General features: G+C 38.6%; 7 protein-coding genes and 2 long non-coding RNA genes across 12 annotated transcripts in view; 2 read left to right on the forward strand and 7 right to left on the reverse strand.

The window, feature by feature from the left end:
* Positions 1–6,204, forward strand: part of LOC309488362 — a 12,252-nt gene extending 6,048 nt beyond the window's left edge. Inside the window, exons 2-3 of one of the 2 annotated variants that reach the window (XR_014202077.1) lie at positions 1–2,082; positions 2,249–6,204. The exon at positions 1–2,082 is cut by the window's left edge and continues 2,990 nt beyond it. This is a non-coding gene — a long non-coding RNA (uncharacterized lncRNA). Of the gene's footprint in view, positions 2,083–2,248 lie in introns of those variants that run through there. The other variant, XR_014202078.1, reaches the window with a different exon arrangement.
* The window catches only part of mapk14b (mitogen-activated protein kinase 14b), a 58,058-nt gene extending 50,373 nt beyond the window's left edge, over positions 1–7,685 (reverse strand). For both annotated transcript variants that reach the window (XM_082156535.1, XM_082156534.1), the window contains exon 1: positions 7,278–7,685. In XM_082156535.1, coding sequence (XP_082012661.1) covers positions 7,278–7,396 — 119 coding nt within the window. In that variant the 5' untranslated portion in view covers positions 7,397–7,685. The remainder of the gene's footprint in view (positions 1–7,277) is intronic.
* A 2,742-nt stretch (positions 7,686–10,427) lies between these two features.
* pip4k2cb (phosphatidylinositol-5-phosphate 4-kinase, type II, gamma b) lies at positions 10,428–72,625 on the reverse strand. The gene is made up of 11 exons (XM_082156506.1): positions 72,180–72,625; positions 71,849–71,946; positions 70,711–70,807; positions 60,905–61,054; positions 60,205–60,351; positions 59,853–59,891; positions 59,460–59,573; positions 55,545–55,809; positions 53,985–54,088; positions 51,120–53,872; positions 10,428–12,631 (listed from the first exon to the last, which is right to left on the reverse strand). Exons 1-10 carry the CDS (start codon positions 72,324–72,326, stop codon positions 53,789–53,791), a joined length of 1,245 nt encoding a protein of 414 aa, XP_082012632.1. The 5' UTR covers positions 72,327–72,625; the 3' UTR covers positions 10,428–12,631; positions 51,120–53,788.
* Positions 12,912–16,008, reverse strand: tmem167b (transmembrane protein 167B). The gene is made up of 3 exons (XM_082156599.1): positions 15,860–16,008; positions 14,458–14,589; positions 12,912–14,375 (listed from the first exon to the last, which is right to left on the reverse strand). The coding sequence occupies exons 1-3, from the start codon at positions 15,867–15,869 to the stop codon at positions 14,293–14,295; spliced, it is 225 nt and encodes a 74-aa protein (XP_082012725.1). The 5' UTR covers positions 15,870–16,008; the 3' UTR covers positions 12,912–14,292.
* Positions 22,504–26,271, reverse strand: b3galt6 (UDP-Gal:betaGal beta 1,3-galactosyltransferase polypeptide 6). The gene is made up of 2 exons (XM_082156356.1): positions 25,956–26,271; positions 22,504–24,115 (listed from the first exon to the last, which is right to left on the reverse strand). The coding sequence occupies exon 2, from the start codon at positions 24,106–24,108 to the stop codon at positions 23,104–23,106; it is 1,005 nt and encodes a 334-aa protein (XP_082012482.1). The 5' UTR covers positions 24,109–24,115; positions 25,956–26,271; the 3' UTR covers positions 22,504–23,103.
* ube2v1 (ubiquitin-conjugating enzyme E2 variant 1) lies at positions 34,532–47,484 on the reverse strand. The gene is made up of 4 exons (XM_082156595.1): positions 47,328–47,484; positions 43,623–43,771; positions 40,439–40,564; positions 34,532–35,754 (listed from the first exon to the last, which is right to left on the reverse strand). Exons 1-4 carry the CDS (start codon positions 47,347–47,349, stop codon positions 35,608–35,610), a joined length of 444 nt encoding a protein of 147 aa, XP_082012721.1. The 5' UTR covers positions 47,350–47,484; the 3' UTR covers positions 34,532–35,607.
* LOC309488383 lies at positions 43,779–45,542 on the forward strand. Its single transcript, XR_014202104.1, has 2 exons — positions 43,779–43,955; positions 44,184–45,542. It is a non-coding gene; the product is annotated as an uncharacterized lncRNA (long non-coding RNA).
* Positions 72,626–81,345: 8,720 nt separating the features above from the next.
* igfbp6a (insulin-like growth factor binding protein 6a) lies at positions 81,346–83,390 on the reverse strand (the record flags this gene model as incomplete). Its single annotated transcript, XM_082155339.1, has 4 exons — positions 82,358–83,390; positions 81,957–81,991; positions 81,704–81,823; positions 81,346–81,459 (listed from the first exon to the last, which is right to left on the reverse strand). Exons 1-4 carry the CDS (start codon positions 82,692–82,694, stop codon positions 81,346–81,348), a joined length of 606 nt encoding a protein of 201 aa, XP_082011465.1. The 5' UTR covers positions 82,695–83,390.
* Positions 83,391–98,225: 14,835 nt separating this feature from the next.
* Positions 98,226–125,579, reverse strand: lima1b (LIM domain and actin binding 1b). 2 transcript variants are annotated; one of them, XM_082156416.1, is made up of 11 exons: positions 125,430–125,579; positions 117,928–118,045; positions 116,264–116,309; positions 112,358–112,777; positions 106,821–106,878; positions 106,644–106,741; positions 105,543–105,626; positions 104,607–104,643; positions 103,671–103,747; positions 102,476–102,609; positions 98,226–100,045 (listed from the first exon to the last, which is right to left on the reverse strand). In XM_082156416.1, the coding sequence occupies exons 2-11, from the start codon at positions 118,041–118,043 to the stop codon at positions 98,809–98,811; spliced, it is 2,307 nt and encodes a 768-aa protein (XP_082012542.1). In that variant the 5' UTR covers positions 118,044–118,045; positions 125,430–125,579; the 3' UTR covers positions 98,226–98,808. The 2 variants fall into 2 exon arrangements, with proteins under 2 accessions (XP_082012542.1, XP_082012543.1); XM_082156417.1 differs by lacking the exons at positions 116,264–116,309; positions 117,928–118,045; positions 125,430–125,579 and adding an exon at positions 114,193–114,740.
* Positions 125,580–144,179: the final 18,600 nt, after the last annotated feature.

Raw genomic sequence — 144,179 nt, forward strand, 5'->3', positions numbered from 1 at the left:
ACATAAATAGTGATACATTCCATAACAGGCAAAACTGCCGGTTAGGACCTTTGTAAACATATAAAAAAAAGCCTCAACAGGCCATATCACACCATTTTGCACTGTCCTCCTGTTACTTTGTCGACTAAACGCCCGAGTGATTGTGTAACTTACTGTCGGGAAGACGGAGACGCACTTTATTGTGTGTATATGCTACGCACTGAAAATACTTGGTTGGGATTAGGGGTGAGGAGTGCGTGCGTATTACACGCCATAAAGTGCGTATCATATGCACGCAAAAACTATTTTGGGCGTATAAATGGCACGAGAAATAACATTCGTGGTATAGATGCGCATTTTCATGAGATCGGGCTCGACATACCGGCTCTCAGGTTAAGTGGTTCACCACGATCATTCGGTTTGAATCCGAAGTGCTCCCACACCGGCAGCTGTCGCGTTTGGCTTTGAAACCAATTCCATCTTTTTCTTTTTTCTTTTTTTTTTTTCCAACTCACAACTAGCGTCTTCTCTCTCTCCCGGCAGTCGCCGCAAGCAGTCCCGCTTTCCCATACAAAGACCATGTGACTGACAACAACAGTGCAACTGACAAGAGGGTTCACACTCCTCCTATACGCTAAGGAACCGAGAGTGGTCATCCAGTCTCTTTGGTAGAGAGAGAGACGATCGAGGAAAACAAACAAGCATGCAAATGGAATTATCGCGGCCGGAAAAATTATCGAGCTCATTTTTTTTTATCGTGCGATTAATTGATTTACTGACTATCGCGACAGGCCTAACCGTAGATGCAACACGCATTTGAAAAAGCGAGGCGCTGGAGAGCACTATTCGTTTGAATGCAAAATACAATTTCACCGCTAGATGGGAGAAAATCCTACACAATGTCCCTTTAAAAATAAACCTTATAACATGTTTTAGGACAAAAGCACATAATTATCATGAAAACTAAAAAATATATACAAATAAAAGCTAAATTCGAAATATTAGAAAAACTAAATAACACTAAGACACACACGAATATATATATATTTTTTTTAATGTTTGTTCGTTCACTAAGGCTGCAGTTATTTGATCAAAAATGCATTAAAACATTGTAAACTAGTTATAACAATTTGAAAAAATAAATAATATTTGTACCATCAGATCACACCCTTGGAAAAACGTGTTGCCACACAGGAACACATGCAAATCTTTGTGACGCAAAAGTATTGAAATGACTTACTAAGATAAATCACGCTCAGACATGCTAGAGTTTTGACAGACACACAATGCCAACAGTGAGGTCAAAATCCACACAGCTTTATAGTGGAGTCTTGTAGTAATGACTCTCTTCTAGACTCTTACATAACGACCAGTGCGTGACTCAAACTAGCAGGACGAGGGATCGAGGCATTGCTGAAGTCTCTCCACTGCACACGCTCATGGGTGTGGTGGTGTTTATGGGAGATATCGACTCACACGCACTGTGAACAGACGGCTAGAGACTGAACATTAGGTATGGTTAGCCAGTGATATCTGCTGGAACAGAAGACAGCACACACCGGTACAGGACTGGTGTTCTACATGCATGCTGGGTCTAATCCAACAGAAAGATCTAGTAGAGAGTGAGCCGAGCCAATGACTCAGTGCTGATTGTGAAACATGGGAAACCACCACAGAGCACAGGAAAAGTCCCATTTCTCTATCAAACCAGGACACGCTGATCTGCTCGCACTGGACACAGAGATTAGCATTTAGAGCCTCAGGCTTTTCCTCTGTATTATTAACTCAAAAACCATGAACAGCCCATAAACATTCACAGATCATCAGAAGTTTTCTTGGTTTTTATCGATGTTCACAGTAGGGCTGCGCGATGTATCGTTTTAGCATCGATATCGCGATGTGCGCATCCACGATAGTCACGTCGCAGGATGTGCGATGTCAAGAATAGGGATCGTAGTTGATCCGTAGCGGCTCAGAAAACCATATATCAGAAGTTTACTGATATGGCTTTAAAACGCATGCTGATAATAAACTTTCATGATGAAGAACTGCAGTGATAATCAAAACCAAACAGATGTTTTAGTTTCTGGCGAAGTGTCCAAGGCAGGAGTTGCACAGGCTCCGCCCTCTTCTGGGAAACAGCAGCTCATTTGCATTTAAAGATACATGCACGAAAAGTGTCCGAGGCAGGAGTTGCACAGGCTCCGCCCTCTTCTGGGAAACAGCAGCTCATTTGCATTTAAAGATACATGCACGAAAAGTGTCCGAGGCAGGAGTTGCACAGGCTCCGCCCTCTTCTGGGAAACAGCAGCTCATTTGCATTTAAAGATACATGCACGAAAAAAGCATGTTTTTCCTTTTTTTCCGTCCACTCAAAAATCATTTACAACATGGTATAATAAATGATCTGTGGGGTATTTTGAGTTGAAAATTCACAGACGCCTGCAAGATACTACATCTGGTAAAAAGGGGAATAATAGATCCCCTTTAAAATTAACTTCTTGTTTATTGAACTGTTGCATAAAATCAATATCACATTAATCATGCTGATATTTGGAGGAAAAACGGCACTCTTTGTGGGATATTGATTAACTATATTAAATTATATAAATATAAAAGACATCGTTATCTTGATTATTGGGGGGATTCTTAATGCATTTTAATACATCACGTAGTGTATGCGTGTGTGTTTTTGTAAAGTCAAGGACATACTCAATATAATTACACATTGTTAAAACAACAATCACAATATTATCTTAGACGATATATATCGCACACCCCATAGTCACAATAAAGAAGAAAAGATGATAGCAATTTCGGTTTCATTCTGACTTTAAAACTAACTCAGTTTCACATATTGATTCAAAAAATCAATCATCAAAAAACCCTTATTATACTTCTTTTACGGAATGCAGTTTATATCCTGAAACTTTACAGTGTATATGTGGTCATATCAATGTTCATTTTGAATACCACCAAAAATAACTCTGACTCATCCATTCCAATAAATTTTCTTTAAACAAATAAAAATTAAATTAAAAAGCATTTTCAATGATAGTCTGACTCTGTAAACTCTATTTTTGTTATTTCATGAATGAAGAAAAACTATTTTACACATTGAAACCAGAATGTGCCTTTAACACAGTAGCCAGGGAGACAGTTGTGTCTTCAGTTCGACCTTATCTAGATCATGAAGAAATAGTGCCAAGGCAAGAAAAACAGGACGGAAGTAGACCAAAGGAGTTTCCGACGAAGAGCGCCGTGACTCGACCGCTGCGTTCCTGTCCTTCTGCCCTGCACTAGATCACAGATCACACACACAGCTCTGACTGAATGACGGAAGAAACACACCGACAATGTGCTTTGCTCAGCTGCCGTACTTCATGTTCTCCACGGATGCACTTGGATGATAAACAACACTGTTCTTCACTTCACTTCTTTCTTTTTTTTTTTAATACATGGATTTTCCCTTTGATTCAGCCACTCCAAGAGAAACTCCCAATCTTCCAGAGTTCTGCAGTCAGAATCTTCCAGATTCTTTCAAACAACAAGACTTGTGAGTGACCTCAACAATGTGGGACGTTTGCAGACGTTCACGGCCTGGAATTTCATGAAATCACAGATTAGATATTCCACTGGTGCTCCAACAAAACACACATCTAACAACAAAAAAATAAAATAAAAAAAGGCAGAGATGTCCACTGAACAACATTACATTGCTAACCTGTATATCCCGTTCTCAAATTTGATTGGGCGGATGGCATGATATTTCGTACAGTGAGCAACAGTTGGGATCCAAAAAAAAAAAAAGGAAAAAAATCATATTCTCTACATGTTAATAGACTTTTATCAATCACTCATCCACCGTATTTTTGATTGTAAATTGAATGTGCGAGGCTTCCGGTGTCATCTTCTTCCAGTTATTTTTAGCTGGACAAAACAGGGCTGTGTTTCCCAAAAGCATTGTAGGTCTCAGTTAACCGTAGAGACCATTGGTGGCAATTGTTCTACGATCATCTTAGGCTTACACCGTGTCCTAACCAGCGATGCGATAAGATTCCAGCGACAAATAATTGCGTCTGTCCACACTAGACACGACGCGACTGCGAGATGCGTCAAAATCAATCAAAACCCACAGCCAATCAGAGCAGCGTGTGGGCGGTGTCAGCCAATCAGAACAGCGTGTGGGCGGAGTCTCGCGGCGAGTGCACAGCACCAGAGAGTCATCTCGACGGCACTCGCAAGAAAATGGAGAAGTAGCAACATAATCAAATCCACAAATATTACACCATTTAAACATTATTCAAACACATAGGCTACTGAGTTACTAAAACAATCTTTGTCAAATAATACACTTGTTTGTTCACAGTTTGAACGTTCTTGTTTCCATTTGTTCAAGATCTGAGGTGAATTAAAGTGGGTCATATATGTAGTCGAAATGTAACATAAATTTCGACTTTGGTGCCTTCTTGCCCGAGGAAAGACAGAAAGTAACTTTAGGGCGCATTTGTATGAAAGACAACAACTCCCACAATGCACCACATCGCACAGTACCGCAAGCCACTCCCACTAATCCAGCCTCAGCTGCTCTTCGTATATAGCGGCTCGTAAAGATAGCCACGAACATCTGATTCGAGCATCAGACTTTCGAAATCCTCTTCTTCCATATCATATTGAGTGCCTTCCGCCATTGTGGTAACTTCACATCTGGCTCCACAGCGCCTGTTAGCTTAGCCTCCAAACAAGATGGAGGATATTGCTTTTTTAGTTTCTGCAAGTGAAGTCCCACCCACTGATCTGTAACAGGTCTGTAGCGTGAGTGAGTCCCACCCCCTGGAGAAATGAGGAACGAGTGTTTGTAGTCTCAACCCCTCTACAAAGATATGGGACTTCCTGCTTAGAATGATGCAAAATGACGATTTATTTTTACGTCATTATAAGCAGGAACTCCGTATTTCTCCCTTTTCAGGGGAAAATGAGGGAATGATGCACGACCATTCAAAAATATGACTGGGTTTTTAACGATACAAAGCTTAATGCAAATGGCTGGAGTGTCCGTTTAAGCGTTTCTCGTGACGGGGTTATAAGAAGTGTCTTTATATTCAGCCTGAGAGACAGAGTGCTTCATGTGTGCCCAGAAACACGTGGCAGGAATGATTGACGTTGAACAGACCTGAACTGCTTGATTTACCAGACTGAAATGTCCTGGGAACACACACAATGGAGCGCTATTTATATCCCTGACAGAGGACACCGCTAGGACAGGATCCGCCCACATTATTAGGGACTGTCCAGGAAAAAGAAAGAGACCCGAATGGACCGTCCTCCAGACCTGTGGCTTGAGCAATGCAGGCTTCTCCTTCCTGAAACCCCCCAAGCCACATGGCAAACGGTTTTCTCTTATTCATTACCCCAACACACACGGCGATACGAGCACAATCATTGCATTTCCTGCAGAGGTTTCTAACCATTTTGAGTCACTTGATGTGCATCAATGATGTCTAATGTAAAATCTGGGTCCTGGAGGGAAAACCAACACTATCTAGACTCATGTAAATGAAGTCATATTTAGCACATGCTTCTAACAGGAGTCCTCACAAGCATGACTAACCCAGATCAGTGGTGAGGAGACCACCTAATCCTGGAATTATGAGTCAGAGCCGAGAGTGACATCATGCTGTCCTCATCAGCATGCACTGAAACATTACATTTCTTTGGATGCACCTACATTTCTCTCAGGTAGAGTATATATATAATGCACCGATATGAACATTTTGGCCGATACACGATAATTCTTTATATTTGAAAGCCGATAACTGATATATTGGCCAATAAAATTTTTTAAAGCCTGATTACAAAAACAAAAGTCTCACCATTACAAGCAATGTCCCAAAGCACACAATTATAGACATTGTAATTTTATGTAACCCTATATGACTTGTGCTGCGCATGTTGCACTTAACCTTATTTTTCTTTTTTGAAGTGATTTCAATCATATTTCAAGCAATTAAAAACCCTCATGTTGAACAGTTCGCATCTGAAGTGTCTCAGCTGGAGGAAATAACCCATTATTTATCGGCTTTAATATATCGGACAGATTTTCTTATCGAGCCGTAAACGATAACATTAAAAATGAACATATATCGGCCTATACGGTGGCTGATATATTGTGCATCCCTAACATTTACTTATATTATAATTAATTTACGTTATTTATTAAAATAATAATATTTTTATTATAGATTATTCTAATGTATGATTTACTTTTTATATTAAATGTGCGATAACTTATATAAACAACTGAGTTTTAATTGTGTTTAACTTTTTATTGCTTTTTTTACTCAATAATAAACAATTTTAACTTTATTATTTATGTTTATTATATATACATATATTAATAAATATATTATATTTATTATAGATTATTTTTGTGCATAATTTACTTTTTACATCAAATGGTCAAAAACATTCACAACTGAGTTTTAATTACGTTTTTTACACAATAGTAACAGATTATTACTTTATTATTTAGATTATAATGTTATTAATTTATATTACTTACAATTTTTTTATTAGAGTTAATTACAATTAAATTAGTGATAAATGCATTTAATTGTTTTTATTGATTTTACACAATGATAACTAACTATTACTTACATTATTATATGTGCATTAATTTATATTATTTATTAAAAATAGTAATAATATTTTATTATATATTACTTTTATGTATGACTGCCTTTTTATATTACTCATTCGATAACTAATAAAACCAGTGTTGGGTGTAAATAACTAGAAAAAGTAAAGGGATTACTCTTACTTTTTCTGTAACTTAATTACAGTCACTTCTGATGTAATTGCATTAAATACTGTATAGATTATAGAACAATTCTATATAAAACAATAGTGGATTTACCATCAAAATGTTGCTTTAATGTACATCGTGCAAAGAATACTGACCAGTAAGTATCTCACACATGCATTATGTTCAATACACACTGAACATACGCCATTTGACACCCGACAGTGACTTCTGCAAAGCAAAGCAAAAAAAAAAAAAAAAAAAAAAAAAAAAAATTTTTAATAAAGATCCAATGCAATCGTACTAAGAGTGCAAGCCCGTTCACGTTCTCGGTTTGCAACGCGTGTTTTCTGGCTCAACTTGCAGTGCTGCAACATGACTCTCCACAAACAGACCTAGAACACACACTGTGGATCGCACGCGAGAGGCCCGAGCGGCCAGATCTGGTTATGCAAGAGCTTTACGCACGATATTATTCTCCAGTATAGATATTTACCATACGGATCCATACGCTCCAGAACCCACGGGCGATAAATTCTGGTACCGCTCCGGCACCTCCCAAATGGTCTTATTGAGCTCCTGTCGATAGAAATTCGGTCTCTCCTTCTGGGACATTCCTGTAGAGGAGTGGAAACTTCTGCTGCTCTCCTGATCTCAGTGCTCTGATATAAACAAAAAAACTAACTAAACAAAAGCGCGAGCTCCGCGTTCACAGAGCTGTCCGCGTGCATCAGAGGACATCGGTCACATGCACTGGCGCTGAAGATCGTGCACAAACTCCAACTCTGATCCTTGAGGAGTCGCTGGGTGGCGAAGCGTGAGATTTCTGCTGCGGACGACTTGGATTTCGTTCCCTTTTTTCTGTTACAGGTTCTCCTCTGACTAACACGCTTGACGTCACGACCTAAGGGAAACTCTCGGGACTTCGCCCCAAACCTCGCGAGAACGAGAACCTAAGCGACACAGCAAACTGTTTATTATAGTCATAGTCCAGTCATTTTAAGCCAAAATGGGGGTCAACCTTGAACAAATTGCAACAGAAGCAAACTCAACTGATTTTGTATCCTCAATATGTCCTGAGTAAGGGGGGGAAAAAGTCCCGAAGAATCCCATTAGGGGAAAGTTTCGAAAAAGACCCATAGCCTATTCATACACGCCTATTCATTATTTTTCTTACGTGAATAGGGTGAACATTTGAACCTTTAGACATCACCATGACAATTACTGAGTTGATTACTTACATCAAGACAAACAAAAAAATGTATTACAAGTTTTTTTTTTAATTGTTCGTTAACATGGACAAACGTGCATAATCTAATTACGTGCTAATTTGCATAAATACCACAACAGATCTAAACATTGGGTATAGTATAGCCAGGTGAAAATGTATTGTTGAATCTTGTTGACACGTAACAGTAAAATACTTAATGTTAAGGTCTGAATGGAACCCATTTAGGCTACCCATGAATACATAGAGGCAGGAATATAGGCCTACTTTAGAAACCAGCCTTTATTCATTTTTAAGAGATTGGGTTTGGGGCTGGGTCCGTGGGACTGTTTCTGGGGGACGAGTCTGAGGGAAGAACAACAATGGTAAGGAGAATGCAGAAGACACAATTTAAGAAAAATAAAAAGTGAATCCCCAGAAACAGTCCCACGGACCCAGTCCCAAACCCCATCTCTGCAATAATAATTAATAAAGGCTGGTTTCTAAAGTACTTCTTCCTGCCTCTATGTATTAATGCTCATGGGTAGCCTAAATGGGTTCCATTCAGACCTTAACATTAAGTATTTTACTGTTATGTGTCAACAAGAGACATTTTCACCTGGCTATACCCAATGTTTAGATCTGTTGTGGTATTTATGCAAATTAGCACGTACGTAATTAGATTAGATGTTAACAAACCATTTAAAAAAAACTTGTAATACATTTTTTGTTTGTCTGTAAGTAATCAACTCAGTAATTGTCATGGTGATATCTAAAGGTTACAATTTTTACCCTATTCACGTGAGAAAGAGAATGAATAGGCGTATGAATAGGATATATTTGGGTCTTTTTCGAAACTTTCCCCTAATGGGATTCTTGGGGGCTTTTTTGACATATTGAGGATACAAAATCAGTTGAGTTTGATTCTGTTGCAATTTGTTCAACCTTTTTTCATTAAATGACTGGACTATTAGGTGAACAATAAAATAATAAAATGTAAAAATATAAAAGGGGGAAAATATATAAATATATATAAAAGTGGAAAGGCTTACCTTATCGATCTAATAGGCCTTGGAGCCAGTTTATGGAACTTCCCTAGCAATAATAGGCTATTAATAAATATAAAATATATGTTTTTATCTTTTTCTTTCCTAGTGGACAGTGAAATATATTATGTTTTCAGATACCAGTCTAAAACAGCAGTTAACGATTAAATGCGTTGTTTTGATACTTGCCAAGATTAAAATTTCAAACCGTGTCGTCATTAAAACTAAATGTTTATTTGTAGGCTAATACAACCATTTTGTAAGACAATGTTTCCAATAGTAGTCTAATAATAATAGTAAATATAGTAATAGTAAAGTTGAAGTGCTAGTAAAACGGGAGTACGGAGATCGTCACACACGCAGATCACTGTGATTGGGTCATCCTTAAACATCGCTGAGAAAAGTAACAATTACAACATGACGTTTCTAAAGCCTTTACCTAGGTAAACTTTTACAGTCACTGAAATCAAAGTGATCAGTGAGAACAATTTAGAATTGTTATTTAAATTGTCTTTACGGCACAAACAGTCTGCTTAAAAAAAATGTAGGCTAATACTTAATATCACATTTAAAACGACAATTAAACGATTAAAATTAAAAGAACAACAACTAAACGATCACCATTCTCCAACTTTATTTTAATCACTAGGTAAGTGAATGGAGAAACGACCATTTCTTAATCTTTGAATCAATCCAATCAATTGTAAAAATGATTCAGTGAAAAAATAATAATATTGAAACCACTGAACGCTGAGGACATCTGCTGGTCAAAAACGTGTAAATGCAAACGAAAGCCTCGAAACAAGCAGATGCAAACACAATGCTTCGGAGGTTACTGTCATTCACTATTTATTTCAGGATAAGGATGCGCGTTCATCTTTAAAATTCTTCAAATACACAGCTGATTATAGAATATGTATGTTTTAATTGTATGTATGGCCTATATCTTATGGCATCTATGAAAAAATGAGCAAAATCAGTTATTTGGCTATCATTACAGAAATTTGAATTTACCTAATGTAACCCATTACATTATAGCCTATATAGAGGGACTTTGACCTCTGGACCTCTAGAGTTGACATGTCATTAAGAACAAGAAGAAGAGTTCTATATAGGCCTACTGTAATTAGGAATCATTCAAACAAAATCATCACAATATCAGACATATCTTTGAGAGTAACTATGGAGGACGAAACCTGCAAAAACAATAAATAAATAAATATGCAAATAAATAAATAAATCCACAAAATTCTACATAGATAAATAAATAAATGTGCAAATAAAGACATAAATAAATACGTAAATACACATATTGCTGCATAAATAAATATATAAATAATTAAATGTGAGAGGAGATATAAATAAAACCAATGTTGGGGGAATTAAAAAAATGTTAAAGGAAATGCTAAACTGAAAGATATATTTTTTCCTTCAAACCGTTTATTCATTTTTGAATAGCTCCATATTTATTTTTCCTTGGCGCAACATGCAAATGAGAATGTGTCAATCAAACATCAGAGGGCGATCTCTATGTCACTATTGGCTGACACTGTTGAAAATATAGTACACTATCTGCTGATTTCAGAGTAGATGCATCTATACACGCTTTATAGTTAACAGCTACATTTGATGTGGGTGTAGATCCGTTTGTCAAATAAAACAGGGCAGTAAAGTTAGTTTTAGGTTTGATATTCCTGCATATTCGTCTAAAGCTGCTAAAGCGACCATCTGCAAATTCCACTCACAGTCCAAAAATATATTCGTCCTCCATAAGTAACAACTGTTTTCAAATAGAGAGTATGGAAACAGAAAGCAGCAATAACCGATTCATCCGAAGCTTATCTGTGATCATACTACACTCTCATTAATTCTTGACACATTTTTGTGCTATGACTATTTTAACACGTTTTGTGTTCAATTTAATTTGATACAAGTTATTGCATGAAAAAAAGAACATGCATTTGAAAGATACAGTACAACTTACAGAAATGTATGATTCTCTTGTAATCGCTCAATCAGTGTTTCAACCGAGGAAAGACGTTAATAAGTGAACAATGGCACTTAACGTTTCATTGTGTAACAACTCAGGCTTAGCGTGACAGTAGCCTGTCCTGGACCAGGTCAGTTTCCCAGCATAAGATGCCAGAGTGACTGAGTTTGAACTATTTTAAGTTTGCTTTATGAAACAGAATCAATCGACTAAGCAAAATAAGCCTGGCTTATTCTAATCTTGTTTTATGGAACAGCCCTCTTGTCATCATATAAAGCAATTGAGTATCTTCAGAAATGTTGGAGTAAATCGCTCAATTCATATGGATTAGTTTTACAATCTCTCAATGAACTTTTTAAAGGTCCCATGACATGGATTATTTTATTATTTTATAATGTTTCCTGGGGTGCCCTTCTAATGTTAGTATGTTTTTAACATCAAAAATTGTTATAATTTAGAAATAAAAGGCATTTTTCCTAGCCTGATTTTAGCCTCTGATTTGAACGCTCTGTTTGAAGGGGCGTGTCTGCTGTGAGACTTCAGTGTAAACGCCCACTGCTGTGATTGGCTGTGAGACTTCAGTATAAACGCCCACTGCTGTGATTGGCTGCTCTGAGACTTCAGTGTAAACGCCCACTGCTGTGATTGGCTTGCATATGAAATAGATAGCATTACATGTGGAACTCTCTCAAATACTTTTACTATTATAGGTTTTTACTATTACAGCTATCGAGATTAAAGAATCGTGAGAAGTTTTTTAAGTATTTAGATCTATTACTATTTCCTATCACATAAAAGGTTGCAGTGATTGAGCAGATGAAAGCCTGTTGATCGCGTGAATGAAGATCTTATCATTGCAACACAGTTTCTGCACTCTCACTAATGATTTCACCAATGCAAACATGAGGTAAGTACAGTAAGAGCTTCGTTGTGCAGTGTAACAGCGTCATTGATTTCATAATGAGTTTTAGCAAGTGTCCAGATAAACTCGCACTGTGTGATTGACAGCTTGGGCGATTGGAAAGGGATTGTTCTTTGATCGCTTTCTGTATATATTTTAATCACAGTTTAAATAAGATTATTTTCATCCTACCAAGAGAAACGACGTGAAGTTGATCGTTTAGTCACTGGCTGATGCATAAACAGTATTGAACGACTTTGAGAGAAAGATTATCTGTCTGAACTTGAACAATTACACATCAGAAACTCACATAACCCACTGGTTCTTCAGAGGCTCGGATGAAGGAACTAAAAAAAATACTTTTGTGTTCATTTGTACATCCAAACACTGAGCAACTGCCATGCTTCGCTCGTTTGCAAGCCATGATGTCTCTCGAGGAAAAAACAATATCGCAGCTCATATTCTCATGGGCGGGACAAATTCTCTTTGCGGGCAAAGAAGAGAAAGGGGAGGTAACCTTTCCCCTTATGACGACATAAAGGGAAGTTTCTAGATTCGCCCGTCTGAGCTTTCATTTTCTCAAAAGTACCCAGGGCTTGGTTTACACCCATCAAAACGTCTAGCCACTGGGGGACCATAGGCAGGCTAGGGAAACTCATATTAATGTTTAAAAACCTCATAAAGTGAAATTTTCATGTCATGGGACCTTTAAAGCGCCAAAGTGGGAGTTGCGTAGCTGTCAATAGAGGGACAGAAATCTCTCAGATCTCTCATCAAGATCTTCATTTGTGTTCTGAAGATGAACGAAAGTCTTACGGGTTTGGAACGACAAGAGGGTGAGAAATGAATGACAGAATTTTTATTTTTGGGTGAACTATCCCTTTAAGATGATCAAACTATTGGCATTGGCAGATATCATTCTGAATGATCTGCTATCACTATATCATAGGCTATATATGAACAAGAAAAACCTCTTCACATGTTAGTATTGTGTTGCATAGGGTTTTATATCAATTATTTATTATGTTCCACATGTTTACAAATATGAACACCCAACAACTATAATTTTGAATAGCAGTTTTAGAGGATGACTATGTACATTTACAGGCCGAGAGAGGCTAGCTCAATTGTTGACTTTTGTACATGAAGAAATGATGATAGGATTGGATTTAGGGCACACAACTGAATGCAGAAATACAAAAGAACATCTTGGCATTTACACTTTTGTGATGCGTAATAGACAAAATTGCACCAACATGAGAAAAGAGGGTTTATATATTTAGCATTCTAAGGCTATATTACAGAAACTTAACATAATATTTTGAAAAAACTTTGATAAATTATATGGTCACTACACAGGAAGGATAAGACTGAAACCCTTGTGAATGTTAAAGATTTAAATTGTAGTGTCCGTTCAGAAAAAGTCTGTTGTGTGTCTATGTTTATTGTGGTTTATCTTTATATACGTCCATTTAGCTGTGTATTTATCAAACCGAACCAAACACATCCTCAGACTGCAGTCACATGGTGTGCGTCATTCCAAAGCGTTTACTTCCTTGTAGAGCTCGTAATAACTTCTTGCAAGATGGGACTTTTCTAAGAGCTCCTACATGTACCATGTGACCGCTGTAGACTGATTTAGGAGTTGATAGTGTTGCCGTAGAAATGCATAATTCTCAGTTTGAGGACGTGAATGGCTACGTCTCGAGACGACATGGCGTGAATGCAGCATTGCTTTGACATATATAATACAATTAAAGTATCTAGGCACGTATGTAATATCAAAAAATAATGTTATGTTTTTTTGTTTTTTATGAGCCAGTACATTACAACTACTAAACTAAATTACTTTTATGCTTCCTGTTAAATTTGCCCACTTTAACGAACTGTTTTAGGTCATTTTATCATGCTGCAAACAATAGGTCTTTATACACATGTGGGATAACTTGAGTAAAGCCAGTTATGACAACAAAAACCTAAAATAGTTTTTTTTTTTTTAAACAACCTTATATTCAATAATTGTACAAGATAACATTGTTTCTACCTTCTTTACCGTAACCCCATAAGCCCAAGCAAAACATGTGCATGTTTGAGAGAACAACACAACAAAAAGATGTGAAGTTTGAATCCTTAAGTAGGCGCTCCATATCCATATAACCACTTCACCCTGATCTAGGACCGAGTTCCCCCAAAATCCAATCTTTAAGTTAAACATTTACAAAAGTGGAAAGCAGGTCCTGAACCAGTGTTAAGCTGCAGGTGGAGTCGGGTCTCTGAGCGTCTTCTTCTGGAGTGGGCGATCTCTGCCAGCACTGCATTTCTATCGGCTTTCCATAGTCCAGTGTCCAAGAGTCAGATCTATCCAGGTCATTTCAGAAAAATCAGGTAAAAAGCCATGAACAAACAGGACGCCGCCACAGCGACGTGAAGCCGCGTGCCGATCACTGCAGCTACGGAGAAGACAGAGAGAAACATCACTGAGTGTCACTGCAGGAGAACTATCTTCAGCTGCAGGTCCTACACATCACTTACCTTTGTAGAACACTCCCCAGACACCTTTCTTCTCGGACAAGAGCCAGCTGTTGAGACGAGGGACCTTCTTCAGGTACGCACACGTGCAAATGAAGAGAAGTCCGAATACAAGAATGCCGTCGAAAGAATACACTGTGAAAACAAAGAACACAACCAACCCTCTGTCACAAACATTTCAAAAAGCAGTGTTTTTCATTACATTAGCTAGACCTTGTTACTTGAAGCAACAACAACAACAAATATTATAATATAAAAGAGAAACTAATAGAATAGGGTCCTGGGTCATTATATCTATATATTTTTACATTAAAGCAATCAAATTTAAATGTAGACCTACACGTTTAATATAATAAAGTCTATCCATTCAGTCGTTTACGACTCTAGGCGACCTTATGAGCAAGCATTCTCCATGATATCCATATTTAATAATAGATATCACTAAATTAAAATCATTAAAAATAAAAAAAATAGATAAAGTCTACTATTGGTGATTAATAAATAAAATACAATATAATTGTTAAATATAACATAAGTTTTGCTTTTATTTTTAATGTTTATTATATATATATATCTATGTATGTATGTATCATACTGAACACCGTGTAACACAGACTATCGTGCCAAGCCTAATACATACATAATGTATGTATGTATGTATGCGTGTGTGTGTGTGTGTGTGTGTGTATGTATACACACACACACACTGTATACAGGCTACATTAACTGCTATTCCACTATCACAAAACGTTTCTTCTAGGCAACAAACACATTTCTTTATTAAAGATTTATACAATTACTGTTGGAAAATTAAATCTACTCTCTAACAAATGTTCAAACACATTCCCATTTTTCATGGGAAGAAAATAATTCCGCAAGGCATGAAAACGGGGATCCTCAACATAGCATGTTTGTAGTGATAACTAACTTACTAGCAAAGTGAGTTTCATTTTCACTCACATTAGTGTATGACATGACGGCTGATATTTTAACACCAGATTGAGTATGTGAACATTTGACATCTATTGAGATTAATGTAATGACATGATTAATGATGTTCACACAGAAAACAATACGCCTGAATAACTAAAACTGTTCAAGTTGAGCTCAGCTTGTTAGCTAGCAACAGTCTATCACCATGACACTTGGTTCCGTTCAACGATAATATTAATAAAAGCATTTTGATTTAGACGCCATTAATATATCATGCTCGTGACTTAATAAAAGCTTGCAGTGATGTTAAATATTAAACCAGCAGCCGCCCTATAAGAGCCACGTCCACACACACACACACACACACACACACACACACACACACACACAGCTGACTGACAGCATTCATCGCTCTCTGACGTATAAAATAGCACCAGACAGTTCACCTCAGAACACGAGTTTATTAACATACCGTTTGTCATTTTTGCAGATTTTAAATCCCGTGTTGAGATGAAGCGCAAGTTCCCAAAGCTTTTTTATTTACTGTCTTCATCAGTTCCGCATCGACAGCACAGGCTTCCCGAACGTTTCCGGTTCCACGGAATTATGGGAAATCGCCATACAGATTAAAAGCTTCTATCGCTCTTTTATTATTTTTTTGGTAATTACGGGAGTGTAATAATAATAATCAAATATATATTCGTATATAATGTTATAAAAATGTATCTTCTATAATGTATTATTATATTTTATGTATGATGTTATATTATATATTGTTTTAGTTTACATAATAATGACGACAGTATTTTATATATAATGTTGTGTTTTTATAGCTGTATTATTATTATTATTATTAACATTATTAATATATACATAATTCTATATTATGTATAAAATATACCTTTTATTATTAATAATAATTATGATTAATAATGATTCAAATAAACATTGATAAAACAATAAGATAATAATAAATAGATTTGATAAGGTTTTTAAATTTAAATTTTGACTTAATTTATGAAGAAGTAGGTAAAAATTATTATTTTATTACTATTATTTATTCAATAATAATTAATTAATTCTTATTATTAATATTATTATAATTTAGTGTTGTTGTTTAAGGTTTAAATTAATCAATAAAATAGGCCTATAGATACTAAATAAATGTAAGTCAAATCTCACAAATTATTTTTAAATGCAGCAAAATTGTGAAAAGAGCAGTTGTCTTCATAATCGTTAATAACAGACCATGTCAAGTGTGCCTGCTGATGATTTGAACATGATTCCAGGGGCGGTTTCATTAGGGTGATTGGGTGACGCACCACCAAAGTGTGAAAGGGACTTTTTCAATCACATTCGCATTCAACCACAGAGTTGTCAAGTCAAGCAAATATGAAAATTTTGCTGTCATGACAGTGGACGAACCTTCTGCAGACTAAACTTCCTTGAACGAGCGTGAAGTTTACCCCCCGTGACCCCCCGGCGTCACAAACATACTACTGCTCTGCGTCACTCTACGGACGAATTGTGAACTATATTGCTTTCAGTGGGAATTGACCATGCTTCAGTTTTTGATGCCTTGGCACTCCCAGAATGGGTTGGTCAACTGTCTGGTCTGAACATTTTCAAATCGTTCACCTTCGCAGCAGAGGAAAGCGCTGAGGATTACGAAACGGTGCTTGGAAAATTTGATGAGTATTTTTTGCCGAAAAAGAACGTGATACACGAGCGGGCATGATGTGGCAGGCCGAGGATGTCGCGCAGCAGATCAGCCAGCAACAAGCAGCGTGCAAGAGGTAGATACTGAATGCAGAAAATGCAAAAGAAAAGGGCACTGGGCGAGAATGTGCAAATCGAAAACTGTGAGACAAGTGACGGCGAAAGAAGTGAGTGAAGAGAGCTTTTACCTGGGCGCAGTGAGTAATAAAAATGAGTCCGAAGAAGCTAAATGGTTTGTGTTGCTCAAGATAGGTGATACTCCAGTTAGTTTTAAGATCGATATGGGAGCGGATGTTACCGTAATGAACACTGTGAAAAGCTTCGCCCAAGAGCTCAGCTTAAAAACATAGCACTAGACAGCCCAGGCGGATCACTAAATTGCATCGGACAGTTCACTGCAGAAGTGGAGCATAGAGGTAGAAAGTATGCCATTACCGTGTATGTGGTTGCGGGAGGAACTGTCAGTAACCTTCTAAGCCGACAGACAGCTGAGATGGGGCTAGTCAAAAGAATAGAGCAGATAGCCAAGATGAAGGAAGCGGTACAATGAAAACAGAGCCGGTAAAAATACACCTGAAAGAAGGCGCGGAGGGTACCATTACCGCTGCTTCCTAAAGTTACAGCAGAACTACTGAGAATGGAGGAACAAGGTGTTGTGGAAAGAGTCACACAGCCTACAGATTGGTGTGCACCCATGGTACCGGTCATGAAGCCCAATGGCGCCGTCAGAATTTGTGTGGGATTAAATAAACTGAATGACAACATAAAAAGAGAGAGGTACATGCTTCCCACAACAGACGAAATTCTAGCTAAATTAGCAGGAGCAAGCGTCTTTACATCATTAGACGTAGCGTCAGGATTTAGGCAGATTCCGTTATATATAAGGAGAGCAGCTCGATTACAACATCACTCCGGTGGGACGCTATTGCTTTAAGAGGCTCCCATTCGGAATCAGCATAGCTCCGGGAAATCTTCCAAAGAAAAATGAACGAGCTTCTAATGGACATGGAATGAGTTGCTGTATACATGGATGATGTGATCGTGTACGGGAAGGATCGGGCAGAGCATGACAAACACCTGGAAAGGAAGGTGCTGAAAAGGATGGAAAGTGTGGGCCTCAAATTGAATAAAGATAAGTGTGTATTCAGGAAAGCAGAGTTAAGCTTCCTGGGTCATGTCGTGGATGCACAGGGTGTCAGGGCAGACCCTGGAAAGGTGCGTGCAATAAGTGACTTGCAAGAGCCGAAAAATGTAAATGAGTTGAGGAGGGCGTTAGGCCTCATAAACTACATGGGCAAATACATCCCGGACTTGGCAATGAAGGGAGGTGTTTTGTACACTGTCAGAAATAGGGGTAAAGTAGGAGTCCATTTCTGTCCCCCAAGGTACAATCACTAACGTACCCGATAGGGCTTATTATTGGACCTCAAGGTACATATATGTACCTTTTTGAGGGTCAAAAAGCATTAAAAGGTACATATACTGTATGTACCGTTTCTTTTAAAGGTTAAGGTACAATATTGTACCCTTGAGGGTACAGCCCCAGTAACAAATGGATGTGCATGGACATGGGATCAACCACAGAAAAGCACATTCAACACACTTAAAAGCTCACTCACAAAATCTCCAGTCCTGGCACACTATGATCTGGGAAAAGAAACAGTGGTGTCAGCGGATGCTAGCAGTTACGGTATCGGCGGTGTTTTACTGCAAAAACATGATGACAGCTGGAAATCACGTACTGTTCTAGAAGACTGACTGATTCTGAAACAAGATTCGCCCAGGGGCCGGTTGCATAAACCTGTAAGACTAGTCTTACAAGTTAGACATCAATTTATTTTCTTTAAGATGGTTCATAGCTTTTTTAAATCAGTTACTTAAAAACGTAGATAAGCCTATTTTGATAACGAAAACTAAGACTGACTGCCCCTGACTAACTGCTAGTAGGTCATACTAGAACTTAAGACACTGTCTTAACATTATGGCTATGTTTATGCAACCGGCCGCAGATTGAGAAGGAATGCCTTGCAGGCGTAAGGGCGTGTGAAAGGTTCCAGAAATACTTAGTGGACATGGACACATTTAAACTAATCACTGATCACAAGCCATTAATACCGCTGATCAATAGTAAAGACTTGGACACTGTGCCAGTGAGATGTCAGAGACTTTTGATGAGACTCATGCGGTTTAACGCGAAAGCGGAGTATGCGCCTGGCAAAAGCTTGGTTGTGGCAGACGCACTGTCGCGAAGCCCCTTGAACACTACGGAAGACTTCATGTGACAGCAGATGTGAGTTGTCTCGTGAATGCAATCATCAGATGTCTGCCTGTGTCACAGGTGACAGAAATAAAAACAGACACAAAAGGATGAGCAGCTACAAACTGTAGAGAGATTCGTAACGGAAGGATGGCCGGAATATGCTAAAAGTCTTCCTAATAGTGTTGTTTTACAAATGGAAAGACTCTTTGTCAGTGAGTGAGGGACTGATTGTGCCGGGGAATCGCATAGTAATTCTAAAAGTGATGAGACACGAGATGCTTAGCAGAATTCATGACGGACATACTGTAATGATTACTGTTTCTTCATGTAATCACAGACGGACTCGATGATGATGAGATCAGATCACACCAGCTGTTGTCAGATTCCTTGTGCATACACAAATCTCACTGGATTATTACAATTAATGGCAAAAAGAATGTTTGGAAATGTAAACTGATGTTTCCTACTGACACACTACAGCAAAAGATATAAATAACTGACTTAAAACCATTTGGGTGGGGGGGGGGGGGGGTGGGGGGGGGGGTTATTACAGCTATTACAGCTGGATCCTGGACTTCCTGTCAGACAGACGTCAGGTGGTTAGAATGGGCAGCAACATCTCCTCATCACGGACCCTCAACACTGGAGCCCCACAGGGCTGTGCTCTCAGCCCACTCTTGTACTCCTTGTACACACATGACTGTGTGGCAACTCACAGCTCCAATACCATCATTAAGTTTGCTGATGATACGAAGGTGGTAGGTCTGATCACCGACAACGATGAAACGGCCTACAGAGAGGAGGTGCACACTCGTGACACGCTGGTGTTACAGCACAACCTCTCCCTCAACGTCAGCAAGACCAAGGAGCTAGTGGTCAACTTCAGGAGGAATGTCCCTGAAGTTGTCCCTGAAATTCACACAGCCCCATCACACATCAATAGAGCACCGGTGGAGAGAGTCAGCAGCTTCAAGTTCCTCACAGAGGAACTCACATGGTCCGTCCACACCGAGGCGGTCGTGAAGAAGGCTCATCAGCGCCTCTTCTTCCTGAGACGGCTGAGGAAGTTTGGAATGAACCGCCACATCCTCACACGGTTCTACACCAGCACTGTAGAGAGCCGCGTCACTGCCTGGTACCACAATACCACCGCCCGCAACCGCAAAGCCCTGCAAAGGGTGGTGCGCAGTGGGGTCGTAATTGTGCGCTCAGGCTGGCCGTTCTGTGCGTTATCTTCCATTTTCAAAACAAGCTGGCTATTGGCTTTTATTCGCTTGATTTGGTCATGGGCCTACGCTACAATACGTTTAGAGCGCCTGCTACTGGATGAGATGGCAAACAATAAAATAAAACATTTTACATTTACATTTAGTCATTTAGCAGACGCCTTTATCCAAAGCGACTTACAAATTAGGACAAAAATTCAGCGAGTCATCATAAAGAGGCAAAAACAACAACAACGCAAGAAGTGCTCAAAATACGAAGTTCAGGTATTATTCAGAGTAGCATAAGCCTGATAAGTGATGTTTCAAAGGGAAAGGATTTTTTTTTTTTTTTTTATAAGGTTAAGTGCTCACGGAAGAGATGGGTTTTCAGCTGTCTTTTGAATGTTGTCAGGGATTCTGCATTCCGGATGAGGGTGGGGAGAGCGTTCCACCAGCATGGAACTGTGAATGAGAATGTTCTGGAAAGTGATTTTGTGGCTTTCTGTGATGGAACCACGAGACGTCGCTCGTTGACCGATCGTAGGTGTCTGGTAGGGATGTAGACTCGTAGGAGTGAGTGAAAGTAGGAGGGAGCATAGCCTGTGATAGATCTGTAAGCAAGCGTCAGTGCCTTGAACTTGATGCGAGCAGCGAGAGGTAGCCAGTGCAGAGAGGTGAACAGAGGAGTGACGTGGGCCCTCTTGGGCTCGTTGAAGACAATAGACTGTAAAAAATGCGCTACACATGGCACTTTAAAAACCGAATAGTTTATTTATAGTTCGATTACGGATATTTCACGTCATGTTCGAATGCATATTCGAATATCGAATAAAAAGTGACAGCCCTAGTGCGCACTGCCAGTCGTATCATCGGAGGTGAGCTTCCCTCCCTCCAGGAAATATATGCCAGGCGGTGTGTGAAGAAAGCTCGGAGGATCATCAGAGACTCTAGCCATGGGTTGCTCTCACTGCTACCAACAGGCAGGCGGTACCGCATCATCAGGACACGCACCATCCGACTCCAGGACAGCTTCTTTCCCCAGGCAATTAGATTTCTAAACTCTTGATCCCTCATGATCAAAAACCCATAAACAGACTGTATGTCAACACAGTACAACATAACCTACTGTATATTTACATATATATATTTTTTCGTATGTGTATTTATTGTATGTATAGATGTCTATATTGTACATTATTTATCGTATATTGTATGTTGTTTAGTGTATATGGTGCTGTGAGTAATTGTGTGCACATTAGATGTGTAAATCTGTGTAAATTGTGTAAATCTGATGTTTGCTGTAAATTGTTATACGTTCCATCGTGTCATGACTGCTATTTTTTATACCTTTTTTATAACCAGTCATATTTTTACTCATCAATTTTTTCATTGCATTTATAATAGAATTCAGACATTTAAAAATAAAATAGTGTATTCTGTAGACAAGATTAAAACTTAAAATTTTACATTGTACTGCATTGACTTTGGTAGCGCACATTACAAGTCTTGTGGTGAAAAATTACAATGATGATAATCTTATAATTGATCATGAAAATTTGCTTCCCCTCTTAAATGGGAATTTCTTTGCCAATGGCTGCGTCCGAAATCGCAGACTTTCTTGGTACTTATTTTGAACAAGTAATTCCTTCACAACAAAAGTATGTTCTATATAGTATGAATGTAATCTGGACGTACTACATCCGCCATGTTGTCATTATCATGTAACCTACCAGCATTGGTTGCGTGTCTTCACTGCCATTCACAATTGTTTGTTCCAAGTTTAATAAACTTGATTCTGATGCAAAATGCATGGAATAACAGATTCTGATTGAGATGACTTCAAATTTCGCCATTCAAAGGTGATGTGACTGCATCCTAATGCTTGGATATGAGATTGTTTTTATAAAAAAAAACGTAATATAAGGCGACAGATGTGGTGAAAAACAGAACAAACAAATGTTTAATAAAATTTGAGGTACATTATTTACAACTCTGTCACATCACATAAAATACTAACAATAGGCCTTACTGCCAAACCTGGCAGCCAAGTCCTCAAGACAGCTTTATCATCATATGGCAAATTTGTGAGCAAAACTCAAAGAAAACCGTCTCGGGTTCTTTATCACAAATGGAAAAAATACTTTAGGTTCATTTATCTTCAAGTTTCTTTCCTGTTAATGAACTTTCTGTCTGGTTCACATTTCTTATGTCGATTTATTACAACATATACACTCTAAACTTCTCAGGATTACACATGGAAAATTGTATCAGTGGACATCAAGTACAGAAGGTGTATGGAGAGAATACAGCAGAAAACATTGATCACTTCCCAGGCTCTCTGCACAAACTGACTCCAGTAGACCATCTCATTTACTGATTCAACTTCCAGCTTTATGTACCCTCACCCACACTTCTCATTTCAAAAGCCTTTTTTTAAAAAGGTTAAGTAACCTGTTTCAGGTCGACACTGATAATAAATAAATAAATAAATAGCAAGTGGAAAAAATGCACAAGATCACGGGTGTCAAAGAGTCAGGGGATGCCATCCTTCCGCTGGCAACACTGGGAAGGTGGGACGCTCCAGTCGTAAACATAGGACAGCCTCAGTTTGACCTCCTCTTTGCACAGGTGCCCATCTCGCTGTAGTGTCTGATGTTTCTCCAACATGTCCTCTAAACTCTGCTTGTGTGTGACCAGGTACTTATTGCTGCATCCGCGCGACTTGTACTCCGTGTCGAAGCGTGGATCGTGAAGCCGCTTCACGTCCACGGGGGCCAACCACGCGCCCAATGATACGTCCTCACTCTGCCAGATCTTTAGAAACCCCACATTGAGATGAACGTAGTGCACGAGGTCGGCGGAGAGCACATAGCCCCCACCCAGAGCGTACGGTAAGTAGTAGTCGCACAGATCCCAAGTACTTTCTTTCCATTTCCCGGCCGTTTTCACTCTCCCGCGTCCAGAGAAGAAGCCCCAGTACAGGCGACTGGGCTCCTTGCTCTTCAGCTCCTCTTTGAGGAGATCCAAGCGGGCAAAGGTGTCATCGTCGGCCTTCAGGACGAACTTAAAGTCCACGTTTTGGTCCAACCACGAGTACATGTGCAGCAGTTTCTGCGTGAGGTTCTCGTACGAATCTTTGAGGTCGGGGAGCAAGAGGAGGTCATGGTGGCGGACCTGCTCGGTTCCGATGTTCTGGAGGTCTTCGGCAGGTAAACCCTCTGTGCCAATGACAAACCAGTAGAGCACTTCGGGATCCTGCTTGGTCAGCCAGGTGCTCCGGATAATACTGCGGCGCTCGGTGTACTTCGGCCCCGTGGTGATGAGGACGACCAGGAACGCCGAGAGCTCTCTGGCACGGAGAGGGCCTGCCGGCTGCTTCTGACGGGACTCGGCCCGCGGCGCCACTCCTGGGGACTCAGCCGGCTTCAGCGTCTCAGACGTACATTTGGCGAGGAACAAAAGGACGACGGCAAAGAGGAAGAGGACACAGAGTGCCAGGGCTGTCTTATGACGACACACAAGACGGACCAAATTCATGATGTCACTGAGGAACAGAAGGAAATCGTATCACTTTACCTAACAAGCCTTACCTAAAATGTGTGCAACTTTAAGGCCTGTTCACAGCAAGATGAATTGTTCAGTGCGATAATTTTATGCGATAAACATGATTAGCTGTTGATGCGTCTGTTCAGACTTTCAACACATGCCGTCGGATTGGTTACGGAGCGGCTTTCTAATCTCTTTTCCATTGCGCTGCGAATAAAACTGGTCAATCGATAAGATTTGTGCATTTGGTCATGTACCCGAAGACTAGAGCTGCACGATTCTGGATAAATTGAGAATTTTTTATTTAAATCTCTACATTTTTATTTAGAGATCACGATTCTCCCATGATTCCGAATAGACATGAAATGAAATGTCATTTACTAGAAGTACTGATGAAATGTTAATTGCTGCAATCTATTTAAAGGTGCAGTCCGCAGTTTTTCCTCTTTGTCGCCATCTCTGTTCAAAATCTGCAATTGCAGCGGAAGTGCAGCGGAAGTATCAACTTTACGTGGGTTGTGCCTCGGCACGGCACAGCGCGGATGAATCCAATGTTTTGAGGAGAATGTGCGGCTGTCAATCACCGCGCCGGTGAGTATACTGTCATTCGCAATCACAGATTCTACTTTTTGGAAGTATGACCAACATAAGAATTTTCACCGCAAAATGTCGTCTGAACAAGTAAGTGACATCCACTTTTGTTCTGACCAACTAATGTTAAGAGGGAAAAAGCATTGCAGTAAATCGCGATGATTAAATCTAACGATCGCTTATCATATCACGTCAAACCGTGCAAATTACACTTTGTTCTCAAATTGTTAATGTAAACAACATCAGCATTGCGTGACTACATTTAATGCCCTCGATGTTTATCCTTGTTTTCACACGGGCCGGTTGCAGTCTCTTTTTTTCTCTGTCTTTCACATTTTACAGCGGGTGAATCTCCAGTTGTCACTGGTGATTGTCGTTTGAACCTTTCTGGACCCGCCATCAAATTGATAAGTTTAATTATATCAAGTGCTGTGAGAAAAGGCTATAAATCTCCTCCTCCATCATCCACTCATAGCCGACTAGCCGAGACTCTTCTTCACGTGGACAGATGTGACGTAATGACGCAAAGACATGCTCGAATTTCCAGTGGAAATCCACCAGTACCACTGGAATTAAATACATTATTACAAGCTTACCGTTTTGAATCGAGCTACAGCAAGCTGAGAGTTTTGAACACTGGCTGGTTATGTACTTGCTCAAAAATTTATATTGGATAATTTTTAACCCAAAAAAGCTACGGACTGCAGCTTTAATAAAATCTATTTAATTTTTTTTAATTAATTTAGTTGAATGGGTCTGAATGAATGATTCAGTGACATATGAATGATTTAATGAATGTTCATTCAGCCTGTCTACCGTATTCACGTCTAAACAGACAAATCACATACGAAAATCATACGAATTTTCATGCTGAACATTCATGTTGGTGTGAACAGGCAACTTTTTTTTTTTTGGTTTAATTTTTTGCACACCTTGTTTCTTTAGTTCACTAGTTCATTTAAGTTGGCCTTGATTTTTAAAAGCACAATTATTCCATGCAGTCATGCTAAACCGTGGATTTTTATCCTCAACTAATAAGGCCATTACAACTGCATGGAAAATAATCATAAACATAAAAATAATCATATTAAGTATAGCATGTCAACTACATTAACAATAATTAAAAGAATAACTAAAAAATGTATGTTATTTTGTGGAAACAGATTAAAAGAAAGCCAAATCAACCTCATAGATACCATAGTGCACATAGAGCCACTTAAGATTTATCACCCATCAATGCAAATTACCTGGTAGATTTCCGCCGAAGTGATCATTTACTGTGTTTATGGCTCGTCCTGTGCATGTTTATGAGAGGCTGTTCTGTTGTGCAGTGGCAGCTGATGATGTGCAGGAGGTGTCACATCTGTCCTTCTTCTGCCCCTCCAAACAACACGTACAATATCTACACACAGCAAACGCACAGATCTGCCGCAACGACTAAAAAGGTCAGACTAAAGTGGGAGAGTCATTATTTCTTCATCTCAGCAGCCAGCTCAAAATACACACACACATATACACTGCACTTCCCGTTCACAAGCAGCACAGTGAAATGCTCAGACATCTCTGTTGACGACCTGCGCCACCTACCGGAAGGGATGATTGCGTTTACATCATTGGTTTCATGTCCGCAACATCTGAACATTTTATAAAACATTAAACTCACAATTTGTAAAGATGAAAACCATATTAAGTTGTTTTAATTAATCACATTAAAAAATCATTTCATATTTCCATATTTATAAAAAAATAAAAAATAAAAAACATTACATGTATAGTTCAATCCCCACATTTTTTTGAACAAGGTCCTGAGCCGTTGCCGAATGGCGCCGCCGGTGTGTGTGTGTGTGTGTGTGTGTGTGTGTGTGTGTTCACTCGCTCCGCTTCTCGAGAAGTTATCGGATTTTCAGGTGATATTCTCAATTCATTCAGTTAACGGACGCTCTGAGGTAAAGTGTTCATACCGCAGACTTAGCAACGATTGTATTTAAATGTACAGTACAATTATAACATCGTACAGACATTATCTTAATTTCATAATATCCTTAAACATAACAATATTCCTGGCCATAAACTGAGTAAGTGCGCGTCCGGTGTGCGATACCTCGAGTTGTCTTAATATTAATTAATATTAAATGTCCCCAACTAAGCAAGCCAAAAGCCAAGGCAACTCCAGAAGAATAAGGAGTTATTCTACTAACTCGAACCCTAACACCTAACCCTAACCTAACAATCTACTGACAGTCTACTGGGCAATTCCACACAAAACTGTCACATCCATAACGCCAACACAATGCCATGGTATTTAGTTGGCGTTATGGATGTGACAGTTTTGCGTGGAATTGCCCTACTACAGGCTACTAATACTCTAATGAGAGTTAGTTGACATGAGGTTGCAAAGTTACTTATAGTTAGTAGATTGTCTAAAGTGGACTATCGAAATAAAGTGGAACCAAAAAAACTAATGCACTGCTACTTTTATGTCGCAGACTGAAGAATAGGGGCAATCGAATTTGGGTACACAGTAGGCCTAGACACCCTCTAAATGAAAAAAGGCAACAATATGGCACTTTCCACCACCTTGTTCAGGAGCTGCACTTAAGTCCAGGAAAGCGCCTGCAGTTCTTCAGGATGAAGATGGAGGATCTGCAGTGGACCTGGACTGGACCTGACATCACAGGGATGTCTGTAAATTACCGGACACCAATTGGGCCAAAAGAAAAACTTGCAGTAACATTGCGGTAAGCAATTTTCTATATAACCTATTTATATCGGATTTACAGTTTACATTTATTATGATATTGGAAAAATGAAGACATTATTTTCAAAACAATAATTCATTTAATGGATTTTACCATTAAGTTGCAGACACAGTAATGTATGTACATATGACACCGGTATGACACATTGCTGGCCACTCTAGCCAGCCTCCACATACATTTAATTAAGGGTGGGCCCAAACATCACACACTACAGTAATAAAACAACAATATCTGTATGTAATCTTACATAAAACAGGATTAGGCTGACAATTCCCAAATCAATCAACCAATCAAACAAACAAATGTTACATCTCATTGAACTATATGAATATGGTATGTTGAGAAAGCTGAGGGTGCCACAATATTTTAATTTGGAGCATTCCAGCAAACAGTGGTGGTCCTGTGTTTAGCTGATCACAGGTCATCCAGGATACAGAGCATCTCTGTTTGCACACTGAAGCTAAGCAGGGCTGAGCCTGGTTAGTACCTGGATGGGAGACTCCTGGGAAATCCAGGTTGCTGCTGGAAGAGGTGTTAGTGAGGCCAGCAGGGGGCGCTCACCCTGTGGTCTGTGTGGGTCCTAAGACCCCAGTATAGTGACGGGGACACTATACTGCCAAAGAGCACCGTCCTTCAGTGAGACGTTAAACCGAGTTCCTGACTCTCTGCGGTCATTAAAAATCCCAGGATGTCCTTCGAAAAAGTGTAGGGGTGTAACCCCGGCATCCTGGCCAAATTTGCCCCTTGGCCTCTGTCCATCATGGCCTCCTAATCATCCCCATACACTGATTGGCTTCATCACTGTCTCCTCTCCACCAGTAAGCTGGTGTGTGGTGGGCGTTCTGGCGCAATATGGCTGCCATCGCATCATCCAAGTGGATGCTGCACATTGGTGGTGGTTGAGGAGATTCCCCCCTTCCATGTAAAGCGCTTTGAGGTCTCAGAAAAAGCGCTATATAAATGTAACGAATTATTATTATTATGTGTTTGTTATGCAGCCTCATTTGAGGTGCTAAACTTAAAAGGAAAAGCTGAGTTTCGTCATGTTGTTTTGGTAGCACTGTTGGCGTTGCTAAAAAAAAGTCCATAAGCTTTTCATTCATTTATATGTTTGGACTTTTTGGGTATGGTTTTTTTCCCCCTGGGTCTCTGTGGTCATCCTGAAACTTCACTTTTTGGCCCCTGCTCTCTCTGGTACTGGGCTTTCCTCTTCTGGAGTCATTTGTGTTTCTAAATCACCTTCATGGGTCGACCCGTCCACTTGTCGAAGTCAACGTTACTGACTGTACTGAGAAAAAGAAAGAGAGACAAACATGAGCATACACAGTTGTTTTTTTTACAGTTAAAAGTCTAATTCAAATCATACTTTAGTCCCTTGTACTGTATGTTAGAAAGTCAATTTAATTCAAAGTGTATCACTATAAATATTACCTTCTCTTTTGTAGGAAGATATTCAGGAAGGAAACTGCAGTAGTGTATTTCCACTCCTGTGACGCACTGCTCCAGAGACACTTGGCAGTTGTTGTCTTTTCTTCCACTTGATGTAGTTGTCTCTTAGGGACTTCCATCTCATTCTGCACTCATTTTCTGTGAAGAGGGAGAAATTAATGTTTATATTAATGTTTATGTTTTACAGACATCTGGCCAGAGGAAATCCAGTAAGAACGATTGCCTTTAACTACCGTATGGGGGAGAGAACAGTGGCTAAATCCGTCAAAGGACACATGTGCAGCAATTAACAGGCGGATGACGGATACACACCTAGCAAGACCAACTTGAGGACTATTGCCTCCATATTTTCCGAACTGCATAGGAGCGATAGATGGGAAGCACATCCTCCTCTTTGCACCACCACATTCAGGCAGCCTTTATTTTAATAAAAAAAAACAAAACACATTCTCTCTAGTATTATTGGCTGTTGTTGGCAATAGAGTCTGTCTGCACCCTGCAAGACTTCAAGTTTCGGCCACTTCCAAATCAAGAGAACAGTTCCGTATGCTTTTGAATCGCTTTTGCACGAGTTTAACATGAACTGAACGTACTCGAGTTAATTAAACTGACTGTTAGCTGTTCAAGAACAGAAACCCCTGAGATGACATCTTCAAAATGCTTGTTTTGTCTGTATAAAGCAAGCTGAAATCTGCATTAGTGCCAAGGTATTGATAATGTATTGCTAGAAACCATATTGCAATGTATTGTTTTTTGAATTATTTGTCCCACCTCAACTAGATATCTAATATATCCTTTTGGAATTGAGCTTTGTCTAAAACATTTTTTTTATATATAAATAAATATTTTTAAACATCTCATTAAAAACCTACCTGATGTGGCCTTACCCTGGTCGGGACTTATCTACACATCTTCAACTAGATTTTCTCGAGCGCGCAATGTAGTAGAAAATGCCTTCTGCATTTTGTCATCTCGCTAGAGGATCAGGATCAACATACACCCTGACAAAATAAACAGCCTTATTTTCTCAGCTTGCATCCTGCACAACTTTCTTCTCAAGCTAATGGAAGTAGAGAGGTGGCTGACTACCAGTGCCCCAACTACTGGATCCATGGAGAGCATTTCCACTGTTGGTGGACTTCGTGGTGCAAGGGAGGCCTACAGTAATTCTGCTCATTTCAACTCTGAGGGACATGTATCTTGGCAGAATGAAATGGTTTAATGGTCACCATAGTCTTAGTTTAATTATTTATTAAATTTAATTGATTTTAGAATTGATCATCTTTAATAATCATCTTTATTTGGTGGTATTTGTTCCTGGGTGACTGGTTGTGGGACTTGACTGTGGGAAGTGACACATATTAGAATGTTTGCACTGCTTTATTTTTTCTGGAAATATAACAACAATAACTGAAGTAAAATATTTTAAATTAAGACTTCCCAAAGGTTTCACAACAAAAGAAAATATTAAATGAACATTGTTTTTAGTTTTAAATGCTAGGAAGAAGTTACTATGACTATTTTTACTGTGTAAAAAAAAAGTGTGTTGTGATTGTCAAAACATTTGGTAACTAAACAGAATTTTATTAAGTTAAGTGACAACATTACAATGTTTACATGGTACAGTGAGGCTTTTGATTTTATTATTGCTTGACGATTTCAATTCAGTTCTTGTGATTTGATTCTGATCTTGATTCAATATCGATTCATTTGGATAAATATTACATACAGTAAATATAGGCCTACACGTTAATTTTTCTCAAGAAAAAAAATCTCATCTAATGCTGTAAACATACAGAAAGCTGTCAGCTGGTATTATTATTAAAGGTTACTCAAATGAAATATGATGCGTTTTTTTTATTATAATAACAACGTAATTATATTTTAATGATATAGCCTATAAAATTATAATAAATGTTTAATATAGTGCACAAATTTAGCAAAATACTCCTCTCTATAGCTAATTGTTCTAGCCAACTAACGTGCTATGTCCATTAAAGGGCTTTCCTGAGGTAATAACGTTAAATGTAACGTCATGTGACATCCCAGCTGTTTCATTGCCCAGGTTTCCCACTGATTAATCGATATTATGTATGAGGCATACATTTTGGTAAGTTTTTATGTATCTTTCAACATAGGCCTGCCTACCTATTGTTCATATACTATTAACTAGTAGTAGAGTATAAGACTACTTTGTAAGGTAGGCTAACGTACCAAGAATGAGGCCAGAAGTAGGAAAGAGGAGTCTGTCTTACTATGGCCCTTCAGTCTAGGCTTAAGATTAGTGCGCTAATGTCCTGAGCTGCTTTAAAAACATGATTATCTGACATGCTGACGGACATGTGCACTTGTTTTAATTAATGGTAGGTAGATCTCGACTTTTAGTCCTTATTTCGTTTGTTTATATATTTTAAACTCATTGCATTTTTTTTCTATGTAAATATTTTGTAAATTTGGTGTAAATCTGTATTGTATTTAATTTACGTAATGTATTGTTTTTCAGCTCATGGTTGACTTGAAAATTGTGCTATACAGGACTCCCTTGTAAAAGAGACTGTCTCAATGGGACTTTTCCTGTTTAAATAAAGGTTATATAAGATGATCGGTTCACCTGACGCTTGAACTGAGGCGCTACAGCGATCTGTCACATCCATACAAGCCGGTATTTATTGTTTGAATTTCTCAATGCGTGAGAGTTGGCTCACTGTTTTTTTTTTTTTTTTTTTACCGGTTCATTGAAACGAACTGTCCGAAAGAATCGGTTCGCGGAAAAGAATCGGACTTCCCATCTCACCTCACTTCCTGTTCAGCTACTCTGTCCTATCCATAGGCGAAAACGGAAAAATATATAAATACACTTATGGTATATTGCTTATATGTTTCGAAGACACTCGTAATGCATTTTTAATGTACTTGTAACACAAATAAAGTACACGTTAATATCACTAATTAAGCATGTAATTAGTCCCTCCCTACACAGGCATACTTGAAGTATACTAATACTTGAAGTTGGTCCAATTTAGTACACTAAATACATTTAAAGTTATGCTTTACTACAATTTAATTACAACTAAAATAGGCTATACTTAGTACAAAATTAGTTGTTTCAAAATAGCACACTTCAAGTTAACTGATAATTAGTCTGGCTGCAAGTATACTTAGCATTTTCTTTTCACCAGGGTAAACACAGTTGTGCTGCGAGAAGTAGGCTATATATAATAATAATAATAATTCATTACATTTATATAGCGCTTTTCTCGACACTCAAAGCGCTTTACATAGAAGGGGGGAATCTCCTCAACCACCACCAATGTGCAGCTCCACCTGGATGATGCGACGGCAGCCATATTGCGCCAGAACGCCCACCACACACCAGCTTACTGGTGGAGAGGAGACAGTGATGAAGCCAATCAGTATATGGGGATGATTAGGAGGCCATGATGGACAGAGGCCAAGGGGCAAATTTGGCCAGGACACCGGGGTTACACCCCTACTCTTTCGAAAGACATCCTGGGATTTTTAATGACCACAGAGAGTCATATATAGTTGATTATAATACATTGTGCATTCTGGTTTACATTGGTCCACTTTTTGACTTATATTAAAATGAAAATGTTGTGAAAGGATGGCCCAATCAGCCTGAAGTCATGTCTTATGTGTGCAACTTTTAATATAGCCTTGAGTTGTCATAGTCTTGATTTTGTGAATGTGGTCACTTATTTAGTGCATCATGTGATCCAGTGAAGTTCTGCTCTTTGAACACTTTCAGCAGTGAGTAAAATACAAAACCTGTGGTTACTTTTGTAAGGTGTTGTGTTTAGTTGTGGTCACAAGTTTATATAGATGTCACCTGACAAAAAAAAAAAATATATATATATATATACTTACAATATCACTAGCCTGAACAGGCAGTTTCACACACACACTAGATGCGGTCCGCAAGACAAAATAACAAAATTTACTCAAATTAAATAGTTCAAAAATACAAATGCTTTAGGCATATGCGTAATACTGCACTGATAAAAAATATTTTGTGGTAAAGTAAATACTACAGAAAAAAACAATGTAATTTACATGAAAAAGTTAGTTCGGGCAAGAGTTAAAAAAAATTAAGTAAATTCTATATTAGTACTCAATTCAAGTGTGTAGAAATGAAAGCGTAAATATCAACGTTATAAAATTAAGTCAAATTACTCAACTTTTCTGATACTGGTGTTCCCATCATGCACTGGGCCTTGAATAATTAATGAGGTTGATTTTCCACTGTTTTCCAGCTGTATTTACACTGTTTCATCATTGCTTTTGTTGTTACGATTAGTAACATGACATTTTGAGTTCATTTTCTACTCAAAATGACACATTCAAACACAAAAACGATCCATCAAATGTTACCGTCATTGTGTATTGTCTACCAAGTATTGAGGTCTCTGCGTTCACTTGACGCTCAACATCTGAAATGTAGATATACTGTTTACACAATATCTATTGTATTAATTAGGTATTTTTGTAAGTAAGTATATACTTAATTCATAATTATATTGTCTGAGTGAAATGTATTGCAAAGGAAACTTCAACTAAATAAAATATTACTCAACCTTTTACTAGCCAAGTTAAAATTACTTATTTTCTTTGTTACTTTCACTTAACTTAGTTAAGTAGAGTTTACTTAATTCCATATGTGAAATTTACTTTAAAAATATGCGTGTGAAATTCACTTAAAAAATATTCGTGCAAAAAACTTGCCAAAGAAAAATTTAGTACATTTTACTTATTGTTTTTTTCAGTGTGAGAATGATCGACCACTGTATGTTTTTAATAGTTGTTCACGAGTCTCTTGTTCGTCCTGATCAGTTAAACTGCTCACTGTTCTTCAGAAAGATCCTCCAGCTCCACTCTTTGGTTTTCCAGCATCGTCTGCATATTTCCAGCCCTTTCCAACAGTGGCTATAAATGGTTGAGATACAGTTTTCACACAATTAAGCGACTCAAGACAATACGATGCGCATTAAGAGTCGGGGTGTGTAAATGTTTTGAACAGAATGATGTGTAAATTATTTTGTCCTCTGGAAAACATGTAACTTATGTGCCTTCTGAAGGGCAGTGCTAAATTACATAAGACCTGTTCAAAGATATTTAATTTTAATTTAGTACTGAATGCTTTTATACTTCAGTATCCCCTGGCACTTAAAGGCATAGTTCATCCAAAAATAAAAATTGTCATAATTTACTCACCCTCAAGATATTCTAAATCTATATGAGTTTCTATTTTCTGCTGCACACAAATGATATTTGAAGAATGTTGGGAAGCAAACAGTTGCTGGTCCCCATTGAATTCTTCTTCCACACTGTGGAAGTCAATGGCGACCAACATTCTTCTCGAAAACTCATACAGGTTTTAGAGCAACACGAAGGTGAGTAAATGATGACAATTTTCATTTTGGGTGAACTATTCCTTTAATGTAGCGTGTTGCTTTCACACAGTCATAGATTATCCAGGTAACGACACTTTTCAAGACTTTTGAACCGGTTCATTTGTGTAAATTAATTTTTTTTGTGGACTATAAACATGAGTTATGGAAATAGCTTTTTTAGAGCAGTACCAAATAATCAAAATGCAATTTTTAGGATCATTTTTAATTATTAAAATCGAGCAGATTCTGCAAGGGGTGTGTAAACTTATTAATCACAGCTGAAGGTGAAGCAACATGTAGCAACAGTGTGTGGGTTTTTGTTATAGACCGTTCAGTCATGACTGAATAGTAATCAAGTTGTTGATTTTTTTTTTTCTTCTTTAAAACCCAGAGTGCAATTTATCTTAATTCACAACTTCTCACATTTTTTCTATAACATATTGAACACAAAATTTATTCATGGTGTCAACGCTCTCAACAGCTCAATGGAACGAATCATGTTAAAGTTGAAGTGTGTACTCTATGCAGCACCAAAATAATGTGTAAAAATAACCAGCCATCAACCTACAAACACCTTGTACTCTGCATATGAAGCTAGGATAGAATTTATCGTCAAATACAAATTGCACACTTCATCTTTGATGTTGTTAGACATTTTCTACCATTGAGCTCCTGTTGTCATTTTGCACAAACTTTTAATAAACCCATGAAGTGACCTAAAGCTGAGAGGCTGAAGGAAGAAAGTAATGAGACACCGATCAAGATTCAACTTTAACCGGGTCAGGCCAGAAACCTCTGATTAAACAGGCAAGACTGCTGATTCTGATGCTATCATCACTAGAAAAAGAAGAAAAGAAAAAAGAAAAGAAAAGAAAATCTTAATATTCCCACCACACAGCATGTTACATGATAGCACAAATTCATTTTCACTTGCAGAACTATTCTCAAATGAGGGCACACAGATTACACTCAATAAGATCATTTGTTATTTTTTACAATTTGCATGTATAACAAATAAACATTTAAAAAAAAAAAAGATTAGAATGATGTACAGTATTCTGCTGTGCACACCCCACTACATCCATGGATTCTGTCCAATGGGAGCTCCCGAGGCGGGGCTGCTCATTGGTTGCTGCAGCTCATGGGGAGTGGTCAGGGACTGGGAGGAATTCTCATGAGTCCAGAAAACAAAAAAGGGGGAAAAAAACAAAAAAGAGGAGGAATGCTCAGCCTTGCGTGTGTGAATGTGTTCTGATGAAGGTAGAGGAGGAGAAGACGACTCAGTTGCTGTAGATCTGTCCTTCGGGAGGCTGCGGCAGCTTCATGTTTTCTTTGCACATCATGAGTCGTCGCAGCTCCTGCAGGACCACACGGATGCTGTAGGAGTTCTGCCACTTGGCCAGTGAGGACACAGCTCGCATATCAACCTAAGCCAACCAGAGACATTTACACAATGCATTAACCAGCACAAAAAAGAGAGACGGGAAAAAATAAAGCAGAATCGGTTCATAGAGCCCTGGAAATTTCTAGAAGTGGCGGTTTTTCCACTAGAAAGATTCTCACATTAGTAATTAATGAGCACAGTAGTAATTAGGGGTGTCACAATATATATCGTGTCACAATATCTCGCAATACAAAAATGCAACAATATGTACCGTGGATAGTGGCGATATGTATCGTGGATAGTGGCGATATGTACCGTGGCGATATGTACCGTGGATAGTGGCGATATGTACCGTGGATAGTGGCGATATGTACCGTGGATAGTGGCGATATGTACCGTGGATAGTGGCGATATGTACCGTGGATAGTGGCGATATGTACCGTGGATATAGTGGCGATATGTACCGTGGATAGTGGCGATATGTACCGTGGATAGTGGCGATATGTACCGTGGATAGTGGCGATATGTACCGTGGATAGTGGCGATATGTACCGTGGATAGTGGCGATATGTACCGTGGATAGTGGCGATATGTACCGTGGATAGTGGCGATATGTACCGTGGATATAGTGGCGATATGTACCGTGGATAGTGGCGATATGTACCGAGGATAGTGGCGATATGTATCGAGGATAGTGGCGATATGTATCGTGGATAGTGGCGATATGTACCGTGGATAGTGGCGATATGTATCGTGGATATAGTGGCGATATGTACCGTGGATAGTGGCGATATGTATCGTGGATAGTGGCGATATGTACCGTGGATATAGTGGCGATATGTACCGTGGATAGTGGCGATATGTACCGTGGATAGTGGCGATATGTACCGTGGATAGTGGCGATATGTACCGTGGATAGTGGCGATATGTACCGTGGATAGTGGCGATATGTACCGTGGATAGTGGCGATATGTACCGTGGATAGTGGCGATATGTACCGTGGATAGTGGCGATATGTACCGTGGATAGTGGCGATATGTACCGTGGATAGTGGCGATATGTATCGTGGATAGTGGCGATATGTACCGTGGATAGTGGCGATATGTACCGTGGATAGTGGCGATATGTACCGTGGATAGTGGCGATATGTACCGTGGATAGTGGCGATATGTATCGTGGATAGTGGCGATATGTACCGTGGATATAGTGGCGATATGTACCGTGGATAGTGGCGATATGTACCGTGGATAGTGGCGATATGTATCGTGGATAGTGGCGATATGTACCGTGGATAGTGGCGATATGTACCGTGGATAGTGGCGATATGTACCGTGGATAGTGGCGATATGTACCGTGGATAGTGGCGATATGTACCGTGGATAGTGGCGATATGTACCGTGGATAGTGGCGATATGTACCGTGGATAGTGGCGATATGTACCGTGGATAGTGGCGATATGTACCGTGGATAGTGGCGATATGTACCGTGGATAGTGGCGATATGTACCGTGGATAGTGGCGATATGTATCGTGGATAGTGGCGATATGTACCGTGGATAGTGGCGATATGTACCGTGGATAGTGGCGATATGTACCGTGGATAGTGGCGATATGTACCGTGGATAGTTCACCCAAAATAAAAATTACTGTGTGAGAAAAAAAAAAAATCAAGTTTACAGAGTTTTAGTGTCTTAAACTACTATATATAATGTTGAATATAATGTATAATAATGCAATGGGGGAATATTTGTGGGTCCTGATGATGCCAAATGTCTGATGTTCCCAGTAAAAGTCCTACATTATTTTAAATATATCTAGTCAGTGACAGTGAAAGCATGTTCGTCTAAAATAATCCTGTATTTTCAGAATATTGTTATTCTGGTGTCTCTATTGTCCTATGCTTTGGGTTTCAGCACCAAGTCCAAGCCTGTTCATTTACACACAATGTAATACCAAATTTAGCATTTTTTTGTTAACCTTTTATCATGTGTCTTGGAGTAACACAATAATATCGTATCGTGAGTTCAGTATCGTGATATGTATCGAATCGTGACATGACGGTATCGTTACACCCCTAGTAGTAATCAAAAGTTAATGTTAGTTATCCTCTATAGTTGCTGATGTTTCACATTATATCTATAGAGGATATGCTCATGACATCACAGTAGGCGGGGTCACAGCGTTCACGCCCACTGAGTGGCAGCACTGGTGTTCAGTGTAAACACAGTGAAAAACACACAAAACAATGGGATAGAGCTGTGCGATCGACTGTGCTAACAGATGCAACAAGAAATCTGAGCTTTCTTTTTACAGACTGTCGAAAGCTACAGAACAGAGAAGCAAATGGATTGCGGCAATTCACAGAAACAACTGGAATCCCGGTACAGAAAAATTAACTGGTGTCATGTTAGTGTTGTCACGATATCCTGGAATTTCTAACTTCGATAACAAAAAAACTCTGATTAACATGGAAAAGATACCTTTAATCGCGCCGCGGTTCAAGACGCCTTTCTGCTGCACACGACATTCACATACGGTTGTCGCATGTGTGCATCGTGACATTATTTTTGAGTGTATTTGACCATAAATAAGCAGCGAAAAAGAGCTACTTTTGGCATTTGTATGTCAGAGGCGGCTTTATTATGTGTGTGCGCTTCGGATGTGAGCGGGAAATCTGCGGAAATTAGTAGAATTATGCGCAATCCCTCGCCGAAATTCAGATCCGGTGTAGTGAACAAATGAGTCCTACTGAAGAGATGAGTCCGAGCTTAGGACCCAAGCAATCCGATTGGTTCAAAGCACGTTTTATGGGTAATCGCTTTAGTGCCTGGTTACAAATCATACAAAATCACTTTATTATAGAAGACGTTTGTACTACGTTATAACGAGTCATTAATGTATTTTAACTTATATGTTTCATATACTAGTATTTAACCGAAGCTATAGATTGTGAAATTAAACATTTCTCATTGTTAGTGTGTTTTTTTAAATAAATAAACAACATATTTGAGCTTCAAACAACTACATTCTCGACTGAGAAACTCTTAAAACTACATTTCGTGACACAATAACAGTAATATTTAAAAATTTCGTGGTCTTTCTCCTCTGCTATTGACGCAACTTGAGATTTTAAATATTAGCTATAGAATATATACAATTTACATAATACAATATACAATTTAATTTAATCTTACCTTGCATATAGCAGCGGGATTTAGCATTCTACATAAAGCTACCACATAATAACACTAAAACAGCTCACGTTAGCTACAAGTTGTCACGAGAACAAATTTAGATCAGGCATACTACTGGCATACTAATGGGGTCCTAAGCTCGGACTGATCTCTTCAATAGGACTCATTTGTTCACCACACCAACACTATTTAACCGGAGTGAATGAGAGGAGGCATGTGCACGTCAACCATAGACGGTAAAAAAATAAATAAATATGGACATAGTGTCCGTGACGTCACCCGTAGGTTTATGAAGTGTTTTTGAAGCCCAAAGTGGGCGGAGCCGGCCGTCGCCATCTTGGCCGAGGCGGATTAGCTGAGGTGACGTGACGCTAACAGACAGCAGACAAACGGCTAGTGGTAACATCAGTGGCAATCCATCTGTCACTCAAGTGGCCATGCCCTTAATTATGCAGAACTTTAAGACTTAATATAATTTAAATGGATGAGTTAGAAAAAAATCCCCCCCCCTCACAGTCGTCATGAAGGGCAAAATTAGCTATATAGACCAAAACCACTTTTTGTATCAGGCTGTAAACATTTTTTTCTGCTGTAAAGTTGGCCATTTTAACATGGGGGTCTATGGGATTGACTCTCTTTTGCAGCCTGTCTCTAGTGGCCAGTCGATGAAGTGCAGTTTAAGTCACTTCCATGTTGGTTTCAAGAGAAATAGGAAGGTTGCTGCTTGGTGTCAACCCTCTGTCGGAGAGGAGAGCAAGAAAGCGCAGCTGGTATTGGTGTGTCGATACTGCAGAAAGGAGTATTGGAATCGTTTCTGTATTTTTTGACAACACTAGTTCATATATTGTAATGAAATATTTACCATCTTATATTCTGCGTAACTGTAATTTAACATGCATAGGTATTACATCTAATTTAAAGCAACATGCAATTTATAAAGTCTAAAGTCTCTTGGCCCATCCTCGACCTATAACCACAGGCTCTACTCTTTACCACAATGGTAATAGCCCAGAATGGCAACATAACCACTTTCAACCCAAGCTATAACAGAAATGCCAACAGAACTCATACTATATTAATTTTGAGCAAAAACACACAACAAACACTTAATTCCATCATATCAAAGCATGCTGGGAAAATCAGATTTCCCTCTTTTTGTATGTGATTGTTAATTGTCTAACTTCCTCAATTTCTTCAATGCTGTTTTAAAAAAAAGACAAAATATTGATATGGAATGAGTAATAATTGTAGTTTTTGAAACAGAATTTGTTAGTCAAATGCTAAATCATTTTTGTGAAATGTCAGTTTTAGACTAAATGAACTATTGGATTTTTAGGCATTTATTTTGGTATGTCCAACTCAAAAACAATCACCAAATTATTATTTTTTTTAGCAATTCAGAATGGCAGAATATGATAAACAAAGGAATAATGAAATGCATTCATTATGAAGGTCCCACTGAGACATAAAAATGCATATGATAAGAGTAGCAGATGAGGAAGAACTGAAGTATTCAGTACTCGGTTTTACTTACCACACCGTTTGAGTTATGCACTCCATTCAAGTTGATCTTCGTCACAAAGCGAACAAAAGGGGGTGTTTCTGGATATCTTGGTCCACATTCTACTCTGAGGCTGTACATCCTGTTCTCATAGATAGTCTGCATGAATAAACAAATATAATTATTATAACAGGAGTTCTGCAGGTTTTATAAAAGGTACATTTGAAAACTTTAAGACCTAGTAAAGAAAATTGAAGGGAACACAATGTGTTCTCTAAATATAGGGAGAAACACCATGAGTCTAAAAATACAACTTTCAACAGATATCCATTACTTTTTAATTCATTTTACAAAAAAGTAGCTTGAATCGCTCTGCTCCCAAACGTTTACCGTACCTTCTGAACACACTGCTGATCATCAGTCGTTTTGTCTCGTTTTCCAGTGCAATTGTGTAGAAATCCTTAAATCAATTTACTTGAGATGCAAAATGATACAAATATGAAGTCTTGTGAAATTGATTAAAATGAAGTGAGTTTTTGATTAAAGCAAGACCAGATATCTGCCAGTGGGCTCAGCTTAATTCAAAGGGAACTCATTGGCAGATATTTGTACATGTTTTAAGTATAAACTCAGTTCATTTTATTACATTTTTAAAGACTTTTCAAAATTGTACATATTTGCATGGAAAGCAGGTCAAAAATACTGAGGAATATATTTATTTTTTCCCGATGCATGCAACATTTAATGCCATGACTATGCATTTAAGATTTTCTGCTTAGATTTATGACTTTAAGACCTGCAGAAACACTCCCTGATTCTAAAATGATATCACAATGATGACTGACTTTCATCAGCCTAGCGAACACAAAGAAACAAAAAACAAAGAAATAAACGTTGATCAATGAGGATGCCAGGTTTGGCCCTGTAACGGAGCAGGATTGGACACCCCTGGATTAGGTCTAATTTGATTTCCACCAAGGTCATGATGCCCCAAAAGACTAAAACACAAGCTCTAGTGCACTTCATGAACACTACATAGAAGTCAAGCATATGTGGACCTTCTTCAGTTATGTGTTGGATGCTACTGCTCTGCATTGTAAAACATTTAATGATTCTAGTCCCACAAATTATTTATATTATTAGTTAAATACAATACTAGTATTTTAGTAATGTCTTAAAAAGTGCATCGCATTTATTACAACAAAATGGGATCCTAAGTAAATACTTTGTGTATGCTTGGGGTTTTTGAGACAACCAAAGTCAGGGTTCTTGGTTTATTTTGAGTTGTATTTGATTGCTTCTGCTAAATGATTAAATGTATATGATCAAATGTAACAGAATAAACATTGTTAATAATGCACTTGCACACCCGGTCTGCAAACTTACATAATATAATACTATAAACTACTGCTACCAATATGAAGATAAGACTGGCCAAACGTGACATCAGACATAAGCTACATTCACAATTTTGATTTGATTGCCATAAAATTGTCAAAAAGACTTCTGTGTGAACGCAGCCCAGAGCCGCAATGCTAGAAAACTTTACAGCCTAGAAACATTTCCAGGATTAATCCGGAAATGCGTATGGGTGAACAAGAGCCAGAGGAAATGCTAGGAAGTGTGTGTTGTAGCGATGACACCACAGTTAGTTGCCATAATAATAATAATAATAATAATGGTGGCACTTTATCCTGGTCCCCCTGTATGTACTTACAGTAATTAACTGTGTAATAACTAGGTACTAATCCAGAACCTACCCCTAAACTTAACCTTGACCCATGTGTACAAGGTAACTATATTATCCAGTACTTTCTTAGGAAAGTACACTGTAAGTGCACGTACTGTAAAATAAAGTGTAACCATAATAATAATAATATTTTATAGCACTTTTCCAAAACCCAAGGTCGCTTTACAAAGTTAGATTTCAAGAAAAAAAATCAACAGCTACAGATCACGGACCAAGAGCTGAAGAATAATATACAGAGAATAAATGTGTTTTTAAAAGGTTTTTTGAAAGAAAGAAGCTTTACGGATGTCTTGAAGAAGAGCCTTCACTAACACTGAAGACCAGGCCCCATTTGAGTCATTAACAATCCAGCACTAGATCTTAGGGAGCGAACAGGGGAGATAAGGTTGAAGTCATTCACATAGACATGAAGGACCAAGGTTATGAAGTGCTTTGTAAGAGAGGGTTAGTATCTTGAAGTCGATACATGAGGAAACCGGAAGCCAGTGAAGGTTATGCAGAATCGAAGTGATATGCTCATTCTTTCTCTGGAGCCGTGCGAGTGATCAAACGGGATGCAGAGTTTTGAAAATACTGTAGTCAAATGCAAGAGATATTACGTAGATTAAGTATCAGTACCAGAATAGTTTTATTTAAAGCCATGTCAGCATCTGTGGCGCTTACGTAGATTAAAAAAGCTGATGTAAAAAAGAAAAGTGGCTGTTGGAATTTGAAATGATTTAAACAAACTCTCAACAATTACACATGTATAAACCATATTTCACAAGAAATGATGTCACCCAATCATAGGAATGGGCGTTTACATTGAAGTCTTAAAAGGACAAAGGAGACACACCCCATTTAAACGAAGTGTTCAAACCAGACGGTCAACAAAACAGGCAAGAAAATGGCCATTTATTTCTAAATTGTGACTGTTTTTGAAGCAAAAATCTTAAAATTATAAGTGGACTTCAGAGAACATTTTAAAAAGTGTAATTCATGACCCTTTTTAATATTAAATTCTTGTGATGTTGAATTCATACAGCAATTCAATACACATTTGCAATCATGCTACTATTCGAGAAAAACAGCAATCTTGCATTTTGCATCATGAATTTTGGGCCATTCTCACAGGCTAGATCACGCAGTGAAAGTGTGAGCTCTGAATGCACACTCGCAGTCGTCTAAATCTGAAGGCATGTTTGGTTTTTAGAAAATAAGTGACATACTTGATAATGCCAACAACAATTACAATATTATTATATAAGTGTAGTAATATGCCTTTTTTCTCCTCAGTAATATTGCTATTGGCATATTCGGTTCTTTTCAGAGTCATGCACATTGCATTTTCTAATAGAATAAACAGAGACCTCTTATTTTTGAGTAGGAAGATGTGAAATGATAAATATATGATAGCCTTATTCATGCACAAGAATATGCATCTAAACATTTGAATTAAATAGAGCCCAGGAAGCTGGTAGAACTGACCCTCGGGGGTCCGATGATCATTCCTCTCCAGCGGGTGAGGGTCATGTCCTCGTCGTCTTCCAGACCCCAGCTCACTGTCCCATCTCCAACACCCTTCTGACCCTCCTCGAGCTCCTCCAGCAGCCGAAAGTTACGGGGGACTTTCACGCCTGTGAAAACACACACAATCACATGAACATCTGCCGCTGGAATAATGTTCAAAACAGAAACTGCAGGGGAAACGGCTTCTTCTCGCTGATATAGAAACTCTATGGGTCAGAATATTTTACATATGGCTGGAAATGTCATTTCTAATCTATTTGAAGAGTTTTATATCAAATAGGCCTGCGGCCGGTTGCATAAACATAGCCACAAAGTTAAGACAGTGTCTTAAGTTCTAGTATGACCTACTAGCAGATAGTCAGGGGCAGTCAGTCTTAGTTTTCGGTATCAAACTAGGCTTATCTACGTTTTTAAGTAACTGATTTAAAAAAGCTATGAACCGTCGTAAAGAAAATAAATTGATGTCTAACTTGTAAGACTAGTCTTAGAGGTTTATGCAACCGGCCCCTGGTTTCACAGACAGGGCTAAGATGATTACACCACGATTAGGCCTTAGTTCAATTAGGACTCGCTTTTATAAACATGGGTTAGAAAAAACATTACTGGTGTGAATCTTGAGACAAAACAATGACACTGATATATTTTAAGATAGATCAATGCAAGATGCTTTCGGTTAAAACAGCTCAAACATGCATTTTAGGCTGGGACTGGATTAAGTCTTGTCTGTGAAACCAGGCAATAGTTTTCTAAGTCAGCCAAAGCAAAAGATAATTCCCAATTATACAGTCTTTTCTCTGTCAATTGTTCAGAGAGTCATAAAACCATAAGGCACATGGCAAAAGGTAAAGCACAGGTGTGTTTACCCTTAAAGTCAGTGAGCTTGATTTCCTGAAGGTGGGCTTAAAGAATGGCCTGATTTTGACTAACAAACACTGGTTTAAGAACAAAGACTCGGTTGAGCACGATACCGATAATGAAACCAGGAAGTGCAGTCCTAAAGTGCAAGTTTAAATTGGATTGCAAACCAGTAATGTTAGTATATCTAGAGAGGATTGGCGAGGACTAGGTGGTAGTTAGATGCTCAGATTTGATCAACGGTGGTACTGTATGCTGTTAAAACACGAGACGCAGGTCAGTGGAACAAAAGGTGCGTTTTTTAAAAAAGTTGAACAACTTTTAACTTGAGCGCCACGTTTTTAGACTGCCGTGTCATGAGCGAGACGCTGCAAAAGACGCGAGCGCAACGGTTAAAGACGTCCGTCTGGCATGAGTTCACATTGAAAAACAATGGAAAAGTAGAGCAGTGGAATGGAAAAACATGTTCTGTGTTTCCCATTTATTTTTCCCATAGGAAATTTCAAAAAAGTGCTTGAACCAAAGCAACCAGAACCACAACATTGATTTGAAGACAAAATGTCTTTGAAAATCTGAAAAAATGGAACAATACTGTGTATTTACGTGGCTTTAGTGAGAGAAAAGGCCAGTCCCATGAAGCACTGCAAATGACAATCAAATAGAAAATGATAGAGAACTATAAAACTATTGATGTAGATATGTTGATCGTGTATATAGGAACAATGTTTTACATTGATTGCAATATGTATACATATATGTATATACACAACAAACATTTAAATAGACAGCATAAGTAGACTATTACATCATTCGCAGTGCTTCATGTGGGTGGGAGGCGCTAAAAAAGGCGCAAGTTATTTTGGTGTAATTTGCTTGACGTAGTTCTCTAATTTTGGTGGAGATTGTTTTTGCAGAATCATTGTAATTTTATCATTGATTAACAACCTGGGGGCTTAGTCTGTCTTTATTGGTTTATCTTTAAAATGTAATTCCTTTATGGAGAAAGTGAATGGCAGTTGAACACATAAACAAATAATATTATTAGCTCCCAATAAAAAACAAAACAGAGTAAAATAACAAGCATATTGTGAATATGCTGTGTCAAAAAAAAGTATCATATGTGTATATGTGTGTATGTCTGTATGTATATATATATATATATATATATATATATATATATATATATATATATATATATATATATATGTCAGTTGCGTGCTACAAACCACTGAGCTAAGGGGTGTGACGAAGGAGAAAATTATAATTATAGAGAAAAGGTTTTCAACCAAAGGTCTGCAACCAGAGGTCTGACATTTGAATGGACATTAAAAAAATTACATAGGCGGATAGTTAATGTTAGATATTGTGCTTAAATGGAAGAGGTAATGAAGTGTATTTACGTGGCTTTAGTGAGAGAAAAGGCCAGTCCCATGAAGCACTGCAAATGACAATCAAATAGAAAATGATAGAGAACTATAAAACTATTGATGTAGATATGTTGATCGTGTATATAGGAACAATGTTTTACATTGATTGCAATATGTATACATATATGTATATACACAACAAACATTTAAATAGACAGCATAAGTAGACTATTACATCATTCGCAGTGCTTCATGTGGGTGGGAGGCGCTAAAAAAGGCGCAAGTTATTTTGGTGTAATTTGCTTGACGTAGTTCTCTAATTTTGGTGGAGATTGTTTTTGCAGAATCATTGTAATTTTATCATTGATTAACAACCTGGGGGCTTAGTCTGTCTTTATTGGTTTATCTTTAAAATGTAATTCCTTTATGGAGAAAGTGAATGGCAGTTGAACACATAAACAAATAATATTATTAGCTCCCAATAAAAAACAAAACAGAGTAAAATAACAAGCATATTGTGAATATGCTGTGTCAAAAAAAAGTATCATATGTGTATATGTGTGTATGTCTGTATGTATATATATATATATATATATATATATATATATATATATATATATATATATATATGTCAGTTGCGTGCTACAAACCACTGAGCTAAGGGGTGTGACGAAGGAGAAAATTATAATTATAGAGAAAAGGTTTTCAACCAAAGGTCTGCAACCAGAGGTCTGACATTTGAATGGACATTAAAAAAATTACATAGGCGGATAGTTAATGTTAGATATTGTGCTTAAATGGAAGAGGTAATGAAGTGATAGGTTTCCAATGTTGGGTTCCCTGTCTGTAAAGATCACAGAAGTCAATGGCTGTGCCTCAGATTAACGATCTGCCTAACGTTACCTACACCGCACTTTGGTAAACATATTCTTAAACCTAACGAGCTGCCAACCTAGAAAGCACTTATAAAACATCACTGGAGTTCAATAACGTACTCGGAAGGCGTCTATGAAACACAGAACTGCAGTCTAGCTAGGCGGCTCAGCAGGTTTTGCGACACAGCCTGTGTATTGTGTTGTTTCCCTATCATGACGCTGCAGTTGAATAAGCTACATGGCTAACCAACAGAAAAGGCAGATTACATTAAAAACCTGTTGTATTTTCACCCCTATACATTAATAACCATGTATCTGAATCTTAAGCTACTTAAAACTGTCTAAAACATAAACTCCATCGACATTAAACGCGACAAATGCTACGGATTTGACAGGCTAATGCTGTGCAAACACACCCACATGAATGCTGAGACCCTAAACACAGCAACACGAGTGAATACTTCAATGAAAGTATACTTTTTACGCGTTTTACCTTATCATAACACTCGCTGTGCATACTAAAGAAAGAAATAATCTAATACAACAGCAGTTTTTCATAAATTTACCTGATCCGGCGGCGGCCGCCATCTTGTTGCTCAGCAGCGGGGACGCGCGCCAACAGTGAACAATCGCCTCATGAATTATGCATGTGAATAATCACTGAACCTGGATATTGAAGTTCTCTTTATCTGGTGCGTTCATTACTCATCATATGCCCCTGAATCTAGTACATTTCTTAAATAACTGCTGATGTGAAAAGTATATTTTTATTGTAGGTTTTGTTTTTAATGTATACAGTGAATCAGCAGAGTTTGTTTACATAATACACTGTAAAAAAAAAAGAAAAAAAAAAAGGTTTACATCATCTGAGCTTAGAAGTAGCCAAGTAGGCCTATCAATGTAGTTTAAGGTCTCGTCAAATCATTTTTGGTATGTCAAGATCTTTGTTCAACATCAGATCCAAAAGTAAGGTTCAAAGGAGAGCTGACCTTCAACCCCAGGAAATAATCATATTCAATTATTAATATTATTATGTGTAAACATAAATTTACAAAAAAATATTGTTTAAAATAGCCAGGGAATCAGAAATCCATTGCACCGTTCCGATGTAAAATAGGAAGAACTTTGAACAAGTGATTTAATTTATTTTCTTATGCTCAAAACTGCTAATCCAAGGGTCTTCAACCGGCGGTACTGCAGGGGGTCCTCCAATTAATGTTTGATCACAAATACATTTTTGTTAAATTTTTTTAAATTAAACATGGGTATAAACACATCACAAAGTCAACTTTAAGCACCCTGAAACGAAAGCAAGAGCACCCTCAGTTGATACTGTAATAATACAATATTGGCGAAACAGATTTGGCAAACACCCCCATTCTGTTTTTGAGTTCTGGAGAAATGGCGAAATGTTCCTATTTGCAGCGTGTTTTTGCAGCGGTGAGAAATGTGGCCAATCACAGACATGTTTGATGATCTCTTGAACGCAATGTCCAATCAGAGGTGTTTAAGTTAGAATCCACTCACCGCTCAAAACGCATGAGTTTTTGTTCGGTGACGAGTTTTGGTCACTCTCGCGAAACCTCTCATTAACAAAGAAAGACACGATGTAAGTAAGATATTCATTATGCAGCAATGAAGACAACATTATTGATTTAAATCGCTTTTTAGTTATTTTTAGTGATTGTTAAATGTACGCTGTTTCGTGCTTTCATTAAAGTATTGTTTTTTTATGCTGCAAAGAGGACCGATGACCAATTACACTTGATATCTACACATAAATGCAGAATTCATTCTCGAAATTGACAGAGATAACTAGCACGGGACAAAAAATATTACGTCTAAATAGATACAATGTAAATGCAGACTCATTTTTATAAATTAATATCAATATATTATTTTTAATTCCATTCCAATTATTTGTAAAACCAATGACTTTTAAATAATCTTAAATTGATTATAAATTATTAATCTCACTGTACATTGCTTTTCTTATGTTGGAGCCGTTGCTACACATTACATCTGCACTTTACTAGAGAACACGCACTCATTTCACATAAGATTTATCTGACAGTCAAATTAAAATGTGAATTTTTAATAAACGTGTTGCTAAAGTTCAGATAAATGTTTAATTGTCCACCTGACCGTAAAATTAAAATGTTATTTTTTTAATAAACTTGTTGCTAAAGTTCAGGCAAATGTATAATTGTCCATCTGATTAATAAAAATAAAAATGTATGACTGCAAATCCAATAAAATAATTTACAACAACTGCAAACAACAAATTAATTTTGATTTGTATCGCAACATGTTGTTTATTATGATGCATACATCTCAATTTATCTCTATAAATCTATCTCAAAACTATAAAAGTCCATATAAAAGTTTACGATATGAGCGTATTTAATATTAAATCAAATAGGCTACAAATAATCCACAAGGCATAACAGCACGTACGTAACAGTGAACTAAGGAAACACAGGAACTTAAGTATACAATGAGAACAAACTCAAATATGAACAGCTGTGATGATTAAATGAATATCCAACAAACAAGTGGCAGGAAACATGAACAAAGACAACAGGAAATAATGACAAACAAACAAAAATTCCATGAAAATGAAGTTTGTGACAGATTTGTAAATGCATTTTTATGTAAGTAGTCTGCTATACTGTTATGTAGATCTCATTGATTTACATTTTAGGCCATATAAATAATAACTGCTCCAAATTGCTATTTTTGCTCAGTTTGGGCCTCTGAATAAAATAGTAAGCATATTTTATAAATAAGGCCCCGGGTGCGCACCGAACAAGTAAGACACATCACATTTTCTATGGGGCTGCTTCCAAACAAACCCTGGTGCAGTTCAACTGAAATATGAATGCTGCACAAACCAGAAATATAAAAATGAACCAAAAACAGGATATGATTGTATCGATTATGTTCAGTTTTGGTTTCGTTTTCTCTTCGTTCTGGTCCTGTTTTGCCTGCCTTATAGGGGCTGTTTTACACTACACCGTTTTCAACTAAAAACTGAAAACTTTTTATGCGTTTTGCAACATAAAACGCAAACCTTTGAAAACGGGTTTCAAAGTGCAACTTTTTGAATACGACTGGACACACTTATAATCTCTGTGTAAACTACAAAAACATGAATCTGTGAAAGTGGTGATGTCATGCACATGTGTATTATGTGTGTAGTCTATAAGCTGTTTTTTTTTTTTCAAAGTTAAAGGATACAGATATTAACAGTAAGTAGGGGGGGGGGGGGGGGCATACGGACAGTCAGTGAAGAGTAACAAGTGAAGAATTATAAGAATTACACAAATAACACATTATAACATTTTATCATCATGAAAAATGAAAGGTTCCTTACAACAGACTCAAGGATGAAACATGTTTTCGAAGCCTTTGTGACATTTTCTTAAAGGAAGTATAAAGGGACTTTATATCGGAGGAGAACATTCTAAAATTGGGATTACAGTGAATGTTTCTGGCTTTGTGAAGATGAAATTTACCCAGAAGACAAAGTAATACTGTAGTAAAAGAATGCGTATGTGCGCAGGCGCGTAGTGTTTCTTTTCAAAGTGACATCACCTACTTGTCTTGACATGCACAATACAGCGTTATTAGTCGTTTTCACAGATCCGTGTGAACAGGGTTTTTGATAACGTTTAAAAGATAAAAACGTTTCAGTTTTTAGCACATAGCTGTCGTGTAAATGTACCCTCAGTTCAATTCGTTTCCTTGGCTGCTGAACAGTTTCCAAACCTGTTCTGTTTGATCCTTGATTACAATCCCCATGTATTTAAAGGTGCAGTATGTGAGATTGACAGCTAGTGGTTGAAATAGGTACTGCAGTCCAAATTCTAAATATCAGAGATCGTTGTTTCCCCCGCCCCCTCCTCAGACTCGGCGCTCACGCAAGTTGCCAGATTGAGGACACGCAACAGGAATGAGCGCAATTGACAATGAAACTTACTTACTCGTAAGTTGATGAGTTGATTTATTGATTTATGAGTTGATATTTAGATGGATAGGCTAGATACCGAGGCTTTTTAGGTCGGGTCTGCGATCTCTGACCCAGTTTGTTCGTTGGCTGCAATACGCTGTTTTTTCCGCCAACTAGAAACCTGTGGTGGCGAAATACTATTGGGTAAATTGGCAACGTGCGATATCGCACAGACCAAAACAAAAACAGACATTCCAACTTGGAAAGTACTTTTCAAAGTAAAATAACTGGCTGTAGAAGTGTTTTTCAGAGAAACGAGTATGTGAACTCAGGATGTTTCCTAAATATCTGCAAACACATTATGGTATTTTTATGCTTAATACAGTCAAATACTTACTTACAGCACCTTTATGGCTCGTTTCCACTGACCGGTACGGTACGGTACGCAATTATTTCCGTTTCCACTGTCAAAAGTTGTGAATGGTACCTAAATGGCGAACCCTACCGTACCACTTTTTCGGTACCCTTCCATTGGGGTACCTAGCACAGTGGTACAGTACTAAAGGGTGGAGCTAGACTCAATGCAGAACGCTGATTGGTTGACAGAGTATCGTTACTTGCGTGTGCTACAAGGGGAATGACAACACAAGAAGCGCCATTTTTTTATATACAGTTGAAATATAATAGCCTACTTCTGTTATTGTGTCACGAAATGTGGTTTTAAGAGTTTTTCAGGCGAGAATGTAGTTGTTTATAGCTTAAATCTATGGTTTATTTATAAAGATTGATGAAAATTTGATCCAGGTTGTGAGATCCAGGCATTCACAGGGCGCTCAGCGCTCATGTACCCCGCCTGGAACAGGCTTTCCTTGGCTAGTCCTTCTGACGTTTGCCGCTGACTCTGACGTCTCTGTAGTGGTTAAAAATGAGGTATAATTTCTCCTTGTGTATATCTAACGGGAGATCTTTGGTCTCGTGAATCTATCATTTGTTCCCTGACCAATCGTTTTGGCTGAGGGCTAAGTGAAATTTCATTACTTTATATTTAGGCTATTTAACTTTACTGTTGTAACGTTAGACTAGAGCGCTGACTTTGTATGTTTGACTGAATTGTTTGCTTTATTTCTTATTGTATTGCTTCTTGTACTTTTTACTTATACTTTTATAATGGCCATTATTGATAAAACTGAAATTTAACAAAAAGAGACAGCTAGGGTTGAGTTTTGTCATTTTAATTTTATTATAGTGACGAGAGTACAAATGCACATATTGCCTGAACCATATTAATAAGTTAAACATTTTTTTAATTTACACGAAAAAAGGCAGGGTTGTGTTTTATATTTCGTTTTGTTTTAAATAGGCTAACATTACATGCAGTGAATATAATCAAATACTCGTTGCCTGAACCACATTTGTGTGGCTATAATGTTTAAGATTTCTTTAAATGAAAACGAAAAGAGGCAGTGTGGTGTTTTATAACATATTTCGTTTTATTGTTGCCTAAAATGTACATACAGAGATAACCGGAGTAGCAGAGCGAGTTGAGTGACGCTTTCAAGAATGCGCTGTTCCATTTGCAGAATTACCAGACTCATGAGTCATTCTCCTGAGTCGGACTTGGCAAGTCCGAACTTTGCGTACTTGGTGTTGAGAAACGCCTAATGTCGGTGCTTGTCTTCTTGTGACAAACAGCCACATGCCGAGAGGCAAGAACAAGATATGCTGTATGTCATCCATTGTTGTTTATGTCGCTTTCTTCTTCGCACGAAAATGACGTTGATCGCTTCTTTCCGGCATAGGCTACACCACGCCTATCAAGTAAGTGTACTGTTGGCGGTGGAAACGCTAGCCGATTTGTGGTTTACCGACCCGAACCGTACCGTACTGTACTGACCGTACCGTACCGCTCAGTGGAAACGAGCCATTAAAGGGCACACTATGCAGTTTCTGTTTTTCTCAATCAGCGACCCCTAGAGTCGCTGTGGAGTACTTGTATTTAACGTTACTGTCGTAAATACCACTCACGCAGAGCCGTCGTTTTCTTTTCCTTGACTCTTCCGACCGCGCTTTCTTTGTCGACTCTGCCATGATTCACGTCTGAAATGCGTGCTAGTGTCTTCCAGAGAGGCTGCTTCATATGTTGTTGATGATGTATGTGACGTCGTGCCGTAAAGCAAGTTGTGATTCTCACGAGATTTGTCGGGGCGCCACCTCTCAAACTTGCATTGCTGGTTTTGCCAGCGGCGTTCCCCCCCACTGCTTTGCTATCGGGATGATTCACCCTACTACGAGTTCGAAGCTGTTATATTAAGGTACAAATCTTGCGTAGTGTGCCTTTAAGCCCTGTGTTTTGTTCAGTTCTTTGTCTGGTATCGTCTGTGTTAATGTGGTTGTGTTTAAGTTTTCTCCTGCTATCTCCTGAGTGTTTCTGTTGTGGATTTATTAAAAACTACTTTTGTTTATCATCTCATTCGTCGTATGCGCTTTACTACAACCACCCGTGACAATGATGTCATAAGAGACAACACTAAAAAAAGACAGCATGCTTAAGCATACCTGTTTTTTTTTCTCATTATAGGAGCTACATTACAGTTTGGTACAGGCGTCAGAACCGTCGTCTTCTTGCAGTAGATCTTTGTGTGTGTGACGGAGCTCTTTTAACTTTTTTTCAATACACTGTTATTTTAACACAGTGCTTAAAAAAAGCAATTTCACACTTTGATTACATTATATACATGTTTATGATTATGATTCACAGTTATGTCTGCACATCCAATTCATGTACCATATCAGATGTTTTTATTGTAAAAAAAAAAATGTATAACTATAATTTACATGATTTTTAATTTACACATTTATTTTACCCAGAAACTAAAGGATCCATTTAAAAGCAATAAAGCCATTCTCTTGTAAATCAGAGCACTAAAACACAATTTCATAACATTTTCCATCATTTATACAGTAAAAGCTAAACATTTTAATAATTAAATAATGATTTTGAAATAATTTAATAATGTGGTAATCGTACAAACCACTCAATCAATGTTCTTTTTGTCCACTAGATTTAAAATGCTCTCAATAGGCAAATATGTTTGCGATGAATTCTCGAAACCGCTTGGCATATTGTTCAGGGTGAACTGTAGAGATCTCAGCCCCAGCCTTTAAATAAAAAAATATATTAAAAAAATTTAGGCTACAGCTCAGTTTAGTCGTTTTACAATTAATGCGTAAAAAGCAAATCTCAGTTGTCGATTCATTAAGTTTCACTTACTCCATGCTTGACTGTTTTCGCTGCATGGGCTGCTTTCTTCTTGGTATCATACTGGGTCAAAATGTCTATAAGACCCATGAAGTACACTTCTCTGTGTGGGGCACCTAGATCAAGGACAGACAAACACAAGACTCATAAATGAAATGTGAGGATTTAAAGACCTAGGCTGCGTTTCCCGATAACGTTGTCTCTTGGCGCTACGAAGACTCTTAAGGTATAACTTAACTAAAGGTATACCATTTCTAGGTGTGTTCCCCGAACCATACCTTAGGAAGCTGCTTAAGATATTCCTTCTTATGTGCGACGTTACCCGGCACTGTCTGTGGCGATGCTGCTGAATTGGTTGATATCGATGGCTCGAGAATCAATTATTCTCTCGTGAAGGGGCTGTTTATGTGAGAAAGCGGTGTTCTTTATAAAAGAAGCATTTCAGAAATAGTTGAAATTGCATTTATTAGGACTCATGGGATATTATAAAAAATAATCCAGACTAATAGCATAGCCTACATATTTCAAAATTGTATCATATATTGCTGCCATAATAACCATTTCAAATTTTTACGTGCTTTCTTCTCTTTACCATTTTTGTTCGCTGAGGTGGAGCTGCGATGAAATATTGTTCTTATACTTTCCAGCGTTTCAGTATTAAAAGCGTACATCTTACGTACGGTGCTCGGCGGTGATCAAAAAGGATTTAAACAGTGAATTTTGAATCTCTTCTTGTAAACTCAGAGATGTGGATTCAGACGGCAATTAAATTACCACACGACCTGTTTGTAAAAAAACTGTAGGTACTAATTTGGCCAGGGATTTTTACGCGGGTTGGTGAGAAAAAACACTGATATTATGGATTCGGACGGCAATAAAATCACAGACTTACCCCTGTAAATGTTTAAAATTCCGGACGAGCCCATGAGAAACAATTAGTGTCCGAATAGGACTTAACTGACAGTAGCCTATGCTTTCACTGGCCTTTAAAAGCGCTCTTTTATTAAATTAATAATATAATATATATAATAATATAATAAAAATTCTAACAACAATCAGTGTAATGACAATTTTATTCATTGCATGAAAACACTTGAATTAGCCTAATTGAACACTGTCTGGGTGTATTAAAACTTCAGAATTATATTCGTATAGACCCGCAACAGTGATAAGGTAAAGCTAAGAGTGGTCCAGACCAACCTTCCGCACATATGACTTACAGAAGGTATACTAACTAAGAACGTTTCGGGAAACACGTATTAGCGATAACGTACAGCGTAAGGTGTAACTTAAGAACGACGTAGCGTTAAGAAGGTTTCGGTAAACGCAGCCCTGATCTGAAAGAATATTAGGTAAGAGGGGTAATAAAATGAGTAATGGACAATTATTTTAAAAGAAATGCAAAAGCCATTACCTTCATGAAAAGATTACTCAATGCGTTCAAGATTATAGAAAAGTTGGGTACTGGTACGCTAACTATTTATTTGAGTTTTATTCCATTTGCATTAATTGTCCATTATGTATTTCAAGGTTTTCATGTAGAGTTTGACATGAGACTGAATTGTGACTCACCAACTGCGCTCTGGATGGCATACACATCAACATAAGGGTCAAACTCTCCTGGACCAAGAGGTTTATAAGAGCTCATGTACCCTGCAATGCCCTCAGGGGACGAGCCGAAAGACCCCACGGCTGTAAGGCACTGGTCATTCTCTGAATCCTCCTCCTCTTCACTTAAAGAGTCTTTCATTTCTACCTCTTCTTCTTGCTCTGCCCTCCCGACATCATGAATGCCCAGCAGCAGGCTGTAGTCCATGATCCTCAAACGCACAAGAAACTGCACACAAACACATACAAAAACAGAGTATTAGGCCCTGTTTACACCTGGTATTAAGATGCGTTTTGGTCGATCGGATCACAAACATACGAGGGAGACACATTCCCGTTTACACCTGGTGTTTTAAACCGTCTCTTTTGTCCACTTTCAACCACTTCTGTCCTGATTTCTTCGAGGGGAGAGTCTATGGGTGGAAAATGTTTGTGCTTTTTCAGATCTTTCGATCTAATTGACTAAATAAGCTCACGCAATTTTCATATGAACGCGACCGGAGACGGACTTCAAACCAGACTTTTGCGGAAAACTGCAAAAACGCGAGTAAAACGATTAGACGTAGAACTATTTTCAGTTTAAACTAAAGGTTGGATTCGATATAGTGTTCCTTAAAGGGATACTCCACCGTTTTTTCATATTAAAAATGTTATTCCCTTAACTAAGACGAGTTGATACATACCTCTCTCGTCTCAGTGCGTGCATTCAATCGCTCTGGCGCGCGGCGACACTTTGATAGCACTTAGCTTAGCCCAGTTCATTCATTAGGATCCAAACAGAGATGAAGTTAGAAGCGCCAAAACACCTCCACGTTTTCCATATTTAAATACAGTTACACGAGTAGTTACACGACCAAGTATGGTGACACAAAATAAAACGTGGTGCTTTTCTAAGCGGGTAAAAAGGATAACTATAATGTATGGCGGAATAGCACTTGGGAGCACTTCGACTCGGCGCAGTAATAACATCACTCCTGAAAAATCCTCTCCCTCTCACTTCTGTCATCAGAGCCAACGTGACTTTTTACTGCGCCGAGTCGAAAGTGCTCCCAAGTGCTATTCACTCTGGACTTTGAAACAGAAACCCCCTACAGAAAAGGACTTTTACCCATAAAGTCACTCTTAAATGTACTAAATATATATATTTATGTGTTAAAAGGTGTGTGTAAACCATAGGAAAGCATATGTCCTATTTGTAACATTAATAGAACTGCAAATGCCTATACTAATGCATACTAATGTATCTTTGCATTGCTACAACGTCTATATTCTATTTTTGATATCTCTGTAATCCTCTCCAGCTAACGGAGTTGAATTCCGATGGCAGAATGCAGTGATGCGCATTGTTTTATAAAGTTCATATGTCTGGAGAAAATCCTCTCAAGTTAAAGTCAATCATGACTCATTCGAGTGGGCGTGTCTAACCGGACAAAGAAACCTCTTCCCGCTTCAGATCAGAAGATCCGATTCGTCCTCCATTCAAAAGGAGGCGTGCACGGGACACTGTTAAAAGTCCGAACCTTCAGTTTAAACGCTCTCTCTCTCAACGCTCTCAACTCAACGCTCTCACCCTTCCTCCTCTTCTCCCCGGCGCAGCTCCAAGGAACATCTGAAGGAGGCCCTGGCCTTCTCTATCGAACGAACACATGTTCGAGTCGTAGCTGCGTCCTTTGCAACCAAGATTTGCAACCTCTCCCTGCCCGGGAGATGAATCTGAACTTTCTCGGTAACGTTAAATTCAAGTGAGCCTTTACATCGTCTTGCGAAACGACCCAAAAGACGAAGCTAGACGCAAACCAGCCGGACACGCACGCGCGCGCCCCCTTTTCAGCACCACCCGAAAGAGCACAGAATCTTGCAAGTAACGTAACTCTCTCTAAACGCTGATTTCAGGTGTCCAGTTCTTAGGTCTGTGAATTAAGTTACCCTCTATCTCTTCTCTCTGTCTGTCTTTCTTTCTTTCATTTCATTTCATTTCATTTCCTTTCTTCTGACCACGCGATGTTTTCTGTTCTGTTTGGTTAAATGTTTGTTTGTTTATTGTCTGCATTTTTACGTACGTAAAACCACGTGGGGTGGTAGTGGCGCAATGGATAAGACACATGCCTTTGGTGTGAGAGACCCGGGTTCGAATCCACTGTGAGACACCAATGTGTCCCTGAGCAAGACACTTAACCCCTAGTTGCTCCAGAGGCGTGCGACCTCTGACATATATAGCAATTGTAAGTCGCTTTGGATAGAAGCGTCAGCTAAATGAATAAATGTAAATGTAAATGTAAATGTACGTTTATATCTGTTGTTTATATAACCTCTAGTGTGTGCCATTTTATTAATAAACCCATTTATATTTTTAATTGTCTCTGTGTTTGAAAACCCACCTTATAAAGTCAATGAAACTAAAAGATCTAAGCTACAAAGCTCGATATTGTAAACTACATTTAGTAGTTCTTAATTCATAAACTCAGAAAGTTTGATGTTCGTGGCCAGAAGACAAAACTTTCTTGGAGTTTGTAAATACCCCTTCTTAACTGTGATGATCTTACATTTATTCGCTGGACGAATTGAATGGTGATCAGACCAGTTACAGAACAAGGTAATCTCGATAATTGATCAAATAAATGTACATGCGACTTATGAATTATGACCATGAGTTATAATTATTAATATTTCCAAAATTCCCTATATTCTTGAGCTAATTCACATTTACCCCGAGTCGTTTACGTTACAGTATCAACTCGTCTTAGTTAAGGGAATAACATAGTTTAATATGAAAAAACGGTGGAGTGTTCCTTTAAAACTTACCAAAGATCCAGTGATCATGGATATTGACATACAGCCAGGAATCGTGTTTCCTGACATTTATTTGAGCCTGATTTTAACGCCGGGGAAAAACGTAAAGCAAATTTGCCTGTGAACGCTTTATATAAATACAATATAGGTCTAAATCCATGTGATCACTTATGTCAATTTTATATATATCAACATATCGTAACTTATACATAAACTTATAGTTTTTTGTCTGTGTTTACTTAAAAACATCCAATTATGCAGAATATACGATGGTTAATATTTAATTGATGAGTTGTCAATACAATATATAGGGTATGATTTTACCCCTGAATTCAGCATATTAGACATAAAATGATAACTGCAAATCCACCTTTCTCTGGCTGGATCAAGTTGTTTCTATATTGCAGCGATCCGTTTGCTTCTCTGTTCTTTAGCTTTTGGCAGTCAGTAAAAATATACCTCAGATTTCTTGTCAAATATAGTTGTACAGTCAATCGCAAAGCTCTTTCCCGTTTTAGATGTGTTGTGTGTTTTTCACAGCATTAACGCTGAAAACCAATGCTGCCGCTCAATGTTTCTGCCACTCAGTGTGTGTGTGTGTGACCGCAGTCACTCCGGCCGATGGTGACGCCACGCACATACCCTCTACTGAGAGATACTTCTACTCAAGTAAATTTTTTAGTACTCTTTCCACCACTGTGCATTAGGTCAGTGAAGAGAAGATGGTCTTTTGCGGCTGTTCGAACACATTCGACCACATGAGAGTTTACACTATGAAAGCAATCCGCTCGAATGCGTTTTCCACTCTGAAAGTGGTCGAAAGTAGACAAGCTCAAAATGTTTTACACCCCGTTTACACCTGTATTTAGTGCCGCCCACTTGTGATCCGATCGACCAAAACGCATCTTAATACCAGGTGTAAACAGGGCCTTAGTTTCAGTAAAACCAGGTTGTTTGGGTCCAAGAAAACTTCTCGGTTTCGCAGTGGGTAAAATCAATCAATCAATCAATCAATCAATCAATCAATCAATCAAATTACATTTGATCCTAATGTAATATTCTGTCAATTTTGTCATTAAATCGTCTCACCTCTACATCCCTGTTCAGTTTATCCAATAGCTTTTCTTTCTCCTCTTCACTGATGTAGACTCGCTGCATGTTGTTTCTGAAATCTACATCCTTGAAGGTAGGCAGCTCTTTTACCTGTGTTTTCAAATGACTTTTAAGCAATTATTTTCAAGAACAAATTTTCAGTTTTGAGAAACTGAAACATCTTTCAAGAACAGCATACAAGAATGCCTTTGTAACAGAATGAAAACAAGAAAAGATATAGTGAAAATGTTTAGGATTTAGGAACCTGTTCTAAAGCAATTCTAAAAATAACCAATACAAATCTTTAATTTGAAGAGGCTATAAAACAAAATGTTTAAGATTCATAAATGTAAATGTTTTGGACAAACTCAACATGGTTGCGTCTCTTACCTTTTCTTTATCACTTGCTTCTCGAGAGACCAACGAGCCCTATAATATGAAATATTCCTGATAATTTAGAGACTTGACAATAATTGATGATCCATAAAAAATAGCTGTTACATAAATATGATACAGTAGCTCTTATCTTATTTAATAAATTGCCTTAAAAATGCAAGTTGAGGGAAAACAATAACTTTTATATAACATTTTTTTATTGTGATCTTTCCATTTTTTTTTTACTTATTTTGCACTTATTGTTTTGAATAACATACTAAACTCGTAACATACTAGTTCCACCATTATGGCTCTATAACAAATACATTAAATAGTAAACAATGATTAAAGAATGAAATTGATCTACCTTGAGGTCATATTTTCTGTGGACAGTTAGTCGGTGGCTGAACATGTTCCTCATGACTAAAGTATACGTGTCTTCATTGTCCACAGTGACACGGTACATGCCGAGGAATTGGGGAAGTAGTGTGCTGCCATGGCACGTTACAATGTGCTGAGGGGAAAAAGTAGATGTTTTAGTTCGATAGAAAAGGGAGTAAAAAGAACTAGTCTTTCAAGGTCCAGGTGAGTGTTGCTTGTCAGTTGAACAATCAAGCTACATCTCAATGAAACCAGCACAAACATCTTTAAAAACAATTTTTTACTTGAGTGTGGCACATGAGTGTGCACCAGATGACTTCCCCTTGTGCGTCGGAGAAACAAGCACCATTAAAGATGTTCACATGACTTATGCACTTCTGCACGTCTTCTGAAGCGATACGATAGCTTTGTGTGAGGAACAGACTAAAATTTAACTTGACATCTGTGCTAGCTTTCTGTGATGTTCATGATAGCTCATGATAGAAGCAACAATATCCAATTTGTGAACCAATAGTTCTTTCACTAGATATTTTCAATGTATCATAGTATTGTATAAATGGAAGATAATGGCAGAATGTTCTTGTTTGAATGAACTAATCCTGTAAGTGTAATCAGGAGACTACATTTTACAAAGGTTAAATGTACGTGTTATTAAACAACTTGACTTATGAAACAGTGCTCTATACCTGGTGGTATTCTGAAAGGATGTTGTGCATGTCTTCCACCTCCTCACTGGAGATTTGCTTGACAATTAATGTGCAGTCATATGATGTCAGCAACAATCCCGCTTCCTGACTCTTGCATTCCTTAACTGGAGGACTACGCGTTAGAGAAACCTAAAAGGACACATGGAAATTTGGAAATGTTGGAAAAATTCCACTTTAAATCACTTTAAAACTTTAAAGAGTTACTATAACATATCAAAGTCATTCAATACAAAATCATGTAATGGTAATGGTCTGGGAGGGGGAAACGGGGCAGATGAGAACTGATAAAGGGAAACAGGTGGGGTAAGTGGGAGTTAACAAGGGGTGTGTGTGTGTGTTTTATATGGCATTTCAAAGTCCATATTGGAAGCAGAATCCAGTAAAAGGGCTATTATAAAGATAAGCATGAATTCATGCAGTTTTTAGAACACAAAACATGACATATACTTCAGATTTACTTTCTAAAAATGATTGTCTTAGAAACTATTCATTTAAGACTAATCTACACACAATCGTTCATTTGATTATCATCCTTGCTCAAAACCACCAGGTATGTTAAGTCCAAGAGAGCTTGGATAAGAGATGGACTGGCCAGGCCTGAGACTTTGGGACAGGATCCAGCATCACCTCAACCCTAGGACAAGCAGTTTGGAAAATAGATGGATGTGAAGTCCACCCCCACAGTCAAGCAACCCTGTTAAAAGACTAAGATAAATGCCCGGTTTTCTTGATTTGCACTCTGCTAAGGGCACAGTCCTCTGTGGTGAAGCATGACTCTTTCCATATAGAGACTCTCATTTGATAACATGGACGCTGAAAAAATATGCGCTGCTCGCAGTAAAAATGATGCTGCAACTTTCACAGTTATGTTCTTAATGAAATTCATATCTGTGAAAAGACTTCATCCCAGCCTTTGCCAGCTATTGAAAACCTTTTGGCTTTGACTAAACAGTGCATGCCATTACTGTTATTAACACTGCCAAATTTCATTTTATTGTCATTTATCATTCACCAGGTAAACTAGGCAATATCCTTGAGGAGCTAGATAGCCTCCTGTCCTCTTTTCCTGAGGATGGCACACATGGTACATGACACATGGTAGTCCTGGGGTCCTGGGTTGTGCTGGGTAACAATGCAGTCGGAAAGGAGCCAGAATCCCTTTCAAGCCTTGAACACAAATGGGATGTTGATATCCTGGAGCACGGAGAGGGTCCTAACCATCTGGAACATGCTGATCAAGGTACCTTGAAGTGAATATTTGTCTTCTGGATAGAGACTCAGAACGTAGTCTGTCTAGGTGTGTCCCTTTCCTCACAAACCAGAGGCTCAGAAAGTGTATTTATCTGTTGTTAAAGGACAAGTTATGGTTAACAGTTCTATGGATGGCGAAATGATCAGGGAATAACATGCTTTGAGGTGGTGGCCCATTTCAAAGCACACCCGGGGAGAAGGGAGATGATGAACGCTACTTTTGCTCACTGGGTAGGGAATCTGTGGGGCTCTCCATAGTGAGTGTGACAGCGCAACGTCAGAACGTAGGCTCACTATTGGCCGCCGCTGGTCATGTGTGTGATGCGTGTGATGCTGGCCAATAGTGAGCCTACGTTCTGACGTTGCGCTGCACTGTTACACTACGTGAACTCGCGTCAGAGGCCCACACAGAAGAAAATGAATAGTTGTAAAAAGTCATTATTTTTGTTAGTTTTTTTGCACACAAAAAGTATTCTCTTCGCTTGATAAACTTAAGGTTGAGCCACTGTAGTCACTTGGACTATTTTAAACATTGTCTTTACTAACTTTCTGGGCCGGCAAGTTTCAATAACAGAGAAGCCTATGGAGGAGTGAGACAGCTCTCAGATTTAATCAAAAATATTTTAATTTATGTTCCGAAGATGAACGAAAGTCATGAGGGTGAGTATTTACTGACAGAATTTTTTATTTTGGGGTGAACTAACCCTTTAAATCGTTTTTTTCCATCTCCTTCATTACCTTTACTTACATAGTGGAGATTTGTCTTGAACATTTCCCAGTTGGCCTCAACATTTCCTAATTGGTCTTGCTCATGTGGTGCTTCGCTATCACAGTCACTGTGCTCTTCAGAATTTCACCATTTAAGAATGCTTTTTGTCTTAAATCAAAAAATGAGAGGCCCTGAAAGAAGCTTGTGTTCAGTTTGCAACTTTCTTGCTGGTTTGGTTCAAAATAAATAAAAATGATTGCTGTCTGCTTTCAATTCACTGATGTTACATCCAGAGCCGTAAGGTTTTGTTTGTGTGTGCCCAAGCTGTGCTCTGTTTCTCTCTCTCTCCCTGTATCTCTTCGTAGGAGAAATGGTTTCCATCTGATGTCAGTAATCAATGCCCTGCTGTGATTGGATGCTGGGAGGGGAAGGAGAGTATTTAAACTGCAACCATCATCAGAGCAGTGTTGGGTGGGACTTCCGGAAACGTCGTTTGGCAGCTGCTCGCTTTCCGTAGTGTGACGCGTGTGTTAGGACAGTAACAGAGGATTATTTTGAACTGATTTATTGGATTAATCATTGGACACTGGACTGAGGACTTTTTTGGACTTGGTAACGGTAGGTCGGTAGTGGAGAGGAGTGTGGGAGTACCAGCTGACGGCCTGTATAGGTCCAGTAGCAGTGCTCCTCCTCTACTTCCCATCGACTAAATAATATAAAACTTTTCAGGATGATGGAAAGAGAATCAGGAGATGAAAACATCAACATAGAATTTAGAGATCAGGAAGGGGAACGTGAATGGGAGGAGGTGATAAGGGGATCCAGAAAGAAATTGGCTTGACATAAAAGAAAGAAAAACAATAAATGACAAACTATAGACCTATAGCATTAACATCGCATATTTGCAAATTAATGGAAATAATGGTAAATGAGAGATGAATGTATTTTTTTGGAAAAAAAGGATTTGATTATGGAATTTCAAAGTGTGTTTAGGAGAGGAAGGGGCACAATGGATGCAGTGTTGTGTTTAGAGGATGATGTAAGAAAAGCTCGAATAAATAAAGAATATGTGGTAGCAGCATTTTTTGACGTTGAGAAGACATATGATATGTTATGGAGAGAGGGATTAATGATTAAACTACACAAAATGGGAGTAAGAGGTAAAGTTTTTAAATGGATTTTAGATTTTCTAAAAGGATTCAAGTTAAAATAGGAACAGATATTTCAAATAAGCATAAGGTAGAAAATGGAACATAACTTTTCCATTATGATAAATTATACATTTAAGAATGTACCTAATGACATGAATAGATCATTGTTTTCAGATGATGGGGCGCTTTGGAAACGTGGGAAAAATGTGGAATATGTAGTTAAGAAAATACAGGAAGGAATACATCAGGTTGAAATGTGGGGAAATATATATATATACAGTATATATATACACTCACCTAAAGGATTATTAGGAACACCATACTAATACTGTGTTTGACCCCCTTTCGCCTTCAGAACTGCCTTAATTCTACGTGGCATTGATTCAACAAGGTGCTGAAAGCATTCTTTAGAAATGTTGGCCCATATTGATAGGATAGCATCTTGCAGTTGATGGAGATTTGTGGGATGCACATCCAGGGCAAGAAGCTCCCGTTCCACCACATCCCAAAGATGCTCTATTGGGTTGAGATCTGGTGACTGTGGGGGCCATTTTAGTACAGTGAACTCATTGTCATGTTCAAGAAACCAATTTGAAATGATTCGAGCTTTGTGACATGGTGCATTATCCTGCTGGAAGTAGCTATCAGAGGATGGGTACATGGTGGTCATAAAGGGATGGACATGGTCAGAAACAATGCTCAGGTAGGCCGTGGCATTTAAACGATGCCCAATTGGCACTAAGGGGCCTAAAGTGTGCCAAGAAAACATCCCCCACACCATTACACCACCACCACCAGCCTGCACAGTGGTAACAAGCCATGATGGATCCATTTTCTCATTCTGTTTACGCCAAAGTCTGACTCTACCATCTGAATGTCTCAACAGAAATCGAGACTCATCAGACCAGGCAACATTTTTCCAGTCTTCAACTGTCCAATTTTGGTGAGCTCATGCAAATTGTAGCCTCTTTTTCCTATTTGTAGTGGAGATGAGTGGTACCCGGTGTGGTCTTCTGCTGTTGTAGCCCATCCGCCCATCCGTTGTGGCTTCACAAATGCTTTGCTGCATACCTCGGTTGTAACGAGTGGTTATTTCAGTCAAAGTTGCTCTTCTATCAGCTTGAATCAGTCGGCCCATTCTCCTCTGACCTCTAGCATCAACAAGGCATTTTCGCCCACAGGACTGCCGCATACTGGATGTTTTTCCCTTTTCACACCATTCTTTGTAAACCCTAGAAATGGTTGTGTGTGAAAATCCCAGTAACTGAGCAGATTGTGAAATACTCAGACCGGCCCGTCTGGCACCAACAACCATGCCACGCTCAAAATTGCTTAAATCACCTTTCTTTCCCATTCTGACATTCAGTTTGGAGTTCAGGAGATTGTCTTGACCAGGACCACACCCCTAAATGCATTGAAGCAACTGCCATGTGATTGATTGATTAGATAATTGCAATGAGAAATTGAACAGGTGTTCCTAATAATCCTTTAGGTGAGTGTATATAAGATCTAGGTTGGATTATGGGAGTCAGGCATTTGGATCAACAGCAAAATCAGTATTAGCGAGGTTGGACAATCTTCAGGCACAGGCATTGAGATTGTGTCTCGGAGCCATGAGAACATCACCACACTGGTGATGCTCATTGCAGGTAGAGTCAGGGGTAATGCCTTTGAGCCTAAGACGGAAGCAGCTGCTTGTAAATTACTGGATTAGTTTGAGGGGACAAATAGATAGTCACACAACCAAAAGAGTTTTACAAGACAATTGGGAAAAGGGAAAGGGGAAAACATTTAGTTTTGGTTCGACAGGAGATGATACAGCACGTGACTTGGGAGTATATGGAAAGGAGTTTTGTAAAACTGTGGTATGGCCCAGTATCTCTATATGTGGAAGTTTGACACTCGAATAGTGGATTTGGAGGTATTACAGACCAAAATGGTAAACAATCAAGTTGATGTGGTGAATATGGTCTGCGCCTCTTGTCCTTCGCCAGTGCCAACAGCTACATCATTGGGAATAGCCACTTTCAACATCCAAAGAAACACCAACTTACGTGGCGTAATCCAGCTGGCAATGACTCCGCGATGTTGGATTACATCCTGATCAACTCTCGTTTCCGATCATCACTCAAGGACGTCCGTTCGATGCGCGGCCCAGACTGTGGATCGGATCATTACCTCGTGCGCGCTGTGATCAAGCTTCGACTACATAGAACCAAAAGCAAATCGCGTTCATCAGCCAAGCTAGATTGGAAATGCTTGTTGGATCCCGTTCGCAAGACTGAATTCCAAATAGCACTATCCAACCATTTCGCAGCACTGGCTCCATCCGAAGACGTCAACGTCGAAGAACAACAGCTTTCAAACGCCATCATGAAATGCGCAAAGGAATTGTGCCCTCCCGCTCGTCGTCGAACACAGCCGTGGATATCGGATGAGTGTCTCAGTATGGTAGACGAACGGAAGCGAGTGAAGCTGGTCGACTTCGAGCGATACCGCCAGCTTAATAAGGACATCCGATGCCAAATGAAAGAAGAACGAGAGGCTTACTGGAACCAAATAGCAGCTGACTTGGAGGTTGCGGCCTCAAAGCACGAGTACCACACGCTTTATCGAACCCTTCGACGACTGAGCAGAAAGGCTAAATTAACGAACGACAACATCCGGAAAGCCGAGGGCACCTTCGTACGATCATCGACGGAGCGTCTACAACGTTGGAGGGAGTTCTTCGAAACGTTGTACAATCACGACCCACCACAAGGAACTCCGGCGGAGCCGCCACAAATCGAGCCACCAGAGGCCGCGATGTCCGATGCCGAACCGACGCTCGTAGAGGTAAAGGCGGCCATCCGGACTTTGAAAAATGGCAAAGCGCCTGGTGTGGACGCGATTACCACAGAAGCGATCAAGGCTGGTGGAGACGTTCTTCTCCAGCGAGTACATCTTCTCCTGCAAAACATCTGGCGTACGAAGAAAATACCAACGACATGGAAAAAGGCCATCATCATCCCGATCTTTAAGAAAGGCGACAATCGGGAATGCCAAAACTACCGTGGCATTAGTCTACTCTCAATCGTCGGCAAGGTCTTCATGAAAGTTATCCAAGCACGCCTGCAGAAACACCGTGAGCAAACGAGTAGAGAGGAGCAATCCGGCTTCAGACCACAACGGGGGTGCTGTGACCAAATATTCAGTCTCCGCCAGGTGATGGAGGAGCGAATTCGATGTGGAAAGCGGACGGTCATCGTCTTTATCGACTTTAGATCCGCCTTCGACTGCGTCGATTGGCAAGCACTTTGGACGACGCTGGAGACCGAGCACATCCCATCGAAAGTCATCAAGCTCCTGCAGGAAAACTACAATGGATCGTCAAGCCAAATACGCATCCGAAACGAACTATCTGCTGAACTTACCATCCGCACTGGAGTACGCCAGGGAGACGTCGCCTCACCATTGCTCTTCAACATCGTTGTCGACGCAATCATGAGGAAAGTCTTCGAGGGTAGGCGAGGAGTCCAGTTCGACGAAAATGGCTCATCAGTAACGGATCTTATGTTCGCCGACGACAGTGGCGTGCTGGCCGAGGATGATGCCGAAGCCACGGACATTCTCTACGAGATCGCCAGCGTTGCCCAATCATATGGTTTAAAAATTTATGTTGACAAAACGAAGGTACTGACAACAGATGGATCGCCGGCCGACGTCAACCTCGACGGCATCCAGATTGAGCAAGTTCAGAAGTTCAAATACCTGGGCTCACTGGTTGAAGGGAGGAGAGTTGCGTCTACGGCGGAGACCTACAGTCGAATTGGCCAAGCAACCGCAGCATTCGCCTCGCTAAAGTGGTGTCTGTGGAAGCGAACCAATGTTTCTATCCCGACCAAGGTTCACCTGTTCCGGACGCTGATCCTGCCGATTCTACTCTACGGATCCGAAACGTGGACGGTGCTGAAGGCGGACCTCAACAAACTCGAAGTTTTCCAAATGCGATGCCTGCGCCAGATCTTGCGAGTATCACTTCGAGATTGCTTTCGAAATGAGGACATCCGGCGCAGATGCCAACAACAACCTCTGATCGAGGAACAAATCCAAAAACGACGACTGCGATGGTTTGGTCATGTCTGCAGAATGAGTGGGAGCCGACTACCACACCAACTCCTTTGGCATGACCGACCCTCCCAGTGGAGAATCCAGCGAACAGCACCAAAGAAAACGTGGCTCAACAGGTTGAGGAGGACATCAGGAATCGTAGACTAAATATCCACGACGCCAGAACGACCGCCTTGGATCGTCCCGCATGGAAACGCCTCGTAAATGAGATTCGACAACCATTGGCACCCACAGCAGCGTACGGACTTAGGAGCCAATCCAGACCAAGCGCCAGCTAGGGATCAAAGAAGAAGATGTGGTGAATGAATTTGATAGACATGTGAACCAGAAATACATTAATTTTAAGCAAGTTTTTACAGATGGATCTAAAGACCCGATTACAGGAGTTCCAGGTGCTGCAATTGTAGTTCCCAGCCAGAAGTGTGAGATGAGCAGGAGAACATCAGATCATTTAAGTGTATGTTGTTGAGATGTTTCCCATTTTGATGGCATTAGAATGGATAGAATGCATTAAGTTAAACAAAACTTTATTTTGCAGCGACTCTGTCTCTGTACTGCAGAGTCTCAAGACCAGTATGGTTAAGTATCATCAGGAGTTTTTTTTTTTAATGATATTATGTCTATCTATTCAAAAATAAAGAATAAAGGTGATGACGTCATATTAATGTGCGTCCCAGCACATATGGGTATTATAGGAAATGAAAAGGTAGACGAAATAGCTAAGGAAGCACTGCAAAAAGAGTATAGAAGCAGTCATCAGCCTTTCAAGATCAGAAGGAAAGAGTATAGTGTGGGGAAAAATAACTTAAGAATGGCAACAAAGGTGGGACCAAGAATTAAAAGGAAGACATTTATACTCAATTAAAAAAAGAGTTGACACTGTGGAAAATAAGAGAGGAAAAGGAGATAAGAGACTATTGTATCCAGATTAAGAATAGGGCATAATAAATGAATAGCACTCTTCATATAATGGGGAAACATCCAACTGGGTTTTGTGATCAGTGCCAAATACCTGAGACTGTAAAACATGTGCTTATTAATTGTTCAAAATATGAATTACAGAGGATAGATATGATAAAAGACATGGAAAAAATAGAACTAATAGGACATGTAGTAAAGAGTATAATGGACTGCTGTAGGAGTGAAAGAGGAATGAAATATTTGATTTGCTTTCTGACTAAAACGGGACTAATGACAAGAATATGATGACTAAAGTAAATGGGAAATTACTAGAACCAGAAGATGGCAGTAATGCAACATCAAGGATGCAAGCTGCCGTCAAAACCCGAAGAAGAAGAAGAGCTGTGTTGGCGGTGGCTTGACTGTGTGCAGCAGCTTTAAGGTCTCATCTTCAACCCCAGACTTGATGTTGTGTTGAAGCAAGTAGTTGGTGGTGTTGTGTCTTTACCTCATTTGTGTTCTACTTAATGAAGTAGAGTTTTCTCTCCTCAGTCTCTTTTGATCACACTCTATGATTGAGACTTAAAAGGCAGAAGTGAGGGTTAACTTCAATGATTATTCATTGTATGGTTTAATTCATTTTTTTTCTCTTGGTTTACTTGAAGTTTGCTAGTTAATCATTTTATTTCTTTATTTGTGGGGTAAGTAGGGAGATGGGTGCCATTTATTTTGAACTTGACCTTTTCTCCTGTTCATGTTAGCAAGGGGGTTAGCTTATTTGGCTGTACGCGTTAGTGCGTGTGCACATGAAGGGGGGTGTGGGGAATGGAGGAGAGAGAAGCATGAAGAGGGAAGTTAGCTAGAGGAGAGATGTCCTAGACAACGACAAAGACTAGCGTTATAATTATATTCTCTTGAATTTTGATATGGCCGACACACGACCAAAGAGACGACGTTCCGATGAACAAATCGCAAAAAGTCTCGAATTTACATCGGAAAAGCGCTCAAAAGGTGGCTAGAACTCCGCCGGCAGAAGGGCTTCCAATCAAACATTCAGGTGGCTCTGTTTTTGCTGGACAGGTCTGTAAATCCAGTTTGGTTTTTCTAAATGGTTCATGACTGTTTCAGGAAGCACGGAAGGGAGGGGGAGGGGATGGGATGAGGAGGAGGGAGGGTCGAGCTAGCCTCCGTTTTGTTTGACAGTACTTTGAATGTCAACAAGAAGTGACGTCACCCAACATCGCTTTGAGCACCTTTAAGACTTAAGGATTGAAATAGAAGCTATTTATAAAATATGACTTATGGGCAAATTGTAGGATCCATGTGGGCCACTAGGTGATCGAAGTGCATCATGACATAAAAAACTATTTTGAAGGGTTAAAGCACACATATGCCGAATACTACATTGGCAAGAGCCTCATGCAAACATAAAAGCAAATGATGGCCACCATTCAAATGACGTTGAGCACATGTGCTCTTCCGTCCAATAGGCCTGACCTGATCTATGCAAATAATGAAAAAGAGAGGATCACCGCAAAATATTGTCTGGAACAGCTGTGACGTTTAACCATGATTGTGACTGATGCAACTATGCTACAATAAATGAGACAGGGAGCTTTCAGCCTTTTATGCTTCCAGTCTTAAACTATACAGAAGTTTCATACCTGATAATCTTGATGTTCAACTCCAAATCTCTCTCTCAGATTCCGGAACACGAGTGGGCAGTACTCCTTAAACTTAAAATGTCCAGGGAGGTTTTCCCTAAATATTTAAACATAAATAAATAAACATTGTGGATTTTAACAGTGTTAAACTCTCTTTCCTTAAATAACTAAAGCTAAAACAAGGAAATACTAATGAATATATTTAACCATTATCCTTACAGTTCAAGCGTTGCTTTACTAACATACCAAAAACTTAATTGATTTATTACACAAAACTGGATCATATTTATCATGTGCATTAATTGTAATGCTAGAGTCGGAGAGCTCCTCCAGACTTACGTTTAAGGTTTTTCCTCTTCACTACCTAAACTATTAGTAGATATTTTTTTTATTTTTTTTGCTTACTGGGGCTTCAGGACATTAAGGCACAATTATCGATAATGATCATTTTGCTTTGTAATTATAATAATAATTACTATTATTTCATTACTCTTATTACATTTCATATTCTAATTAAAGTTATATTTAATGCAGAATCCGCACACTCACATTACTGTCAAGATCAAAAATAATTGCAAATACTTGCATGCATTTGTGTACGAATAAACACAATTTTTTTAGCACCAGCCGCCACTGCATGTAATCATAAGAACTGTGTCTAAGGTTGCATTTCAGTGAGGTCACAAGTCTGGACTGTTTGCCAGCAACCCCCACCAACACCAAAAAACAACCCTGTCTCCATACCACAGCGGATTATGAGTTTTAAAAAAGCTTTGTGCAGTTCATTGTGCACAAAATAGTCTAAAACTGTGACAATGAGAACAAGTATTTTCTAGATATCAATATTTGTATCACTTGTATCTCTTTTAAAAGAAGTGGAATTTAAGTTAAATAGAATTGTCTCCATCAAAACTAAAGGAACAGATAGGAGGTGAAAATTAGCACTTTATTCGTATATGTATATTATTTACATTTATATACGGTATATATGCAACCTTATCATGTCTTCTCAAACTGTATCCAAATATTCAAATGTACTAAAATTGACATTGGCTTTCATCTGTCAGTCAAAAAATCTTTCTGTTGAGTTTTATTGTTCAGAAAGTATTTGTTGCAGAGTGTGTTCGATAGACCATACTTGTTGAATAAATGGTTGTTGACTTTCATTTTTATGTTGGCTTTGAAGTCATCTGGAAGTAGCATTACTGGCATAGGCACTTGAAACAGGTCATTTATCTGTAAAGATTAAATGCAGGAAGGTAAAAAGTTAAAGGAAGACTGACATTTTTTTTATTGTTTTATGTTGTTTTTTATATGCATTAATGACAGCCATTCTCCCAAGCACATAACAACACAAATAAACAATATACATCATACTTTAGCAATAGGGCAACATATAATATTTAGGCGTTACAGGAAACTAAATAGATTTTTTTTAAGATTCAGAAAAAAGTTCAGTAGTAACATACCGTGTGATTGATGCCCCACATAAACACAGTCAGGACGGGGTCGCTGGCCCAGAATATTTCCACTTTTTGATGCACAAAATGTTTTTTCTTGCTTTTTGTTCGTGAAAGTCTTCTTGAAATAGCCCCTGTTTTACCAGGGGAAGACATAATTGCAGAAATGAACCCAGGTAATCTTAGACCAAAACAACAACTTGCCTCCTCAGTTGGGATGATGAATGTATTGAAATGCCAGGAGACATTAACGATTGCAATGAACCTATACAGTAGAGGATAAACTACTCCGCTGACTTGCTCCAGAATAGCTTGAGAGAATTAAACTTGTTATAACTTGATCCAAAACAGTCACATGCCTGATCAGCGTTTCTGTCGGAGGCGTGTAGTTTTTCTTGTAAATGAAAGCTCCTCCTAGATCAAAAGCAACAAGTCTAGCAATTTTTTTAATAAGAGCTTTTCTGATAAGTTCAATGGTGAAAGAGCAAAATAGATGCATTGTTGTGCATGTGTGTGCTGAGGTGAGGCGGTTAGTTGTGTTGACACAGTCAAATGTGTGCTCGCCATTGCTGCAGTGACCGAGTTTAGCTTAACAACACATTTAAAGGGGTCCTATTATGCCTTTTTACATCTTAAACTTTCTGTAGCGTGTAATGTTTAGAAAATCATAAAGTTAATTTTATAATATTTTCATGACTTATAGTCACATTTAGCAGATTAGGGGCCAGAATTACTAACAGGGCAAATTAGCGTGAGAGTGCAATAAAAAAAAAATGTAATAAAAAAAAACGCAGATGGGAGTGGAAAGTTCAGAGCGTGATCTATTGACGATGCGCACATTTCCAGAATGACCAACGCAATCTACCAAGAGCAGCGCAAATTAGTTTAAGACCTACTTTTTTGGGCATAAAATAATGGCGCAAATACCAGTAAATGAAATAGCGCAAACCTTAGTAAATCACCTTGCATGATTCATTTAAATACTCTACTCCCATAAATTTAGTGTCTGACAGGGAAACTCCTACAAATGCTTATGCAATAAGGTCAACCTCAAAAATAACCCTGTCTAAACCTTTTCAGTTATATTTTTTCACTGCGTGTCTTTAGTAAATTCTGACAGTCGTTTTTAACGGCAAAAGAGGGTTTGCGCTGGCGTAAGCTGTTAGTAAATCTGGCCCTAGAGCTGGCCGATAATATAGTTTGCATTTTGTGATGATATAAACAATCAAGCAGTTGAGATTAGCTTTATAGTAAACAGTATATATTATCACTTTATGTGAGTGGACTGTGTATATACTAAGTTTATTGTATACTGGGTGTAGTGAGTCAGGGCAGTCGCTAGCGGGGCGAAAGGTGGTGACTTAAAGGTGCTCTAAGAGATGTTGGGTGACGTCACTTCTTGTTGACGTTCGAAGTATTGTCAAACAAAACGGAGGCTAGTTGTCCCTCCTCCTCATCCCGTCCCCTCCCCGGGACTTCGCGCGTTCCTTCTCCTTTTCCCTATTCTTTGCTATTTGTTTATCGGAACATCGTCTCTTTGGTCGTGTGTCGGCCATCTCAATATTCAAGAGAATATAATTCTAACGTTAGTCGTTGTCGTTGTCTAGGACATCTCTCCTCTAGTTAACTTCCCTCTTCATGCTTCTCTCTCCTCCACTCCCCACACCCCCCTTCATGTGCACGCGCACTAATAGGTAATTGGTAATCTTCATTGCCATTTAAGTGAAATTATTGAATTTAAATATACGAGCTTGATAAAAATGATCATTCTATAAGAAAATTTCAGATGGCATTTAGAGGCTTTTGCATCTGAACTCTTCACATACAAATGTCATTTACATCAAGAGATTTAAAGCGTCCTTTTTGAAGAGTGCGCATGTGCGTACGTGCTCTAGTGCGTAAGAACGAGCCTATGATTGAATCTGGAAATAAAGCAAAATAACGGAGAAAATTTTGAAATAGTCCTCAAATGCAATGTCCGTAATTTATAGCAAAACATCTAGCGTTAATTCGATCTCAAACAGATTCATTAAAAGAAGTTATACTCCACCACCTGCATGACGTAATAAACCAACGTGGTTGAACGACCAATTTGCGACAATACGGTTTCGGAAAACAGTCGTGACTAGCATGCATCGTGATGCATCGTACTATAGTTAAGCAGCGAGTTTTGCCATTGAATGGAAAACACACCCCAGGCAGATGTAGAGGCGCATCGCCACACATTTGAGGTAGTAGCTGAACAGAAGGTTTGGGAAGAGGATAAGTGGGCATGGGTATTAGTGCCCTTCCTATCGAGGAAACCACAACGGGCCTACTACTCTTTGTGGCAAGCAGGACAAGGCCAAGATGGGAACTAGTGAGGCCGGCGGAGCGATTGCTAATGAGCGTCAACTGCGCTTCGCACCGGCCTCGAGTCTCACGGAAGGAGATCCAATGAATAAAAGGAGGAGTGACGACAGTGCAAGACGAGAGAGGACCAGGCCTGGACTTTTACGTTATGTTATGTTTATGTGTGTGTGGCAGTCGTCCGTGAGGGGCTGCTGCTTTACATTCGCTTTGTGTTTGTTTATTTTATGATTAAAGTTGTGTGAAACGTTCGTCGATTCCCGACTCCTTCTTCCCTGAACAACTAACAACTAACCTTGCTATACTCTTTACCCTTGGGGGGCTTTCACCAGTGTACGCCACAGCAATTCTTCGAGTGGACATACAGAATGAGGCTCAAACTCCTGTTCAAATACAGGCAGACTACCTCACTCCTCTGGCCAACCCAGTCACTTACCTTTTACAATTACCTGAACAATACCATATCAATCCTACCGTCCATGTTTGCAAGGGATAGGGCCCAGTGGAAAGACCTTTGAGGACTAATTATAAGAGCACTATTACCACACACACACTTATTATATAGACAAGCTTGGGACGTCCAAGTAGTTCTTGCCTCCAGTTGTCATCTCCATTGAGCCTTGTCTTCTTCCAGGCATCTTATTCCAGTAATCACCGTGCATTGTTTCACTGTGTCTTCTGCGACTTTACTCAGGTAAGTTCACTTACCTGTTTACTTACCTGTTCCTAAATAAAGTCCTGCTGTTGGGATCATCACCATCCTTCCCAGCAAGCAATAGCCATCATTTCACCATCTCAGTTAACTATAGACCCGATATAGTCCTGCTATGAGTAACCCACTTCTAGCCGAAATAACACTGAATTTATTTACATGTAATTTTTGCCAAAATAACTTGCGAGATGTATGATATTCCACCATGTAGGCAAAGTCAACAGTGATTACAAAGTGTTCAGTTTAATTTCTTTGACATGTTATCTAATTGATGACTAGTCTATAGTCTATTCTTGGGCTATGGTAAGAAGTCTATTACATTTTCACTGACAGCCCAAATTTTGCCTTGTTTTAGCCTAGACGTCTGGGCTGTGTTTGGACTGCTATTAGACGTCTTTTAAATGCAAAATTGCTTGTGTGTGTAGAAGATTTTATTATTTAGAAAATAGGTAATTTCAACGCTATCTCACGACCAATTCGTACGAATTCGTACGAGTGATAAAAAGGTGGCTAATTCGTACGAATTCGTACGACCTCACTCATACGAATTTGTACGATTTGTCTAAACCCACGTGATGGGTAGGTTTAGGGGCGGGGTCAGGGGTAGGTCATTCGTATGAATTCATACGAATTGGGCAATTCGTAAAATATGTACGATTTAGCAAAAATCGTACTAATTCCTACGAGTGAGGTCGTATGAATTTGTACGAATTAGCCACCTCGTAGAATTCGTACGAACTGCCGTGAGATCAGGCTGGTAATTTAGCTATATATTTGTACACTATTATTTCCTCTGTGTGTGCATTTGGGTTGACTTTTGGAAGCCTGAAAAAAGGCATGGAATGTTGCCATTCTATTCTGAGAAAGTCACATGGTACAAGACCCCAAAAATAATCTACAGGGTGTGTTACCATCTTTGGAAAAAGATGTATGTATATATGTGTAAATCTGGGCAATGATCGGGAGTGATATCCTGCCGGAGATGCTTGGCTTTGTTGTAAAATAAAGTCTAATATTTCTGGCATCAAAGATCTCTGAGGAGTGATTTCACAAAAGAGAAGAAACCACAACATGTGTCAGTCTCCTAACAGCTACAGTAGCAGAAGTCCTCAAAGACTAAGCTTTTGCCAAACTGTGGCCTTATCCTTTCCTTTATCAAAAACCCATCTGCATTAAATCGATTCTCTCTCTTTCACCAATACAGCTTACAACAAAGATCAACTGGATCTGGGGAAGGCTAGAAAAACTAATTCTGCTGCATTAATGGCATCCAAGAACACCATGGCCTCTATAATTATTAGATGGACGAAAGCTGGAACCAGGATTCTTCCTAGAGCTGGCCGCTCAGAAAAATGGAGTAATCAGTGGAGAAGGTAACCCTGATGGTCACTCTGGTCAAGCTTCAGAGATCATGTCTGGAGATGAGAGAAATTTGCAGAAGGCCAACCATCATGCCGATTTGGGCCTTACGACAGAGCGTCAAGATGGAAGCCTCTCTTCTGTACAAGACACATGAAAACCTGAATCCAGAAAAATGCTGACATATCCCTAATGAAAACCCAACCCAGAACTCTCAAGACCTTTCGCGTGAAGGGTTATTTGAAAATTAGAGGAAGGTGTGTTTAAGCAGAGTCTACAAGAATTTGGAGACCCCTGGTTCAAGGATAACTCTGTGAATGAGTACAACCTGAAAGAGCTTGAGATGATCTGCAGAGAAGGATGGCAGAAAAATCCAGGTCTGTTGCATCATACACAAAATATTTGAGGTTGTAATCTCTGCCAAATTTGCTTCAACTAAGTACTGTTGAATACTTATGTCAATATTTGAAGAGTTCAGATGCAAAAGCCTCTAAGTGCCATCTGAAATTTTCTTCTAGAATGATCATTTTTATCAAGCTCATATATTTAAGTTCAGTAATTTCACTTAAATGGCAATGAAAATTACCTATTAATTGCCATTTAAGTGAAATTACTGAACTTAAATAAACGAGCCTGATAAAAATGATCATTCTAGAAGAAAATTTCAGATGGCACTTTGCATCTGAACTCTTCATTTTTCGAAATTTTAGTTTTTTTCTTTATAGTGAATTTGCAAATATTGTGTCGATTTTGTATAGTGTGGAGATTTATATTTTTTTGTTCCAGCCATTGCTGTTGCTATGGTCAGAAAATCACCAAGCTTCATCTGGAGGTCTTTAGGAGTTTTATTGTTGCCCTGACCTGAACCTTGGGGTGAGAGTCAGTATGGATGAAAGGGGAGTTTGTTCATAAGAATAACCTTTGGACCAATGAAAAATCCACTCCATCCCCGGGTCTAGTACTAGGGTATTAAAGTCAGTGTTTACATGTTAATTTACAGTACATATAAGGCGATGTGCAGTGGAAGCTAGCTGTGACGGTAGCCAGCCCTTCTGGATTATCCTCACTCAAGTTTCAGCGCCCCCTTTTGTATGTTTATGGACTTGCGTACTTGCTTCCTAGTATGCATTGTTGACTGCTGATTGACTATCACCTGTTCTGATTTAACTCTGATCAGTGAACCTATATCTGGCTTGTTAACCTGGCATCTCTTGTTGCAGTATTGTTTCACTGTTGTGTGCATGTCTGAGCGTTCCTGGTTTTCCTTGCCTACCTGTGTCTTGACTCTTGCCTTGCTGAATCTCTCTGATTGTCTGCAGCCTGCCTAGTGACCCTCTGCCTGTTTTTGGATTCCGTTTGCCTGCAGCCTGCCCTTGATCTCCAGCCTGGTTCTCGACATGCCTTTGTTTTACCCTGAATCTGTTGATGCTGAGTCCTTTATTTAATAAATTGTTGCATTTGGATCTGCCTCTGTCATCTCAATCATAACAGAATACTGCACCCAAAACGAAGATCCAGCAACTATGTCTACTCTGTATGCTGCAGTCACCGCTCGAGCTTCCCTGCTTGCCACGCATCAGCTCCAGCTGTCTCGCCTGACCTCAGTAACGGAGGAACTGCTCAAGGCTGTTCAATCTTTGCAAAAGTCTGCTGTGGCTTCATCTCCAGCGTCAGCATCTCCTGCACCAGCACATGCTTCCGAGCCTCTGACTATCGAAAGTACGAGCCCTCACCTCGCATTCCCCGAAAAGTTCACTGGAGATCCTGGTAAATTCAAAGACTTTGTTTCCAGATGCTCTCTGTATTTCATCCAGCAGCATTCGCTTTATCCTACTGATGCCGATAAGATTGCCTTTGTTTGTTCGCTGCTCTCTGGCTGCGCATTGGATTGGCTCGTCACGGTCTGGAAAACGGATGGATCCACCTTCCCCTCATTCGAGGTATTTATGCAGCACTTTCAAGCTATGTTCGATGGCGTTCAGGAGGGTGAGGAAGCGGAGAAACAAGCGCATCGCATCAGACCAGTCAAGCCTTCACGATTCGTCATGCCCGTGCAGCCAGCTCTTCGCGTTGGCACTGTCCGGACCGTGTTTCGCACCGGATCTTTTGAATCTGTTCTTCGCGCCGGTCCTGTTGAGCCTGTGCTTCACGTAAGCCCTGCTACCCGATTAGTCACTAGACTTCCTATGATGATCTCCAGCATAATAGACCCTCAGCTGATATCAGTGCGATCGACCAGAAATATCGTGCCTCGCGCCAGATCCTTCGAATCCGCTCTCCGCGCTGGAGCGGTTGTGCCTGCTGTCCACGTGAGTCTTGCCGAGCTCGCGCCCCATATAGCGCCTGCTGAATCGAAGACTGTGGAAATTATGCCCGCCAAATCTGAGACCACGGAGGTTTCGCCTGCCGAACCGGAGTCTGAGCGCAACGAGGCCGTTCCTGCCGAGTCAAATGAGTCAAGCCCTGCTGAGTCAAGCCCTGCTGAGTCAAATGAGTCAAGTCCTGCCGAGTCAAGCCCTGCCGAGTCAAATGAGTCAAGTCCTGCTGAGTCAAGCCCTGCCGAGTCAAATAAGTCAAGCCCTGCCGAGTCAAATGAGTCAAGTCCTGCTGAGTCAAGCCCTGCCGAGTCAAATGAGTCAAGTCCTGCCGAGTCAAGTCCTGCCGAGTCAAGTCCTGCCGAGTCAAGTCCTGCCGAGTCAAGTCCTGCCGAGTCAAGTCCTGCCGAGTCAAGTCCTGCCGAGTCAAGTCCTGCCGAGTCAAGTCCTGCCGAGTCAAGTCCTGCCGAGTCAAGTCCTGCCGAGTCTAATGAGTCAAGCCCTGCCGAGTCTAATGAGTCAAGCCCTGCCGAGTCGGACGAAGCCAGCTCAGCCGTGTTGAATGGATCCTACACTGCCAGGGGTGAGCTTTTGGCGCTTCCACCCACACTCCCTCTCTCGCCTCTATTGGACTCATTTTGCTCGCCTGTTCTGCTGCTGAGCCCTGTCCACCCCTCTGCTCATCCTCAGCTGCCCGTTTGTGTCGCTGTGCATTCGCCTCAGGGTGTCCAGTCCTCAGCATCGCCCTGGCCTGTGGATTCCCCGCCTTTGCCTCTGTCCCCTGAGCCTCAGACTCGACCTCGGTCCTTCGATCTTTCGGCTTCACCTCGGTCCCATGTGCTTTCCGCTCCACCCTGGTTCCCCGTACCTGCGGTGTTACCTTGTCTCTGTGTCCGTCCGGATCGGTTGGGGATCCCCGAACTGCCTGATCCTCCCTGGCTTCCTGAACTGCCTGACCCTCCCTGGGATGGGGGGGTTTGTTTGGAGCGTCTGGAAGCCGCTCCTTTGGGGGGGGGGGGCTATGTGACGGTAGCCAGCCCTTCTGGATTATCCTCACTCAAGTTTCAGCGCCCCCTTTTGTATGTTTATGGACTCGCGTACTTGCTTCCTAGTATGCATTGTTGACTGCTGATTGACTATCACCTGTTCTGATTTAACTCTGATCAGTGAACCTATATCTGGCTTGTTAACCTGGCATCTCTTGTTGCAGTATTGTTTCACTGTTGTGCATGTCTGAGCGTTCCTGGTTTTCCTTGCCTACCTGTGTCTTGACTCTTGCCTTGCTGAATCTCTCTGATTGTCTGCAGCCTGCCTAGTGACCCTCTGCCTGTTTTTGGATTCCGTTTGCCTGCAGCCTGCCCTTGATCTCCAGCCTGGTTCTCGACATGCCTTTGTTTTACCCTGAATCTGTTGATGCTGAGTCCTTTATTTAATAAATTGTTGCATTTGGATCTGCCTCTGTCATCTCAATCATAACACTAGCGAATTCATGAGCGGGCAATAATGAGGGCGAGAGTAAAAAGAAAGAGCACTTTTTATTTTTTTTATTTACAATACAGTCGCTCAAGTTGTGCTTGTATCTGTTACCCAAAATAATAAGTTCCAACACCTCACAGTCCCTCCCCTGACTACCGTCCCAACTATCTTCAATATTCACAGAAGAACTACAGATATGTTACATATTTGGAGTGACTCCCAGCAGCGCAGAACAGTGATGAATGAGGGATGTAAAACTCAGCATAAATTTCAACATGACTGTTCAGAAAAAACACATGAAAAGTTTGACCACATTTGCTTGCAGTCTAAAGGTAGTGTCAATTGTGTCTTGCATGTTAATCATTTCATGTTCTGATTGCATTGTGTTCAACATTTTGTTGATTAAAATAAAGTGTTACAATATCTTGAGCAACATTTATATACATTCTTTAAAATCAAACACACACAGAGTTTACTTTGTTTCATATATATATATATATGTCAAAAGAAAGGACAGTTAATATATATTAATATATAAGAAGTTAATATATAGGCAACATAAATATATTAAGTAATTTGAAAAAAAAAATACATTTTCCACTGTAATTTGTTCTTTCTGCAAGGCTCTTATTCAATCTAGACATACAGCACATTAATGGGAGATGACATTCACTTGGAGTATATCATCTTTATATCTTTCCACCAAGCATTTAATAAGATTAAAAGGATTTATAACAAACAAAATTATTAATATAAAAGAAAACAAAGGTTTTTAATTCAGTAACTGTAACTGTTCAGACTGTTAAATGAATGCCACATAACGCTGCAAACATATTTGTCACAACCAGAGGGAGATGAAGGATTGTACAGGATTGTGGTCATAGAGTTCTCAGTGTATGTCTTTCGCTGGCTCGCTCTCAGTCCTTCCTAAACACATTTCAGGTCCAGATTTCTGTCACAATTCTCAGACACCGTTACATGAGATAGTTCCATCATTTCTTTTACGGGATGAAATCTTTGATCCTTTGTCATCAACACACCAGCACTGGCCTCTTTGCATTCCCCTTGATGAGCGACACTGTCTCAAGAAGAGCAAACTATATTATTGTTGTTTATAGAGAACAGATTACATTCTTACAATCATGGCAATGGAGCAAAACACACAGACAAATGGATTAATTGAAACGGTTTTAAGTAACAATTCAGATTGGACAGTGCAAACATGTTAAATTTGTTACAGTGATGTGCAGCACGTTTATCATCTGTTTTAACAATCCTGACATGCTTTGCCTTGATTTTGCATTGCTTTCTTCTCTACACACCTGTTTCCTCCTGAAGGACCCTTGCCTGTCACAGTTGGGGATGTAGATGTCCTGAATTGAATGAATGATTGTGAGCTCAATGCCCTGGAGGACTGTGTTTAACAGTTTGCGACAAGGACCCTATAGAATGAAACAACAACGAAAACATGATTAATGCAAAAGTTTTCATTTATGACTCAAAGTCAGACAGTATGAACAGTATATTAATATTTATGCAGAACATAATTTACAGAGCCATAAGAAGATATGTTACCTTTTCATTGTTATCAGTGGTTGATGGTTGATTGTCTGGAACATAAAACTTATAGTTTTAATATGATTACAGTACGGCTTTTTGGCAATTAAACAGCACTTACTTAAAATACTCAAGAATACCTTGTACTTAGGAAAAAATGTCCTGCTCATTGTACAAAGTACAGATAAGCCTTTTACATTAAGTTTGCTGGTTTCTTTTCCCTCTTAAACACAAGCAAAAATAATTAAATAACTTATAAATCATTGTTACACATTAACTCAAATTTGAACGTGAATTGCATTTTCATTCTAGTATCTACATGCTCAACTTTAGCATGTTTAGTTTAGTTTGTTTAGGTTAGCCAGTTTTAAAGCAGACAAAATCCATGACAAAGATGCCATGAGACAAGACCATCTTACCTGTAGGTGGAGGAATGTCAGTGAAGGTGCTTTTGATGTTTTTGCAGACCCCTCGTCCCTGAAGCAGTGCCTGAAGGGGGCTTTGCTCCCCGAGAAGAGGGATACACCGAAGACCCTGAGCACACGGTAGGGTGTAAACCCCACATGGTTCATCTAATGCCAACATGGATGTGATCTCCTCTCCGGATAAACTTTCAGCTCGATGGCCCTTGAGGTCCCCTGAGGGCCCATTGCACAATGAGCAGATCTTCCTCAAGCCTAATACAAGGGAGTTGGAGCCAGATAAGCTGAGTTGAATGGTAACCAAAATGGTTAGTAAACAAGGAAAAGAAACCATCTTCGTCCAGTACAGAAAAGCTTGTTTTTAGTGAATGCTCTTCTCTCTTCCAGGTCTCTCTGATATTCAGTGGAAGTAGTAGTGTGAAATCAGGTATCTAAAGACAGTAATTAGATCAAATTGCCCAGAATTGCTGCTTTTAAAGAGCTGAGATGCTGTAGGGGTGGGAGACTGAGAGATGCTGGGCGTTAAATAAGAGGTGGAGTTACTGGATAACTCTATCCCTCCCCATTTCTGCCACAGCTACATTTCAAATGATGTACAAATTCATCTGGTTTGAGTTCATTAATTATGTGAGCATGCAATATTTTGTTTCCACTGATGCACATAAAGAATAATAGGTATTTCTCCAGGTATTATTAAACTGAAATGAGTCTATCTTCCCAAAGCATTTTGCATATAACTTAGACATTGATATTGTGGGTTTCCCAAAAGCATTGTAATGTTCCAGTGGTTTCTACAATCTACTTATTTTTGCGTAAGATACTTGCAGAAATAGGCAGACCATGTTTTAAAACGAGAATGATTCTTCATTTCTATTAGTTAATTAATTGATGATGAACCAGACAATAAATCTGATTGCCACTCTGGTACTTTTAGAGAGGCATCTCTATATGCCATTATTAAAATGGAGTCATTCTATCAAATCGTATTTATTACTGATACCCTGAAGAGTTTGTTTTGGTTATCTTTGAAACCTTTGCTGCCTCACAAATGCTGGACAGTGTTGTGGATAGTTACACATGATGAGTAATGATGAGAACTGATGAGTAACTACACCGTAAAAAATCAGTATATGATCAATAAGTTATGACAACATGTGTTTTTATATTGCTTTATATTGCTTTTACGCAATTTTCATTTTTTTTGTAAGTTATACAAGATTCAAATTTTTTTTTAAGCCAGTTTAATGTAATTTAAGTTGAAATGACTTAAACATCCAAGTTGATTGTATATTACAGTGTATATATTTTAGCTCTGGATTGGTTTAAATTAGATTTAGTCTGCACAAACTTTGTCAAATAAAAGATCATAATCTAAGAGATTTAAATTTCACTCCTAACTTAGTTTTGACACAATGTGTAGTTACTATATCTAAGTCTTTTTGCCAAATGGCTTCTTTGTCTGTGTTTCTCCTTTCCTGGATTTTCAGACTTAAGTGCCACTTCCCTTAGGATGTTGTGATGGCGTATTTTATTAGTTGATTTGGCAGCAGGACAAATATTTCCTACACCCACAGCAACACCCACATGTTGCCAAGACTTGGGCTACTATAACAAATTACTCTATATTGCAGTGTATCACTTTTTTCCAGTTGTCTCCATCTCTTTTCCTCCCAAATCACACACACACACACACACACACACACACACACACACACACACACACACACACACACACACACACACACACACACACACACACACACACACACACACACACACACACACACACACACACACACACACAAATTAGCACAATCCTTTTTCATGAAGTCATGGATGATCGCTTAATGACTTTAAGCCTGTTTTTCAAGAACTTCACCCTTGATCTGTCATTGCACTGATTTCCCCATCGCAATGATGTCATAATTAATCGCCTCAAGTAGGAAAATGAGCACCACATCACAGGTGTTTCTGAGTGACATGGGGAAAAATTAACAAGGGCTTTCCCCTCTAACCAGAAATTTTTTAAACGTTTTACTGATATCCAAGGAAACATTCTGTGTATGTGCTTTGTCAGACAATATCTTCTTAAAAAACACATGGAAGGGTTTACATACATGTTGTTGGCAACCAGCTTCATTCCTACAGGTGTGCAAGTCACCTAGAAAGGAGAGTGACCCCCACATCTGTACAGCTGTGCAGTATTTCTCACTAAAGTACAGGGGAAATAAGAAACTTCCAGGGCTGCCTCGCTCTCCATCTGCGTCTTTGACTTTCTATACATTTATATGTTCATTTAATCATTTAGCAGACGCTTTTATCCAAAGCGACTTACAAATGAGGAGAGCAATAAAAGCAGTTAAATTAACAATAGGACAACAATTTGTAAGTGCTGTGACCTTTCCCAGTTTTTTATTCAAACCCAGTATATGTAATTATCTTTTCTAAATAGATAAAGAGTAGAAGAGAAGTGAAATGAAATGAAAGTGTTAGTATTAATGGATCAAGTGTTGCCGAAAAAGATGTGACTTCAGCTTATATATAATATTGTATACAATATATCCGTTTACCCACCTCAGAAAAGAGTCCCACCATCTACCATATCATGTCCACACCTTTAATGTACAATGTTCTGTAAACAATTGCTGTAATGTACAGTATTTAGTTCCCAACGAGCCTCTGCTCCTGGGACTGTGCTGTCGACCTGCCTCCGCTCCGGGATGAGTTTATCTAATGCTGCTACCTGAACACAACTTGAAATTACTGTCAAGTTCCTATCGGTATCTTCTCTCTTTGATGACAACCTCCCTTGAGATCCAGAGCGGTGTGACCATCTCGATTTAAGTAGCGCAAACAAAATTAATTTGGTTTGTAATCTTCTATATAGATCAGTGGTTCTCATCTGCGGACCCACAGAACTGCACATGTTTTTTTTGTCTCCCTTATTGACACACCTGAGTCAAATCTTCAGCCCAGTAGCAAAAAGGTAAGGGTAAGGGAGAGATCTATACCGTGCAGTGCTATAGGTGGTGAACGTGGTTTCACCAAGTACAACAGGTTCCTGGATCAACATCTTTGATGATCCTGGAACAACATTACAATCAACCAATCAGATTTGAAGGACAAGTTTACAATTTATGTGAAGTTTAGGGTTACAATCAGGGTTAGGTGCTTCTACATCAGTGTTATTCACCTATCATTTCCCTCTGATTTTAGGGAGAAGTTAGGTTAGGTTTAGGGGTAAGGATAGGGTTAGGACTACATTTTCGAACAGGAATGTTGCTCCAGGATCAACAAAATCAACAGGAATCCAGGAACATTTCTTACTTGGCAAAATGACAGTGACCATAGGTCCTCAGAACGGAAGTTGAGAATCACTGATACAGTATATATCACATCCTCATCTATTCATCCTACCTGACAGACCACCTCTGACATGGCCACTTCCACCAGTCCTCCAATGACATACAGATGGATCCTGTCAAGGTGCAAGTCATCCATCACCCTGTAAGAACTGCAGTGCTTCCTGGACTTTTCCTGCTTCCATTCATCAGAGGCTTCAGATGTGTGGTTGCTACCCTTGGCAGTCTCTGGAAAAGTAAGCCTAATCATGCCTCCCATACTCCGAAATCCAAACCTTGATCTCCCGTTTATCCTTGAAGTCATACTACCACTGACATAGGGGACATCCTATCCCAGAGATTAGGTACTCTTCTGAAACAGCATCCATGCATGGTCTCAGAAAAGGTAACAGCCACTGAGTTATGACAACCGCACAAACTTTTGCCAATCAAACTAGTACTAGAGAAGTGGCACCAAGTAGAGCACAACATTGTTTCCAAGTGATAACGGATTGTGGAAGATTTTCCCCCTACGCACCTGACTTAAGTCTACCTGGGTCGTCTCCTAATCAACGTCCCTAAACGTCTCCTGATCGACGTTCAATATTATTTATTCTCTAGCGCTTCTCCTAATCGACGTCGACTGAGTCGGTCAACGTCTTGACCCCTATGAACATTAAAATAGGATCTCTAGTGCTTCACTAACTTGCTGCACAGCAATACCTAAACAGACTCCAGACAATGCCTTTGAATTTGCTTTAATCACGGCCGGAGGATCTCAGACCAATTTCAGAGAGAATCCCACCAGCAAAAAGAATACAACAGTTTTTATAGAATAGGAGCATGGCAAAGGTGACATGATACATTACATAATTTTCCTACAATACAATTGGTTCTTCAAATGCATGATTCAGCAAACCCTTCTGTTACTAGGTAGAAGCAAACTCTGGATTTCTTGATTTACTTCACTTACTCGAAGTCATGAGTTTATAAGTGTTTGTGACCAAAGGGTTTGGAGACAATTAGGATTCAAAAGCATATGAATGTCATTCCTGCAAGAAAAATAAATGTTAGTTATGATTAATTAAAAAATCCATCACAGGATCATCAGAACTTGGAATACCTCTGTGATGTCAATAGGCTGAATCTTCACCAAGCTCAATGGGCCTTCTTCACTCATTTTACTGATTGACCTGGGTCAAAAAATATGAAGGCAGTTGAACTCACTCAGCTCCACTCTCCTGCTCCTAAGTCCAACATCAGCCCCGGTGGACCCTGGATGAGCATAGAGCTCAAATATGGTGAACAGAAGCTCAACCGTACTTGCTTGATGTGGAAGATCAAACCTCAATGGTTCTTGCGGAAGTTCAAACATGCTTGCGTGACATGCAAGAATCAACCAGATTTTTGGGAGAACTAACCCTTTAAGTCCCTGGTACAGTGGTCCATTCACCATCCTGCAACAGATAAATCCAGTCACTTATCAGCTCTATCTCCCTTCACAGTAACGTATGTTTCCCTTTTGAAGCCTCACCTGCCTTCACTCTCTAATTTCGACATAATGATTGCTACTGTAGATATCTCACCTTTCGAACAGGAAAAATACGATTTCTAGGCCGGTGTAAATCCTTTGAAATCTTGCAATTGTCAATCTCTGAAAAGCCAGTCGGATGTTGTCTGACTAATGACAAGTTGTATTACGGGCTCTGTCACTTTTCATCTTTGCTTGTTAACTCTTCTTTAAATCAAGTTTTGTTTGTTTTAGAAATGAATGATTCTTCTGAGACTAAAATGTCTCACTATACAATATATTGTTTTAGTAAGTGAGGGAGAGTTTCTTTGTATCATCAACACTTTTCTCAAACAGATGCATAAAAACGGCGGGTGGATTATTGCTGTCAGTATAATGCATTCGGTAAGACAAAAGCAATGATCATTATGACATGACAAAAAAACAGCAGCACACTACACTAGTACACCATCTGTAGTATCAGCTAGAGTATAAAATATGCCAAATATGTGAACACTGGCCATGATGAATGCAATTACATGCATTGATAAAACATGCATATGAACATCAAGGTACATTCATGCCATGTCAGAATTACCATAATTATATGATTCTGACTTGTAAAAATACATTTGCATATAACAACTGTTACTTGATTTTAACAATTTGTTACTCAAATTACACATTTTCATTTTGGTGTTAATAGTGTTGACAAAGAAATGCATAATTCTGAGTCCGAGGATGTGAACAGCTCTGACTATATCTAGTAATTATGGTAATTACGTTGCGGCATGATACGAGGCAAATTCTATGATTTTTTAATTTGGGTCAGTTATGCCTTTCATATTGCTCCTGCAAAGCCATTTCACTTATTATTTATCATTTATTATACTACAGGGCTGTTGAATGCTTGAATCAGGTCCTTACAGCCTACAACAGCACCAAAACAAAAACCTAAAAAACACACACACACACCGACACTGAACAAGCAAATGAATGTAGCGAAGAATAGGATAAAAACATTATGTTCATTTTGTTTTATTATGTACGGTAAGAACATACTCTCTTTTTCCTGCTCTCACTCGCATACATTCGCACAGAAACATAGTTATCAGAATTTATACATTACACATTTATCAGAAAAATAGTTTAACAACTAGAAAGCGAGGTAATAACGGCGCTTTTCTTGAAGCAGGTAAACTTACAGTTTCGCTATTAGTAGAGACGCAGTGCTGCCGAACACTGTTGAGAGACACACAGACTCAGATAATTCACACTCACTTAATCTCTCTCTCTCTCTATGGCTCAAGCATTCATTACTAGCTCTAAAATTATGTTTTGGAATTAGCAAAGGAGGTGTGGGATGAAATGCGTAAGTATTAGTCCTATACACAAGAGCTTTTAAAGGAGAACTCTGTAACTCTAGCGAACTCTAGTCACTTCTTCGCTGATTTTCCCTTTTGTTGTCGCATGTTTTCCCCACGAGCTCCCCCTACAGCTGTGGGGGGGCGTATATTTCACAACACAGTCGTAAAAAACTCACTTGCGGCGGCCTCCTCCCCCTCTCTACCTCTGCTCATGTGCGTTTGTTTTGATCGGAGCAAGCCAACTGTATCGTGTGGAGCTATGTCTACCGAGGTGGGTCATCTGGTAATACATCATACATGCGTGTGTGTTTATGTCGAATTGCCGTAAAGCAATTTGTGTTTCGCGCTCGTTCTCGTTCTCGTTCTCGCTTCTCACGAGACTTCCAATTTCACTTTGCCGGGACGGCAGTGCGCAAGTTGCAAGGTTGGTTTTCCGCCTGGGAACGCTGGGGGGAGCGGGGAAAGTCACCAATATCACCAGAACAGGTTGTTTAACCATCCAAATGATTTCTAGACAGTTTTATTAAGTTAAAAAAGTTACCAAGTTCTCCTTTAAGGGCAAAAACCTGACAAATGTCTTGAAATACAACATCTGAACAATGTCTTGAGGTGTGGTGACCATAGTGAAAGCCATATTTGTATACTGAAAATACATTAGAGAAACTGTTCTTCTTTGTTGTTAACAGTTTATAATCACCCTTACCGGTTCATTTTAAATGATCCGATAGTGTGGCAAATACGTTTTTAAAAGTATACTGTATATTCCAATGCATGCACAATAATTTTGAATAATCAAAATGCTGTTTTAAAATAGTATTAAATAGAGTATAGTATGTCACACCACAGGAGATCTCAACTTCCCTGAAGTATTTAATTTCAACTACCCATTTTTAGAATAATTGCTTCCTTGCTTTGGGCATGCAAACTTGTTCAGATGGGGTTCCTAAGTTGGTGTTTTGAGTAATTTCCAGTGATTTTTCTTGATCCAACTCCTTCTCCCTAGTGGAGCTGCACAACATTTCGACTAAATGGATAAAACAATACCTCTGTTTACTCTTAACATCAATACACCATGCACTGGTCCTTCCACTGGTCATATACTCCATGTCTCAGGTCACAGGAATCTCCCAATATGTCCTCCATTGGGCTTATACAAATAACAAATATTTTCCTTGGATATTGTGTTTCATAGTGGTCACGCTCCTCATAGCAGACAGAGTGACATTATTTAACAATGGAGCCAGTGACCTCAGCATTCAATAGCGAATTGCATGTGCCATGTGTCAAACAAATTTAGCACAAGGAAACTTGACTCAAAGATGGTGTAAGGTGGACTTTATTTGGAGCTCTGTATTGCATGTTGCATACTTGGACTGTAGAATCACCAGGGAGTTCACCTCAATCTGAAGTCTAAAGGATCAGGTCTACTTCAAGCAAAAGACAGTTTTTGGGAACTCCTTAGAGACAAAACTGAAACATCGTTTGTGTTATCTACATTCACAGATTTCGAGATGGCATGGTCAGAACGCGCATGCAAGCACACACTCATGTATTATTTTCACTAGCATTGAAATAACAATTTTTAGTCTTGATTAGACCAAAGCCATTAACGTGTCACTCAACAACTCAGACAAGGGTCAACAAGAACCCTATTAAAGTTTGAGTGGCACATAGTGGCACACATTCATTTCAGCATGATTGAGTGAATGTCCTGAAATGCCTACATGAAAAAAAAATGACACTTGCAAACTTAAACATACAGTACAAAAAAAATCAAAGATGAAAAATAATCTGGCTGATGCAGTGTTCTTGTTGCCAGGGCAGCAGGTCAACAAAACAAAGCCATGCTCTGTCCACACCTTACATCTGTGGTTAACATTAAAGATTGAAATGTAGGGATCTGTCTGCACTGTTGTCTAATGGGTTTGAAAGGTTGGAGGAGAATCTAACAGGAGAAGACAGGTAACCTTAGCCTTGGGAGGACAGAAAGGTGTGGTGAGTAATAATCAGATCTCTGTAATTCTGTATTACACCATCATCTGCCCTGCAGAGATGGCTTTGGGTGTTATGGGTGAGTGAAAGGGACAGAACCAAATCAAGAATCAAACAAATCAAGAATCAAACAATGGGAATTTGCAGAAGAATGTTTTTTTTCTTTCTTTTAATTAATGAAGGTAAAAAAATAAAATAAAAATAAAATAAGATTCAGCTAACTTGGAATGTTCTCAGGACTTTGTCTAACGCTCTGGCAAGGTTTTCTCAAAGTTATGAACAAACGTTCTTCAAATAATGTAAATGTTCGTTCAGAGTAATTTGGTCTGTAATAATGTTCCCAAAATGCTAGCACAAAAAAAATATTTATACATTGTACAATGGAACAGTCTACGCAAAAAACACTCTGACGCTTCAAAAAGTTCATAAAGAGATTGTAAAACTATCCATATGAATTGAGCGGTTAAATTCCAAATTTTCGGAAGAGATTCGATCACTTGATATGGTAAACAGATTTCATTTTTCATAAGTTAATGGGAACGTTAGCAGAATTTGTTAGCTGGGAGTAGAAGATGGGAGACAACAGTCACATAGATTGCGTTGCATTGTTTTAAACAAGACAAGATCTGCTAGTCTGGTGTATTTTAGGGTTTTATCAACAAGAACCGGAAAGGTCCTGTATAAAACACATCTCTTTGCAGTACCAGACCTACACACATGTGAACAGGATGAACTGGAGCCCCAACTGCATTGCCCAACATCTCTGCATATCCTCACTGATGGGAGCAAATCCCTGCAGCAATGTTTCAACACCGAATGAGTGAAACAAACAAAAACAAAAGACAACAGAAGCTTTGAAAGGAAACATCAGAAAAGCACACATAGAATCTTCATACATTTGAATAAAGTACTGAAACACAAAGTACTTTTATTAACTTCTATTATCTGCACTGTTTTATGCTCAATGTATTCCCTACCTGAAAGTACGAAGTCCTTGCATCTATAAATGCCACTCTCTGCAGACTTATGCAGCCTTAGGAGTTAATCGAGGATTGAAGGGAGAAAAGGAAGGAAGGAACTGGAAATAATACCAGACATGAAACAGTCGGCAATGGACAAATTTTGCCCAGCAGGTCAGTCTGTGTGCAATGATATATAAACATTGGTATGTGGAAAGTGTGATTGAACGGATTTCAACCATATTAATGCTCCCGAATAAGGTTACTGATCCAGTTATAAACATGCCGTAAACATACTGTTAATATTTTTATCCCCAGTGGATTAATAATGCAATGATGGATGACACTTGAAGTATTGCAGGCCTGAATGATTTTGTTGCTCAATAAGGAATTAACATTTTGCACTTCTAGAATTTTAAGGGCTGTTGATTACCTTTATGGCAGATTTGGGACAAATTTTGGTTACATTTGGCAATTCTGGTTTAGATCTGGCATTAAGTTTACAACAGCATTGTGTCAGGTGTGAGTGTGGCTGACCACAAACAAACAAACAAATAAACAAACAAATAAATAAATAACTAAAGAATAATCAAATAAATGAATAAATAATTAATATATATATATTTTTGCCTGAACACTGGCTTTTAAACAAAGAAACAACAGCTTTTGAATGAAACCCCAAAGTCTTTTTGGCCATACTGCAAAGTTTGTTGACATTTCTGTTATGAATTTCCACATTTCTGTATATGAGAATTGAACTGAGCTGGACGTTGACATCAATGTTTTCTTCAGAGCGGCTATATATATATATATATATATATATATATATATATTAACTAAATTAATACTAAATTAATAACTTTTTAACAACAAAAATGAACCATTTCTGAACTTACTTAAAGGGATACTCCACTTTTTTTGGAAATAGGCTCATTTTACAACTCCCGCAGAGTTAAACTGTTGAGTTTTACCATTTTCGAATCCATTCAGCCGATCTCCGGGTCTGGCGGTAGCACTTTTAGCATAGCTTAGCATAGATCATTGAATCGGACAGGACCATTAGCATCTCTCTCAAAAAAATGACCAAAGAGTTTCGATATTTTTCCTATTTACTGTAAAACTTGACTCTTCTGTAGTTACATCGTGTACTAAGACCGACGGAAAATGTAAAGTTGCGATTTTCTAGGCTGATATGGCTAGGAACTATACTCTCATTCCTGCGTAATAATCAAGAAACTTTGCTGCCGTACCATGAGTCCAGCAGGCGTAATGATATGACGCAGCGCCTGAAAATAGTCCCCAGCTCGGTAACTTCCAACGTGACCGGGACTAAGTTTGTCTAACCTATTAGACCTATTTTCAGGCGCTGTGTCTTGACTTCACCACTTTCACCACAGACAAAAGTGACTTGACTTCACCACTTTCTCTCTTTGTCATAGTAATGGATATGACAATATTGATATGTTATATCGTGTGACACGCACGACACACTGCTGTGAGCAAGTAAGACATGCTGAGCTGTACAATATAGACTAAGTACACAAATTACCTGTGGCAGATCTATACAGGTGGAGCTGGGGAAGGTGGAGGGTTTCTGAAAGCGTACTGAAACTTCTACAGCAAATGTTGACCCAGTATTTGAATGTTGAGCAGCGAGCTCATTGGCTGCTGATACAGCAGGAACCAATCAGCTGTGCCCTTTAGAGAATGATGGGATTGCAAGAAGATTGAGATTAAGGAGTCATCAGCCAGCGCCATCTAGAGTTTCATGACAGAACTTTGTATTTAACTGATATAGTGAATCTAAGTTTATGATGACAGACGGTACTTGAAATTCCAGATATAGTGCTGAGGGCTGATTAGATTGATTTAGATTGACTGTTTGACAACACTGACTTCTCTTAGCAGTATTATAGAAACACGAATGCAAACCATTGGGCATAGCTGTTTATGTCCAATGTAATATTAGATTTCAGTATGGTAATTATTAGTAAACTGCAGGTGATTATTTGTATTTTGTTTTATTTGTGTTACACTAAAATGTACTTGAATGTGTGAGTATATTCTACTTAAGAGTCACTGTCTGTTCATGAATCATTCAGTTAATTCTGTAATCATTGTACCTTCATTATAGCTGTCTGTTAATTTCCCCCACACTTTTGACATTAATTTTCATGATAATTAAAGCAGAACTATTCAGCTTTGCCAATTTCTTCGCTGTTTTCTCGCTTTTTGCTCGCGGGTTTCTGTATAGAGCTCCACCTACAGCTTCGGAATAGATATTTGACAACACTGTCGTCAAAACTCGTTGGCGCCTCTCCCCCCTCCCATCTTCTCCCGCTGGTCATGTGCATTTGTTTTCAAAGAACCCGGCGAACGCACGGAGCCATGTCCACTGAGGTATGTATGATACACAGAAGGCTAGCAAATAAATGTTTAGATAGTGTATGTGTGCAGTGCCGTAAAGCAATTCGTTACATCGCGAGACCTGATATCACGCGATACTTCCTGACGCTGAGGCCGGCGGCCCGGCGCAGTAGCACCTCAATGCAGAACACGAGATCCGGGGGGCGGAGTTGGATCCAGATAAAGGGGTGGAGATTGGTAGGTTTAGGGGTGGGTTTAGGGATTAAGGGGTGGAGATGGGTAGGTTTAGGGGTAGGTTTAGGGATCAGGGGGTGGAGATGGGTAGGTTTAGGTATATGTAAGGTGGGAGGGGTTGGATCTAGATCCGACTCCTCCCCGTGGATTTCATGTTCTGCAGTGAGGACCATCTCGCCCGGCGGCCCAAAGTTGCAAGTGTGTTTTTTCCGCTCACAGGTGCTCGGGGGGTGCGAGACGACCACCATTCAACCCGAAAAATGTCATATAACCATTCCAATGACTCCGAAGCTGTTCGGTTAAGGTAAAAAAGTTACTTAGTTCACCTTTAAGTAATACAATAGTTAAATCATTTGGTATTAATATTTTTTTATGTGAGGTCTGATCCTCTCAATTCAACAGCTTTTTTTTGTTGAAAATTCAGTGTTTAGTTGCTCATGTTAAGTGAGTTAGAAACATTAAAAGATATTTATAATTTTAGGCGCTTCGTTGAACATAAAAGAGATGAATGTAAAAGAGATGCATTTTTGCATGTTTATTTACGAGAATACAAGAAATTGGAAAAGTAGCATTTTCCAAGCTTGGCCGACCCATATGAAAGGAAGAATGTCCTCTCACATCTATAATGGAAGATCAGGTGAAGTAAATTTAGTACTGTATTTGGATCTTCCAAATTGCTCGTGGGCACTAACAAGTAGAGGCGTACTCCAAACAAACATGTACTGGGAGCATCTAATGGCTGGTAATGAAGCGCACCCCATTGAAATAATCAGTGCTATTTTGTTTTAGATGGATTCAAATTCTGATATCAAACTTTACAGACATTTTATTTAATGTCGCAAAATGATTTGCTTTACCATGCATGCTGAGCTTGAATGAATGACGTATGGTTGCACACCAGTCTGTCACTCTGTTATTGTAGTGACATTTACCAGCCCCTAAACATGACAATGAACAAAACAAACATGCTTTACATGTCAGACAGATTGAATGCAAACTAAACTCAAGCTAAACTAAAGCTAAACTCAGGCTATAAATTAACTACATACGGTCACATAACTTCAATGTCACTAAGCTTCTGACAACTCTTTCAGTCTTTATTGAAAAACTATTTCCTTGAAAGTTTGAGTTAGTTTGCAAGAGTGCAATTATAAAACACAACAAGGAAGTGGACTAGTCGATGACAAGTTCAGTATGGAGTACTGCAAGGCTCAGTACTAGGGCCGTTGCTTTTCACCCTGTACATGCCACCCTTGGGAGAAATCATTAGGAAGCATGGCATTAGTTTTCACTGTTACACTACGAATAAAACATGAAAATATCTTGAGCTTGTGTTCACCATAGGCCTTATTTCAGGTATTTAACAAAAACCCATTGACTTCAGGGCGATGAAACCATAAGTGCTAAAATGCAAGTTGTTTCCAGATTTTGACCTACAAAAATACGTACATCATCCCTGCAGCCTAGACTTTATGCCTGCAATTAAAGGTCTGGCACGTCGTGACAAACGGTGCCCGGAAAAAGTAGGATGCGTGGGTTTCAGTGTCCGTCTCGCTTCACAGAGCTGGTGAGCAGCAGATTGCGTGATCCTATACTGTAACGCTAACCACAGGATGTGGGGAAAATACATTAGCAATATTACTTTAGGAATTAAAAAATGAATGGAAGAGCCTGCAGTGATTGTGAGGCATATGCGTGACGGGCATGAATTCAACATTCACACCATTCTTTCCTCGGATGCATAACTCAGGAAAATATATTGAGTGATGTGGATTAAATTCTCTGTACACTCAGAAATGTGAGGCTTAATGAATGCATAATTTCCAGTGGCATCTGCATTTGGGGGACTGTGGTGCATCATTATGAATGCTTTTTAAAGAATAATATAATTTGTTTGCAAAATAAACTTCTTATTTGTTCCTTTTACATGACATCAGAGGTGTTTTTGTGGAACTTTAATTGATCATTACTATGTGTAAAGCTGTTATATATCTGTAGTCATTTCTGAACAAAGAAAGAAATAAACTGTCTAAAACTGTATTGGTGGGATCCTAAAAACATCCTTTTCATTAATAATATAAAATATACATTATATTTTATCTTTGGGACAAAAAGCAATATTTATATATAGAGTATAGGCTACTGTGATGCTATCTTCTCAAAAAAGTGAATAAACAGCTTTATTAATGTAATAATTTTATGTGGAAATTTGCCACATGATTAATATACATTCAGCTGATGAGGTATTTTTTTGAGTGTAAGGATAGTAAGGAGGGACATGCTTGGGCTTGTATTCAAGGAAGGACCGCGCACATTCTCATGCTGTGAGCATTGTGAGGACACAATTTTCTTGCGGCTATAGCAGAGAATGCTCATGGAGCAAATATGGGAGCACTCATGGAGCTGTCCAGTCCGACGTCCAGCAGATTTCATCTCCAACCGGCCCTCAAACACACCTGCCTGGAAGTCAGTAATACTGCACATCTTAATTAGTATGGATTTTTTAAAGAAATTTGTATTCAAAACTGACCCGAATGCGATAGAAAGTTGAGTTACAGTGGTACAGATGGAATTTAAATGAGATGTACAGAGACAGAAATGTAGTCACATCAGTAATGTTAAACAATTTGCTACTGTAACTTCTGATTGAGGCGGTACACATTTTCTTAATATTTTTCATATTTACATAATTATGTAGTTATGGGCCAAGCACCAAAGGTTCTGTAGTCCCTATTTTAATTGTTACTTGTCTTTATTATTATTATTAGTATTATTATCATTATTCCTCCCCAATGGGAGTCCATGGCAGCCCTGTGAACTCTGTCCACTTTCACAGGTAAGGTTTATAACTTTTCACCCAAGTTTAAAGTTAACATGTAACTAATATTGGAATGAAATGATTAATAATATCTCATGAATAAACAAGTTGTGGCCTTTTGCATCACAACCTGTCTTTTCACAGGGGATTCGACGTAAGAAAAGTGACATGAGTCATGAAACATTACATTAATGAGCCCAAACACAAACACAACTTCAGTCTCACTAGAATATAATATTTCTGCATCATGATTAAATAATGAATCTGATTTTGATTCAAATGAGTATAAATTATTTATTAAGGATTTATAACATGCGAGTTAAAAAGTTCATGTGTAAAAGTCACCATTTAAAAATTATGCAGTTATTACCGTCTATAAATTATTATTATTATTTATTTTTTATTGGAGAAATATAAAGAGTACAGAAAGGCTTAACAAAATTTTAATCTGAAGATCCTCCGTCTTTTCCTTATGCATACAAAATCTAACAGGATATTATATTTCCTTCTGCAGTTGTTAATAAGTCACCATTTTAAAATTCTGCAGTTATTACTGTCTCTAAATTATTTTTAATGCAAACATGTTACGTTATATTATGTTGGGATTTAGAGTTTCATTTACACAGTGGAGACTGTTTTATTCAACGAGCATTTAATACTCAGTATTTACAATTTTAATTTGTTTAGTTTGTTAGATGGCAACGACAATCTTATAATTGTGTGCTGACAGGAAGCGTGTCAATTTATTCTAGATAGCTGTGAGCAATCCTGGAAAAAGTGCAGCTTATCCTTGTTCATAGACTCCGGAACCATGACTGAGAAACACTGATCACTTATCAAAAAACATATTCTCTGCTCACTCCTGTAACTGTATGATTTTCTTCTATTTTGCCTAAAATAAAATAGCAAGACAATAAAAATATGACAGAATTGCATTACATGGTCACGTAGTCAACAACCAGAAATATTGTTTTTGACCTCCTAGCTTCTGAAATCAGTCCTGAGTTCAACTCGCCCTGTTTTGGCCACGGTCTCGACGACCTGAGGTGGTTTCGAGTTTAACACTAGATGGCAGTATTATAAAGGTTGCAAATTATGTTTTATAAGCTTTTTAAAACTGTGTGACAAGAAAACTGGCAAATTGGGTGACAAGAAAATGCTTGCTGGCATTACGTATCTTCATTTATGTACTCTTTATAATTACACATATTATGCTCAATGACTTAAACATTCATAATTCAACATAAAACTGAAATTATGCACATTATACCCTCTAGTTTGGTAATGTTTTGGTAATATTTATTGTGTAATTGTCCAATAATCTTTAAAACAGTGGAAAATGCTTTAAAATATGGGCTAGAAGACTAATCAAAATGTGTTTGGCTTACTGATTAACTGTCAAAGGCTGAGAACAATATGATTTTTTAGATTTGTTAATTAACTGGGATCAACACAACACATTCTTAGATTAAGAAACAATAATAATGATTTTTAAAAACTTTTTCGTAAACAAGTCATTTTTATACAGCAATCAAAATAAAACATAAAGGGCAAGGAAAAAAATACTTTCAAGCTCTTATAAGAAAGAGGTCCAGAGAAAAAGATGTACAGTACCACACACACACACACACACACACACACACACACACACACACACACACACACACACACACACACACACACACACACACACACACACACACACACACACATACATATACAGTATATATATATATATACATATATATATATACTTGGTTATAATAAAGTACTTATTTTTTTATTATGTTGGTTTTTCAGATCTCTACCATTTATATTTTCAGACTAATTAAAGTTGGAAGGGATTAATGACATATATTGTCAAACTATTGCCACTTCCTCCTCATCGTCATCTTCATCTTCATAGTAGCGATTCCTCTTGATCATCTCCTCCACGGTCAGGGCCTCCTCGGCCTCCTCCCCGTCCCAGAAGCCCACATCCTGGGATTTCCGGTGGGCTTTTTCTTCCACAGGTGGAGAGGATGTGTCCTGGAGCTCAGGGAAAGTCTTGGAGTTCGTCATCAGTTTCTCCTCATCCTCCACACGAGCTTTCGAACCCCTCTGCTGTTGTAGCTCTGGCTCTTTTTTTGTTAGTTTTGGCTGAGACTCCTTATTTCTTTGTTGTAGATCAGCTTCATTTTTTGTTTGTTTCGGCTGAATTTCCTCTGGCTCTTTTTTTGTTTGTTTTGGCTGAGACTCCTCATTTGTTTGTTTGGGACCAGCCTCTTTTTTGGTTTGTTGTGTCATTTTGAGAATGGAAGAGGGCATCTTCTCCTTACTCTCCATCTTGACAGGACTCTCCGCATCCTCTTTGAATTGGCTATCAGTGTCCTTTGTCTTTTTATCTTGGATTTTCACCTCTTTATCTGGGATTTTCACCTCTTTATCTGGGATTTTGACTTCAGTTTTGTCTGTTTTTGCCTTGGACAGCGAGCGAAGGTCCTCCAGCGAGCCTCGTCTGCCTGAAGGAGCCTCTTGCTGTGGATTATTGGTTAATGTCAGGCTTGGTGCCACAGAAAAGGGCCGGCTGCGCTCTCTGAGGGACGAGCTTCGTCTCAGGCTTCTCAGTTCTGCTTTTTCTGAGCTCTTCTGAGCAGGTGGAGCTTCTTCCTCCGGAGGCCACTTTGCTCGGAAAAGCTTGAATGGACTCTTCACGACTTCAGCGACAGGACTGGAGACTTTGGCGCTTCCATCACTGTCTGCAGGAGGTGGCCACGCGACTCTCAGTTTTCTGGTTTCCACAGAGGTGGTTTGTGGTTTTTCCGTGGAGCTGGTCACATGACTCCTGGTCTCTTGAGCTGAAGTCGTGTCAGTGTATTTGGCATGTCGTGACTCCTCCGCTTTGGGCTTTGGTTGTTCTGTAGGCTTCACAGGCTCTGCCACGAAGGGCTTTGAGTTTTCACTCCCCTCGGGTTCCTCGTCGTTTGTTCGTGGTGTCCACATTTCCTTATGCGGTCGGTGGCCAAAGCCCTCATCATAGTTGCCCTTAGACTTGAAAAGCTGACTGAAGTGAGGTTTGCAGTAGATGCTGCCATGCAGGGAAGCATAAGACAGCAAGCTGAAATGACAATGACATTTTATTTTTACATGCAGGATATCTAAAATCTGACCTCCTCAGGATTTTAATTAATATTGACTAATTATTTTTATATATAGCCCTATTCGGACGGGATTAGTTTAACATGGAGAGGTGGGGTAAAGTTATTATTACCAGAGCTTCTCAGTGATTTTAGTCCCGTCCGAATGTGCAATCTCAGTTATCGTTATGGACAATATCAGTAAATATTACGGCAACTTTTAACTTCTGTAAAAAGGTCCAGAAAAATAAAAAAATAAATACGTTTTTCGTGGTTTTCAAGTATGGATGCACTTGAAAAGCATTGAGTTGCGTTCTAGACGCTGGGACGTCAAGTCTGTGGCAAAACTCAAGTGTTTTCCACACACCATTCAGATCAAAAAGAAGGTTGAAAGCACTTGTTAGAGGCACAAAACTTCGTTTAGCGTTAGGTAAGTGCCTATTACCAACATAATCCAATCTGAATTAATTTAATACATAATTCGACCGGACCTAACTGCCTTATATATACATATATATAGGTTATGGGCCCTATCTTACACCCAGCGCAATGTAGCGCCAAGCACGACTTTTCAAAAAAGTCCGACGCAGTTATCATTTTCACGTCCTGTGCCACGTTGTTTAAATAGCAAATGCATTTGCTCCCATTTGTGCACCCATGGGCGAGCTGGGCTGAAAACGAGGTGTGTTCTGGTGCATTGTTGACGCGTTGCTATTTTGAGGCAACAGAAGTAGACTGTTCTCATTAAATATCCCCCCAAAATATTGCAGCATTGTCTTTAGACCAGGCTTCAGTTGGTCAATGGCGCAATATTTATTTATTTATTTAATGAGCGCGTTAGTAATGTGCGCCTATAGGCGAGTCCACAACGCTCGTACACTTATTAAACACACAGGGATGCACAGCAGCACACAAACATGCCAAATATTTAAAATTAAAGGATGACAATGTAAAAGATTATTATTGTCAAGTCAAGTCAAGTCAAGTTTATTTGTATAGCGCTTTTCACAATACAGATTGTATCAAAGCAGCTTCACAGTATTAAATTAAAATAATACAACAAAGTTTGTTTCAAGAGGAATTTATTGATTGATAAAATTAAATTAAATATCCCCAAAATATCCCCAACTGAGCAAGCCAAAGGCAACAGTGGCAAGGAACCGAAAAACTCCATCAAGTGACCTAATGGTGTCCTAAAACTCCATCAGGTGACCTAATGGAGAAAAAAAACCTTGGCAGAACCCAGGCTCAGTCGGGGGCCAGTTCTCCTCTGGCATTTATGAACTAGAGGCCGGATTGTAGTTTGAACTGTAGGATTATATGAATGCCTGGCTGAAGAGATGCGACTTTAATCTAGTTTTAAACTGGGAGAGCGAGTCTGAGCAACGAACAGTATCAGGAAGACTATTCCAGAGTTTTGGAGCCAAATGTGAAAATGCTCTCCCTCCTTTGGTGGTTCTGGATATCCTAGGTATGACCAAAAGCCTTGAATTTAGTGATCTTAAAGAGCGCGATGGATTATAGGGCGATAGAAGATTGTATTGTGTACATAAATATATGGTGGAATCCGGCTTGTCCCGTAGATTATCTGCTTGCGCACTTTTACCTCACACACGAGCAGATCCGTTTGCGCTCTGGAGACGCATTCGGTCTTTCCACTATCAAATTCCGTCATGTAAATAGCGAATACGCCATGGCGTGAGCGCAACTGGCATTTAAAGGGAATGTGAGATGAGACTCTGATTGGTTTAATGTATGTAAATCCCAAAACACACCCATTACTCATTAAGAGAATATGGACAACCCTTTTAGACCATGCGCCGGGAGCGCAGACCATTTTTCCTGTCGATAAATGAGCAAAAGTGTATTCGGACACGCTCTAAGTGAACTTGTGCCATGCGCTTTAGACCATGCGCTTAGATCGTTAAAATAGGGCCCTATATGTGTTTGCGCACATGATATCTGGAAGCAACGTAATAAACACATGACGACAGGAGGGGGACGGCGGTGCGGAAACTGAGTTACCCCTCCCACTTCTGCTAGTGTTACTGATATTTCTTATCCCGTGCGAATTGGCCATTATAATTAAAGACGTCCTGTGGTGAAATTACATTACTCCATCTACTCTTGTAAAACTAATCCCGTCCAAATAGGGCTTAAGGCTGTCAAAATGAATGTGTTAATATATATGATTAATATGTTTTTTGCCACCATTTACAGTTTCTATTTGACTTTGTTCTATTGCATATTCATAGAACAGCGTATACTAAATTAGGCAAGGATGTAGAGTAACATTCAAGCTATTTTAAGACATAAAGAATTTGTTTTCAAGGAAAAAAATGATTAAATATGTCATTTTGGTGACAACAGGGGGACTTTACAATAAATAAATAAATAAGGACAAAAGATACCTGAGTTTGGTATTACAAAAGGCACAGCGGAAGCAAGTCTTGTGGTAAATCTGCTGGTTGGCAATAAGTTTTTCCACTGGATAAACAGTCTTTTGGCAGCACACACATCTTTCCTGGATAGGCGGATTAAACTTCTGTCCAGGGAAACACAAGAGTTATAAACATCTCTTTTGCAATGCAATCAGTATGAATATCAGGTTTCTATGGCATAAAATCTCATATTTCATACCGGCAGTTAGCAGACTGTCCCAAATTCTTTAAATTAATTTAATGTTCATATTCTACACGCTACCACCAGGGATGTATTTAAATACATTTAAGATTAGTTTTTTGTATTTTCAAAAAATAGTGTCAAATGAATCTAAATGAATTCTAATTTTACATTTTAGATAAACTTTCTAATTTTAATAAACTTATAGAAAAAAATTTACTTTACATAAAATAAAGATAAAATTACTATATTTAAAAAGCATTGGACTACCTGAAAAATAAAGAAAAAAAAAGCCTCAAAAGAGTTTGAAATTCAGTTTTTGCTGTGGTATCAAAACTGATATTGAGAATTGTGAAACCATGATATATATTGTTACTGTGAAGTAAAATTAAGATTTTGGTCATATCTCCCATCCATATTCTTAGCTAGATAGCAGAAAAGGTTCCCACAGTTTAAATTTTTTAATAGTGTTTAATAGTGTTAGAAATAAGTATATAAATGGCTGCTATTTTGCATAAGTTTATTTGTAATTTCCAGCAAGAAAGAAAGAAAGAAAGAAAGAAAGAAAGAAAGAAAGAAAGACAGAGAGGGCAGAGATGAGGTTAGGAATTAAAAGTCAAGGCCTATGTAGTTTCTTCATTCACTGTGACCTATCCCTGCACTGGATGGCCAATTTCACATGTATTTTGTGAATTTTCAAAATATAAAATAATGTATTTGTATTTAAATGTTTTTTTTCACACAGTATTTTGTATTTGTATTTAAATACATTTTTACACACAGTATTTTGTATTTTTATTTTAAATAAATGTAATGTATTTATGCCCATCTCTGGTTACCACAGATCAACTTTAGTTGACTATTAGTTATCAGTTGCTAAATATAAAAATAGATTTCCCCAGGTAGAATTAAATCTGTGTATGCACATAAAATCAATAAGCATTTAAAAATCAATAAACAGAAATGAGTTTGTAGTCCACAGACCCTGAGCACTTTCGGAGGGTCCTTGCTCTCTGACGCAGGGTTTGCAGTGCTGGGACTCACGGTGTGCACATGCTCTCCTAAAGGAAACACATGACAGATCACTACATAGTGCACACTATATACTGTGCTGATCTTCTGATAATGACTTGCTTACAGCAGTTTAAAACTGGTAATCTCCATCCATGACAAAGAAAAAACATGCAATTCACAAATTAACAACAAAATAAGCACTTAAATGAAAAGCAGAAGAAAGTCATCTTTTTTCACGTCATTTAGTTCAAACGTTATATTTTAGCGAGGTTTTTCTAAGTTTAAAATCACGGAGGATTTCCAGAGCAATGACAGGTATGAAGCGGAATATTACATTCTCCTGAAGTGAATGAATGCAAAGGGAAAAGTCCATGCACACAAGTGTTTCAGCAGCTGTGGAAATGATTGTAACTATACTCCTGTGTCATTTTTCCATGCCTTTACTCCGAATTGCATGCAAAAGTATCAAGTGCATCTTTGCTTTTTTAACTCCGCGTCCAGCAGCTGCTTCTGTAGCCTTCTCTAAATCTCTGAAAACCTTGATTTCATAATGTGCTCCTGTTTCTCCTCAAAAACACCCTACCAAGTCTGATCCTTCCACAAATGTTAAGGCAGCTCTCTAGATAGAGTCTATACCTGTGGCTTTAATGAAGAAACACCACGTTCCTATTTTTCAGACATTTTAATATTACAGACGTTGAAAGAAAAGACGTCAATAACACATTATGAAATATGTTTCTGCCCTTTTATCAGAAGCCTACATTTCGTATGATTACATGGTTGATCGCAACCTTGTCAAAGCAGACCGGCAACAACCCATTTTTGTTGATAACCACCCTCATATAACTATAACTCACTATTTATAAAATCAGCTACTGAATTATAATGGTAAAAGAATAGACTCACCATTGATCTTCGCACAATTTGATGGAGGGACTGTTTTCTGTAGAGAGAGAACAAACAATGATGACAATGACAAACAGGAGTCTTGTTAAATCTTAAGGTAAACTATTTAATGTTGTGACAAACATATTCATTACCGGTCAAAAGTGTGGAATAATTCAGATTTTTTAACGTTTTTGAAAGAAGTCTCTTCTGCTCACCAAGGCAGCATTTATTTGATAAAAAAAGCAATAATTTTGTGAAATAATATTGCAATTTAAAAGAACTCTTTTCTATTTTAATACATCGTAAAATGTCATTTATTCCTGTGATCAAAGCTGACTTTCCAGCATCATTACTCCAGTCTTCAGTGTCACATGATCCTTCAGAAATCATTCTAATATGATGATTTGCTGCTCAATTATTATTGGTGATCAAATATTAATAATTCTTATTATTATCAAAGTTTTTGATACATACGTAATACAATTTTTCCAGGATTCTTTTATGATTAGAAAGTTAAATTAATAGCTATTCTTTGAAATACATTATAAATGTCGCTACTGTCTCTTTTGATCAATGTAACATGCTTGTGGAATAAAGGTATTATTATTATTATTAATTTTAAATCTAACTTACCCCAAACTTTTGAATGATTGTGTCTCACAATAAAGCAGCACGTTTTGAACATTGATAATAATCGATAATTGATCATGTGACTCTGAAGACTGGAGTAATGATGCTGAAAATTCAGCTTTTATCACAGAAATAAATTACATTTTATAATATATTGTAATATATATACAATATATATGTATTCACATAGAGAACAGCTATTTTAAATTGTAATAATATTTTTAAATAACAGTAAATTCAGTCTGAATACATCACTAAAAGAAATGAGTCTTTATTGTATATGTAAATTGTAGTTTTGGAAGGAAATGAGAGCATGTCTCGTACCGCTGTCTGTCGATCACCAGCAGGAGGCGAACTCTCCTTATGATCCACACAGGGAACACTGTCCTCGCTCTCTGACGGCTTTGCCTGAATCAAAGTGACAATCGCTCCACATTAGCACACTTTAAAAATAACCCAACAATGTATACATGAAACATCATAGTGTGTTTGTTACACGTTTTTTTTTACCACACATTTTCTCAGTATTTACAGTACACCTCTGATTCTTCATTGTAAAGTGCCCTTGATCATTGGAAATGTGCTATATAAATGATTATTATTATTATATGCTGAGGCATTAGTTGTCCTGGGAAAGGATGATTCAATGAAAGAAGGGATGTTTATCTCTGTGGTTGAATCATTCCTATCATACAGTTTATTTTCAAGATGCCGTTGTTTCTCATGACAACTCTCAGAATAGGTTAGCAATGGTAATGGATATGATAATGATAATGTATTGGGTCTTGGTGGACTGTATGCTACGCTGCTGCTGCAGAGCAAGTACTTAGACTTGCTTCTGCCAATATCTTACCGTAAGACACACAATCGCATGCATTAGTGAGCTGTAGCAGATCTAGACAGGTGGAGCTTGTGTTTCTGAAAGCGCACTGCAAGATCTGCTCACAGCATACACTGACTGAAACGAACTATATAACTATAAATATTGATTAGTAAGTTCATTAGCTGCAGATGCAACAGAGACCAATCAGCTTGTAGTGATAGCTAGAAGGACCTGTCATCCTGCGCAGACATATATTACAAAATAACATTTTATATCTAAATAATACAACTACTAATTTTCTTTGACCATGATATTGTTCACAATTAAGAGAGCATGATATTTAACTGTGCATATGCAACTTCTAGAAAAAAAGTGTTTCAGAAATGGTATTCATTTGTCCTTTCTCTAATTTTAGTAAGCCTATACAGATACCCATTCAATTCAAGGCTGAATCAAGAACCAAACATGCTCAAAAACATGCTTTTAATTTCTACTGATTGCATAAATTACAGAGAGATCTGACTGCACTTATCATCTGCTAAAATCATCATGCACACCATCAGCTAAAAGGCTGTTTGTGTACACACAGTGATCATACTCACAGAGCGTAGCACAGTAACAGGAGCCTGTCTGTTGACCGCTAACTGATATTTGGCCATCCGGTCCCTGACAGAGGCGCTGCGCTTCAGACTCGGCGTACCTATGACAGAATATATCTTTTTAACTTTTCTTTTCAAAACAACCTTTGTTTGACTGTGTGTGTGTTTCTTGGTATTCACCTTTGTTGGCCATTTGTATGTCCATGTCCTCTGAGTTGCTGTTCACTTCTGTTTGCTCCTGAAGAAACAAGTACAAAGTACAGTATGTAAACCAGTGACAGACTGAAAGCATCTGATACAGAAATGTGGAAATTTACATGTAGACATAGAAGGAAACAGCACCAACTATGCTTGTCCGCTCCTCCCTTCCTTTTCCCAGGAAATATCCACTTTACTCTTTAAGATAATTCACATCAAAGTGAACACAAAACCAAAAATAAAGCCACCGCTGGCAGCACTAAATGAGTATTGGAGTGGGAGACGTGGCTTTGGTTCACTTGCAACAATATATAATTGTGTCCAGTCCAATACAAAATGGTAGGACTTCATTTCGATAGCCCACTTTAGACATGTTACTTTACAACTACCTGTCAGCTAGCAGTCATTAGAGTATCAGTAGACTGTCTACTTAAAGGTGCTCTAGGCGAAGTCACACATTTTTTAGGCCAAAACAATTTTTGTCACATACAGCAAACATCTCCTCACTATCCGCTAGCTGCCAGTCCCCTGAACACAGTAGACGGCCCAGGCTCCACAAACGGCAACAAAAACAAACTGGCCCAGCCTGGACCACGAAACATAACAAACAGTTTTCCAGCCAATAACCGACAAGAATGATTTGGGGGTGGGGGTGGGGGGGTTAGTGCGCGTGCACATGAAGGGGGGTGTGGGGAGTGGGGGAGAGAGAAGCATGAAGAGGGAAGATAGCTAGAGGAGAGATGTCCTAGACAATGACGGGATGAGGAGGAGAGAGGGTCGAGCTAGCCTCCATTTTGTTTGACAATACTTTGAACGTCAACAAGAAGTGATGTCACCCAACATCGCTTAGAGCACCTTTAATATCTGATAACACTTTTATTTTGATGCTCTACATATCAACTTATTTTATTAACTCATAAGCCATAAAGTAACAGTCTACTAATACTCTACTAACTAGTTGTAAATTAATGAGTTAAAAAGTTACTTAGTTATTAGAATGTCTAAAGTAGACTATCGAAATAAAGTGTAGTTTTAGTAAACGTTATTTTTCTATATCAAGAATTTAAGATTTATTAAATATTTCTAAGCAATATTTGTAAGTAAATACAAATTATGTTTTGCAAATAGTTTTAAATGAAGTGTGAATTATTAATGAGTTTTTATATTGAACAACTAATTTCTGCTTACATTTGGATTTGAAATGTAAACTATTCATATATTTCACAACATACTCAACTTATACCGTAGAGTGACACAGCTTACCCTTACCCATTTCCCTATGTATTTATTTATTTATTTTTTAATCCCATTTCTCCTTCATACAAGACAACCTCATTAAAAAGAAAAGTGCAAAGTTTACCCCTATAAATGCAACAAGGTGGTTATGAAGACTACCTCAGACGTACAACACCATTAAAAACAAAGACAGGCTCTGCAAAATTAAGACTGATTTCATCTCTGAGCAAAGAAACTGAAATGTGAACTTCAGCAGTGGCTGCATTCAGAACATGAACACAGATGTTCTGATAAACAAGAGAGGAGAAAGGCAAGGGTACGGATGGAGAAACAAACGGTGGAAGGTTTTATAGTCCTCCAGAGACCTGCTGGGGTTTAAAGAGTGTGTGTGTGTGTGCATACCAGTCTCGTGACATCATCACCACACAGCATACAACACAGATGAAGCATGCAGACGGGACTGCCATAGCTGAGTGTGGCAGAACATTTGTGTGTGTAGTAAGGTGAAAAAGACAGTATGCATAACAAAAAGCCCTCCATGTAGTAAGATTGAATTTATACTCATCTCTCAGTGTATTAAAACAAAATAAAACACCTAGTAAGTGCATAAGTCTGAACAATGGAAGTCTAGGGCCAGAAACAAGTACGAAAGCGCAGACACAAGCACTACCGATGCACTCTTGTGTTAGTTTGACGATTTAGGTGAGATTAAACCAGATGCATTGATATTTGAGTAAGCAAAATCATTATTTTTTTTGCAAACATTTCAGAAGGAAACAGTCCATGAAATTGAGTCTGCATTTGCCATTCACATATTTGGGTAGAAGGTGTTTTGTGCTTGTTTTAATTTTTTATTTGGTTACGTTTTATTTTAATGTGACATTGTAACAATGTAATTACACATAAGGAATGAGTAAAACATGTACTTACTGTAGGTTTAGGGTTTAGCTTAGTGTTAGTTGCATAATGCATTATTTAATGTTTATAATGTAGTAAATCCGTGTAGCATTTGTAACAATGCCACATTAAAATAAAGTGTTACTTGGTATTTTATTAGGTTCGCACAGGCAAGTAAGCATTTTTATTACACTAGTCTTAACACATAGAAGTATTGTGTCCTATACTCCTAGAACTGTGTGTATTTTAACATTTATTCTGGTGCAATGTAGATTACTGTAAACATGTCTTTTCCTCTAATGTTTTCACAAGCTAAACGACTATGTGAAATGATTGTGCTAATCGACGGCTTGTCACACAGAATCCGCTTTAAGAACGTAACTTGTATTGAAGAGTGTTTTTAATGTGTGATGGTCAAAGAGGGACTCATCTACTGCATCTCTCCAGCATTCTCTTGCCTTTGTGTTTTGAGCCAGCGTTCAGGAGGCAGGAAACCACCAACAACTCCCTCACTGTGCTGGAACAATACACACACTTGTCTCTGGTCTCGGCTTCACACCCCTTTGGATTGGGGAATTTTAAAGAACATGACACAGAGCCGTAGTCACAAACTCCACCTAAGTAAGATACTTGGACCACGTTAAAAATACAAATAAACAGCGAAATCTCACGAACCGGTGAAGAACATGATTGGGTCATTTTTCACAATAAAATGAACTTTGAGAAATGCAAACTATTACTATTTTTTTCCATTGTGCCATTTTTAAATGAAAATGTTATATTTCCCTGCTCAATTTTCATTTGCAAAATGCAACAACAAAAAAACTATATAATGTCTGTAAAATTTTCCTAACATTTTATATCAAATTATATCTTTTCAGTTTCTTAATCTGTTAATTTTACAATATTAACAGGATAAAGACAGGAGCCAGAATGGAGAGGCTCTTCCCCTCAGCTGTCCCTGTAGACATCACACCCCTTTTTATCCTCCTAAAGACGTGGAACTAGTGATTCACTTTCAGTTTATATTGTATTTTCGATTGCAAGACTAAGCTTTGAGCTCAGAGGCCTGTTGCAGTTTCTACCCAGGAAAGTTTGAGATTATTTTCAGCAAACTGGTTTTTCGAGCTCAAGAAGGTGTTCATTACCATTGTAACTTACACTACACGGCTAACCTCCAGAGCAGGTTTTCTACTGGGTTAGAGATCGCAAACCACAACTGGACCAATCAGCTGTGAGCAAAGGCCATATATCTGATCCCTATATCTCTGGCCCAAATTACATCAGTTCACAGTGAAAGAATTTTAGAGACAAAATTTCCCGTCTTTTTCTGCATGCTGTTTATTATTTATTATATTAATTATAATTATTTGTAATTCATATAATTATTATATGAATAGACAATTAATATTAAACTTTGCATTTAATATATACATATAAATACCAGCTTTAATATATATAACTTTTAAATGACTGTAGCTTACATTTTCTTTTGAGCTCTTTGTGAACCTAAACTATTATATAAATTCAGTTGATTCACATGCATTGATACAGTCAGATATTATACAGCTGCCTTCTCAAACTTTCCTGCCTTTTTCATAACAATCTCTTCTCGCAAGAAGTCAATCAAACTGATGTTCGCAGCACATGCTTCAGAGTTAATCACAAACCCTAGATCAAACCCTGACAGAGAACGCTTTGTGAACCCGCTGAACCTGATCTAAACCAGGATGGATTTGCATGGTTTTGTCAACTCTAAACCAGCACTCGTTCATGCCACTGATGTTGTACAAGTACCGGAGTTGAATGATCAAAGGAAGAGGGGAAGCTCTGAAAAAAAGTTCTCTCTCCATTAGCAAAGATGGTTTCAGCAGAGTGAATCTGTTAGCGAGCAAATAGGAAAAGAAGGAGGCTTTTGGTAATTATTTGTGTGATGAACATGACTGACAACACGGGTTAGAGAAAGAATGATAAAAAGCACACCAAAAGAAAGTAGATTTGAATGAGGATGATAACTGAAATGAGAATATTTTCCCTGCAATCAAGGCTAGATACAAATAATCCCTTACATTTAATCAAAATGTCTTTGCTTTTCAAAATGTATGCTTATTACAGTTTTGCAGCATACAAAGAACAGCTTTTATTCAGTGCTAACTTGTATTTTACTGCACTTCCGTTATCTTATAACTGCAGATTATTATGAAGACAATGTTAGATTCGGTCACTGTTTCAGAGATCGCTAACTGAGACATTCCAAAAGATTCCAAGGAATCAAGAGGGAATGTGAGCACATGCCTGGCCTCTGGATATATGACGATGGGGGGATGGGCACGTATCCACTGACACATATCCATATCAAGTTATGTACAGGTTAGCTGATGAAATGACCCTTAAATTGACTGTGTTCACACTTCCAGCAAAATCAATTTTATGACGTTTTTTTTTTTTTTTTTTGACGGAACTTACGGAAACGATGCTGTTGGACTAAATGTGCATAGGAATTTTTACCAGCCGAGAGCTTGTGAAGACCCCTCCGTCACTCACACAAATGAAGATCTGCTGCAAGGAGGACGACTGTACAGAACTAACAGAGCAATCGCACCAGACTTCGGTTTAACTGAACCAAACCTGCCAAGTGTGAACACACCCTTATCTACCATTTAAAACCGAATATGTCTATTCAAATCAGTGAGCTGGTTTAACATGTTTGCCAAAGAGCTTCAACAATATCATCCAAGATCCCACATTTAGAAAGAAGTTATACCAACTTATCCTGCATCTTTTCTACATTAAGCAATGCAGCAACACATTTAAATTGGGGTTTGAGTAATTATTCCTCTGGTAATGACAGTTTCCGTTTACTTAATATGAGGTTCTGCCAAAAGACTTTGTACAACACCTTCAAAATTGAACATCTACAGTTGTCGAAGATTTAGTCCATCCCAGAGGCCGGAATCACAAAGGGTTGAAAAAGACTAGTGAAGGGCGTCAGTTTTGATATGCTAAGTGTAAACAGCTGCCTTCAGGAGTAGATTTACTGTCATTAATTAATGTTTACTTACTGTACTTCAGTACTGGGAGTGAGATTTCCCCCTCACATTACACTAATGAGAATGGGATTTCTTCACTTTACAGTAATGTGATTTGCAGGGAAAATGTGTTTAACTGTCATTAAAGAGAATTTTAAATAAATTGTCCTAAATAAGGCTTAATTTCGGATTTCTTTCTTTTGATTTTGAGGTAAAATAGGACCTGGGTATTTAGCATGTAAGATTTGGTTTATGATTTATGATTATTCATTATGTTGGGTTGTTTCACAACATACCAGGAAATATAGAGAATACAGAGGCAGGTACAGTAATGTATTTCATCTGTGACATTCTCACCTTGCTTTTGCCCTTTTCAAACATCATTTTGAGGTTATTGAGAGGCAAGACTGGTTTCTCCAAAGGGGAAGATGGAGAAAATGGATCGGATGTGGATTCGTTTTCTTCCTTCTCTTCTACCCACTTCTTTTGTTTAGTCTCCACGTCTGCCTTTGTTTTCTCTTCTACCAACTTCTTTTGTTTAGTCTCCATGTCTGCCTTTGTTTTGGCAGGTCTCTCATGGGACATTGGCTCCTGGGTCAGGCTGGCCAGACGCACTGGTTTGCTGGAGGAAGCAGGTGGTTCTGGGAGAATGCGGGGTTTGCGGGGAACAGAAGGAGCCACGCTCAGCTGAAGACCAGATTTCTCCTGAGGTGGTCGTTCCCAGCGTTTCTTCAGGACACTCAAGTTTCCCGATCGCATGGACAAACTGTCAACAGACTGAGAAAGAGTGAGAGAGGTTAATTCATGTAGACACTCATTTCAGACATATAATAAAAAACACAACACCCGTGTTGTATTAGAACTACTTTTACTAGTTTTTATTATCTATTACTTACAAGGCAAAAGAGCTCAAGATTCTGGTCTCTAGATATGCTTTGGGTCCCTCCTTTAATGTAAATATGAGAAAACTAAGTCTGATCACTTAAAAAAAGTAATAGTTCACCTCTCCTCAACAAGCTGCATTTCTGTAAATTCCTAAATCAAAATGACTTTTTATTTTATATTCTTCATAGTAACCCTCTGCCTAGATTACAGTTTTGCATAATCTAGGCAATCTTTCAACTAACTTCACTTGTCACTTGTTGAAACTTCAAATTTATCCAGTCCAAATAATCCATTCTATAATTTAGAAGTTTATACTTTACATCTACAAAACTAATTTCAAGAATTTAAGCATAAACCTTTCAGGGTTATTATCGTTAACAAAAACGAAAATTTTTTTTTTAAATTGTTAGTTGAAATAAATAAAAGAAAAAATAAATAAACATCAGATGAAAAACTTAGCTAAACTAAGTAAAAAAAAATTAATGTTACATTGACAACAAACTGAAATAAGTTAAAGTTAAATCACTAGAATGACTAAATGGAATTAAATAAAAACTGAATCTGAACTAAAACTGAAATAAAAATAAACCTGAATAGTAGACAATTAAAATGACAAAAGCACAAAACAATAAAAAAAAAATATATAAAAAATACATTTAACTATAGTTAAAATGAAAAAGATAAAAATGAAAGCTAATAGTAATACTAATAGTATATAAAATAGTAAAATAACACTGAACCCTTTAGATAAAAAAATAATCCGTCAAACATTTGATGGTTAGTGTACACACAAAAGAGTTGTTATCACTGAACTAAAATAACATTTGAAAGTTTAATTTAGGATTTTGTCTGGAATAGAAGTGTCAAGGTACGTCAAACCCACAGACACAGACATGACGAGACATGAGGGAATATCTCCACACGAGGATAATGCAATAATGTAGGAAACAGCTGTTCGGGTTTAATCGCTACTAGAACACTCACCAAATGACAGACTTCCCCTAAAACACTATCATTTCATCAAGCCATCAAACATTGCTTACATCAGATTTTTTGCGATTTCTTTTAAAGTGTATTACATCACCGCTATCAACATACCGAGCAGACTGCCAACACGAACTCTTCTCATATGAGTTAAAACAGCCCAATACACAATTCAAACAAAGAACAGCTGTTTTCTACTGCACCCTGTGTCTCCAGATCAAGACAAGCTCAGTATAGAGGACTGCGTTCATGCAACAGTCTCTGTGAAAGCATGCAGACACCAGACACCAGAAAGAGAAGTTGTCGGAGATGAGAGGAAAGACCTGGATGGACAGTTTCTCTGCTCTGCTTTTCTTCGAGCTCCTTGTGCGCTGGACATCAGTGATAAAGCTCTACCAGATGTGAAGCAGGCAGGAAACTTGTAAGAACTAGTCCAGCCCCCATGAAGGAAGGAAAGAGAGAAGTGAAAGGAAAAGGGGGGAAGAGGGAATGAATGTGTGTGAGATGGAGGGGTCGGAGATGATTAAAAGGTGCCTGCAGTGAAACCTGCATACAGGAAATGATGCATGTGATGAAATTTAACTCTTTCTCGTCTGTTTTCTTTGTTCCTCTTACATGAATTTGCAAAAAAAAAAAAAAAAAAACCCACACACACATATATAAATATAGCTCTGTTAAATAAATCCTTGTCACAGTTGTCATTTTACATCTTTGCCAGTGATTTTACTGTTGTGAGAGGGATGTTGTTGATGTCTGTGGTATTTTGTAAGGTACTTTTGTATTTTTGATGTTTGTCTGTATTTGTCTGTATTTGCCACAGACACAAAAATAATTTCCGAAAGGACAATAAACTAAACTTAATAACTATTAATTGCCATTTAAGTGAAATTATTGAACTTAAATATATGAGCTTGATAAAAATGATCATTCTAGAAGAAAATTTCAGATGGCACTTAGAGGCTTTTGCATCTGAACTCTTCATATATACTGTATATATATATATATATATATATATATATATATATATATATATATATATATATATACACACACTGCAGAGAACATTCAAAAGCAATTCGCAAAATGATCAAATGTAATGTTCCCTTAACGTTCGTATAACTTTTTAATTGATAAAAAGTTATAGTAAAGATATAAGAAAAAATGGTTTTGAAATTTTTTAAAAAGACGTTTTGCACATTCAGAGAACATTCAGAAATAATGTTTTCATAACTTAGGAACGTTAGTAAAGTGTTCTTAGAATATATTTTTGTTAGTTGGGTAGCTACTGAGAGTTTACCACTTTACACCACAATGCCTACTATGTAGCCTTTCAGTTTTCAACAGTGAAGGAAGTGAAACAGACAAAGTTCTGCTTGGATTGATTCTGAAGTTTAAAGAAAAAGTTAAACCAAAAATGAAAATTCTGTTATCATTTACTCACTCCTCATGCTAGAGCTGCACGATTCTGGATAAATTGAGAATCAAGATTTTTTTGGTTTAAAATAGAGATCACGATTCTCCTACGATTCTGAAAAGACAACTACACAAAATATGTAACGTAATTTACTAAAGATTCTTACAAAATTTTAATGCTGCAGTCAATTTAAACATTTAATTAATTTAAATTGATTATTGAAAAAAAAAAAGGTTTAAGTGAATGATTCAATGACTTCACTTGTTTCATTACTAGATGAATCAGCATTTTGTAATGAATCTCTTGAATGATTCAACGACAAACCAATTTTAACAGTCTCTTGTCGCCACCTACTGGTGTAATGATGCAATTGATACAATCTTTATTTGAAGCCTCCAGTTACGTGCAAAAGGTGATTTACTTTTTGATGGCTACTGTAAACATCAGAGTTTATATCTGAACTATGAACTTTTATCCCAGCACTTGTAATATTTTGCATTATTGTAACAGAAATAATGATACTGTGTGTTTGAAAAGACTGTTTGTGAAGCTGTTTCATACCTAAACATGACAACTGTTCTCTCTGTTCTCTCACAGATCTGAATGTTCGCTGTGTGTACTTGTCAAAGGTTTAATATACAAGTGAATAAGTGAATAATTGTCATTTCGGAATGAGATGGCGTAGGTGTTTGAATCGAGATCGCAATCTTTTAACGATTAATCGTACAGCTCTACCTCGTGCCGTTTCCAAACTTGTACATCTTACTTTCTTGGGTGAAACACAAAAGTAGAAATGTCAAAGAATTATTTTTCATATAATGAAATATCAGTACATTTCTCATTCAATGTTCCAAGGAAGAAAGTCAAACAGGTTAGGAATGAGGTTACATTTACATTTGATCATTTAGCAGGCGTCCAAGAGTGAATTGAAAAAATACATAAAAGTTTCCACAACGGCACATTACATTAATAATAGTTACCGATTTTTTCTTGTCTGCGCTCGCCTCCTCAGCGGCTTTCTGATATCTGAAAAGAAAGAGTGGGAAGAAAAGTATGAGTAAAGGTTAAAAACGGTATCATTATCATATAACCATCTAAACATGTTCCAGTGTTGGAATACAACTTCCTCTTTCAGTTTAAAAACCAGTGACAACATGTAAGTGGTTTGTGGTTTGATTTCTCTTAAAAGTATAAACACTGTGGCTCATTCAAAACATTGCTCGGATTTTTTTGTTTTGTTTTGAGCATCCCGTCCCATTCAACACAACATGAGTTTGGTGTGGGACTATATTGGCGCTTTTCCACTGCATGGTACGGCTCGGTTCGGCTCGGTACGGTTCGACTCGGCACGGAACGGTTCGGCTCGCTTCGCTTTTCCACTGCGTGGTACGACTCGGCTCGGTACGGCACGGTTCGGTTCGCTTTAGCTCGGTTGCTTTTCCACTGCAGAGTAGTACCGCTTCAAAGTGGGTGGGACTGATCGTTATAGTTGCCGTCTCTACTGCCATGACATCATCATATTAAATACTAATTTTTCATTCCGTGTTTCCCCATCCGCTCCTCTGCAACCGACGAGAGGAACGTCTGCACCTCGTCCACTGACCACGATTCAGCCATTTCTTTTTTTTAAAGCATTTTTGAAGCAAATACTTTTAAAACAGGCGCTGTGTTGGCTGTTGTCTACTATTTAAATCTAGCGGGTTTAGTGTCTCGTGTTGTAAATACAATGACGCTGACCAGTGATGATTCTGTCTGACCAATCAGTGATCTGCAGTGTTTGCACGTCACATTTTAGTATCGGTACGGTACGCTTGGAACCTCAACAGAGGTGGTACCATTTAAAGCGAGCCGAAGCGAGCCGTACCGTACCGTACCATGCAGTGGAAATGCGCCATAAGTGAGCCGTACCGAACCGAGCCGTACCGTACCCTGCAGTGGAAAAGCGCCAAAGCGTGCCGTACCGAACCGAGCCGTACCGTACCATGCAGTGGAAAAGCGCCATATGACTATATTTGTCTTATCAATAGCAGAGTGTGTTCAGAAAACCTGTTTGAAAACCATTATTTTCATGACTGTTTGATGCCATTAAAGGCAAAGAAATACACACTTTAGAGAAAGACGAGAAACTGCATAGTTGGTTACAACTCACAAAATATTTAGTGATATAAATATCACAAACTTAGTGTGAATCAATACACAAATAAAAACCAATATGGTGAATTACTGGAAAAGCGGTTAATCAACAACACTGCTCAGTTGACAATTGTGTTCAAAGCTTATGGCTCTCAGGTGAAAGCAAGGATGGAAAGATTATGATTGTTGGTTCAAATGGAGTTTGTCGCCCCCTACTGGCCGTCACTATCTGCAAACATTCATCACCTTCATGTTCTCCTTGCTTTCACCTGAGGGACATAAGCATTAAGAGTTGTGCAACGGAGCCAATATCTGTGCCCTCAACAAAAAGTCAATAGGATTTTTCCATTGATTACTGTTGAAAAAAAGCTCTGTGACCAACAAAAGTAAGTGTATGAAGCTTACATGTGACGTTATAATCACCAAAAAATGAACTTATTTTCTTCAAGTACTCCCCATAGCCATGTGATAAGCCATGTCAATATGAAGAAGTAAAGGGAATAACACTCACTTGGAAAAGCGCTCAGTGATGGCATTGTTCTTGCCCCCAACCAATGAGAGCTCTTTGGCTGTGATCCGTAAGGACTGTGTCGCCCACTGTCTCCTGCTAAATGGCCCCGCATCCATCTCTGGAAAACAGTAAAGCAGATATGAAACTCAGAACAATTAATGGGACCGTAAACATGCAAAAGGTACCAGTCAGAAATCTGTTGTTGTGACAAACATTCTAATAAATGGTTTGGCCCCAAAAAATGGTCGAATTAATAAACAGTGTTTTAACATTTAAAACGCGTATGGCAACTTGCCCCATGAGAACACAGCATGTTTCCATTAAAATCAAACATCAGTCTGTAGCTGACCTGCCTGAATGTGTGAGTGTGGTTTTGAATATTCTTTAATTAATTTCTGTGATCAAAAGCTGAATTTTCAGCATCGTTACTCTTCAGTCTTCAGTGTCACATGATCCTTCAGAAATCATTCTAATATGCTGATTTATTATCCATGTTGGAAACAGTTGTGCTGCTTAATATTTTTTTTTTATAACGTGATAATTTTGTCAAGATTAATGAATGAATAAAAAGTTAAAAAATATATATTTTTTCATTTAAAATAGAAATCTTTTGTAACAATATAGACTACTGTTCAAACGTTTGGGGTCAGTCATTTTTTCTTTCTTTTTTTGAATGACATTAATATTGCTTTTATTCAGCAAGGATGTGTTAAATTGATAAAAAGTTATAGTAAAGATTTATTTTGTTAGAAAAGATTTCTATTTTGTTTGTTTGTTTGTTTGTTTTTTCTATTTCCATTATGCTGTTCTTTTGAACTTTTTATTAATCAACGAATCCTGAAAAAAATATCACAGGTTCCAAAAAAAGAAAAAAAATTAAGCAGCACAATTGTTTCCAACAATGATAGTAAATCAGCTTATTAGAATGATTTCTGAAGGATCATGTGACACTGAAGACTGGAGTAATGATGCTGAAAATACAGCTTTGACTCACAGAAATAAATTAAAGTATATTCAAATGGAAAACCATTATTTTAAATTGTAATAATATTTCACAATATTGATGTTCTGTATTTGTAATCACATAAATGCAGGCTTGATGAACAAGAGACTTTCAAAAACATAACAAAAATAGTTTCCAAACTTTTGACCGGTACTGTAGGCCTACATTATCCCGATTTTTACACGGCTACTTCTCACATGAGTAGGCTAACTTAAAATAATTGCGAAAAAAGAAAAGAAAAAAAAGTTGCTAGCAAAGCAGCTTTAAGCCAACGACTAAAAAAATTCAAACTAGATGAACATTTAAAGGATAAAATACAGTCGTATCACTTATTCACCACATTAATAATTATGGGGACAACTATATTGATATTGATTTGAGATAAAAACTGCTTTGAAATCTTACCTGTTTATTGTCTCATAATCAATTAGCCTACAGTAGCCTACAAAACAATCGTCTTAGAAAAATGATCAACACAGCAACAATATTACTGTAGTTAGTACTTAATACTTACTAGCCAAAGTATTAAACGTAGCCTACTTAATAGTACAGAACAGAAGTTCTCCGATTTCATTTTCAGTGCAATCGATAAACATAACAGGACGCAAGATGGCAGCAGTTGTGTACGAAACAAGCAAGCGAATCCTCGGTGTGATGATTGGGGGTGGGCGGATCGATCCTGAAGTATCGATACTTTCGATACTGACGTGGTATCGAAAAGGATCGATCCTCACATAAAAATATCGATCCAAATGTGTGTTTTTTTTTTGTGTGTTTTTTTTTTTTTTACCAGTAATTTTAATGAATTTAGCACACAATTCAGTGTGTAAAATAAGCTTCTAAGTGGAAAAATAAGCGAATGTTAGCGAATAATTGTATAGATTGGATGGAACTATTTCTCATAGTCATCTGGAAACAAGACAAAACCAATCAATCACAGAGAGCGTTCGATGCTGGTGCTTCGCTGTCATAGATATATGTATTATATATCTATGCTTCGCTGTGAGCTCAGCGAAACACCAGCATCGAACGCTCTCTGTGATTGATTGGTTTCGTCTTGTTTCCAGGTGCGTTTGGGAAACGAAGCCTTGCTTGGATGACAGAGAAACAATTTCGCAATAAACAAACTAAATGTGTACATAACGGTTCAAAATGTTGACGTCAGTAAGATTTTTTTTATGAAATTAATATTTTTATTCAACAAGGATCGATGCATTCAATTGATCAAAAGTGACAGTCAAGGGTTTTACAATATTCAAAAAACATCTATCACGCCTCCGAATGGAATGTAGCGACTGACCAATCAGAATCAAGCCTACCAAGCCTTTAGGCCTACCCATTCATTTTGAGTGATGTGATGTGGTTTTGGTACAAATAATCCTGTCAGTTTGACTGAATTAGCTGTAGGCTACATTTCCCATCATGCTCTATCTTTATCTGTCAGGAAAATCATGTAATGCTTGATATTACGATGTAAATCTGTTAAGATATTTCCAGTCGCAGTTCCAATCTCTTTCCTGTTTTTGTCACTTGACATCAGGTTTTGGGCAGTCAAACCAGGATGAGCTGGTCAAGCTGGTTTTTCCAGAAAGTAGGCCAACAAAGTAGGCGTTACATCAGATGCTGGCTCTGTCAAAAACCGTCCTCCATACCCTTAGCCTATACTGTGCTTTATGGTGTCCGAAACTAAAGTGGACATTTCAGGTAAACTGGAGGTGTTTTCACACTTGGTTCAATTGCTTGATCTGAATCAGAGTTTGATTTCTTCCCCCCTCCTCCGTTGGTCTCTGTTCACATTGTATTATTTGGGTTCGAACCGCGGTATCCTTGCGTCATCAACCTGGAGCCGCAAACCCATTTTGCTAACGGATGGATTTTCTTCCAAAATGGATCGTTGCTCACATCACTTTTGTTGTTGTTATTTTTTTTTTTAACAGCGTTCACCAAAACAAACCGAACTCTGACGTCAATTGTATCCGTAGTGCCCATCAAAAAGCACCCTATTTACTTCCAAAATGTACTGTAATAACAAGTGTACAAACACTGCATACTCAATGACTAAACTACCCATAATGCATTGTGAGGATCTTGCTGAATGAATTTCCACAAAACTCTGTGTGCACAAGGTGTTTTATTTACTTATGATGTTTATTGTTTGAGTCTTTTTGAAATGACTAAACCCACTGGCAAGTGGCCACATGAAGAAGCCTGTGCTAAATGAGTTTTGAGTGTGTTTTCTGGGAGAAAACCAGTGCACTCTACTATTGCGAGGGTTTTCTGCGTGGCCATGATGCTTACATTGCTTATTATACATTAGACAGACAAACAAAAACATTTGGAAGATTAGGCTGAAAACTCTAGGAGGAGTTCAAGTCACATGGTCATTTATCATTTGATATAATTAACTTTTAAAGTGGCTTTTATAAGTAACGTATGGCAGTTGAAGCATAAAACTACCAAATATCTTGCAGAGGGACATTGTTTTGGTAATTTTGTGGGTTCTGATTCGCTATTCGGTGCGTTCTTGAGGCACACTGGTGTGTCCAGGGATCGCCTTATCAGGGCGAATGTCACTAATGACATCAATAATCCTGTCGGAGGCACAGCTGTGTGGGAAAGTGCTCCAGTTGCATGTGGTGCGGATGCACTTTAGCTGACGTGAGTTGGATTCCTGGCTTGAGCTTCTTTCCTGGTCTGATTTCTTTCTCTCCTCTCCCATGATTTCCTGTCTGTCCTTATTACTGTCCTCTTAAAATAAAATATACCCAAAGATCTAACTTAAAAAAACTCCCTCACTCCAAAAAATAAGCAAGTCAATAAATAATGGAAGACGACGGATATCTGAGAAGATGCCGAGCTTATTTTGTTGACTCGTTGAAAACAATTGCTGTAAAATATCTTTACAAAAGGTGCAAATATTGCTATTCATAACAGGTGGAAACTAAACTATTGCAAATCAGTTTGTATTATATTTGTAGGATAATGGATCAAAGTAGTAACTAGATAAGAGACTGACATTGGTACCATTCCCAACAGGAACAACGTTATATGAAAAACCAAGCTGATGCTGATTTGTGTTTTATAACGAGTTGAACGTTTTGCTTTCTCTTTTCTCTATTTGGTTGAGGTTAATTTGTTGTGGCTTCAAACCTTCTACATGTCGCCTGACTGAACTTCTTTCCTATTTACTGATAGGATGCAATCCCACACGGACGAAGTGCGCAGTTTCCTAAATAATAATTAATTACGTAGGCAAGAACAAAAGTTCAGAAGATGTATTTATGATGCACTCATTCAATATTTAAATGTTGTTCATAAAAAAAAAAAAAAAAGGTTTATAGTGTACTTTAAAAATTGAATGAATACTTGCAAAGCAATTTCTATTGTTAGCAATGTATTATTTCTATTTATAGACTGATCCATTCATCGAGTGAATAGTGTTGCATAATCACAGCCACACCAACATGGGCAGCGGATATTAACAGAGACTTTGACCTGAGAGGTGCGACTGACAGACTAACCCTAACCTTATATTTCAACACAGATTTAAAAATGCATATAATAAATACATATAAACCATTTGTTGATTAATATAGTTTCAGAACAACAAATATGAGAGAACAGGATTAATGCATAGAAAATGCATCATAATCTGTGCATGCGATTTTCTTTTACTAACATGAAAGTGATTCATCTAAATTTACCTTGCAGTGTTTTGTCCTGCTGTTAATATCTGCAGAATCCTGATATTCTTTAGTCTGAACGTTTTCTGTGTGATTTTTCTTTCTTTGTGATTCTATGTCTGACTTTCCTGGCTTCACAGCAGTGAAAATACTTTCCAGTCTCACTCACTTGCTCAGTCTCAAACAATGGCCAAGAAAAGCATCAAATAAAAGTCTACAATCCAGCAAAAAAAAAAAAAAATAACAGGGTGAATATAAAAAACCCAAAGTCATTTTTATCAATAAACCAATGTACCAGAGATAAAGACAGAAAGAGGATAATTTTTTGATTTACTAAACCGAATGAATAATTATAAAAAGAATTAGATTGAGAACAATGTCTATACACAACTTTTTGAAATGAAAAGTAAAATGATACTTGTAGGATCAAACATACTGCATATCAGATAAACAAGTTTCCTGCAAATGATGACCTTTGATCGTTCACTTTGATAATGATTGACATAATAACCAAAGCAAGAACTAAACACTGAATCATCAAAGACACACAGTATGATGTCAATATGATGTCATGTGCATCGAACGGTAACCAGGATGGAATAAACAAAACACTAAATTCCCTTCTCAGACACTACTTGTGTTCACCTATAAACAATTAATCGACCCAATATACTTATATACATCTTGTTATATTGTAGTTACATTAAATGTAGCTCCATGTAATTACAAATATAGTTACAGTGCAACCCTAAAGGGGTAGTTCACGCAAAATATGAAGATTCTCTCATTCTGTCACTTGCTTATGCTGTTCCGGTTACACTTTATATTAAGGTGTCAGTGTTACAGTGTAATTATGCATTCAGTACTGTGTAATAATAATAAACTACATGTCCTGACTCTAGGGTTAGGATTAGGGTTTGGTTTAGGGCTAGTTGCATGTAATTATGTATAATTTATAGTTATTACTATAGTCACTACATGTAACGAGTAACAAGGGGACTGTAAAATAAAGTGTTAGAGCTGTTCCAAACCCATAAGACTCTTGTCCATCTTCAAAACACAAATGAAGATATTTTGAATGAATCTTAAAATCACCCTGTAGTCAATAATTGTATCCCTTAATACTCATCTTTGATCACAAAATGACATATTCAGACTTTTTTTTAGCTTAAATGTAACTCTATAACCTTGTCTCATTCTATGAATATGCAAATAAGCCCCGCCTCCACTCACTCACTCAGCTCAGAGATCCACTGGTTGACGATCACACGTTGATCTGATTGGTTACAAGGTAGTTTGTGACGTCAGAAACACCAGCGATTTCAAAGCGTGTTTTTGAGACTGTCTTTGGTTCACTGCAGTTTTAAGGAGAAAATACTCAGAAATGGAGTCGACTTATGAAGTTACACATGGTTTGTCTTAAAGCATATTAAAAACACCACATAGACATTTAAACGACATTAAAAAAAAATGTTTCACCACAGGGGGACTTTAAGAGATTTCTGTCCCTCCACAGATTAAAGCCCACGCATCCAAAATGATTAGCCACGATCTCGGTTGATCTTCCATATTTGATGTGCTCTATGTACATGTGTTGATAAATAGTTTATATGTGTATAAAATCCTATTTTAAATTTGCTCATCAAATAAAGTGATCGTGTCTCTGCAGAAGACTTGGAATAAACCGCTTGTTTATATTCGTTTAGATGTCTTTTTGTACTTTGGGGTTGCATGGACTTTCAATGGATGAACAAAAATGATGAGAGAATTTTTAAAATATCTTAATTTGTGTTCCGAAGATCTTCTGTCTTCAACGACATGAGCGGAAACAAATGATGACAGAATATTCATTATTGGGTGAACAGTCTCTTTAAATCTACCCTTAAACCTAGCCCTACCTTTAAACTTCCTTCTCACCTGTATCCCAAAGTTAATAACAGCAAATGTTGGTTTGTGTGTGTTTGCAGAACAACATGTATAAATAAGCAGCTTACATTTTATAACATGCTTAATGCAAGTACATAGTAGTAAAAGATATCTAATATAAAGTAGGATCTAATTAATTCACTTTTAAAGATGATAAAATAGGCAGACATGCAACAACTGTCAGATTACTTGTACGCTTATATGGGAATATTCTATACACACACACACAAAAAAAAAAACATTATGTGATTTCAAACACAATTCTAAACCATTTCTTTATGACTTTTGGTTTACAAACCAACAATAATATAATTAAAAAGGGAAAATGGAAAGGTGTTACTTAGTCTTCATTATTTATTCAACCTTTTGAAGGAGATAAAACAAAAACCAAATGTTTTAGTACTTGGAAAGTGAAAGAATTTGACGTGAATGTGAAAGTGAAATAACCTTTGTAAGATCATTGATATGACCCCTATATGCTGTGCAGTGTGCTTCATTAAAAAAAATTAAGTCAAATCTAGATAATATTTGGAAACCAATAGCATTTTTATCTTGTCAAAACGTGTGCAGGATTGTCTGTTCAGTTTTATGACATTTTAAGACACTTAGGATATGACATGCCAGTCTGAACACAAAGACTTCCTTCTTCCTGGAAGGTCTGGTGGTCAAACTGGATCTTCACCTGACTAGGTGAGCGCCGGCTAACAAAGCTGCTAAAATCCCTCTTCAAACGCCTCATCTGCTTGTTAAATGCTACATGATATGCTTGAACCAAAAGGTATAATCTGACAGATTTGTAAATTTAGCAGTTGCCACCTCTTTTGTCCATGAAATACACAAATGTTTGAAGCTCACCTACATTCATCACAGGTCAATGAGGAGAGACCCACCTCTGTAATTCAAAAGGAGTTCCTCCTATCTTCAAGGGTTTCGGACTTCAGCGTCTTTTTCTTAATCCAGCCGGCGAGTTTCGATTATGAATGATCACTACAGAATTTCAATGTGTCACCTGATTCTGAAGAAAACTCTGTGATATCTGACACTCCTTGTGCTTGTGTAGGAGTTTGTCCCATGTGACTTTACAAAGGGTGGAGTCTGGAGAAACGTCCAGCAGGACTGGTGGAACTGTCATCATGTGACAATACGCATCAGTGAACCCAGGCATTGTATGTCACCTGGCAGGTGTGTTTTGAGTGTGTGTGTGTGTGCACTTGTGCTATTCCTGAGTATCTACTTTCCTGTTGTTCTTGGCAAATGAGTTAACTGAGCAAGTCAAGTCAAACAGTATAGCTTCAGAGACGACAGACTCTTTCTGTGTATAAAGTGTAAACTTTTATACAATGGGAGTAAAGGGCTGAAATGAACAGTGGACTTTTGTTGCTTTCAAATCAATGTATTAAGCTAACCAAGGAACAAAAACCAAAAGGAATTTACCAATCCATATTTTAATATACCATCCATTGTTCAGAAACCTTTACTTAGATTATGCAAGAATACACCTCCCCATTATAAGTGATGTTTGATAAGGCATCACCATTAATATTGCTTCTATAGTGTGGGTTTTGCTCAAATCCATAATTATGACTTTTTTGGCAGACACTTACATTGAGGAAGGGACACTTCTTCAGTCTAATATACATCAGGTTGCATCATGACCCGTCCCCCCCAAACTGGTTAAGGACAAACCCTGCCCTGCAGTCATCACACCTGTTGACACCTGTCAACAAAAGTTCAGACTTCATGGATTCAGTTCAGAGCTCAGAAATGTCTTGGATGGATCAGATCATGATAAACAGTAATGTTATCTATCAGGATGTGCCACCAAGGCTATCCCAAGGTAATGTCAGTCAGGGGTATCCAATCCTGCTGCCGTAGAGCCGCTTTCCTGTAGAGTATTGGTGCGTCCCAATTCTCCTGCTTATACTACGCCCGAAAAGTGTGTACTGTTTTTGTGAAGAAAAGGAACATACTTTTGAGTGTGTAGCAGAAGACCAGGCAAGCTTTGGGACAAACTACTTCGTCACAATTGCATCTTTAACGGACCGCTCTCATTCATCCTGTCACGTTAAACTGTCCTGTCAATCATCTTGTCACAGTTAAATTCCTCCACATTCAATTTAATTTCCTACCGTATCACAGAGAAATGGAGTAGCGAGTTGATTTGCCAACGGTGGCTCTTTCATGTGGAAACTCTCCTCATGTGTTTGAATATGATGCATTTAAAAGTTAAAGTCCCTCTGTGGTGAAAATCAAGTTTTTAATGTTGTTTAAATGTCTATGTGGTGTTTTTAACATGCTTTAAGACAAACCATGTGTAAGTCGACTCCATTGCTGAGTATTTTCTCCTTAAAACTGCAGTGAACCAAAGACAGTCTCAAAAACACGCTTTGAAATCGCTGGTGTTTCTGACGTCACAAACTACCTCAGATCAACGTGTGATCGTCAACCAGTGGATCTCTGAGCTGAGTGAGTGAGTGGAGGCGGGGCTCATTTGCATTTAATTTGCATAGAACCTCGTATACTAAATGAGGCAGTAGAGTTACATTCAAGCTATTTTAAGGCATGAAGAAAATCTTTTAAGGAAAACATTTTTAAATATGTAATTTTGGTGATCAAAGATGAGTAATTATTGACTACAGGGGGACTTTAATGACCAAACGCATCTTTACAAAAGTTCGCAATACTGTTGCAGATGAAATATAATGTGGGTAACATTGTATAAATATATTTTCATCAGGTTAGAAACTCATTATTAATCACTTAAACTCCTGTAAAATCTAAACCTCAATACGCAAGCGTCGGACTCGCACATCTGCCATGCTTGTAGTTTTTTGTTTGTAGTTCTAATCGAATCCTCATTCAACTCGCAATGGGTTATGGGCAATATTAGCAGTCAGAGTGTGCACGGATCCACACTTTGGACTCTAAAAAGTAGACAATCCGGGTATCTTTGGAATACTCAACTTTCTAGGATTTGGGACACACTAATTCTAATTTCGGGAATTGCAACACAGCATTTAGCTAAAACACACCAGATCCACCCTGCGTCTCAATGTCCATACTTTCCATCCTAAACAGTATGCGAGATTAAAATAGGTGTGTCCTAAAGAATAGTATGTTGAAAAGAGTGTGCCAGAAGTCTACTATTTCCGATGTTTTTTGCGAAGTGTGGATCCGAGCTCACTATAACAGCTAATATCGCCCACAACCCATTGCGCTTTGGAGGAGGATCCAGTTCAGAACTACAAACATGAGTAAAGAGCGTTAAAAAACTACAAAACATGGCGGATATGCAAGACTGACGATTAAGTAGAAGGGTTTGAAAATGACTAATAATCAACATTTAAGCTAATAAAAATATTTATGTAATGTTCTGGATCAAGATCAAATGTGGGCGGGGCTTGATTTTGTCCATGAGGAATTGATTGGATGGTTGTGGTTTGTGATTGGTGGATCTCATGTGAGTGACAGGTTGCCCCGCCCTCATCATCAGAGAAGAGAAGAGATGCTGCAAGAGGGAGCGGAAGTTATTCTGATTCAAGATTGCATTTTTTTTTTTACAGATTACAATAAAATAATGATGTGCACAGATAAATAATTTATAATAAACACTGCAATATTACATGAAAAAAATAAGTATTATCAATTTTGATTTCAAGGTGATAGGCCTATTGTAGAAATAGTAGATCATGGTAATATACATTACTACATAAGTTAAGGTCTCATTAAGTCGAATATTCAGATAAAATAATTATTAGATAAATCATTTAGCTTTTATAACATAATTTGACAAATAATTATGAAGGAAAAAAGACTACTACATTTGCTCACTTTCTCTCACTTTACCGTTTTATAGCCTATTATTGTTTTATATGTACACCTGGTTTCACAGACAAGGTTTAAGATAGTCTCAGACTAAAATGCATGTTTGAGCTGTTTTAACTGAAAGCAACTTGCTCTGATATATATTAAAATATGTGAATGACGTTATGTTCTCTATACAGTGTCAATGTTTTGTCTCAAGATTCACACCAGTAATGTTTCTTTCTAAGACATGTTTATACTTAAATGTCCTTATTGAACTAAGGCCTAATCCTGGCTTAATCTAAGCTCTGTCTGGGACACCGGGCCTTAATGTTTTACTTTTAGTGTAAAAAAATGATGAGTTAAAAAAAAAACTGATGACAATATGTAGAACCAGGTTGGACATGGGAAGCATGTGTCAAAATGTTTCAATGAGACAAGCTTATAATGTTGCTTTTGTACTGCTGTGAAAGTTTTCATTATATTATGTGTTTTGGCCTCTAGAGGTCCTCATTGTACTCGTTAGTAAATCAGTGCCATCGCCTTCATCTCTTGTCTCATTCACCTTTGTGTATTTAAAGGCCCACTGAAGTGTAGAATACAATTCTACAGGTAATGGGTTTATTTCGATTTACTTATTTTTGCTCTTTTATTTTATTTTTCAGTGACATTTTGATACTCTAAGTGAGTTATTTTGTCCATTCAGTTCAAGTGTGCATTTGTGACAGAGACAAATTCGGTAATTTATCACAAGCTATTGCATTATCGGTGTGATATTGTGTAAATTTGTGATTTAAAAGGAATGTGATTGTGTGAATTTCTCACATTCTGAACAAACAGTAAATTTGAGCTATTTTGACTCTTTAATCCTATTCTAATTAAATCCTTATCCTTTTGTTATACTTTCACAAGAGTTTTATTCTTTAGCCCTGACATGAATATATGAATGTGTGGAGCTTCAGGAAGACACATGTAAACAGACACCTAAAGGAGGCATTGCCATCATGATGACTAATGATGACTGACTCATCGCCAGTACAATAAGGCCCACCAGCCATGTTTTCTTCATCATAATGACGCATTTAGACGTTTTTACCTGTGACGAAAATTACTTCAAGCCTTAAAATAGCTTGACTGTAACTCCACACCCTGGCTTTATTCAGTATACTTCAATTTGCACACATGAACATGCAAATGAGCCCCGCCTCCACTCACTCACACCAGCTCAGAGATCCACTCACTAAACTTTACTCAAGTTACTGTAGTAAATGCTTCACAATGTTATCAACTTTTACAACGTCGGACACATAATGGTAAATAATATGATTAGCCTTTTGCTTGACAATGTTATCAAACAGCTAATAATGTGTTGCTAATGATACACAAACCATGTTCCCGTTCGCCATCTCAGTCTTTCTTCTAAAAATCAATATCCTTAGAAACACTTTGAACATCAGAACGTCAGTGGAGAAAAGCATATAGTTCATCATAACATTGTAATATACATCATATACATAATTCATTGCTAAATGTACAGATTTTTCATATCAACAGAAAAATATAGCGGGATAACCTGGCTTCTCTTGAGACTCCACTGCTTCAGAGCGGTCACAGTTAATGATATGCTAAAGCCCACACACACACTGATGTGATTGGTTACTAGGTAGTTTGTGACGTAAAAACCACAGGCGATTTAAGACTTAAGTCTTTGGTTCATTTGAGTTTTAAATAAAAAATACTCAGCAATGGTTTTAACTTATGAATTTGCACTTGGTTTGTCTTAAAGCATATTTAAAAACACTACATATAAACAACATTAAAAACTTGATTTTCACCACAGGGGGTCTTTAAGTAAAACTACAGATACTTTACAGCGAGAATGACTCCATATGCCAATTCCAATATGACTTGAGTAAAAGTCTTACCCCTGGTTTCACAGACAAGGTTTAAGATAGTCTCAGACTAAAATGCATGTTTGAGCTGTTTTAACTGAAAGCAACTTGCTCTGATATATCTTAAAATATGTGAAATGACGTTACAGTTCTCGTTACAGTGTCAATGTTTTGTCTCAAGATTCACACCAGTAATGTATTTTTCTAAGGTGTGTTTATAAAAGCTACTTACATGTCCTAATTGAACTAAGGCCTAATCCTGGCTTAATCTAAGCTCTGTCTGTGAAAAGAGGCCTTAATGTTTTACTTTGAGTAAAAAAAATAATTAAAAAAAAAGAGTTAAAAAAAAAAACTGATGACAATATGTAGAACCAGGTTGGACATGGAAAGCATGTGTCAAAATGTTTCAATGAGACAAGCTTATAATGTTACTTTTGTACTGCTGTGAAAGTTGACACCTATACAAACTATCCTAAATTCATATTGTTCTCATGATACCTAAACAATAACTGAATAAAAATCAGTGTTTGTCATTACTTGGATGATCCATGACCTTGTTTGTTTCTGAGTTGTTAAATTGACTGCTGTTCTCCAGAGAAATCCCCGGGTCCTGCTCATTCTTTCCTTTTCTTCCTTTCCCCCCTCATTCTTTGGTTATCTTCTGCATATTTTAATCCCTTCCAACAGTTACTGGATTATTGTAGAACGTTTCTATTATTTTGTTCAAAGATAATATTTTGTAATATACACACTAATAATATTTTTATAACACACACACACACACACACACACACACACACACACACACACACACACACACACACACACACACACACACACACACACACACACACACACACACACACACACACACACACACACTCTGTACTTGTCAGGACTTTGATTATATTGTGTTTTGGCCTCTAGAGGTCCTCATTGTACTCGTTTGTAAATCAGTGCCATCGCCTTCATCTCTTGTCTCATTCACCTTTGTGTATTTAAAGGCCCACTGAAGTGTAGAATACAATTCTACAGGTAATGGGTTTATTTCGATTTACTTATTTTTGTTATTATTTGGTTCTAGCCCAGAGCTAAAATGTGAACGTACAGCAACATATTTTGATGTATAAAATGTGAAACAAATTTTCAGAGACATTTTGGCACTATAAGTGAGTAATTTTGTCCATTCAGTTCAAGGGTATTTGTGACAGAGACAAATTCAGTAATTTGATCAGAATCCGGATGCAGGGGCTGCCAGAGTTAGCAGTGCCTGGTCTTGGATGCCTTAATGTGACCCCATCTCCATTTTATGCCCGTGGACCTTTTTCTGGTCGAATACTAGTGAGAAGGTTCCTCCGGCCATAGAACGATGGTGGGAAACCATCAAATATTGGTCGAATTACCCTTATCGAGATCGAGATGTCCCCTGTAGACCGTTTCCTGCAATTTAAGGCACAATGTCAAGGTGCCCGCAGGTATACACTCACACTATAGGAGCAGCATGTAATCCAACATATAGTCACGTAACAGTTCCCACACCGCCGGATGCCATCCCGTAGCCCACTGTTACCAGTGAGCCTGTATTCATGGGGAATACCCCATACCTGTCGCCCATTTAAAAGGATTGTGATTGTGTGAATTTCTCACATTCTGAAGAAACAGTCAATTTGAGCTATTTTGACTCTTTAATCCTATTCTAATTAAATCCTTATCCTTTTGTTATACTTTCACAAGAGTTTTATTCTTTCAAAAGAGTTTATCTGATACAATTTAATCATATTAAGTACTTTATTTAGTGACATTAGAGGGGCCTAACTTCAACAACTTCAACATACATGTATCATGCAAAAGCTGCACCACATTCATATCAAGCCCTGACATGAATATATGAATGTGTGGAGCTTCTGGAAGACACATGTAAACAGACACCTAAAGGAGACATTGCCACCATGATGACTAATGATGACTGACTCATCCATACCTGTCAACACTCCCGTTTTTCCCGGGTTTCCCCCGTTTTTTAGCCCTATCTCCCGGACCCCTCCCGGACCCCGGTTTGTTATTTCTCCCGGGAAACTCCCGTAATTTGCATGGCCCAAACTCCTTTATGAATAATCGGACCAAAATGTTTGTCTAATGTTGACCAGTTGCCAGATCTTGTATTAAATGCATTATATTCACACAATCCACACACCATACAATTTCAACCCGTTTGTCACCTCAACCTGGCAACCTGTAACCCAGTTGCGCAGTTGCGGAAAGTTTAACCCGAAAGCGAGCCGATAGACATGGCAGATGAAGGCGGTGTCCCCGCAAAGAAACCGAAGCAGTTGTAACTCTTGCTATTCTCCAACCTCTACTCGGCAATGGTGTTGACTTATACATTTGCACATGGTTTGTCTTAAAGCATATTTTAAAGGTACAATCTTGTTTTAGTTTTTTTTTTGCCGCCAGAGGTCGCATTTTCAAAACAATAAGAAAGGTGAAGCTTGATGACGCTATGAAGGAGAGTGGAACGATGGGAGATGTCGTTTTCACCATCCAGGGATGTATGGAATGCACAAATCATATAAATTATATATTAGCTAATAAATTAGTTTTTGTTTTACCTGTACGTTTTATCACACTATTTTATGTCATTGTAATGAATTAGCTGCAAGGAACGTGACATGTAATGCTATCTTAGCAGCATGTTACTAATTTGTGACTATTTGTCAAATGATTTGGTGGGTTAATGTTGCACAGATTCACACGTTTAAAACAATCATATTAAAAGTACATCTGAACAAACCCACAGTATTTGCAAGTAATGGCTAAATATTTTTGTACAACACATTTAATTTCACTGTCATCAGACTTGATCAAAAAGCGTTACTTGTCAATTAAAACACATGCAGGAGCGGAGTCTCTGTCAAGTCCAAGTTTGTCGCGAAGCTCTCTCCATCCTGAAAACGCCACGCCGATGTTGATCCTTATTTTATTTCTCGATTTGTCCCAATTAAGCTTGCTTGCCTCAGTTGATCTACGTTTACGTTTTTTTGGGATTTTCTGTACTCGCCAATCAGTAATCGTGAACCATGATGACTGAACGACAAAACAGCTGCGAGATACTGTATCATAGAGATCGTCATAAGCGGCTTGGCCCATTGAAACTGCCGCTAATGAGGCATCTATGTATTATATCTATGGTTTATACAAGCAGAAACCGAGGATAGTGCAGATATTACGTCATTAGGGCTGCACAATTAATCGCAATGAAACCGCACGGGATTTGGCAAAGGCTGCGATTATTTTATGCGCAGTTTGTCAGTGCAACGGCTGATCGGTAGTAAATGCTGCATCTGAACGCCAGAGGGCGTTTCACACACACACACACACACACACACACACACACACACATACACACACACACACACATGCCAAATCATCTGAACGCCAGAGGGCGTCTCATACACACACACACACACACACACACACACATGCCAAATCATCTGGACACCAGAGGGCGTTTCACACACACACACTCACACGCCAAATCATCTGTACACCAGAGGGCGTCTCACACACACACACACATGCCAAATCATCTGAACAGCAGAGGGCGTCTCACACACACACACACACATGCCAAATCATCTGAACACCAAAAGCCGTCTCACACACACACGCCAAATCATCTGAACACCAGAGGGCGTCTCACACACACACACACATGCCAAATCATCTGAACAGCAGAGGGCGTCTCACACACACACACACACATGCCAAATCATCTGAACACCAAAAGCCGTCTCACACACACACGCCAAATCATCTGAACACCAGAGGGCGTCTCACACACACACACACATGCCAAATCATCTGAACACCAAAAGCCGTCTCACACACACACGCCAAATCATCTGAACACCAGAGGGCGTCTCACACACACACACACACACGCCAAATCATCTGAACACCAAAAGCCGTCTCCCACACACACGCCAAATCATCTGTACACCAGAGGGCGTCTCACACACATACATGCCAAATCATCTGAACAGCAGAGGGCGTCTCACACACATACATGCCAAATCATCTGAACAGCAGAGGGCGTCTCTCACACACACACACATGCCAAATCATCTGAACACCAGAGGGCGTCTCTCACACACACACACACACACATGCCAAATCATCTGAACACCAGAGGGCGTCTCTCACACACACACACATGCCAAATCATCTGAACACCAAAAGCCGTCTCACACACACGCCAAATCATCTGAACACCAGAGGGCGTCTCACACACATACATGCCAAATCATCTGAACACCAGAGGGCGTCTCACACACACACACATGCCAAATCATCTGAACACCAAAAGCCGTCTCACACACACGCCAAATCATCTGAACACCAGAGGGCGTCTCACACACACACACACACACACACACGCCAAATCATCTGAACACCAAAAGCCGTCTCACACACATACATGCCAAATCATCTGAACACCAGAGGGCGTCTCACACACACACACATGCCAAATCATCTGAACACCAAAAGCCGTCTCACACACACGCCAAATCATCTGAACACCAGAGGGCGTCTCACACACACACACACACACACACACACACACACACACACGCCAAATCATCTGAACACCAAAAGCCGTCTCACACACACACGCCAAATCATCTGTACACCAGAGGGCGTCTCACACACACACACATGCCAAATCATCTGAACAGCAGAGGGCGTCTCACACACACACGCCAAATCATCTGTACACCAGAGGGCGTCTCACACACACACACACATGCCAAATCATCTGAACAGCAGAGGGCGTCTCACACACACACGCCAAATCATCTGAACACCAGAGGGCGTCTCACACACACACACACATGCCAAATCATCTGAACAGCAGAGGGCGTCTCACACACACACACACACACACACACACACACACACACACACACACACACACACACACGCCAAATCATCTGAACACCAAAGGGCATCTCACACACACACTCCCACCAAATATGCCCCACTGCAGAAGTATGATAACACGTATCATTCCAGGAAATGTGCTCCAGACTCTCTACTATTAATTACACACACACACACACACACACACACACACACACACACACACACACACACACACACACACACACACACACACACACACACACACACACACACACACACACACACACACACACACACACACACACACACACACACACACACACACTGTACTTGTCAGGACTTTGATTATATTGTGTTTTGGCCTCTAGAGGTCCTCATTGTACTCGTTTGTAAATCAGTGCCATCGCCTTCATCTCTTGTCTCATTCACCTTTGTGTATTTAAAGGCCCACTGAAGTGTAGAATACAATTCTACAGGTAATGGGTTTATTTCGATTTACTTATTTTTGTCATTATTTGGTTCTAGCCCAGAGCTAAAATGTGAACGTACAGCAACATCTTTTGATGTATAAAATGTGAAAAGATTTTTCAGTGACATTTTGATATTCTAAGTGAGTTATTTTGTCCATTCAGTTCAAGTGTGTATTTGTGACAGAGACAAATTCGGTAATTTATCACAAGCTATTGCGTTATCGGTGTGGTATTGTGTAAATTTGTGAATTAAAAGGAATGTGATTGTGTGAATTTATCACATTCTGAACAAACAATAAAACTTATTTTAAAAAATACATGGCTTAAGTAATTTATTTTCCTTTGGTGGTCCAGCCTGGGACATGCACAAGCCTTCTGCATTTTTGTTTTGCTTTTCCCTTCATTGTACCGAACTCGTCCCGAACCGTGATGTCTGAACCGAGGTATGAACCGAACCGTGACTTCTGTGTACCGTTCCACCCCTAATAGAGAGTGCAGAGTTTTCAAAGAACAGTGGACCAATGATTATTTTTAAAGTGAAGAATAACTTTAATTAAAACAAAATGTGAAGACTCGATTACTACTTTTGCAAACCACTAGTAAAGATAAACAAATATGTGCCAGGAATCAAGTGTTGATTTAGTAGTGTGGATATAGTAGTGGGGATGGCTGTGCCAGACTAGTAATCTCTACTACACAATGAGGCCTGCTGGTGGTCATTTTGATCTGGGTCATACAATTCTATGTTATATAGATGACCTCTCAGCTGACCCGCCCCCCCCATCACAGTCAGGAACGATAATGTGGCCCCCAGAGAAAAAAGTTTGGTGACCCCTGCTTTAATCCTATTCTAATTAAATCCTTATCCTTTTGTTATACTTTCACAAGAGTTTTATTCTTTCAAAAGAGTTTATTCCTTACAATTTAATCATACATTTTAATTATAAGTAATTTTCTACGGGAGAAGTACTTTATTTAGTGACATTAGAGGGGCCTAACTTCAACAACTTCAACATACATGTATCATGCAAAAGCTGCACCACATTCATATCAAGCCCTGACATGAATATATGAATGTGTGGAGCTTCAGGAAGACACATGTAAACAGACACCTAAAGGAGGCATTGCCATCATGATGACTAATGATGACTGACTCATCGCCAGTACAATAAGGCCCACCAGCCATGTTTTCTTCATCATAATGACGCATTTAGACGTTTTTACCTGTGACGAAAATTACTTCAAGCCTTAAAATAGCTTGACTGTAACTCCACACCCTTGCTTTATTCAGTATACTTCAATTTGCACACATGAACATGCAAATGAGCCCCGCCTCCACTCACTCACACCAGCTCAGAGATCCACTCGCTAAACTTTACTCAAGTTACTGTAGTAAATGCTTCACAATGTTATCAACTTTTACAACGTCGGACACATAATGGTAAATAATATGATTAGCCTTTTGCTTGACAATGTTATCAAACAGCTAATAATGTGTTGCTAATGATACACAAACCATGTTCCCGTTCGCCATCTCAGTCTTTCTTCTAAAAATCAATATCCTTAGAAACACTTTGAACATCAGAACGTCAGTGGAGAAAAGCATATAGTTCATCATAATGTTGTAATATACATCATATAATTCATCCGCTATATTGCTAAATGTACAGATTTTTCATATCAACAGAAAAATATAGCGGGATAACCTGGCTTCTCTTGAGACTCCACTGCTTCAGAGCGGTCACAGTTAATGATAAACTAAAGCCCACACACACACTGACTACGTTTACATGCAGCCAATATCCGGGTTATGGTCGGGTTAGAGTCACTATTTGGGTTTCTGAAACATTCGGAATAACGCGTTTACATGCGTGAGCAGAGAGAGTTACTCCTGTATACATGGAATTTGCAATATCCCGATGTAAACGGCGACACGCGGTTAGCGTCTGGACGTACGGACTTCCTTAAGACGCAATATGCGTCATTTCCGATTCTTTTTCCTGTATCCAAAGATAACAACAACAGCAGCAGCACGCGGATAATGAATAGTTCGGGGCAGATAGCGATCGCCTTTGTTTGCGCTTTCCTCCTCGCTCCAAAAGTGTGGTGCTGTGCTGCGTCTCGCCATGTTTACCTCTACTTCTTGTTTACTTCCGGTATACTGCACGCGGGTTTCTGTATGCGCCGTCCCTACTCAAAAGACCAAGATTCCTTGCGAATAGAACATGCGCAGAACACAAATCAATGTCCCTTTTGATGGGGATATGCCGATACGCGTTTACATGACCAAATATTCGGGTTAGAAAGGGGGTACCCCAGGTATAATATCCGGGTTTTTAAAAACCGGGATATGAGCATATCCGGGTTTTTGCCGGTGTTTACATGGCCGTGCGCGACCGGGTTATTGCTAATATCCCGGTTTTGAACGGGTTATTGGCTGCATGTAAACGTAGTCACTGATGTGATTGGTTACAAGGTAGTTTGTGACGTAAAAACCACAGGCGATTTAAGACTTAAGTCTTTGGTTCATTTGAGTTTTAAATAAAAAATACTCAGCAATGGTTTTAACTTATGAATTTGCACATGGTTTGTCTTAAAGCATATTTAAAAACACTACATATAAACAACATTAAAAACTTGATTTTCACCACAGGGGGTCTTTAAGTAAAACTACAGATACTTTACAGTGAAAATGACTCAGTAACTTACAAGTTACCAATTCCAATATGACTTGAGTAAAAGTCTTACCCCTGGTTTCACAGATAAGGCTTAAGATAGTCTCAGACTAAAATGCATGTTTGAGCTGTTTTAACTGAAAGCAACTTGCTCTGATATATCTTAAAATATGGGAATGATGTTACAGTTCTCGTTACAGTGTCAATGTTTTGTCTCAAGATTCACACCAGTAATGTTTCTTTCTAAGACATGTTTATTCTTAAATGTCCTTATTGAACTAAGGCCTAATCCTGGCTTAATCTAAGATTTGTCTGGGACACCGGGCCTTAATGAGTTAAAAAAAAATGATGACAATATGTAGAACCAGGTTGGACATGGAAAGTGAAAAATGTTGCAGTGAGACAAGCTTATAATGTTACTCTTGTACTGCTTTGAAAGTTTTCATTATATTAAAATGACACCTATATTAAGTACATGATACAAACTATCCCAAATTCATATTTTTCTCATGATACCTAAATAATAATTGAATAAAAATCTGTGTGTGTCATTACCTGGATGATCCATGACCTTGTTTGTTTCTGAGTTGTTAAACTGACTGCTGTTCTCCAGAGAAATCCCCGGGTCCTGCTCATTCTTTCCTTTTCTTTTCTTCCTTTTTCCCCTCATTCTTTGGTTATCTTCTGAATATTTTAATCCTTTCCAACAGATTATTTTAGAGAGTTTCTATTATTTTGTTCAAAGATAATATTTTCTGCTTTATTCCCATGCTCCACTCTCTCTTCTCCAGGACTATTAATTACACACACACACACACACACACACACACACACACACACACACACACACACACACACACACACACACACACACACACACACACACACACACACACACACACACACACACACACACACACACACACACACACACACACACACACACTCTCTCTTTACTTGACAGGACTTTGGTTTTGTTGTGTTTTGGCCTCTAGAGGTCCTCATTGTACTCGTTTGTAAATCAGTGCCATCGCCTTCATCTCTTGTTTCATTCACCTTTGTGTATTTAAAGGCCCACTGAAGTGTAGAATACAATTGACTCTTCGCTAAGCCCCGCCCTCCTTAGTTACTGTTGCTACGCCTGACAAGCTTTCGCGCCTGGCACGTCTATTACAGTATGAATGCACTGGTGTCAGACATTCCCAAGGAGATAATTAGTCATTTTTGGCGAACAAGTGAAATATCTGAGAGAGCAAGACAAAAGAGACTGCAGTACGCATTCGAGGGATATATCCACGACATAATATGCAACCGATTAGAGAAAAATTTAATCAAAATTGAAGCTAAAGCCTATTCTGTAGGTCCCAGCGCAAGCAGCAGCCGCCTCGTTCGCTGACCATTCAAATGGGAAACGCACAAATTGAGGAACAGCTGTGTGCATGCACAGCAGGCTGAGTGAAATTGGAAAATAATATAATAATTATAAATCAAACAGCTTATCCATAAATCTTGTGGAATAAACACAAGACATTAGCCTGACCACTTTGCAATGATAACATTCTCCCGCTTATATTTTTAGCGCGCCAGGCTACTGCTCACACGTCGTGGAGCAAACCTAGGTGTTTTTGTTAATCCTGTCATCCCGGCATTTCTCCCCTTGGGTTTTAGGTTTCGAGAAGGAAAAAAATTCCACTCCCCGTGTCCAAACTTTTAGGATAACGGGTATCAGATTTGCACAATCCATACGCACAACACTTCGGCAAGTTTCCCTCGCTCGAAAGCTTGCCAGACCTCCTAGTTACGGTTGCTAAGCCACGATTGGCCTGTGCCGGTTTTCGGGTGTGGCTTAGCGAAGGGTCAATTCTACAGGTAATGGGTTTATTTCGATTTACTTATTTTTGTTGTTTGGTTCTAGCCCAGAGCTAAAATGTGAACATACAGAAACATATTTAGATTTTTCAGTGACATTTTGATATTCTAAGTCAGTTATTTTTTCCATTCAGTTCAAGTGTATTTGTGACAGAGACAAATTCAGTAATTTTTTCACAAGCTATTGCATTATCGGTGTGATAATGTGTCAATTTGTGATTTAAAAGGAATGTGATTGTGTGAATTTCTCACATTCCGAACAATCAGTAAATCTGAGCTATTTTTACTCTTTAATCCTATTCTAATTAAATCCTTATCCTTTTGTTACTTTCACTAGAGTTTTTTTTTTCTTTCAAAATAGTTTATTCATTACAATTTAATCATGTGTGAGTATACATTTTAATTATAAGTAATTTTCTACGGGAGAAGTACTTTATTTAGTGACATTAGAGGGGCCTAACTTCAACAACTTCAACATACATGTATTATGCAAAAGCTGCACCACATTCATATCAAGCCCTGACATGAATATATGAATGTGGGAAGCTTCTGGAAGACACATGTAAACAGACACCTAAAGGAGGCATTGCCATCATGATGACTAATGTTGACTGACTCATCGCCAGTACAATAAGGCCCACCAGCCATGTTTTATTCATCATAATGACATATTGGCCTTGGTGGGTGAAACTGGTAAAAATAGACAGAAACCACTCACTTACTCTAATGTCACCAGTTTAGATTATGCCAAAATCAAAATTTAAACTTGAAACGCAGAGGTATAAAGAGTACCTGAAACCCATAATTAAAGGTCCCATGACATGAAATTTCCACTTTCTGAGGTTTTTTAACATTAATATGAGTTCCCCTAGCCTGTATATGGTCCTCAAGTTTCAAAAAATTTTAATCGGTGTAAATCGAGCTTTTGCTATCTTTCTCTGCCTTTGAGAAAATGGAAGCTCAACCGGGCTGATCTTGAATCTCCTCCTTATGACGTCATAAGGAGAAATTTTACCTCCCTTTCTCTGCTTTGCCCGCCCAGAGAATATTTCTCGCCCATGAGAAAATGAGCTAGGAAGTAGGAACGCGCATGCGATTTTAGTTTGTCCACGAGAGATATCATGGCTTTTGAGCGAGCTAAGCATAATAATTTCTCAATAATTGGATGTACAAATGAACATCGAATGGTCAATACAGAGCTGGGCTTGCTGAACGTCGGACAAGTAAGTCAACAAATTATATATAAATGTGTTGCTTTACTGTTTATTGTTACCTAGCTTCTTACACGTAGAATGTGGCTGTCACATTAGCTATGCAGCTATGCAGTTACTTGCGCTAATGTAAAGGTAGACAGCATCAAGTTACACATACTGTAACGCGAGTGTTGTACATTTCTTTGTTATTTGGATAACCGTTTTCCTGTTGGTTACATGGCACGCGCGATATCCGCATTTCAAGATCGCAGAGCTTGATGTAATTGTAATAAGATAAATTACAGACGTTACTCATCTCTCATGAAAAGGCAACAGTAGGTTAGCGTTAGCTACATGATGATAACTGTAAACCATCCGAATAAAGTACCGTATCCAGACATAATATTTTAAACTAACCATTCGGAAACGTCCTGCTGGAGCCGCTGAGTTGTAACTTCTTCATCCGTTGCTTCTCCATCTGGATCAGATTCTGGGTCAAACTGAAATGCTTGAACGACTGCGTGTCTTCGTGCCATTGCAATATATCCAACATAAACAAACATGCATGGTACCGTTGCGCAAGATGGTCAAGGCCACACCCACCCTCCACCTTGCGCTGCCTTTCTCCTCCTCATTAGTATTTAAAGCTACAGACACCAAAACGGTCCGTCTGAAGGAAGCTCATTCTGGGACTAGCTTGTAGTGGCTATAATTCTGCACCGAGGCTGAATTTTTGGAAAGAGATTTCAGATACAGTACTAAGGACCACTAAGGACTATATTAAAGCCTACAAAAAGTAGCATGTCATGGGACCTTTAAGTAAAAGTAGGCCTATTTTAGCGAAAATTCACCAATTATGACTTGAGTAAAAGTCTTACCCCCAGTTTCACAGACAAGGCTTATAGTCCCAGACTATATGCATGTTTGAGCTGTTTTAACCCAAAGCAGCTTGCACTGATATATCTTAAAATCTACTTAAATGTCCTAATTAAACTAAGTCCTTATCCTGGCTAAATCTAAGCCCTGTCTGTGAAATCAGGCCTTAGAGTATCTGATTTGAACAGTACTGAAGTATTTTATTCAGACTGAATGTAGGCTCAGAGATGCACTAGTGCTCAATCGATATTTTCTAAGTTTTCTCATTGTGTTGTTCCGCACTGTCAGCAGAAATTGGTCCTCGTCTGCTTTTTTCCGGCCATTTCGGCATGTTGAATCGGCGTCGGGCCATCGGTGAAGGAGGGAACTCTGATTGGCTGTTCAGCTTAGTGAACGAGTCAGTGCACGAGAATAATAGCAAAACAGAGAGCAAAGAAGTCAAACGGTACAGATAGAAGGCTGTTCTAATGTTACATCATCTTACCTGAGTGTTCATTGGCAAATATTTCAATATTAACACGAGCGGAGTGTAATAAAGAAAGTGTTTAGCAGGATTGATATTCAAAATGGTAAGCACGCACTGCTTTCTTTACTGTTTGTGTATCTGCAACCTGCAGCGTCGGTTTCCCTTTTTGAATGACGAATATAGATGAATCTATCTGCAGAAATAGACAGTTGTCTCATTTACACGCAGCATTCTAGCTGACAGTCGGCAGTAGTTCTCTCGCTGTCAAGTCAAGTCAAGTCATCTTCATTTATATAGCGCTTTTAACAATGTAGATTGTTCCAAAGCAGCTTTACACTGATAATAGGAAATTAAAGATAAAGCTGTGTTCAAGTGCAGCTTTTTACCCCTGACGCAAGGCGACAACACAGTCGGCTTTCATCAGCGCTAGTTCATCGGTATCGACTTGGTGTGTTCCAGGCTTAAAAGATTCCTCTGATCCTAGGCTAAAATCGGAAGTCTTTGATCGTTAGTTTGACATGTTCCCCGACAGCCGATTAATGACCATTGCGATCAAATTGTACCTCCGACGAAATTCTGGCAGTGTCAAGATTTGACTCACAGTCCTGCAGTGTGAATTCTCCTATGACTTCGTTTTTCAAGACAAGTCATGACCAAAGTTAACGTTAGAAATTTCTTTGTAGCCACTGTTTCAATCCCGTGTGTAATGCAGATCACATCACCAAACACGTCATTGATTGATGATGTAAAACTCCAGACAAGTTTTCTTGCGCGTCTGTTTTTAACGCGTCTTGACTGCCCTACAGTCTGACTTTAATGACAACTGAGATCTTACAGTGTGACATGGCTTACAGCGATGATCATGTTCATACAGTCTGACAAGCAACAATTGTAAAGGACTATTATAAATCGCACAATGTGTAACCGGCTTGAGAGAATGATCGCCAATGAGTCGCCGATGCCCGTGAGATATTTGACATGCTTAAATAACTGGACCTGTCGGCGATTCAAAATCCTGCTGTGTGAATGTGTTCTGACTGAAAACTACATCGGCGATGACCTACAGCCAATGAGAGAGCAAGAAACAGGACAGCGGGAAGTTCAGGAAAGAGTTATAGACCACAATATCTGTCACATGCCTGTCGTGTCTCGTGTAGCACATGTGGTGTTTGTGTTCCTGTCTCTGTTTCGATTCCACCCTCATTGTTATCTCATTATTGGTTTCATTTGCCCCACCTTTTGTTCCCTCATTACCTGCCTGATTTGTCCCTTTTATAAGTTCCTTTGTGTTTGCAGTTTGTGTTGGATCGTTGTCTTGTATACATCTCCTGTTTTCCTGTGACCCTCCGGTATGTTTGTTTATGAAGTTGTTGTTTTGTTTTGTTTTGTTTTGTTTTGTATTATGTTTTTCCCCCTTGTGGGTTTTTGTTTTACTTTATGTTTCCTTTATTAAATAAATCACTATTCTTTGC

Source organism: Leuciscus leuciscus, assembly GCF_965113295.1.
Source record: "Leuciscus leuciscus genome assembly, chromosome: 23".
Lineage (NCBI taxonomy): Eukaryota > Metazoa > Chordata > Actinopteri > Cypriniformes > Leuciscidae > Leuciscus > Leuciscus leuciscus.

Coding starts and splice junctions, on each gene's coding strand:
- ube2v1 (XM_082156595.1), bottom strand. CDS start 47,349: ATGGCGGCCGCCGCCGGATCAG. Junction 40,565..43,622: donor TGATCATCGGACCCCCGAGG/GTCAGTTCTACC, acceptor TTATTCATGCAG/ACTATCTATGAGAACAGGAT. Junction 35,755..40,438: donor TGCATAACTCAAACGGTGTG/GTAAGTAAAACC, acceptor TGGTTGGCTTAG/GTTGATATGCGAGCTGTGTC.
- lima1b (XM_082156416.1), bottom strand. CDS start 118,043: ATGGATGCGGGGCCATTTAGCAGGAGACAGTGGGCGACACAGTCCTTA. Junction 116,310..117,927: donor ATCACTGAGCGCTTTTCCAA/GTGAGTGTTATT, acceptor CTTTCTTTTCAG/ATATCAGAAAGCCGCTGAGG. Junction 100,046..102,475: donor TTTTGTAATACCAAACTCAG/GTATCTTTTGTC, acceptor TTGTCATTTCAG/CTTGCTGTCTTATGCTTCCC.
- b3galt6 (XM_082156356.1), bottom strand. CDS start 24,108: ATGAATTTGGTCCGTCTTGTGTGTCGTCATAAGACAGCCCTGGCACTC.
- tmem167b (XM_082156599.1), bottom strand. Junction 14,376..14,457: donor CTGGGGAGTGTTCTACAAAG/GTAAGTGATGTG, acceptor TCTTCTCCGTAG/CTGCAGTGATCGGCACGCGG.
- pip4k2cb (XM_082156506.1), bottom strand. CDS start 72,326: ATGTCTTCCCCTGGTAAAACAGGGGCTATTTCAAGAAGACTTTCACGA. Junction 61,055..70,710: donor TTGAACATCAAGATTATCAG/GTATGAAACTTC, acceptor GTGTCCTTTTAG/GTTTCTCTAACGCGTAGTCC. Junction 54,089..55,544: donor TGCCATCCAGAGCGCAGTTG/GTGAGTCACAAT, acceptor TCCTTGATCTAG/GTGCCCCACACAGAGAAGTG.